The sequence below is a fragment of the Spea bombifrons genome, chromosome 1 (assembly GCF_027358695.1).
Source record: "Spea bombifrons isolate aSpeBom1 chromosome 1, aSpeBom1.2.pri, whole genome shotgun sequence".
Classification (NCBI taxonomy): domain Eukaryota; kingdom Metazoa; phylum Chordata; class Amphibia; order Anura; family Pelobatidae; genus Spea; species Spea bombifrons.
Window position 1 is genome coordinate 31,288,569 of NC_071087.1, and position 144,179 is coordinate 31,432,747.

General features: G+C 37.8%; 1 protein-coding gene across 1 annotated transcript; it reads left to right on the plus strand.

Annotated features, from left to right (window-relative positions):
- The first annotated feature begins 13,070 nt into the window (after positions 1-13,070).
- On the plus strand, positions 13,071-98,177 carry SPOCK3 (SPARC (osteonectin), cwcv and kazal like domains proteoglycan 3). The gene is made up of 11 exons (XM_053459947.1): positions 13,071-13,199; positions 13,337-13,510; positions 52,426-52,471; positions 57,753-57,867; positions 71,616-71,736; positions 75,815-75,929; positions 91,798-91,917; positions 94,233-94,454; positions 95,950-96,012; positions 96,773-96,910; positions 97,036-98,177. Exons 2-11 carry the CDS (start codon positions 13,337-13,339, stop codon positions 97,206-97,208), a joined length of 1,287 nt encoding a protein of 428 aa, XP_053315922.1. The 5' UTR covers positions 13,071-13,199; the 3' UTR covers positions 97,209-98,177.
- Positions 98,178-144,179: the final 46,002 nt, after the last annotated feature.

Genomic DNA, 144,179 nt, shown 5'->3' on the forward strand with positions numbered 1-144,179 from the left:
TACTCTGTCCATTCTGGAGCCCCAGATGAAGTGGAATACTGCCTTCTTGATGGCTCGGTCGACGGTGACCAGCAAGAGCATTAGCCACCTACTGATGGTGAGATCTCTGAGGCTCTACAATCCAAATTTCTGTCTTGGTGAGATTCTCCACCCAGCTCTTCAGGGCTGCACCATCTCTGTTGAACCAGACTCCCAGGATCAGGAAGTTGGTCTTAATGGGAAATTGGTGGGGGAGAGTCAGGCCTCTTTGGGCAAACAGAATGGTCTCCGACTTTTCACAGTTCATATTTGCTCTTGAAGCTCTGTTGAGATCCTCACACATTTGGATGAGCGACCCTCACCGACTGGGAGTCTGCTCCGAAGATGGTCACCTCATCCATGTAGAGTGAGCACAAGAAGGGTCAGTCTTTTAGCTGTTCACCAGCACTGTGCTGTAAATATTAAGGTAAATTGGGTTAATATAGGAGCAGAAGATCCCTAGTCCCAAACCCTGCAGTCTTAACCCATACATACATTACACAGTCGATCAAGAGCCTTCTCTTGATCCACAGTGATCACAGCAGCATGGATGTGATGGTGTTTGATGTAGTAGATCTTGTCTCTAATGGGGATCAGGCTGTCTGCAGTTTGGTACCCTGGGATGCCACAGGACTCGTCGGGGTGGACGATCTGCCCTTTTCTTTAATCTAGTTGCTAGTACCTTAGATAGATCACATCTCTCCCCCTCATGCTTACACAGGAGCATGGGATGCATTGTGCCCTCTATGACCATCTCCTTGTACAGAATGAGCAGGTCTGGGTCAAGAAGGTCCCGCAGTGCTATATATAACCTGACTAGGAGACACTGTCCAGTGTCCTGCCTGTTCTGGAGGATTTAACGACAGAGTGATACTCTCTAAGCATCAAGGGAGCTTTCATAGCTGCATTGCATGCAGGATCAATAGTGTTAGTGATACCTGACAGGAACCTATCAGCAGTAGTCGAACCTGTTACTTTGTGGGGTAGAGATCGGAGTTGACAACCACCTTCGTGACCTCTTCTTTTCCCTGTCATACTACACCTAGGCTGTCTCTCATCTCTGTCAGGGGCATGTGGGAGGAGTGGAGTTTCCTGATCATCCTTCTCCAGTTTCTCCACCTTTTAACAGATGGTTTGCTTGAATTCCTCCTTTGATCTCCTCCAGCTCCCCATCCACGCCACATCTGCACTGTTAGTGGTACAACAGGGACTGTATACCTGAAGTACAAAAATGACAACCGCAAAGTTTGACAAAAGCTAGTGGTAGAATTAGTGCGTGGAAAGAGGTAAAATATCACCATCTGAAATACCCTGGGGTGTCAAACCATGGTTTGATTGGGGTAAATTGATTAGCTGATTAGCCCGATTAAAAATATGTCCCAAATAGGACATGAGGGCAGAAGGGCCAGATGTCAAAGTTCCAAGTTGAAAAATGCACACTTGTCAAATGTGGCATTTTACCTCCTAAACAGCCCAACAAACCAATGCATAGGTGGTATCACTTTACCCGGGAGATGTTGCTAAACACATACCGGGGTATTGTTTGACAGCGACATATACCAGAAGCTGTAAATTTATATCTGAAGTACAATTTGATCCGGGGGGCAATGGGGCATGGATGCATGCTTCTTGAGTAGGGACAAAAAGGTAAGTCCCGGCACCTAGACTTACCTCTTTATCCAGGAGGAAGAGGGGTAGTGTAGCAACTCAAAAATAGGCTGAGGCTGCGCGGAGTAAGTGAGCTGCGTGTATGTTAGTGCCTGTCTAGGTATATCTGTTAGTGTCTACCTGTATATATGTGTGTCTGGGTATGTGTACTATTATTATTATTATTTATTGTTTTATATAGCACCATCAAATGGGTGGACAGGACATAACAAGTAGTATGTAACATAACAATTTGACTTGCAGAAACGACAGGTGAGGAGGGCCCTGCTCAAACAAGTTTACAATCTAGAGGGATTAAGGGTGTATTACATAATCGGTAAAAGATCCTTTGTTAGGGATGGGCCAGCCACACTAGTAAAAGTATTGAAGGAGAGGGACTAGGAAAGGTGAACTAAAGGAATATGGGAGGGCATAAATATGCAATGTTGTAAGCGTCCTTAAAGAAGTAGGTTTTGGGGGATTTTTTGAAGGAATAAAGGCATGGAGAAAGACGGATAGGCCGCGGGAGGGCATTCCAGAGGATAGGGGCAGCCCTTGAGAAATCTTGTAAGTGTGCATGAGAGCTAGAAATCAAAGGAGAGGATAGAAGGAGATCATTGGATGAGTGGAGAGACCGGTATGGAGTGTATTTAGAGATAAGTGATGAGATGTAGGTAGGGGGACTGCTGTGAAGGGCTTTGAAAATAAGAGTAAGGATTTTGAAATGAATTTTGAAGCGCACAGGCAGCCAGTGAAGAGACTGACAGAGGGGAGAGGTGTTAGTGGAGCGATGGGAGAGGAAGATAAGTCTAGCAGCAGCATTCATGGTGGATTGTAGAGGGGTGAGACGGTTAAGAGGGAGACCAGCTAAGACAGAGTTACAATAATCATGGCCGAGAGCCTTAGTGGCATGCTGTGTTAGGAAGGGATGGCCGCGAGCAATGTTTTCAAGATGAAGACGGCAGTTTTTAGAAACAGACTGAATGTGGGGAGTGAACAAAAGGTCGGAGTCAAGGGTAACACCAAGACAGCGGGCATGAGGAGACGGGGAGATGATAGCACCATTAACATTGAGGGAAACTGATGGGGGAATCTTAGCGTTGGAGGGAGAGAAGATGAGAAGTTGGGTTTTGGAGAGATTGAGTTTCAGGAAACATGCAGACATCCAGGTAGAGACAGAGGTGAGACAGTTAGTTACACGATCTAAGACAGAAGGAGAGAGATCAGGAGAGGATAGATAGATCTGATGTATACTGTATGTGTCGGGGTATGTTAGTGTGTGTCTGCCTGGGTATGTTAGTGTGTGTGTCTTTATGTTAGTGTCTGCCGTGGTATGTTAGTGTGTGGCTGTCTGGGTATGTATGTGTGTCTGGGTATGTTAGTGTGTCTCTGCCTGGGTATGTTAGTTTGTGTCTGCCTGGGTGTGTTAGGTTGTGTCTGCCTGGATTTATATATGTGTCTAAGTATATTAGTATGTGTCTGCCTGAGAATTTTAGTGTATATCTGTATGTTAGAATGTGTCTGAGTACATTAGGATGTGTGTCTAGGTATGTTAGTATGTGAACATGTATCTTTGGGTATGTTAGATTATGTGTCTGGGTGTGTTAGCATGTAACTCTGAGTACATTAGTGTAAGAGTGTATGTATTTTAGTGTGTGAACATGTGTCTTTGGATATGTGAGTGTGTGAGTCTAGGAATTTTAGTGAAAGTGTATGTTTGGGTATGATAGTGTGTGAACATTATGTTCGTGTGTGTGTGTCTGGGTATGTTTGTGAGTGTGTGGGGGTACTTTAGTGTCTGAACATACTGTGCCCTCAACTAATATTGGCACCCTTGGTAAATATGAGCAAAGAAGGCTATGCAAATTTGTCTTTATTGTTTAAAAAGTACACACAATACTCCTCTTCCATGGATATCAAACAATTGCAAACACAACATATGTTTATCCAAAACCTACTCTGCCAAGATAAGAGCTCTGGGTATTCTTCTATAGTGTCTAATAAGATTGGAGAAGGGACACCATTCCTCCAGATTCAGAATCACTCCAGATCCTTCAAATTTCAAGGCCAGTGCAGGCGGACTCTCCTCTTAGTCCACCCCGCAGGCTTTCTATCGGGGTCCAAATAAGGGGACTGGGATGGCCATCATAGTTTCTTGATTTTGTGGACCATTTTTGTGTTGATTTTGATGTATGTTTGGGATCATTGTCCCGCTGGAAAATTCAACAATAGCCCATTTTAAGCCCTTCAATCCCCTATGGATGTACCGGGACGTCCAAAAAACGCCTAGTAAAAAACCCCTATGGACGTACCGGTACGTCCAGCCCTTCGTGCAGCGTCAGGGACACATCCCTGCCGCTGCATGGGAGATCAGACTGTCGTTTGACAGCCTGGATTCCCCACTGACAGCAGAAGCCGGCATTGCCGGCTTTCTGCTGTCCGATCTGCTGTAACAGCTCCCGGCATGAAAGCCGGAAAGCTGTTACATTTCAAACTGCATTAAAATACCAGCATACCAGCATTTCAAATACCTTTGGGTGTCTAGTTTTGTAAAATATTTGGTTTGATGGGGTAAATTGTATTGGCCGGCTTCAAAGATATCCGAAATAGGATATGTGGGCAGACTTTCTGACAAGTCAAAATTCTTACTATAAGAAACAGTCTTGTCATTAAGGGGTTAAATACCGTTGTTTTTTCACATTAAAATTAAATTCCTGTTTTACCATTGGTTAACATTGGTTCTGTCTGATGTTTGAGGTGATATCCTATAATCGCCATTTTTCTATTAGTGCTGCATTTCAGCTTTGAGGTCCCTATTTCCAGCACTGGGCTCAAGGAGCGGCTTCTGATGGTGTATCCGTCATGATTTACATACAACTATCTGTAGTACATGACTCTTTGTCCTTTGTTATATTATATTTATTTTAGGAATTATTTCTGTATTTTAGTGGTATTTCTAAAAGAAATCAATAGACAATTGTATAATGTTTTATATGACTTATTCTCGAGTAGATGATGTGTCGAATCTGTCACAGTCTTTGTTTTCCGTTATGAACCAACACAAGTAATTTAGAGGTGGATTAGGGGCATCCAAAGTTCGGCCCTCTAGCTGCTGCAGGACTACATATCCCATAATGCTCGGTTGGACGCCCCTGAACTAGAGTATATATATATGGCAACAACTGCAAGCTGCATGTAAATTTTCAGTTATATAGTGAGAGTGAGGGTGGTTGTGTCAAGCAAGACTGTTTCAAGACATGATGTTTTGGACTGTTTTGTAACTAAGTACTGGGCAAATGCAAGCCAGACTTTGACTACCTCCTGTGCAAGCTGAGCGGGTCCCAGCAAAACAGATAGAGAGGTTTTGCTGATTTCTTTGGGCATCTGAGGACTGTAACTTTGTGTTATCATTACAAGTGAATGTGCCAGCATGTTCACTTTTATTATACTATATATACCAGCAGGTTTAAACACTAAAATGCAGTGTCTAAAATATGCTTTTCAACAGCAGTTTAAAACTGTCAACGTTGGTACGTTAGATCAGTAGATTACACGGATTGTGTTCAAAAGCAACAGTGTCCAGACTGACTAGAAGGTATCAGTGTTATGATTCAGAGTAGCATTTCCTGCCTCAAGTAGCCCATTATGGCAACAGTTTAGTGTAACATCAGTGATACACCATTATATAAAAAAAAAAGTCTCCTGCCAGGCGCCTTCGAGTACATTGATACTTTAGTAAATCAGACTTATTTTCTTGACCCTTTAAATCCTGAAAAGTGACTTTGTTTGTCTAAACTAAATGATGTTTATCACAATATGTATATATATATATATATATATATATATATATATATATACTGCATACAGCTAACTCCCAGTCAGCAGGATACCATAAATTTAATGACAGGGGATGAAAGTAAAGCAACAGTGTTGCCATTTTTGAAAACATGAAACATATGTGTTTAAGGCATTTAAAGGGACCTAATTTCTTTATTCCTTGTCATCATTGCAGCAATACACAGAGGTACAAGTGTGTCTAGTGCTGTACGTTTTCATTATACAGGTCCATTAAAGTAATTATATGTGTCAGGCTTGTTTGCTTTATTTATAACATGTAATTGTTTTGGAATTCTTCTCTGTATTGACATGTTTCTTTGAGAGCTACCTCTGTAAACAGCCATACACTTAACCTACCCTATAGATTTATCCAATCATATTTTCAGTGGAGTCATTTACAGTGTAGATGAGACAAAACGCTCACAATCATCTTTTAATCGGGTAAGTACTTTTTTCTTCCAACTGATAAAAGCTTTTGAGATAAGGAACTATCTCATTTTCAAATCAGCTTGTGGGAGAGTTGCCCTTTCAACCCACTGACTGACATCATAGAGAGGATACCTACATGATGAACTAATTTGGCTTTGTATAAAATATTGTTAAATCATGGAGGTTTCTTGAAAGTCTTCTTAAAAAATGAACTAATATTCGCATAGAGCTTCTCACAGGACAGTCAGGGTTGAGCCATCATAATATACATAATATATAGTCACACAAAAATCAGTGAGTTAAAACTGCAAATGTAATTCCTGTTTTTGTTAAACATAATGGACAGACTCGCGAGCAAAAGGTTTGTGCCATATTTCAGTTTGATTTTTAAATGAACCTGACACAGCTATGCAAAATGATCATATAATCATGTACTGTACATTGGCAAAAATATACCAAGAAGACTGCCAGCTAGGTCAAAATAGTCTTTTATGATCAATTAGTATTATATCATCAAAGTATCCTGACAAGTTATATGAAACTCAGTATTTTCCTAATAAGACTTAGTGTTTTTAATTTCTTTTTTCTCCATCCACAGTGGTTTAGTGTTTCCACCTCAAGGCTTATTTGAGGCCCTTTTCACATCTGTATTGTACTTATTGGGCTTAACTGGATGGTAGAATTTCATTGGAGAAAATTGATAGAATTAAAAATTTAGCACAACCTGTGCAGATATGCATTACTAACACAGTCCCAATTCCAGTCTAAACAGAAATCTTTTTTTCACTAAAATGTCTTAGATATGGAATAACTCACATGGCATGGTAGCTCAAAGAAATACCACTCGTTCAGAAACTCTGTCACATTCTGCCATTTAAGTCATCAGATATATTTGCACCAAAATATATTTTCTTTTGTGGCAGTAAGTACACAACCGAAAATACTATATCCTGCCTTTGGCTTTTTAGGTCCCAGGTGCGTTATTTCACACTTCTCTACATGAAACTGCCGTTACCACACCTGTCCAGCAAAACAATTTGCTCTTTACTTTATTTAAGTACAAAACACTTTGTAATGTTGCAAATGAACACATTAAGAATACAATTCAGGTAACCCAGTAGAAACTTGAGATTGATTGGAAAATCCTTAATTGACTACGGTTTGATGTGACCAGTAATTTTCATCAGCTGCCCATTCCAGTGAAATATTTTAATAGGCAGACTCAAGTTCAGCAGTACTTACTTGCTCTTTTAAGAAAGATATCAAAGGACCTAGTGAATATAGTAAACTATATATTATACACCTATCTATCTGTACTTCCCTGACCAACAATCAACAAAAAATATTAAGAAACGGCCTGATATACTGGGGGTAGGCTGAAGGTGTGCTGAATATGCTTGCAGAACCCTTGTTTGCCTTACAGAGAATCATGTTTTAATGGCAGAGATTTTGAAATTGTGCAAGTGGGTAAACTAATCCGTGTCAACCCTTATGATTGTCTCCTGTGTAGGGTATTCAGAAATCTTGGCCAATTAACAGCCCCTTGAGTCTGAGATGCCACTTAGTGTAACAAGATAATTGTCAGGTTTAGCAAAACAAACCTAGTTTTTCATATATTCCAATTATTATGCATCTATGTACATGTCATATAATTACCTCCAGGCGGAAGTCTGAGATCCATGTGCGCATAATCAGCAGGGGTTCCCGTTGCCTCTATTGGAATCATTTTCTCTCCCCATTGGCTGCTTCAAGCAGCCGGTCGGTGGCTCCAAATGTTATAATTGTGTATTTTAAACTTAGTATAGCCAGTCGAGGTACAAGAATATTTTGTAAGTTTGAGACTGGAATTCTAAGTTGAAATGCTAGGGCATAGTAACTGGCCCAATGGAGATATTATGTATTGAAGGAAAAAAAAGTTACTGTTCATATTTTACATCTCATAGAGAAATAATTAAAATTGGAAAGAAATATACTTTTGCAAGGTTGTGCTAAATCCTTATGTTTGCATTTAATTAAATAACTTCCCAATACAATTGTTCAGTGTACAAGCTCTTCACCGCTGAAGATGAATATTTTGAATCATGTTGTTTATAAATGAATATTGAATCCAGTGCCTGAACTCCTTATAATAAATCCTATGTTTGTATTTAATTAAATTACATTTTCAAACTATCACAGTTAAATTCTATTATTGCAAATACTGTTCCCTTTAACCCAAGTTGTGCTAGGGCAATCTTTTTACGGCTGTAAAATAATTCATCTTTTGATAATGAAATCTAAAAAGCCATCAGAAAATGATAATAATATCAAATTAATATGTTGTTTTGCAACATAGTTATTTCAAGAATGTAATACAGTGGAACAAATGCATATTCTTAACATTAGTCTAAAGTAGGATATGTAGATAAAAATAGATGTACCTGAAAAACTATGGCTAGTTCTCCTCTCACAGCAGGTGAGCCAAAAATATTATGCAGAATTGAAGCTAGAAGTATACCCATTCTGTCTTGGCTTCCCTATTTTGTTTTTTTTTGTTTCAAAATAATACTTCCGTCACGTACACATTTAAGAAAGAATAATTCATAATCTCAGCACAGTGTGTTTGTGTATGTGTGCACTGATCCAACATCTAAACCACTATGTGCGTCATAACAAAGGTAAACTAACTGATTTTAGTCTAGTTCAATGCCACAGCTGAAGCTCATTAGGTAAAATGTGGTACCTTTTGTTGATTTTGTCAGCTGATGCCTTTTAATGTCTGATTTAAAATATGTTATGCAGTTGTAGCTAATATGTATTAAACAATATAGGTAGGTTTAAAAAACTAAAAATAAATACTATGATGAAACTAAATGGATTCCTATAACAATGGCTATGGTTTGGATATAAATCAAGTCAAGGTAACTTAGTGGCATTTCTTCATGCTTCACTCCATGTGTTGGTATGAAAAGGCTATACTGTGTTTTTTTTCCCTTTCTGGGCATATGCAAGGTGTTTTTTTTTTGGTTTCCGTCTAGAATGGTCTAGAATGTATGTGAAAAATATATCGTTTATCAGAACTTGTTTTGTATAGACTTCAATGTATTTAATGGCCAGTCCAGTAGCAAACCAGTCAAAGCTTACGGCCACTGATTTGATTGGTCTGGCCACATGCTACATGAGCTGAAAAACATAATGTGCAGCATCTTCTATACAGCTGTCGGAGTTTCAGGGCCACCTTTATATCACCATTCCGACCCCGGCCATTTCTACTTCATTTGTGGAAAGCGTGCTCTTAGTATTGGTCAATTAGCAACCCATTTGACACTGGGAGTGCTTGACCACTTTACTAAAAGCAGATTGCACTGTTGGGTGAATGTCATTCTTAGTGCATATTACGCTTAATGGGCCAGTGGGAGAGATCAGAGATCTCCCACGGTTATTAACCCTTGATTTTCAGTTGATATATGTGGCCAAAGTTCAAATGACAGCATATTGGAACAAAAATAACACAATTATCAAGACCAGGAATCTAGCAAAAGAATTCGAACAAGAACGGGGAAAGAAATATCATGGCGCCCATCAGCTCCTTGGTCCAATTGTACACTGTCTTCCTTACACCGTAGGACAGATTTATAACTGGCAATATTTAATATGCGCAAACCAAAAAATAATGCTGCTAGAATAGTATTAATAAGTAAAAAGTACAAATTTAGCGCATACATTTCAAATAACACCTATCTTAGGCATAAATATTGTGGATTCCATCACAATAAATGACCATATATTGCTTAGCCACCCCTATGTCAAAGTATCCCAAGTTTGGCTAGCCCTATCTACTTTGTCATGGCTACATTGCTTACCAAGGAGCTGAATCCATGGCACTGTATTGCATTTTCAACTCAATGAGACTTTCATGCAGGTGAGATAGACATAGAAAAATGTGTTCCAAAAATGCAGGTTAAAAATAAATGATTATTTCTGTATTCCAATGCTCCACTGAGCATGATAAGGGTATAAAAAAACAGAATAGCAGATTGTTGTGTACTTTTTCTATATAACCTCCTGTTACACCGCAGTTAAAGTTTGCAAAAGCCCTAAAGTTATTTTAAAAGTACACATTATTGGCTAATAAAGTAGTCTTTTAAACTGTAGGCACACTGGATCACTCAGATTACTCGTCTAGAGTTCAGTAATATAACACCCCTTTTACTTGCCAAGGCAATAACATGAATTGGACCAAACGCCCAGAAGTGTATTACATTTTATGAACAAATCTACAATTGTGCAGATGAATTCAATAGTTGACATAACAGTTGTGTCATTTAAAACTTAATGATCGCAAGTATTTTATTGACAAAGTTAATTTACCATTTTTCTATTTGTATGACATTACGCCTGCCATCGTGCCAGAGAATATCACAGAACACAATGAAATGCCTGGAGGCTTCAATTACGTTGCAACATAACCCTACACTGCCATTTTGTTATGAGAACATGCTGAAAATTGAACTAAAAACTGTACAGTTAATTTAAAAATACAAATTTAGTCTCAGATAGTATAACATCATAGTAAAATGTGTTGCATACCCACAAGGTTCACCACAGCAACCATTATGTATGCTTCATAATAAATTCATTTTATGATACTGTATGATGAATATGTTGTCTATGGCTATTCGCTTTTATGACATAGAGAGTGAGACATATGCAGAGATACCATATAAATGGATTAATCAAGTGTTTTGGGCTTTTACACCTAAAGCAGTCCCCACTTCCTGAGCAAGGTGTGTTGAGGAGACCCTTTTCCATGTTTATCTTATTTACAATGTAAGTGAATGTGCTTGAATTCTAATCTCACAAAAATAAGTCTAGAACTTCTATATACCCTAACATTGGCTTTATAGTTCGAACAATGCAAGGGCTGATTGAGCCCACAGTGCACATATACACTAGTGAATTTGGAATTAAGTGATATATATATTGTAGCTTGAGGTCAAGTTTTAACTCTATTTTACAATAAGGGACTATTTCTGTACCTAGTTTATACTTAGGATAATCTATGTTTTCCCTAGTTTAAGAATACGTTGGATTAGATTTTCTACACAGACAATAATAAGCCAGTTATATTATATATACCTTGAGCATTCCCGGTAATAAATAGATACGGGTCATTAGCAACAAATGTCATTAGCGATGTGGATGAAGACGATTTGGGATTCCTTAAGAGCTGGGACCCCCTGCACCACCCTATGATACCTTTGCCTCCTACCAGATGTCTGAGACATATGCCAGCATCACATACAATTATCATGCTGTCATTTTATATAACGGATAACAACTGAGCATGTGTGTGTTATATATTTGAGTTTCTCAAAATGGGACAGCTGAACTTTCCTCCTAAGGCACATAATAACATTAAACTGTCTTATATAAAGGCAAAATATGCGTAGATCACAAATGATCCAGTCATTATGGACCTTGAATGCCATGTAATAGATGCCTATATTTGAATATTCCACATATTTACCAGTTAATGCCAAGTTACCACTGTGTGGCTCAAAATTATTTTGTTATTATCTCATGCTTTATTAATTTGCATGCGGTCCTCCTCCATGTAGATCATAATCTTCTTTATATATTCATCCACATCATGAAAAGGATATAGTACACCTGTATATTTCCTGCTTAAAATATTTATATCATGAAGATATAAATGAATGTATCAATGTATGTAAAATGATATTTCATTATATTGATACCATAACAGTAGCTTTAACTAGAGCTTTTAGAAAACAATTTCTTTCAGCCGCTGGCATAATATATAGGTTTTATAAACTTACTTCGGGACTTTCTATATGAGACTCATTAAATATTTACCCTTTTAAAGCCCACATTGAAGGGTAGGGTTGCCAAATGTGTTAGCCTTAGATACTGGTCCTCATGGAAACATTGACATGACACTATTCAAAGATGCACTTAATTAAGTTAGTTGCAGTCAAGTAGGGATATCAACCATAATATTTATATCCATAACATACTGATAGTAAAACAGAAATTGAAGAGGCAGCACTGTAATTGTCCATTGCTGGATAATTAATTAGCTAGAGTCAATTTTGGGTAAAGTTAGGTGAGTTATGTTGGTTTTAGCCGGTTTGAACCAGCTGAAACCAATGTAAATGTCGCTAGGCGGTAAAGAAGGTTAAACAGCGGATTGGTTAATCAGCTGCTCAGAGGCGTGTTTGCGCTAGTGAATTTACGGCGGGAAAATCTAAACAGCGGATTGGTTAATCAGCAGTGACGGCGGTGGATACTGTTTCCAATTTAAATAGTTTTCTGTGTCTAAGCTGCTTACCTCGGCTGACCTGAAGAATTGTTGGTCCTGTGCAAGCGTCCCACCCTGTCCTTTTCTTTGTTGTAGCTATTTAATAGGGGCCTCTGATTTGGGGTGGAAAGAGGCTTTTATGATACAGATAAGGGATGGATTCATTTAATTGATTGATTTTGTTTAAAGTGTATGGTTAAAATTAAATTGTGTCATGCCTCTTCTACCGTTTAATAAAGCTATGGCCATTATTATCCAACATAGAAGGTGTCTTGTTTTTTTTTTTATATTTAAATTTATTCAAGTTGTAAGGTATGGACAATGGACATCGGGAATATGAGGGACCGGGTTCCCGGCTGTGATCCTGAGATTTTGATTCCTGAGACTTCTCAGGTATGATATATATATATATATATATATATGCACAATCTTGGTTTATGGTGCCCACCCCTCACCTGAAATTTGGTGAAGTAGAGCAGGACAAGAAGCTGTAGTGTTCGAAATATTTGCATGCAATAATAACCAAATAACAAAAAGAGCGGCAAATAATGCAATGCTGGGCACACATCTAGGGCTGAATTTGACCAGACCATAACATGGGGGTTTAGTGCAAGACACAAACTTATGTGTAAATCGCAATGTATGAAATGTCCAACATCTTTCATGCCTTTGTATCACAGCGACGTCTACGTTTCCCCCTCCTGTACCATAAGAATACTTCAATACAGCTACCCTCTAATAATCACCCCCTCCCCAAATTCCGTTTAGTGATTGCACCCCTGGCGCCAGCTCTAAAAAGAAAAAAAAAGGAGGGGTAGGCTGAGGGAGCAGGAGGCAGGCACTGGCCCGGCACACACACGCATTGAGACACAGACCTCCAGACAGCCAGCAGCTCCTGGTGCTTGGCAGCGTCTACTTGCGTCTCCAGTAGAAGAAGGCATCCCAGCGCAGGCTCTCCTTCAAGGTGACTAGAACCCTGCTTGTCTCCGGGCCCCTGGTCCCACATTCGACGCATAGCGATAGAAGCGAAGGTGAGACCCCCATCCGAGCATTCAGCCTCCCGCTCTGACCGCGATCTCCCCCTGTTTGTGTCTCCGGCAGATGATGCTGAAGGTAGCCTTGCTATGTGTCTATGCAGCATCCTGCGTTGGGCTTCTGGCAGCAGCTGCGGCAACGGGCAGGTCGGACAGAGGCAATTTTCTGGATGATAAACAATGGCTAACCACGATCTCCCAGTATGACAAGGATGCCGGCCACTGGAATCGATTTCGAGATGTAAGTCTTCATTTGTGCCCCTTGCTTTGAGTTGAAGGGGCATTATTACGTGCGGTCTGGGAAATCGGTGTCTCGGGGTTAATGGCGATGAGATAATCTTTGATGCGTTAAGGTTTTTAACTTTTTTTTTCCATGGCAATGATGCGTTTGTACAGGAGCTACGGAGCTATGTCTTTTTGTGTTACGCCAAATGATACCTTTCGATCTCCCCATCCCTTTGCCTGCAACTCACTAGGCACCGTATGAAACATGTGAAGCGATACAATAATCATGTGCCGTAATACATATCCCCCGTTAACCATTTGAGTTCCAGGAAAGGTGTGAATGGATTAATTCTATGGTTCAGCACCCATTAACCAAAACTTCAAGGCATTATATAAATACAACAACAAAGTGTTCTCCCTTACCGATTTAATATGTGAGACTTCTATGGGTTGAATAAACGCCATTATTTGGCCCTATAACTAAATCGCAACTTTAAAAATCCCTTTGTGCTACCATATCGCATAGAGTTGCCTATAGGGGCTGAACCCATACTATGAATTAGTAACTATTTCTCAGCATTATGCCTGCTCATTATTAAGTTTGTGTGTTAAAGTGGTGGGTGATGCTTGGCACCATGTCTGGGCAATGGGCCTGGATCAGCTCAGCTATGCTTGCAGTATTTCTGTGGTGAGGTACTGGTGTGATAAGCTATTGACTTGAGATTCCAATGCAGCATCCACAGCGATGATAGAATACAGTGAATGGTTAATACATGGTGAAGGGTCTACATAGCATTGAGTTTGGTAGCTGTAGAATACCACACATTGGTGCTATCTTCAGATGTTCGGGATTTGCAGACTGTTGCATTCCTGAAGGCTGGATATTTCACCCAGTGTTGTCTAGTTCTTCTAAAACAAAGTTAAGATCATTGTCTAAAGGTATCTGTTGTGATTAGAGGTATCAAAACAACAGATGCTACTACAATGAGAACAGCATACATTCAGACAGCTGTTTTCTCAGCTAGGGAAAAGTAGAGGTGACAAAGGACCAAGTTAGTTTGCTCTTTTTATCTTTCTGAACCTTCTTGTTAATAATAGGAGGAGTTACAAAGGGAGAAATGACACTAGCCAGCAAGTTCAAAAGGAGTATATATATATATATATATATATATATATATATATATATATATATATATATATATATATATTTATTTTCTAAATTCCTTTTTACAATGTTGCAGCAGACTCTGTAGAATCCTATGCATACCTGGGTCTTTTTCATATATATTCACCAGGGCTATATACATGACTATAGGAGTAGATTTCAAGGTTACAAGTGGCAAGTGAGTGGTTCAAGGTGTCACACAGAACTTTGTGTGGTTTGGGGGAAAAAACAAAACACACATACTCTATATACCTCCCAAAAGGTAACACTCTTCTGCCATGCAAAAAAGTGGACTACAACTAACATGGCAATTTCTGGCTCTCACTAGCTCATTGCACATTTTGGAACATACTGGATAAGAATAGATTGCAGTCTTTTAATGAGGGGAGGGTTAGCATGCATTCTCGGGGTGTGCCTAACAAATCGTACCACTCTGCATTCACATGCAGCATGCAAAGAAGGTTGTGTTTCCTCAAAAATCATATATTGTTACCAATGATTAATAAGAGTCCGAATAGCTTTCGTGTCCTTGGATATTTTGTTGAAATCACTAATGATAGGTTTTTCATACAAGTAGACTATACCACACAAATATACTATGCCAGATGAACCTTTTTCAGTTTATTATACATTAGTACACATCTATTTGTGTTTTTCAACCTCGTTTATATAACGGTGTCTTAGTTATGCACACATTCACAATATCTGTTCTATTAAAACATAAACCAAGATCCCTCTGGATGAGAGAACACATGCTGATTATATAAAGTGTTCCTGGTGCTTGCAGGAGGTGCATTTTTCTATGTTTACATCATTGTAGATGCTATGTTAGAGTTAACCACAGCATATTTCATGGAAAAGTGTAAATATTGCAGGAATATCTTGATTTAAGATGAATCATTTACAAGATTAGATAAAGCTATCTAATCTCATGGTTATTTATCTATCCTTGGCATGTGATCATAATTTTCATTTAGTTTTGGTGCACATATTGTAACACACTCTGTACCTCAATTAAACTGGATGCATACGTTACATTAATACAATATTAAAACTATATGTATTGTATATGTTGAGGTACATGTATGAGACTCAGAAAGTGACAAGGCCATGCCCAGGTTTGTCGTCATTTGCTTACACTGATTTTCATTACTTTGGAATGAACATTAGATGCAAGTACAATGTTCTCTAACGAGACAAATTGCATTCAAGCTTGGTTTTACAAATACTTAACATGCACATATAAGTATATGACTTAAGTGTTTAATTACATGCTCCTAAGGACAAATTGCATTTAAATAATGAAAGCAGAATTATACATTGTTACCACAAATGAATGTAAATGTTCAACACATTACCACAAATTACATAATAATGCAATGCAAGTTTATATAGTGAGGGCTGGCTATTTTCAGTAATAGAACTATTTTATTTCACTTAATAGGCCGTTATCAATACATGGGTACAATTTTGTTGCTTGTGAGTTATACTCCTCAGTTTTATTTGGCACTGTACTAAACAGATGACCACTTCTTTGTCATCTGATGTATGGCTTCTTCATGGGTTTTAGAACAAAGACCACAAACTATACAGTGGGCTCTTATAAATATCTTTGTTGCAGATTAGGCCCAGTCTTTTGATTCTTTGTGAGCTGTTTCTGCTTGTAAAGAAAAAGTAAGAGTTACAGTGTAGGATCCTCTATCCTGCAGTCCCAAAGACAACAAACTGTGGCTTGAAAAGAAAACTGTTGCCTTAATTAGCTACCCTAAAATATAATAGAATACTTACAGGAAAAAGTGTTGGGATTAATGGTTTACGCTTCATGCAAGTTACATGTTACTTCCTGTTATTTGTTTAACCTCTGTGGTTTATTTAGGATTATATCGTATTTTAGGCAGCATTCATTTTCTATTTAAGCCACTGTTTGTTAGTTTTAGAGAATTTTGTGCTGCCCCCAAAGAAGTATAGCAGACTAATATTCCATTCTAGTAGCTTGAAATCCACAGAACCCCCGAGATTTTTACTTTTATTTAATGTAAGAACATTTCACTTAATGTACAGATGAATTACTTTACTGAGAGGGTAGTGAATATGTGGAACAGCCCCCCAGAAAAATTAGCTTAAAACCCACAATTTATTTATTATTTAATTTAAGAACATTTTACTTAATGTATGCAGGAGTTGCTTTACTGATAGGGTGGTGGATATGTGGAATAGCCTCCCAGTAGACGTAGCGCCTGAGATTTTTATATTCCTCGTCTTTGCACTTATTATATGCTGGTGTTTAATTGAGATTTTCAAATATATTGCTAAAAGTTTAGTTTAAGAGTGATCTGAGGAAGAATTTTTTGCGCTATATATCTATCGATAGATAGATAGATAGATAGATAGATAGATAGATAGATAGATAGATATAGATATATACTGTATATATCTACAGTATAGATATATACTGTAGATATATAGCATTGCAATGGTTAACTGTAGCCTATTTTTCCTTTTGTTGTATGTAACCCTTTTCATCTTGGCCTTGATTGTTTTCTGGGGAGCTTGCATATGATAATACTTAATAAGCAGCACCTGTTAGATTTATTGGACTAATCAATGCTTAACTGGTATCCCCACTTTAAACCTTAACCACATTTTTGGGAACATTGCCAAAATGGCATTAACAACTTGTTCAAGCCTGTCCAACCCAACAAAAGTAACATCTTTTAATTCATTGTCAACCACCTTTCTCCTTATTAGGAGTTCTTATAAATCTGAAAGCACGAGTATAGTGATCACAGGCATACAACCATCCAGTATGGGTCCTACCTTATAGGTGAACTAGCAGGCTTTCTAAATCACTGAGGTAGTAGAGGACACTGTCATTAGTTACTTTCCAATATTAGAAAGAGTCCCTGTTCGAAGGGGTGCCAGAAACCTAGTTTCCCTTGGATTCCTTTGGACAGCCTATGCACACTCATTGATTATATAATTGAAGAATTACTTAAAATATATAAATATATAAAATGTTCTATATTTTAGGGTATTCGAGAGACATTTTTCTTATATTCTTGAGATTTTGCAGTAAATTATGAAGACAATATGACTTTACAGGCCTGTTTCACTTAATAAAATGATATAGGAAATTTACCTGAACTGTGATCAATGCCATATGGACTGCATCTACTTATTTTTATACTCTGGTGAATGATTGTTTTGACAGCAGTGAATTCAGAGCTAATTGCAACCAGGCAAAGAGAATGGACAGAGTGGACTTTAGCTCACTACTGAGACTGGTGTTTATACGTTTATGAATAAAATTATATTTGTTTCCAACATTCCTTTAAGTAAGACCAAATTCCTAAAAAAACATCTTTTAATCATTTGCATATAACTGGTCTTCTTCTAAGTGAAAATCTGTCAATCTACCATCCTACATCAGTTAGCAACACAAAAACAAGAATACAAGGTAACTTGCTAACCCAACATGTACAATATTATAGTTTATTACAATGTTGCACACTATGAAGTTATCATTGTATGTCATTGCAAATAATATGGAAGAACCTCTTGAGTCAAAGCAAAAAATATGAAATTTTATAGAAAATAAAATAACATTATAAAAGGTATTAGAGGAGGTTAACATGAACCGGATGCTTGGTGCCCTTAATGTACCAAATGATCCCACAGCCTCATAATTTTAATAATTTATAGAAAGGTAGCTGACTTAACATTGATAGCCTTTAGACTGACTTGAATATGTTAATAAAAATGTTACTGGTAGGAATGATCTCATACCTCTGGAATTGGTATCTTTTCATTTATGTATTTTATTCTGGAATTAAAGTTTCAGTTTACCAAATTGTATTCCATATCTGAACAAACATCGTAATTTTATTTGTTAAAGTGATCTTGTTTAGGTATTTTTTGACTGTCAAATGTATTACCAGAATAGGGAATATTTCATTATAGGCAATAAAATATATGTAGCTACTGAAAATACTCTACTGAAAAAGAAACCTTTCTTCACACACTTGATTTCCCTTTACCATACAGTAAGCATTTTCTAGACTACTAATATAAGAAACACCTCCTGCTGTCTATTTAGACCAATTGAAGCTATAAATTGAATATACATGTGTGCATATGTATGTATATATGTATGTAATATATATATATATATATATATATATATATATATATATATATACACACACACACACACACACACACACTGTGTGCTGATTATCAAGTAAATAACCAAACAGTGACTTAATTTGTGTAACCTATTAGCTAACTGATGTTTATTAAGTGAAGAAAAACCTATTGCCTTTTTTATGTGTTATCAGTGAACCGTGAACAGTATGCATGGCATGGTCTGTTTACTCATCTCTAATTTGTGTCAATTCCAAGCAAGCAGTTTTAGTTAACAGTCTGTTTTTGATATAAAATACATGGTTGATATAATACATTCAAACAGACAATGGTAAAATCAAATGTAATGTACTGCTCGCTATATTTATGGTGCATTTCACATTTTTAGAAGCTTTTATTTCTGAGTTTCTTTACAACTCAATTTTACTGACATTTCCTGGTCTAAGCCGACTAGGCCCAGGCCTGCAGATCCAGGGTGGCAGCAGTCCCCTTGGTACAACACTATGGAGCAGATTGCCCTCTTGGGTGATAAAGCCCCTGGTGTCCCACCGCACAATCTTTGATCACCCCAACCAGCCACTTTACATAATAAGAGCTTTGCTTCTCAGCACAGCCTCCATAGGCTTCATTAAAAGGTGCTGCACATCTATAAGAGATGGGATATCATCCAGAGACGGAGTGCGCTGCCCTAGAAAGTGCATAAAGTGGCATAAATACGCCACTGCCAACAAACATTCTTAAAAAAAAAAACTTCCTCTTCACACAAACAAGTCCTTTCATCATGCAGCTACTGCTCTTCTACTGCAGGGTCACACAATGTGTGTTACCAAGGCATCTGGGACTGCGTGGACCCCAGGGCGACCTCCACATTTTGCCCTATGCAAAGGACTGCTCTGCCAGTATGAGTATATGTGGTGGTGCCAAGAAACATTAAATCAGTGCAGCCAGACATCAATTGTCCCCTGGTTCACTTGTCAGCCAGCACCTGTTTTTGTCTAAAACAATCTTGGAAGCACCTAGGAAGCATCTACCACAAATGGTAATGCACGAGGACAATGTGTAATATTACAATACACAACTGCATCCAGTAAGATCACCTGAATATTATTTATGGCTTTAATAACTCAACCTGGTAGCATTCCCATTTATTGCTGCAGTCTGCCATGTAATTACTTTTTTGTGTGTTAAATATCTTACAAATTAATATAGAAACATAGAATGTGATGGCAGATAAGAACCAGTAGGCCCATCCAGTCTGCCCAACCTCTGAGTACTTTCCTTTAGTACCTACCATATCCTATATCTAGCTTGGCCTTATACCTATCCCATGCTTGCTTAAATGCCTTTACTGTATTAACATCTACCACTTCTGCTGGAAGTCTATTCCATGCGTCCACTACCCTTTCTGTAAAGTAATATTTTCTGATGTTACCATTAAACCTTTGCCCCTCTAGCTTATGACTATGTCCTCTTTTTGTGGTAGTATTTCTCCTTTGAAATAAACTCTCTTCCTTTATCTCTTCCTTCTATCATATCCCCCCTGTCACGTCTTTCTTCCAGGCTATATATGTTAAGATCCTTTAATCTGTCCTGGTAAGGTTCATCCTGTAATCCATAAACCATTTTAGTAGCCCTTCTCTGAACTTTCTCCAACATATCTATATCCTTCTGGAGATACGGTCTCCAGTACTGTACACAATACTCCAAGTGAGGTCTCACCAGTGATCTGTACATCGGCATGAGCTCTTCCCTCTTCCTACTGCTAATACCTCTCGCTATACAACCAAGCATTCTGCTAGCATTACCTGCTGCTCTACTGCATTGTCTACCTACCTTTAAATCCTGAGGTTAGGACAGTATCAAATATTCTATGCTCTGCCCTTGGGTTTTTATTCCCTAGATGCATTACTTTGCATTTATCCACATTAAATGCCAGTTGCCACAGGTTTGACCATTTTTCCAGTTTACCTAAATCATTTGCCATGTGGTTTCTTCCTCCAGGAACATCAACCCTGTTGCAAATTTTTGTGTCGTCAGCAAATAGACATTCGATCAAGACCATCTGCAATATCACTAATAGAAATATTATATGTTACTTTTATTTCAGATTAACAATGCATAATTTTTCATTTGCAATAAAGCTTTATACTTGCAATCCCAAAACAGCATACTTAGAGTTAAGAACGCAATTAATGGGACTCATTAGTTTTGCAGCCAAGGACTGAAGGGCATGCATCCCACCGCAGTGAACTGTAACATACCAACATGGGTTGTTGGAACAGTCATGGCTTTGCTGGAGCAGACTTGAAGACATGTTAGTTAAGGTTGAATTAGTTTTGGCCTTTTCTAATTGTGAGATGGCATCAAATGTGGGATAGGAACTGTTTAAGCAAAGGATGGACTAGCAGTGTTTTGCAAAGCAATATATAATGCACCTACTGGTACTAAATTAGTTGAGGTCTGGCTTCTAGGAATTTTACTTTTTTCATTAAATTGTTTAAAATCTGGTATTTTAATTTTAATAAAAGAGCTTAACAATATGCTGTTAAAATGTGTATAAGTATCACTTGCACAAACAGTGAATATGTGCTGGTGATGTCACCTATGCGTGAATGAAGAAAATGCAACTAATATGATTTTCTGTTACCATGATTTCATGCATTTAGTGAATGATAAGGAACACATATAGCTTGAAGGAAAGAAGTGAGAGGGGTGATATGTGGTAGAAACATGTAAATACTTAAAGGGTTTTAACAAAGAACGGGTAGGGATTTTGTTTCCTGGGATATGTGGTAGAAACATTTAAATACTTAAAGGGTTTTTAACAAATTACAGGTAGGGATTTTGTTTCCTGTTCCCAGGTGCATTGTAGGTCTTGTATTTTCCAACATGACTATTGCACTCTAACTGCTTGCACTGTCATCATTTTTATCCCATAAAACAGCTGACAAGTTCCTCTGTTCTGAAAGTTGTTCTATTTTGATGGCAATCTCTTATAAACATGAATTACATCAATGCAACCCTGAGAGGACCTGTGAACAATAAAAGTGGGCCATTTATACAGTAGGCCTGAAAACCATTCATTTTTCGTTTAAGCCACAGAGCCACATGTGACCAGAGAGTATGTGATACCAGTTTAAGCATTGTATCCCCATACATACAATCAGGGGGGTACCTAGAGTATTTGGCACCTGTATGTGGCACCCCCCCCAAACACTTTAAAACTGCATAGCTTCTATCGTGATATACTGGCATAGACATTGAAGGTAGTACAGCATTACTGTTATGATTATATACTGAGGCAGACATTGACGTGGTACAGCATAACACCTACCACTATATACTGAGGCAGACATTGACGGTGGTACAGCATTACACCTATCACTATATACTGAGGCAGACATTGACGGTGGTACAGCGTAATCCCTATCACTATACATTGAGCCAGACATTGATAATAGTGCAGCATAACTCCTATCACTATATACTAAGCCAAACATACCACTTCATTGTCTGGTTTAGGGATGCACCAAAACAAAACTTCTGGACTGAAACCGAAAATGGAGCATTTACCTGTCCGAAACCGAATATGACCCCCCATCATAAAAAAAAATCTCACACTTTTATTTAAAGTAAGTAACACAGCAAAATAGAAAAAAAAATCAATAACAATATTAATATATATATGATTGTTAACAGCAATCACACTCCTATGATGCCCAGGCATACAAAGATTCCAGCATGTACTAGCTGACTAGGCATGATAGGAGTGTGATTGCTGTTAGCATGTCACATGTGCACTGGAGGCATAGAATCAGACATACAAATCCCGTATTTGCAGCTATACAATAATAATGTATGGAAACATAGCAAGAGATAAAACTACAGGCATAGATGATAGTTTGCACAACATAAAGCCAGCCCTGGCATCCACACTGCCCACATAGAACCTGACCAGCACCCAGATTACACACATAGGATTTACCATCTTTGTCCCCAAACAGCATGAGTCAACTTTGTCCCCAAACAGCCCGGCCTGTGCCATCTTTGTCCCATAAACCCCTGCCTGTGTCATCTTGGTCCCCAAGGCTCAAACACCCTGCTTGTGCCAAGCATCTATATACAGCTATCATATACACAAACACTTTAAAAGTCACTCACTAATTCACACTTTCATTCACATAATTAATTCACACAATCCTTTATTCTCTCACCCATTCACACAAATTTACACATTCATTAATGCATTCTCACAAACTCATTAATTATCTCCCTCATTCAGACAATTCATCCACACATTCATTAATTCTCTCACTCATTCTCACTACCTTTCCCCCTTTTCTACCCCCTTCACACTATCTACCCCACCTCCCTTCACACTATCTACCCCCCTCCCTTCACACTATCTACCCCCCCTCCCTTCACACTATCTACCCCCCTCCCTTCACACTACCTACCCCCCTCCCTTCACACTATCTACCCTCTCCCCCTTTTTAGTTAAAGGTTTTGAACTTACCATTCAGAAGTCCTGCGGTGGGAGCACAACGCCTCAGTCTTCCTGCTCTGCCGCTGCTTCCTGCTCTGCAGCTGCGCTACTTCACTGCTGAGCGCCGAAATATGACGTCATATTTCGGCGCTCAGCATGACATGCTGGCACCGCGACGGAGTTAGAAGCCTCGCGAAGGAGACTGAGGGGCGCCGAGGGGTTGCTAGGCGTCCCTCTCTCTCCTCCGCATAAAAATAAATAAATGAGGAGGCTGCCGGGGATCCGGGCAATCAGTGACATGTGGTCACCCTAGCCCGTAGCACCCCCCTGATGAGCGACACCCGGGGCGGTCCGCCCGCCCCCCGCTAGATACGCTACTGCATACATGATATTTTTTACCTGATAGTAAATGCTGGTTAAATTACATTCAACAAATAAAATACAAGGTTATGCATCTGGAAATTCAAACAATATAATTTAAATGATGATGAGTAGAGATTGGTTACAATTATTTATTGTTAACACACAACACTCACAAGAGACATTCATCTGTTATCATCACAAAAAAACTACATATAGTTTGTGTTTTTGTCAATTAATGTAATTGTTTATACCATACTTAACTTAAGAGAAAACCTCATGGAAGCTGAAGTCACTGGTAGGACAGCAGTACTAAATTAATTTCCTCTCAATACAAGTGAATTAATAGTATGTGTTAACACACACATTATACACAGTATATTTGCATTTTTGTAGCACTGACAATTGGAAGGGCCAATTCATCTTGCCCCTGTAATGTGTTGAATCCCCCTTTTGATACTTAAAAGGGTTAAATGATTACACATGTACCTCAATGTTTCTTACCTTGGCCTTTCATATTGCTATATTGGTATTCTTCTGTGCTAAAAAGTATTGTAATAGTCTTTTACAAAGATTGGCCTTATAATCTCTGTGTAAAGAAGATAATGTCATTTCATCTTACTCTGATCTTCTTTCGCTGAGCAATAATCTTTGTTTTACTTGCAGAAGGGTTACTTAGCGCATATGGAAATCTACCATTCATCATGTCTTACATCCTAAATCTTATTGGGGCTGACTGTAGCCATCTGTGCTCATTATAGCACAGAGTAAGTAGTTTCATGACATTAAAGCATCTCTCTCTCTTTAAAAAAAGAAATGTATCATGAACTATACGTTTATAGTAACCAAACTGTAAGATTCTCTGGTTAAGCACATTTAATTATGATATAATTTTAGGTTTAATTATAGTGCAATTCTATTTTATTGTGTTTAAGTATATTGTGTAGTTTCTGTCTAACTTAAATCTTTAAAAAAAAGAGTTTGAAATATGTATTTCATACTTCATGTTATTTGGTGTATCACGAAGTTTTTCAATTAATGATTATGCATATGATTAGGGTGCCCAGATTTATGCTTTAAATGTGTTCTTCTATATAATCTTCTGATTTTAACACTTATGTAGCAAAATGTTGCATAGGAGGCATCTTTCGCAGTACTGTTGAATGTCCAAATCATTGCCAGAAATAATTCTTTAATCATGTAAGATAATAATTTTTCCTGGGAACACTTGTCATGTGAAACAATATAAGCAATAATAGCCTGTTGCTAAAAAGTTTCTGAAAGTTTCTGTTTTTATTTGATGAAACCTTCAGAGAATACAATGATAGATTTGCTAAGTTTTATTTAGTTATCATACTAGAGAGTGCAATTAATGTTTGTCCAAGGGGAACTGGACCTTTAGCCAATGGTCCATAGGGAAACATGGTGAAGGAGGTATTCAGTACATTTGTTGCCTTGGATAATGCATTTTCCATATGAACCCACTTTATTGGACCAATTGGTCACCCTGCACATTGTGTTTGCGAATTATATGTTCTAGCTTCTTTGTGCTACATGTTATGTTAAAACATTAGAAATGGTAAGTGTTTGAAACATGTAGTTTCCAATGCACCTTAAGTTCCAGGAGCCTCTACCTGAATGATAAAAAATGCCTTAAACACTGTATGAAACACAGCAATAATTTAGTGTAAAAGTAGTGAATACCATTCACAAAACATCTACTTAAGGGTTAAACATTGGGGATTCTGTCACACTATATGGTCCTATATAACTGCCACTACATCAAGTTCGGTGAGTCCTATCTAATTGTTCATAGCTATTCAGTAAGGTACAAAATATACAGGAAATACATTTTGCATTTAGTGTTGTCCTAACATTGTATTCCATATTATAAATATATATTAAGCACCTGTTTAAGCACTCAGAAGAGTCATCTGCTTACTTTAGTTGCATTCTATGTGGACAGGCAACAAAATACATTCTTTCAGATGAGGCATGTCATAATTATAAATAAAACATTTTGTACAATGACCTTGGATTTAACATAGAATGCTAAAAATGGAAAGAACACGAACTGAACTGAATGGAACTGAAATTGAGAAATAATTATATTTTCATAAAAATAGAATACAATTAGAATTATTACTAAATTACTAAATCAATATTTTTTAATCTGCTATGCAAAACAAAACAGTCTGCTAATTTATTGTAATTCTGCTTTCAATGCTGTAATATTGTATTTGTGGCGACAGAGAAGAAGAAAAATTGAAATGTAAAAATGTCACTGAACACCGAAAACCAGTTTGTTTAGAAAGGAAGGTTCATGTACATAGTTTGGATTTCAGCTTTCTGTAAAATTTAGATTAAAGTATATTTTCACTGGTGAAATGGAAGAGCCATCAATATGAACTGTGGTATATGAAATAAAGATAATTTCCATGTATGCAAGTATTTTGTTACTTGTGTAGGAAGGCACAGATTTGGGCACGGTCCAAATATAACATTTACTGATTTACACATTTAGAAAAAGATAGCTCCAGAAATGAAAACATTAAATTAATCTATCTATTTATTATTACACAGGCGTAGATGAGTGTATTGTACTGTTATAGTGGCCATTAAGACATATAATTGTATACCTCATTAACAATTATATTGTAAAAAGTAAACCCCAGAAGGACACTTTTTTACTATATAAATAAAGAGCAAATAATATAAAAATTATTACTTACAGCTAACTAATACAAGTTTGCAGATTTTTCAAGTTTATATATATATATATATATATATATATATATATATATATATATATATATATACATAAACATCATGGAGCTCATTTTGTGAGTGTCATTCATATCTATTTCTTCCTAGGACACATTTTTATTAATGTTTTTTTTTAGTTCATTTCTGGATTTTTATTACCACCACATCTTCCATTTTCAGTTATTTCTGTAAGTTTATCCTTTTATTTTTATGGTGAGTAAACTTATTTGGGTGTCATTCTTGTGCAGGGTTATTTGTAATTATATCCTCCCCTTCTCCTGCCTTTCACCACTCCAATCTGTCCTCTTTGCCAATCACTCCGCTTGCTCCCCATACCCTTCAGAGTCAAATTCAGACCCCTGACCTAGAGTCCTTAACAACTCTGCACCCCCGTATAACACTACCTTCCTATCCAAATACACCCCTAACCACCCTCTTTGTTCCTCTTATGACCTTCGACTCTCTTCTACCATCATTACCTCCTCCCACTCCCGCGTCTAGGATTCCACTCACCCTGTACCCCTTCTCTGGAATTCCCTTCCCCATTCTGTCAAATTTTCTCCTTCATATGCAAATTTCAAAAGTACTCTGAAAACCACCTCTTTCCTCATAACACTTTCAGCCAGCATCCTGTCTAAGTCATCTGAACAACCAACAACCTCGACAGCTCATCCTGACTCGACCAACTCAACCTCATTAAAGCAGCCCCCTCCTAGTATTTCACTTCCCCCTTAACCAACTAGATTGTTGTGAGAGTTTGGGATGAGGAACCCAGTATGCAGGACACTCCACAGTCAAATAGAGCTGGCAGGGGCAGACTCACTAAATGCAGCGATGTCCAGGAATTAACCAAATCAGGGTCACACAAACAAACACAGTAAACAAAAGTAAACGAAAGCATGGGGTCAGGGTCTGAGAGATTAGCGTAGACCGAATATCAATAGCCAACAAGGTCAGAGAGATTAGCGTAGTCTGAATATCAATAGCCAGGGGTCAGCAATAAATCAATAGGGATGTGCAGGAAAGCTCTCAATAGGCACAATAACTGAGCACTGAGTGAAACTCAGTGCTGGTTTTTAAATCTACTGCCAGAGGATGACCCGCCTCCGTGTTCAGTGTTATCGGTGCGTGTTCCCTGCCATCTACGCTCCGGAATGGTTAAAGGTTGGGGAGCGCGCGGGGGCAGCAACAGTGTGAATAACTTTGTCAGGGTCTTGGCTGCGGACCCTGACAAACTGTAAGCCCGCATAAGCAGGGCCCTCTTTTTTTCATTACAGTTTGTTGCCGACTCTAATTGTAAAGCTTTATGAAATCTGCTGGCTCGTTATATAAGTAACTGTAATGAAATGCAATGATACCAGAAACCAGTTTCTTGCTTGGCGTAACGGATGCATTTAAACTGTGGAGGTCTGTGCTACCTAAGATATGATGCCTAATTCTTAAATTCTGCATGAAGAAAAAACACCCTTGCAGTTATGTATCTAGGTCTAGGCATAGGTTGGCAGGTTTGGGGGGGGGTGTAGCAGGGAACCATCTCCCTCTCGGGTAATCAGGCCCTGAGTGTCCTAGTTCTCATATTGCAAAACATTTATCTCTCTATGTAAAATCACTGGTCAATTTGCATACCTCCAATACTTCAAGTGGCCAGAGGCACACTTTTGTTTTATAGACATGGGCATACCTGGCAACTTTCTGAATGAGCTGACCCTGAGACAACTGAAATATAAACCCTAATAGCCCATTGGATTATACGTTGTGACTCTCGAAATGTGTTCACAAATAGTTCAACTAGTGGTCCTAATGGAAAAAAAAGTAATTTTAAGATTACACATATTTGAGTCACTTGTATTTAAGCAGGGATATTAACTAGGGTTACATACTAGTAGCAAAAGTACCAATTTAGAGTCTTATTTATGATCACAGAAGTGCAGTTAGGAAGGAGTCAAACACTCCAAACTGTGTGACCCTGAGATTCTGTCCCTTCACCCTTAGATTGGGGTAAAAACCCTGAGATTCAGGGTCAAACCCTGAGAGTTTCCAGGTACATGGGATGTAGGGACGGGGAATTCCAGGGACATTTATATGACTTTGTGATCTATTCATAATCTCTTGGGTCTATTCAGTAAACTACAAATTCTGAATGGGGTCCATTTAAGTCAATAACCAATACAATGCATCCTCCAAACACTCAGAGCCATTGTACACTGATGTATATATGCCTCCTTCTTCATTTCACATTCTGATGCAATTGGGCACAGATGGGACTTTTTTTCTTTGTGTTTTAATCTCTTTTTTTTTCATTTCATTTTTTGGATGTCCCCTTTCCATGGGTGAAAAACCCACATATTCTTCACCCTTTTAGTTTGAACACCTTCCTGGCATCCAATAGATGCTTGGATTGACCCCCTACCTCTATTTGTCGACCAGGCGATAGAGACGGGGGACATCGGGCTTTCTTAGTTATTCATTTATTTTACAATACCTCTTACATTACATAGGGCAGGAATGGAGGGAAGGGGAGAGGTATGGGTCAGGGACTGTGCCTCTCCAAAGTTTTTTTTTCTGGAATTTTAACCTTCTCACCCTAGTTAGTGATAGCCAACGCCTTGTTCCTTGTCTAAAGTTAGTTAAGTTTAATAAAATGTTTGTTATGTGTTAGGCACTAACATGTACTCATAAATAAGCTGCATTTTAGTGAATATGCCAAATGTTTTGCGAGTGTTAGCATGCAAGGGTGTGTGACCACAGTCAAGTTAACTTCTTGGTGACAGACCCAGCTGTGATGCTCAAAAAGACTATAATCATGATCATTATTACAAATAGTTTAAAGTGCATTGAAGAAAAAAATTAAAAATTATGCTATATTGTTGTATTAAAATTTGCAATTTTGTCATTCAAACTACATAATAATATATTAGGTTGATTAAAAACAAGAAAAATCTAAAACAAAACATGATGCACTCATATACTTTCTGAATTGACAGCTGGCCTTTCACTAGCTTAATTTAGATCTTTTTCAGCAAGGCAACTTGCTCATTAGACCAAGGAACCTGCCAAAAGCAGTCAGCCATGCTAAGGGAACAAAAGACATTGTGGTTTACTGTTTTGTGCTTGGCATCTGTCAGTATAATTTATTTCACAAAAAAGTATGTTTATTTTTAATACTTCTACTAGTTCAGTTGAGAAATGGAAAGGTAAATGCAACAACAAGAGAGTAGATTAGAGTAATCTTAACACTTATAAAATCCATTCTAAAAAAATAACCCCATAAACCATTAAGACTATAAAGCATTAGTGTCTTTTAATTTTGTTAATATGTATTAGTAAATATGTACAGTATGTATTCGTGTTATTAACATTATGATATAGTTGATTTAAATTGTATGCATATTTTTCTGTTTTGTTTAATAAAAGACACATTTTAGCAATCCTTCATATAAACACATACATACAAAATAAAATCTACTTGTGCAAGGCAAGGGAGGGCCTCTCTGGTTTTGCACTAAAAAGTTGTTACATATGTATTCTTTTGTTGTATTGCATTATAATGATAATGATATTCATTGTGTATTCCATTTACATCCACTCATATTGAAAGTAGTAACAAAAGAGAAAAACAAATGCATACCATTTTTAGAGTTAAGTTATATATACAAATGAATTCAATTGGATTTTGTAATTTAAGATACACTAATATGTGCTGATGGTAACCCGATGTTCCTTTTAACTGTGAATTCTGTGAATAAATAACATCATATAGAGGTTAGCATTTAAGAAGAGCATTTTACACAGAGTTGGTAACTTACCGGAATTCACTTGGGGTCTCTAGGTGAAGCTATGCTTCCCAGGGACTCCAGGTGAATGTTCTTAATCACCTCTTGGTCACACCCACTCACGCCCAGATTTATCCCAATCCCCACTCACTTCCTAGCCTAGACAGGGTTATCCCTGCCTCTTATTAGGTCTTCTTAATTATGTAATCTAAACTCCACTATACTTTACTACACCTATATCTCCCATTTTAGGAGTTCAAATCCATGCCAAATACAAAGTACTTACCACATGCATGGCTTGCCTCCCTGATGTCCTTTATAGCCACTCCTTCATGCTCCCTGACTGTGCACTGGGAAATGACTTCTTTTCTGAGCACGCAGCACAGTGATTGAGCTACAGGCCACATCCTCTAAGTGTATTGTGTCCTGTAGCTTCCTCATTATCAGTGGGGAAACATCACTGAGAATGCTGCATCACATGATATCACTGACCTGCTGAACCCCTGGCAGTTGTTCAGTGTCCGCCACCAGTAATCTGTCCCTGATCAAATGATTTGTGTGTATAAACGTGTATCAGAGTGTTCCCATACAACATACCGCATGGTAAGGGTTGCCAGACTGTCCATAAAAACTACATAATATATGCACTTAATTGTATTTGACAGCTAAAAGTATAGCTTACTTTAAAATGAATAACATCTATAGTATACCACATTCAAATATTTAAATAGTAGTAAATTATCATTTTTTTAATACATAAATAGTATTTGTTAACTTTTTCAATACGTTTTCTGAAATCCTCAATCAATATACTGCCAATATGTTGGTGATATGTTATTTTCATTGCTATAGAAATGGCGCTTTGTGATTTAATGTATTTACACAGTTAAAAGGAAACTTTTAAATACCAAAACTGAGCATACTCTCAAGGCAGTAAACACTGTTTTGAAATAGTTACTTCAAAAACCAAAGGCTTGCTTTTTATTCCAGAGAAGTCTGGAAATCTGTGTAGTGGAATCTTAATTCAGATATAATTTGCTTATTTTTCTTGTCAACCTCTGTCTCATATTTATTCACATAAGAAGATGTCCATAGTTAGTGACTGTTTACTATGAATACAATGCATTATTTCTCTCACTCTCTTTCTCTCCCTCTCTTTATGTACACTGATCAGCCATAACATTATGACCACCTGTGTAATATTGTGTAGTTCCCCCTTTTGCCACCCTTGAGGCATGGACTCCACTAGATCTCTGAAGGTGTGCTGTGGTACCTGGGCCCAAGACGTTAGCCGCAGATCCTTTAAGTCCTGTAAGTTGCAAGGTGGGGCCCCCAAGGATCGGATTTGTTTGTTCAGCACATCCCACAGATGCTCAATTGGATTGAGATCAGGGGAATTTGGAGGCCAAGTCAAGACCTTGTTGTGTTGCTTAAACCTTTCCTGAACCATTTTTGCTTTGTGGTAGAGTATACAATTCTGCTGAAAAAGGCCGGCTCCCAGTCTCCATTTCAATTCATCCCAAAGGTCTTCAATGAGATTGGAGTCCGGGCTCCGTGCAGGCCAGTCAGGTTCTTCCACACCTGTTAAAGCTGCAAGGGGAGGCAACTACATATAACGGTCTATGTATTTAGAATGGGGTACCCTAAAAGTCCCCGTTGGTGTAATGGTCAGGTGTCCCAATACTTTTGTCCATATAGTGTATATACATACACAGTACATTTGGATATCAGAAATTAGAGTAAACAGGAAAAACAGGTAAAAATTACAAAGGTGGTGTTTCCATGTGTGTATGGAGTTATGACATCACACGAATGCAATGCCATGATGTCACTAACAAAGTCCCCAAGATGGAGATGTGATCCAGCAGGAGAAGAAGATGAGATGTCAGCAGACCATGGTAGACATTCTCAAGAGTGCACATTAGAGTGCATATATATATTTCAATTATTAGCTTGAAAGTAAATGAACATTACAAAATACTGAATGCAATCAACATACAGTATGCATATATATGTATACATATACAGTATATTATATATGTATATAAACACAATATATGGTGACAGTAAAATAAACAATGAGTAATTGAGTGAGGACAGTGGGGTGATTGTTGATGAAGGTAAAACAGCATTTGTTTTCAATAATAAATTGCAAAATCAAAAACAGTATTAAATTACTCGGTTATGGATGCAGCAGTGACCTTGAAATGTAGCCTCTAGGAAAAGTATAGGCACTAAAGAGAATATTTTACCAATCTGATATAAAATGCAGACAAGTGTATCATTTACTGTGTTAGTACTGGTGCTTTTGAACAATGTGTAGGCAAAAATGTCACTATTTGATGCCACATTTTCATACTTAAAGTAGACTAATATATTATGCATGGAAGGAAGACATTAATGTAATGGTAACTTTAGTGCTACAGTGATCATAAAAGTCATGAAAACTGAACACATCTACCATGTAATATACTTTATGCCAGTTATCTGCTGTGCTCTGAGACCCCCCCCCTTCTCAATGGGAACGCGTTCCTGACACTGATTGATTCTTGTAATCATCAGAACACAGAGGAGGAGTGCAGCTGCAGAACTGCAGCTTCTACATCAGGTAAGTACTTTTTAAAAAATATTCAAAGAATCCATATTAAAGTACTCATAAAGTACTTTATTATGCATTCTTTTTTGGTGAAGATTTCTGGAGCATTATACAGTCCCTTTAAAGGGTAAATGCAGTACCCAGCACATACAACTCGCTCCAAGCAACTTTGCCTGTTGAGGGAGGGAGGGGAAAAACGAAACAACCCGTTCTGAGCAGCTTGGCCTGTGCAGGGAGTGGGGTTGGGGGACAAAACGAAATGAAACTTGGCTCTTGGTCTGCAGAGGAAAAGAAAAAGGAAGAAGAAAGAAAAAAAAGATAGAGACAACCGCTCGGAGAAACTTGGCCTGGGGAGACCAATGGCTTTGGTGTCAGTATTTAAAGGTCCGTAAGAGCGACTCTATTGGTCACTGGCAGGGGGGGTCATCTGGCATCAAATAATAAAAAGCAATAAAGAGCAGTTGCCCTTTCCCAATCATGCTTTAGGTTTTTTCCCCCCGAAGACTAACACAAAGACTTTTTATTGTGCTTTTGCTTCTCAGGCTTAATGGTTTGGGGGTAATACAAAGTTTTTCTTTGTAATTTTTTATTTCAAATTGGTAATGTTAACTTTAGGGCCCATTCATTCTGCACCCGATGGCAGCAAATTGTAAAATAGTCGCGAGCACTTGCAAACAACTCGCATTTTATTAAATATGCAAAGGCATATATCATCATTCAAATCTGGTAAATGAAGTTAACCCTTACCTATGTCATTCTTAGGGTGGATAGACTAGAGAAGGCAGTTTGTTTCCATCATCAATTTATTAATTATACTAAAAGTTATGATTTATATACCATTAAGCAATTGTATAATATCTTACATGTACTCTATTTGATGTTACATGCCAAATAAGAATTATAGTGTATACACAGAAACATAGGATTTAACAGACTATACACAGTTCACATCTGTTGACATGTTTGCCATCTGCTCTGTTTCCGTTTATTAACTCTGTTAAAAGTATCTTAATAAACTCCTTTGCAAATTAGATAAAGTGTGAAGTATCTTTTGAGTATAAACAATAATTGTTAATTATACATGTTTTCTATTTAACTTTGTAACATAGTAGGTAGTGTGCCATGTCGCTACAGTTTATTTGTTCAGGATGTTTTTACTGTAACACTTGTAAGAGAATTAAAGCAAAATTAGTTTTACTATTTAATCCAAAGGTACACAAAGTATTTTTAATGAAAACGTAAATGAGTGAAGTTAACAGTCTCATCCCAATATCCCAGTATGAGTGTGACAACAACAAGCATTATTTGAGCTTAAGGTGCATTAAAAGTTTTGTTTTACCCAAACAAAATATTATTTATACCCTCATGCCTTTGACAATTTAATCACACAAAACAATGCAGAAACTTGTTATGTTTTCAGTTTATATGACATCAACCTATCCGTGTCTGCTTTTGTGTCACAAGTCTTCCCTTCAAAAAAATATAAATGAGGCAAAAAAAGTACATGATACGAGAAATACTTATTGGTTTCTATGAATGAATGCTGTTAGCTGTCTTGGTACTTTGGAAAGGTTGTTAAGGATGACTGCCTTGAACAAAGCCACGGAAATCAACTATGCCGTACAATTACAGATGTGTCTGCAGTTTATCCAGCGAACCTTGAGTTGTAGTCTGAACATTCCAAAACTCTGATCTAACAGACTATAATGGACTATATGTGGTAAGAATACATGAATGTTAGTCACTAGTGCATGATGCATAGTAAATATATTGAGATTTATTAAAATCATCTGGTGAGACTGGTGAGCCTAACATCTGTGGTGGGAAAGCAATTTGGAGGAATAATAACAAACGTTTGTTCTATGCAACATTACCATTAGTAGGATTAAACATGGTGTTATGCTTAGTTGGTTATACTAATGTGGACCAAAGAAATGAGGTACATTGGTCTACCGGGTGCTATATAAATTAATTTGCAGTGGATTGGGAGATAGTATTATATATATGCATAAATAAGTAGTTGAAAGTCAGAATACAATGGGTTGATATTTGAACATCTTTTTTAATTTATGTTCTTGCACATATTGTTGTGAACATCTTTGCTCATGACACAAAGAGTTCCCCGCACCGGTGCGGCACCGGCACCGGTGCGGGGAACTCTGATCTCTGACGGCCGGGGGAAGGTCTGCGCGATGGAAGCAGACAACCCCTGCTGCTAGCCACACCTCCTTCCTGCTGCAGCGGAAGTTGTCTACGGGAATCGCGTAGACTTCTACACGCTGCCCCAGTTACACACCGTGGACTCAGAAGTACCGGTAAGTGGGGGGGGGGGACAGGAGGATGCAGGTCCCCTGCAGCTGCAGGGGATCTGGATCTTAGTCGTCTCATAGTCAGACGTTGAAGTCTGATTATAAGACGACCCTGATTATAAGACGAGGGGTATTTTTCAGAGCATTTGCTCTGAAAAAAACCTCGTGTTATAATCGAGCAAATACGGTAGTATATGGAACAATAATGTGATATTGCTTCTTTATATATTACTGGTAAGATCATACCTTGATGATGCAGTTCTATGATGGCACCATTTCATAAAAATACATCATAGAATTGATGTGGGGAAGTGATGCCTACATTGGGATCTAATTATCATATACAACTATATTCAAGGATAGTACAAACATGCCTAGAGATCCTTTCACTTATAAAACTTTACAGACAACATGGGGCATCTACTAAGATTAGAGGAAATCAGACTCCTTGTTAATTGAATGTGTTTTTACAGTAATGTTATTGAAGATGTGAAATGATCTGCCAGGATAAATGATTTTGGCAGATTTGATTAATACGCATTTGGGTTTGTTTGTTTTTTTTTGCCTTCTTGTGGATCACCAGATATAGTTAGAAATCCTTAACTTGATGGACTTTATATTTATTTTCAACCTAAGTAACCATGTAAATATTTATAACTGTGAGTAAGAATAAATTATATGATTTACATGTTGACTGTATATGTGGAATGACAAGTATTCAAAAAGTCTGCATAGCCCTTTAAACCTTATGCATGGAGGGCATTATTATAAAAATGAACAACATCTAAACTAGATAAAAAAGCAATGGTAGGAAAGGCCAGTTATCAAGCTCACAAACCTCATTTTTTTACACTGCATGGTGTATGTATGGTGGGAGAATGTTGAGCAGTGGGGAAATGATGTTGTCCATACAATGGTTCATATTACCAATAAGGCTGTTCATCCCAGGTTTTTTCAAGTAGTGGACTTTGGGGTGATAGGACAAGTAGCTGTTATGTAGGCATCATATATTGTTTATGACTCCATCATGAAAATAAGTATTTATTTAATGATTTGCCAAATCCAATCAATAAACTGTTATGTTGGTTTATTGGATGAGTATGTATAATTTCTTCCTTCCATACACACTTCAGTGAACATATGAAATGCATATCAACGTATGGATTTTGTTTCTGTCCAAATTGTTATATGACGCACTCCTTGTTATTGAAAATATTACCCACTGTATGGCACTGCAGAGTATGATGTTGCTATACAAATCAATATTCTGGCCAAGGTTGGCTAGGCCTAGGTTATGAGTTATCAAGGGGAAGAAGCCCCTCTGTGACAAGACCAGGGGCAGACCGGTCCACTGGACCATCAAGCTTTGCAGCGCACCACTGCTCAATGGGCTGGTTACAAGAGAGATCTCTTTGCCAAGATATAGACTAGAACTGCCTCTATAGTGTGCTGTACCAAGCTCAGTACATCCTTCAGGTGCTATATCCCAGTGCTTAGCAGTAAGTACACTGGCTGTGGAGAGGCCCACCGGTGAAACTCTCCTGGGTCAGACCTGGTAAATACTGCAAAGGTAAATACATCACTGATTCTGGCCTTTGTAAGGCAGATTTATTATCAGTTTTGGCTGGGACTGCAGCTCCTTTAAACTATATATTTAGCATGGATTTTTAGGGCCATGTTTCAATTGCTGGGTACTGCTGCTGTTTTGTAGGGACTTGTTAACTTAACTTAAACAAAAAGGTGTATGTTGGGGTAATTTGTTGGAGGTTAATTATCTATGTATCTCTTGTATTACTTGTCCTTCTATATTCTGATACATTCTTGCAACTGATACATTTATTAATTCTTGGTACGAACACAAACTGATACCGTTCTAGCAGAAATACACTACAATTTTTTTTTTTTCAAATATTGCAGATATAAACATAATATCCAAAGCAAGGAACTGCAGAAACTCATTGCTCATGTATTTCTGCAAGGACTCTAGCAAAACGGATTGTAGACTAATCCAAACATTACTTAGATAATCCTATTTGATATGCTTACATCAGGATTTTTATAGTGAGCCAAGAGATAAACCAATATTAACCCCTCAGAAAGATTTTATGTCATTCTTAGTTCATTGTCCATCTCATCCTAACACTGCATAACCAAAACCTAGTAAAAAATAGACTGCATTTACTGACATCCTACAATGATTTATGGTGCCTTGTCTAGAAGTTAGGTTATCGTGGAGAAGAAGCAGACACAGGTACACTTATTTGTAGTTTGTTGTCTATAACTTATATTTAGAGGCACTGTTGTCAGAACTTGACGTTATTACTGTAAATGCTTTATTAATACGATGGATTTCCATCTGGGACTTCAAATTGCAAATAAAAGACTTGATATTTGATGCTAAAGCAATAGAAATTCCATTTGTCAAGAAAGTGAAATGTTTTTAAGAGTTTTATAGGACTGGAGTTGACATGAGTCAAGAAATTTAAAAGCTATATCGAGATCACTAAGATAACATGGAAATTGTTGTGAAAAGTGCAAGATTAACCATTGCAATATAATCTTTTTTTGAAAATAATTTTCATGTGCTCAAGGTCAAAAGAAATGAGAAGAAAATATTTTACGTATTTAGTTTGTTGATTTAAAAAACAAGCATTTGATTGCAAGTTAATTAAATGATATGCATATCTAATTTAAAATGACCTACCATACCTCTCATGTGCTCAGCTAATTAATTCTATATATAAATTGCAGATAAATATGCTTCAGATTCATACACTCCTTATAAAGTCTAGGTTATTTGTCCTTTTTCTTAATATTTGCTACATAATCTGTTTATAACATGTGAGGAATCAGCTTTTACTAGATTTTTACCAGTTACTCTCATACCTGGTAATACTCAGATGACGGCCATTCTTATTCTAAATGTGGCCTCAATTATATAAATAGCCATTAACCTCTTAAGGACTGAAGCTGTTTCAACGTTTCTGCGGTATTTGTGTTTAGCTGTAATTTTCCCATTTAGTGTACCCATACAAATTATATATTGTTTTATGTTCAGGAAAAAGAAGAGCTTTCTTTAGATACCATTATGATAATATCATCTTATTTACTATAAAATTCATAAACCGTGATGACAAATTAAAAAAAAACTATTTGTTTTCTATTTGAAAAATATTTTACTCATCTTCACATCCTAATACAAAAACCCTGCTAAATAGATTCTAATATTTGTCCTGAGTTTAGAAATACCCAATCTTGTTATTTTAGGGCAAGTTATAGGGCTATAACTAAACGTAGCATATTGCTTTTTCAAAAATCCTGTAGTCATGTCCTATGTGGGACATCCTTGAATCTGGCAAATGTACACCCATCAAACCATATATTGTTGAAAACTAGACACCCCATAGTATTTCAAATGGGACTATTTTAATACTTTGAATGCCAAGATCTTGGGGACGATACAGTGCCAATTTTAAGACTTTATTGCATGACTGGATGCAGTATCTGTAGTCAAACAGGAGTGGCCACCATCTTGTGAGAGGCATCAGGTCTCTCACTAAGGTGTTTGTGATGGCTCTCAGTAGCCATCACACAGGCCCTGAGTTTTTTAGTAATGCTGAATGTCAAAATATAGAGGGATATTAGCAACACCAACCGCATTTCATCTCTTCCTATGGTCTTTTTAAGCAGCCAGTCGCCATATTGAATATGGCGAATGTCACCACTGCTGAGAGCAATCTTACAGGGAAGCTGAAACTTTTTTTGGTAGGTCGAGACATTGCAGCAACACTATTTGAGCCGGAGAGTTTGCATGACAGATTTTCTCACTTTACATTATGAAGGGCCAACCCCAATGAGCTTCTGCTTCAAGAATAATTTGGATGATTATACATTATGCAGGACCAGTTCAACCCTTCTTGGAGATAAGTTTTCTATGGGCATCCCATTAGCGTGCACAGTGAATTCAAGGAGTAGAAACCACAACTTCCCTGCCAACATTTAAGAAACATTAAAGAGAGTTTATTTAACTTTGCATTATGAATGACCAACCCCAACAAGGAAAGCTTGATTGGCAAAGTATAATATATGATATACAGTATAGTATTGAAAATCGCCTCACTTATTGACCTGTAGATACCAACTTTGCTCTTGTAGGAGAAGCTCACTTGGGTTGGTCAATCATAATGCACAGTTAAGGTACTGAGTTGATACTTTACTGAATTAACCCTATGATTAGAGTAGGCACATGCAGAGACAGCCTTAAGTGTTCTGGCGCCCTGTGCGGACGACTCCTGTGGTGCCCCATCCCAAAAAAAGAAAGGAAAAAAATATTGTCACAAAACTCCCCTTTCTCACTATCTACCACCTCTGTCCTTTCTCACTGCCTTCCCCCCTCTGCCCCATCTCACTGCCCCCCTCTCTGCCCCATCTCACTGCCCCATCTCACTGCCCCCTGCCCCTTCTCACTGCCCCTTCTCACTGCCCCCCCACTGCCCCTTCTCACTGCCCCCCTCTCCCTAATTCTCATCATCCTTACCTTGTTGAGTCCTGAGGTGGGAGCGGGAGGAGTCCGTGACTTAAATTAAAGCATCGGGGGTTTTTTTTGCTTTAACATGGAGGATTTAAATAAAGTTAAAAACAAAACGAAAAAAAAAAAACGATGTTTAATTTAAGTCCAGGGCAGGTGCCCCTGTTGCCATGGCGCCCTGTGCGGCCGCACAGGTTGCACACCCCTGGGCACATGCCTACTCTAATCGTAGTAGAAAATATGCAAAGTAGTGCATAACCTAAAAAGCATAAATGCATACACATTCAGATTCTCAAGTTGCTGCTTTTATAATAATGACCAATAAGTACACAAAACAAAGCAAAGATTCAGCGCATAACCAAAGAATACCATTCAAAAGACACCTATCTAAGGCATTTATATTGGGGATTCTGTCATACTATATGGCTATATATTGCGTAGCCTGCCACTATGTCAATGTACCCCAAGTTTGGCAAGTCCTATCACATTTTTCATGGCTATATTGCTTACCATTAAGCATTTTAACCACAAAGAGAATCTCTAACAACTTAAAGGCTCCATTGTACACCTAGAGGATGTTCTAGAGGAGCCCATTTTTTGTGTGAGTGTTGTGAGAAGGAAAATAGAAAATACTCAGAAAATAGCAGAATATGATTTATGCAACCTTGGCATGTCTAGCAAATGTATTTGTATGTAGAAAATGCAATGCTATAAAGCAGTCCCCATATTAAGCAATAATTAAATCCACCGTATACAAGGATGCTTGTCAAGAAGAGATTATAGGGGGGGCACTTTCAGAATATTTTTATGTTGTGCTTCATGGACAGACTTTATCGGACCATAAATAAAACCCTTAACATTTTAAATCCATTAATTTAAAAAAATATAATGACGTTACCAAAAAATTCCTTTAATTTTTGTATGTACCTTTAAATAAATTGCAAATATAAACACACAAGTGGCATTGGAACAATTTAACATGAAAATAATGTTATCAGGATATTGCCAGAGGTTTTCCACTGCTCAGTGCAAGTTTTATTTTATTTTTATTCCTTTTTTCACAATGCCTTCAAGATACAAAATCAATATAATTGGAAGTTTAAGTAGAATTCTCTCTGCAGTTGCTGAACATAAATATGTAGATTTGGGTGGAAAAGAATACACAGATGGCCAATGCAGTGCACTAGAAACACTAAAAATGTCATTAGTTTCTTTAGAACTTAACATCAAATTAACTTTTGAAATTTAGCATATAATAATAAGTAAGTTCTCCATGTTTCTTTGTTTGAAAATAACAAAAGTCTTAAAGGAGAGAGAGGTTCTTTTAAAAAATCCCCAATAGACTTAATGTTTTATAGAATCATCATATTATATATTACACATATCACCTTTACCTACTCGAATGATGTTTTGCAAGCCAAAAGTTAGGACATTTTTTACATTATTTAATGTAATACTTTTTTTAAAAAAATACGATGCAATTCTTTAACACACTTTCTTTCACAACTACCAGCCCGTGCCCTCAGTTTCTCATTTACTTTAGTTAATATGTTGGATTTATCAGTATCTTTACCAATATGGTTTTAGGATCCCTTTTATTTCTCTTCAGTAATATACCAGTTGCTTGTGTGTACATACGATTGAATGTGACTGTCAATTTTGTCAGTTACATGACATGGCAAGTTGAATGCTTCTGTTTATGGCGGCAAATTGTTTTGTGGCACATTTGATGTGCTTTGAAGAGATTGAAGTTTAGTTATAAAAGATGCTCCCTTTTTATTTATTTCATTTGCTTTCATATTGGATCTTTTCCTTTGGTATGTCAATAAATGTTGCATAGTGTCATGTCAAGGACATGCCATTCACAGTTAAATTTTGGAACTATTATCATTAATAAAAAGTGGTATTTTGGTATAATGAAATATAATATATATATCAAATAACAGATGGAATAAGTATCTTGTGATAGTACCTTTTTTTTTTTTGGACTAACAACATTTTGGAATGACAATCTTTTGGGAGTTCTTCTTCCTTTCTCAAGTCTAAAATATTGTCATTCCAAAATTGTGTTAGTCCAATAAAAAAGGTATTATCACAACATACTTATTCCATCTGTTATTTGATATTGACACCACTGGACTAATAGAATGCTGTTTGGATTTCTCAGAAATGTTTAACAATTTTAGAATAGCTTTTACATAAAGATTGTGATTTTCTTGCTAGCCCATCTTTTGGCTTATCAAAACAAGCAATTGTGAGCCAATAAAAACATAAGTGTGGGGGCTGGGACTCAAATTCTGGCAACGCAAAGAAATGTGATGTGAGTGTTTTTTTATCTTTTGCTTATAACACCCACACGTTTCTGACAGTTACAGTGTAAATATGTTAAAGGTCTTGCTAACTTATAATTAAATACAATTGTTTTTCACAACTTATCATTCTATACTTGTAATGTAAATAACATTTTGAGTACCAACTTGATGCATTTTTCTTTTTATAATTCTGCAATATCAATCGTATAACTGGTTATATGCATACCTGGGAACTTTCTAAATGATCTGGCCCTGAGGCTCTTGGAATATTAACCCCTTTAATAGCCCATCCTGAAGATTATTTGCAGTCACTCGCCAAATATATTGCCCAAATGACTCTTTTACTGGTACTACAGTACCTTGATTTGTCATTATTTAAAGATACGCTTAATTGAGTCAACTGCGTTGAAGCAAGGATATCAACCATAGCATACTGGGAGCAAAAGCACCATTTGGGAACCTTATACAGTATATGATCCCAGCAGTGTAGAATATAAAGGAGTTATATGCAGACTGTGTGACCCAGAGGATCTGCCTCTTCACCCATCACCTTGAGATTGGGGCAAAATCCCTGAGAATTCCCAGGTATGGTCATATGGGCACACACATATAAATGCGTATGGACACTACTGTTTGGGGTCAGTTAGAAAAAAGGAGTCACTGAAAGAAAAGCAAATGTAGTCCATTAAAGTAAAATCAAACAGATCAGAAGTAGTGTATTGCTAATGTTGCAAATGACTGTTGTTGCTGGAAATTGCTGATTTTACTGGAATATCTTCATAGGTGTACAGAGGCTCTTTATCAGCAACCATTACTCTTGTGTTTTAATGGCATGGTTTGATAGTTAATTCACGTTTAAAAAGGTTAATTGATCATTAGAAAACCCTATTACAATTATGTTTGCACAACTAGAAATGTATTTGTATTACATGAACATACCTAAGTGACCCCAAACAGTAGTGTATATACATACATACCTGGTAACTTCCAAGGGTAGGCCACCAGGAGTTTCCTCTCTTTCAGTGGAGTAGCATTTTGAGGGGACATAGCGAGCAATACATAGAGGCAGGGCTATCCATGCATGGTGTGTGGCTAGCTGCGGATGGACCCAGGCCAGTTATGTGTAGACGTGGGGCAAGCGACCCATGGACAGTATTAAGTTGATGGACAGGGAAGTGACAAGGAGAATTCATGTACAGAAAGGTGATATTGAGTTCAGGGACACAAAATAACACTGTCTTTAGGACAAACTCCAGTTTATTATGTTTGAGAACATGGTTCCAATGAACATGAAAATATCATCTCATAAATATATCAGGTGTCACAGCATAGAAAATGTGTAGAAATTTTAAGGTTTACCTGGGAAAACTGCATGTGTAGGTGAACATCTGGCTCTACTCCTATGTTTATCTGCAAATATAAAGGAATAAAAAAAAATGTGTCCTTTCTACGATGTTTTATTATTATTTACTATTTACTATTATTTACTATTTAGTGCGCTTTACTTCTTATGAATTTTTTTTCTCATTTTCTTTCTGGTAAATTGAAAGTTTCTTAATATTTTGTTTTATTTTGTTACAATTATTAAAATCATTATATTTTGTTCTATTTTGATACAATTAGTATTATTAGTTAGTACATAGTTACATAGTAGTATATGTCGTAGTAGTATTATTCTGACAATGTACATTTGGTTGCATTCCTACCAAAACGTTTCTGTTCTCCTGTAGTAGAATAAAATAAAAGGTTAGGGGTTTTTTTTATGTTTTTTTCTTGCTATGGCATTAAACCACATTTCATGACAATAATACAACACTAAATTGTTTAGTGGTTCTAAAAGGTTATTATGAGAAGACTGCTTGCGTTTTAATCCTCAAACCAATTCCTGGAAATACTGATTTTGTCCTGATCAGTGAACCTTGGAGATGGATTAGTTTGAGAACGATTCACAAATCTCGATTTCTCACTGTTCTTTGGAGTTTGATTTCTAAAGCAGAATTCCGTGCCTTTCCTGTGGACGGTGATTCTTCCCATAAATTCTATTTAATATACATTGTAAAAATTTTACAAGAATTTGCAACTGAATAGCTAACTACTATATGGACTGTGCTAAAATAGATTAAAATAATATTATTCAGATTTTCTTTCACTAAATTACAAGCTATACCTACGACAATTTTGTTCTTTTTTTTTTTTGTGAGGCATAGTTTACATCAGCAGATGCTTCTTGTGAATAGCAAACTCAAAATGTTAGTGTAGCTCTAAAACACACCTCCAATCCCATTTCATTGACTCCAGTAAGCTTTTGTTGAAGTCTAGGGATTTGCATACTTTTTTCCAACCCACACTGTAAATGTTTGAATGATGTGGTCAAAGTGGATAAGAACAATACATTAATGTGTGTTATTAGTTAAAACAGGTTGTGTTTGTTCATTATTGTAACTTAGGTGATGATCAGACCATATTTTAAGACACATTTAAACATAAATGCTGGCAATTCCAAAGGACTGAGTTACGTTTTCTTGCTATTGCATATACATAGACCATCTAATTATCTATCTATCTATCTATCTATCTATCTATCTATCTATCTATCTATCTATCTATCATTTAACCCCCTTGAAATGTGAGGAAATTGTTCCTTTCTTCAAGAATTACTTATAGGTTATATGGTAAGGACTAAAAGTTGTTTTAATTATGGCATGGGCAATGAATCCTTATCTTAATATCTATTAGTAATGCTTTGGGTCTGGTGTACATAATAGCTGTTGGCAGGATTAGTACAATACATCAAACTGTGATGTATACAGCAGATGCATTAGAGCTTTCTTGACATAGATTGCAGATTTTATGCAGAAACAATATATGAAACACACATCCTTTTGTTGTGTATACATTTTGTAAATTGAATAGAAAAAAAAAACATGCATATTTAATGAAATGGGCTTCAAAGGAACATTATAACAAGATAAGTTATGCTGTTTGAAGATGTTAAACTTTTGTTGTGTAATACAGAACAGATGTCAACAGCAGACATGCTTTTACACCTATGGTAAAATGCAGTTACAAAGCTTCAGGCTGTAGAGATGTCTGTTCGTTGTCAAATATTTAGTTCAAAGCCTTTCAAAACAATGGAGTTAAGGGATATTTTTATTTTTCAAGAAGTAAGTTTTGTGCTACTTCGATATAGTTGGAAGGAAAATGTGAGAATGTAAATATGCATTATATTTCTTCTGAAATGATAACCAGAGCGCAATGATTCTGAAACTGGTTTGATACTTCATCACGCCTCCATATGTGATGAGAACCTGTCAATGCTGGCTTTTTTCTACTTTTTTTGCAGATGACAGGTTATCACTAATCACATGTATTTTTAGGGAAAGGGTAACACTTTTTAACACTATCATCTACACACCAAACCATTGTTAGCAGTAGCAGACCAAAGAGAGTTCTTCAATGTGTTTTATATACCTAATCTTCAGAAGAGACCATGGCCCCATGGGTGTTGGGAGCTAAAGAAGCTGGGATTTTGATCTAAGGGGAAATCAGAGTCACATGTCAAAGAGCGACAAACAAAAATGATAAAAAACACCTCTGGAGTTCTATATAATGCACAAGATTTTCAGGATAAAGGACACCAACAGTTAAGCTAGTTTATTTTTTTATTATTTAAAATATAATATCGAGTTATATCAATAGCTATTGCACTTGCTTTAATGCCATCCAGTATTTGGGATAGATGTCCTTTCAGCAACCCTCAAAAAGATGAGTGGAGTTTCCATCTGACTTTGCCAAGAAGATGGATGGATAAAAAATCTATTTATGCCTTTTATTTGTGATATAGATATTATTTTTGTCCAAGAGACGATGGAGTCTTTAGTCAAAGTTTATACATTTTATTGAGCTAACATAGATAAGGGTGTAGATCACATATGTTTTCAGCAACTAAGACATTTCATCTTCAAAACATCTTAAAATCTGACTTCTTCTGTCCAAAAAGCTTATGTAGCTTTATATATTTCCTTATGTTGGGTCCAATAAAGTGCTCCCTAAGCCAACATTGCCAGGTCGAGACAGCTATTTACAGGAAAGCCACATTCAGTGATTGTGGTGTTAGTAGCTAAAGTAAATAATTCTGATAATGTTTGCTATGTATTAATTAGTGGATTGCGACCCTTTACAGAGCTATATTCAGGCTTGTTTTTTATATATATATAAAAGGAAAGTAAGAAATCAAGGAAATAATTGAGCTAATCAGCAAATCTGTGAAAGCTCCAGGTTCACCCTAGAATTTCCAAGTGAAGTCCTGCTTCCCAGCTCCTCACTCAGTTCCCACCTACACTCCTCCCTCTTTCTGCCCACTCAGAAAAGGCTGTCCAGGGCTTTATGCACAGTGAGCCCGACCCTTATGTGTGGCTCCCCATCACAAAGCTAAACCCGCATTAAAAGGAGAAGTCAGGGTAGGCTTTCCTTTGAAGTTATGTTCAAATGATTATTAAAAAAAAACAAAAAAAAACATGTCCCTTGTTTTTTTGGTTTATGTCTAAGAACCATATGACAGTTTCTAATGCAATGAATATTAAATGAATTTTATAAAAATTACAAATGTGACTATATAAAAAACCGTACCCAATAGATAGAGAAACAGATTGTTTTTCGTAACACAAAATGTCTGCATAATTCAAGCGTAGAAGAAAAAAATTGGCATGCTATATTTGCATGAGTTTCCTACCATAATAAAACATGTCAGATTTATGTCAAAATAATGGCCTCAAAGTAAATAATTTAGCACTTACTGAAAATAGCACTTTCAATTTAAATACAGTTACTAAGATTTGCAAGATATCTGTATACTGGTTTATAAGAAATAACAGCAGCCCACAATGGTTGTAACTTTGTTTATGGCTATAAATACCAACAAGATGCGTTTGGTGTAAATACTATATTTATATGGATTTTTGTGGTATTTACTGGTCTTGGAAGAACACATATATATATATTAATTGCAAAGCTTTTGCATATTTTTTTGACCATTGTGAACTTTACTTAGGTTCATCTGTGCGATTAGTGAATAATTTACGTACCAGAGGACTCCTTGTGTTGCCCTGCAGTCTCCATGTAAAGCCCTGTTTTATTATTTATTGTTTAATATAGCGCCATCAAATTCTGTAGCGCTGTACAATGGGTAGACAGGACATAACAAGTAGTATGTAACATAACAAATTGACTAACAGAGACACCAGGTGAGGAGGGCTCTGCTCAAACGAGCTTACAGTCTTGTTTCTCTAAGCAGGACAGCGACGTTTAGCCATACCCTGCCCCTTCACAAAACCACTCTTCCAGAAGAGGAAGAGCTCACGGGTAGCCTACCCAGGGATATTCCCAGTTATGCTTGTTTATGATAAAAATAATCTGGACAAAGTACTATATGTGGAACGTTTCATTGGCTGCGTGATCCATAATTAGAACTTCTATTAATCTGTAATTGATATAAATGTAAAGCTAAAGCGTGTGGTATCTCCTGGATATTTTAGGTGTGAAGGTTTAGGTGTATAGGGAATGAAGGTTTGTATAGGAGAACTGGCATGTCTGTGTTTGACAAGCCATGTCAAATATGTATTTTATTGTGAATCTGAATTACCTATGTCATTCCACACGTGTGAAATGACAACTCAATTATTTGCAATAATATTATGGAGCTAATAAACCCTAGGTGGTTATTTTCACATAAATAAATAATATGATAACAAAAACCTTGCACTTGCCTAGTAATAGATAATTGTAAAAATAATTAATGGAATGTGTCATTAGTGTCAGAATAAGAAAATCTGCTTGTGTATCAAGATACCTTTGGGGGCTCCGTGTAGCCTGAGGGGCTCCTATGTTACTCATTGCAGACTGGGTGAAAAAGTACCTGCTTTTATTTGTGGCCCTGTACATAGATGAATAGTGGCTGCAGAGAATAAGAAATTGGCCCATCTAGTGTACATTTTTGTTAAAATTCAAGCAAAGTATCAGTTTCATTGACGCAAACAAATATCCTTGTAATCCTTGATGCGATCCGGGGATGCTCCAGCAGAGTAACATTATAGTTATATACACTATATAGACGACAAACCAAAAGAAAGAGACAGAGTAGGTTTTCATGAAGGTTGCAAGGTTTGACCAAGTATGCTTTGCAAGTCAATAAATGTTCACCTTATGTTTGCACATGTGCATTCATACACAGCCCTTGTTTTATAATACATATGTATTAAGAAGCTTGCATTATAAAAAATTCAATTACTGAATCTGACAAAGTAGTTCCCCGTACTTATAAATTAATATTTGTGTACCAAAGGAGTCATTTGCATCCAACCCTGACCTGTTATTTCTAGAGAATTTAATTACAGAATACATAAAAGAGAAAAAACAGCATGACGTCTGTTTTGCAGCTGCAGGAACTTTGGAGGGAAAATGGAAATTTTACTTGTTTAACACATTGTTCTGTTATTTATTTACAGAACTGTGGCTACCTCAATGCACTAAGATAATGGAATAGGAAAGTCTTCTAAAACATCAAAAACAAGAGCAACGAGCTTTAGCACACCTGGGCCACCGTGTAATTAGAAACTTGGCACATGTGTTCAAGAATATTGATTTTCAATGTATATTTAATATAGGAAACATATCATACTGTCCTAAAAACGTAATTTGCATTAACTCAACCTCATTTGGAAGGACGTACATAATGTTTAAATAAGTACATGTGCATCCTCTCAAAGTTCTTTGCTTTTTGATCCATTTAGGGTATCATCAAAATGGTCAAAACAGAACAACATTAAATAAGATAATAAGCCTGTTAAATACTACATAATAATGGTTCAAATTGCCCAGTGTCTTTTGAACCTTGGACACATGCAATTCAATGTTACACAGCACTAACAGTTCCTATGGAAACGCTATATGAACTGATATACAGAATTCATACACATAAGTATATATTAGTATATATAAAAATTTTAGCGATGTTGTATTGGGCCAACGTAACCACAATGATCCTTTCCAGGTATTAGGTTAAATAGTAATGCATACACATGGTATAGTGACATGCTTATAATAATGTTTCTAAATGTATTAGATCATTTACATTGTTTATATTATAATACCATTTATTGAAAAAATAAAAGTAAGACTTTGTGATCACCATAACCTGGTTATGACCAGGTTGGATGTTTGTAAGTTGCAGAAAATGATGCAATTTTTTGCGGTTGAATGAGTGGATATAGTTCATCATGACTATTTTTGCTTACTAAGAAGATAAATAATTTGTGTAGTTGTTGCAGATTTACGGGTTTGATTCTTTCACTATTCTTAATTAAATATTCATGTAAATGTTCAATGTACTCTTCAGCAGTTTCCTCTGGGAGATAATGGGATTTAAGTTACATCTGTTCGGAATTCAAGCTATAATTACTAAATCTTATCTGTAACCTACCTTTCCTAAGGAATTTGATATTAACTTTTTTTTTCTGAGGCCAGAGTAAAAAATAAGTAGCAAGATATATACTCCATTGTTTAAATCAGTGGTTCCCAAACTTACTGTCCCCTTTTCAGATATATATTTTTTCAATATACTTTGGGAGGCACTGGGTTTTAGTAAGAACTTGCATCTTGTGTGTTTATTTGGAAAGTCACTAACTCTATATTACACAACAGATCAAACATACGAGAAATGTTCTTCTCTTCTTTCTTTATGCTTCCACTGCCCCTATTTTTATTTAACGCCCCCCAATTGCCCCAGAGGCTGCTACTGCCCCCCTGGATTGTTCCAATGCCCCCAGAAGGTGGTATTGCACACTTTTGTAAGCCTCTGGATGCACAGACTGAAAATACAAAATATAATAATTAAACATAGAAACCTATACTTTGATGGCATATAAGAAACATTCAGCTCATCTAGTCTACTAATTATTCCTACTGTAAAGACCTTTCCGGGATTTGTCTTGTCTTTTATTTGGGGTAGCCGTATATCTCTATGTTCCTCTATCATATCTGCTAGAAGAGTATCTATCACCCTCTCAGCAAAGCAAAACCTCTTTACATTGCATCTAAGCCGCTGGCCCTTTAGTTTTAAAAAATCCCCAGAAATAATTATTTCTATATTTCACCAATAGCACAATACCCATAATAGTATATTTTGCCTTTGATTTTTTTTATGTCCAAAGTGCATTTTTTATATATTTAGCAAAACAGAACCGCAGCTGACTCTTTGAACTTTTTCCTTCTAAGTTACTTCAAGGGGGAGTTTCATGTAATGTTTTGCTCAGTGTTGTATACAGTAATATAGTTATATAGCAATTAAAGGAAACCTGGTTGTATTACATGTTGTTCCAACAAACATCTTTGGAAGCTGCCATTGTAGATGGTCATTGGATATTTTTGGTGGCTTTCCATGTTAAAACACCACACTGACCTGTTTATAGCAATGCTCAAAGAAGCCCTGATTGGCTTATTCAACAAAAAAACATCTATTTGTCTACCCAGTTGAAGATCTTGGTCGATAAAAAGCAATACCTTATTTTAACACCCAAGCTGATAGTCCTAGTTGTTTTATGAAAGACAACAACATATTCTCTACCGTAATCAAGATATTATATATCCACTGCTCCTCGCGGCGTTTTATTTTACAAATGTGGATTGGCAAGATCCCCTTGTGGTTAACCCATGCTGTTTCTCTTATCGCAAGCTATTTTTTGTAACACACTTTCTATTAATTTACCACCTACTAAAAAACTTACTGGTTTAAGTCTTGCCTGCTACCTTCTAGAAGTACTCCTGCCGATATTGACTAGTTAGATACAATGTTAATGGGCCTGTTAAAAAAGGGATGCATCCAGGATATTTTTTTTTTTGCTTTGGAGAGATGAATTAGAAAATCTTCCTCTGTAAACATACATGTTTTATATGTCTCACCATTTCTTTTGAGGTACTTTCCAATCTCCCTTCCACTGTTAAAGCAGACATTTTAATTGAGGTCATCAGCTTGACCTGTATCCTCATTTATATACTGTATATCCCATATTTTATCATGTGCCTAGTCTCTGATTATTTTTTTTCTCCACTGTGTGTGCTTTACACATTAATAATGTAGTTTAGTACTTACTCCTATCTTACTTAGCCCGAGTCGGCTTCTATATATATATATATATATATATATATATATATATATATATATATATATATATATATATATACCCCATGTCAGCACAGTACCACAGTGGCTCCTTTTCTCATAATTTTACTGAAGTTTTAATGTTCCATTTCCCTGGACTTCATCTAAATATTTTAAGGAAAACAACCGATTTGCATCTACTCTTCTTTACGTATCAGCGCTTACTGCTTTGATTGAAAGCAAAAAAAAAACGAATAGACCTTGTACTTTTGTGTGGGTTTCATGGTTAATGTAACTCCTTTTCCCTAAGTGATAAAAACATGCCTTGACATCATCGTTATACATTGGTAAAGATTAGGCAGGTCTCAAATATACTTTCCTACTCTGTAGAACATAACACCTTATACAATGTTGTTAAGAGAATCAAAAATCATTATAAACAGTGTCTATTGAAACCTCTAATTATATTGGAAGGCATATTTAAAATTTTCATATCTTTGGTAATTATTCCAACAAGAGAATTAAATACCCATCGACCAAAGTACCTATCAGTATATCAGTCAATTTGTATTCTAATTAACTACAAGCTACACAAAAAACCTCCCGATGTTGAAAGAATGTGTTTTAGGGTGTATTCTAGTATTACAAGATTTTATTTTCGAAGCAATTTCACATTTTACAATGTGTAAAATATTATACTAATACCCTACCATTCTGAATACCCCCTTATTGCTCAGTTAACAAAGAAGACCAGTTAGGTTCGGTCATTTAGCTTTAGTGAATTGGCTTTGTTCTAGTATATCTGGATTAAATAGAAACAACCATTTTATATACACCATGGGAAAGATAGCAGCTGTGGTTAAAATCATTAAATCTGTACCAGCAAAATTACATACCTTGCTAGTTTAATCGCTGCTTCCTGCAGCTTGTTGAATATATTTTTGAATGTTTTCTTGTAGAATGTCATTGTTACAAATCCCCCACTATGAAGGAAAGAATAATCAATGATATCTTATTTGGAGAACCATTATATTTGATTTTATTTCTGCTATAGAGAAAAAGGAAAAGAAAACAAATGTAAATGTTTGAGTAGTTTATATGTGACTAATAGCTTATTAACCAAAGCATTCTGTATGAAATGCCATGTATATTCTATTGTACTCATTGCCACTGTTCTTATTTCACTGGCTGCCCACTCAGGAAGTAGAGGTTTGTACACTTTTATTTTCTCATTCTCCAGTACTGTGTTTGTTACTGCATGGGTATCGTGTTCACTGCAGCGCATGTTTCCTATATCAAGACGCTTTAGTCATTATAATATATATCATCTATTTCGTAGGATGATTACTTCCGCACTTGGAGCCCTGGCAGACCTTTTGATCAAGGTAAGATAACTATATGATATTTAATATTCTGTTGCCTGGAAATGGAAAAGCCTAAATGTAAATCTATTTCACTTTTTTTTTCATTGACTGCAGGGGAGGGGAAAATGAAAGTAATTCTTGATCTTAGATAACTAGATGAGAGTAATTTTTGATCTTAGATACTAGATACACTAGTAATTATAATTATATAATATTATACTACTCTAGTAGTCTAAAATACCCAAATAAGCCCGGTTTAGGCATAAAATATAATATATATGAATGAATATATTTAATTAATGGAGTTATTACAGCCTTGAACACCACAGATATTCAATGTATTACTCATAAGTTTGGGGTAAAAAGTTATTTTCTCTAGTGTTTTAGTGAAGTCTAAAATGAGGGTCTGGCAACATTCAGCCAGGGGTATTTGGAGGTAGGTCTGGCCATGTAGTAATAAAACCCCCACCTATCTGACATCAAATCCTGTGTAGTTTTAAAGAAAGAATACAAAGAAAAACCCCATCAAATATGACTCAGTCATCAGATGTCACCTAAACGCATTCTTACTCTAGTGGCTATATGTCAAATTGCTATCTTCAGATAGTAGTCCAACATCTTTAGCTCTGGCCAGCCAAGGAGGCAATTGCCCATCTGCCACCCGTGTGAGTCCTTTTCTTGTGTTTTTTTCATCTGCAGGATATTACTATTTACAAAATAGGACATGCTGTGCTAACAACATTATAGTCTTTGGTTGAAGTTGATATCTTTTGGGGGGCCAAAAAAAGTTACATAAGTTTTTGTGACCACAGTGTTCTCTTCTTCGGATGTTTAATATTTTCTTAAATAGTTTCTTATTATTAAAGGTTTAGCAAGCAGAACGTCCCATTGTTTAAGCTTGCACAAAATGGATCTTCAAAGTGCCCATTTGTATTGTAATATCATGTTAATATCAGTAGTACTTGTGGGCATTTTAAAATTGTATGTCCCAAAGAATTACTAGAGAGTTATTTCACACAAGTTCAATTATTTATATATCCAGAGTTTGTTTGATGTATTTGGTTAATAATTAACTAACGTGAGCTCTACACTTCTGAACAAATGTAATTGAAATGGTGCGATTTCTGCAATACCTTGGCTTTAGTTTATAAAAAGTATGCTCATAGTTTTTGTCTTTTATAAAACAATAGTTTGTATTATCTTTGGCTGGTCAAGGACTGCACTCCTGTAGTAATGTTATTTTATTTCTAAAGCAACATTTTAAAGGTTAAGGTTGCCCAACTTTGAAAGTATTATTAAGCATTTATGCTAGATGAATTTATTTTTTATATTGTTATTATTGTACTGTATGTTATTTATATAGCGTCAACAATTTATGCAGCGCTTAATACAATACATATATTGAAGGGGTATGACAAGACGAGAATTGACAGACTAAGACAAACCGATACATTAGGTATTATTTTTGATGCAGGGGAAATTGAGATTATTCATGAAAGCTCCATTTCTAGGTCGTGATGGGTATTAGACGTAGTTATGTGTATCTGAAAAAAAACATTTGTGATTGATTAGATGTGAACCCATGGTGCTGATAAATTAGTGAGTAAAGGGAAACATCAGATATCTCAATAGCTTTTAACCCCTTAACGACCAATGACATGCCAGACATGTCACAAAAAATGGTCAATTAACAACAGATGGGTTGCTGTAATGCCTTGATTTGGAGGCATTCAGGAACACCTAAAACTGCTCCAGGGACCCTGGGTGATCCCTCCTGGGAGTGTTCATGACACCGGATTTAAAAAAGCTTAGGAGGCGATCATAAGCTCAAATGGTATAGCAAAGCATTCAGCCTCCCTGAAAACCCACTCCAGGGTGCACTGTAATCGCTTCCCAGAGTGACCAAATGCACCATAGCGAGAGATGTTGCCTCTTGCAAGATGGCGTCTCCCACTTAAAAATTAACAACTTTCCAAGAGGGGACTGCATCCAACCATGCAAGTCAATGGAACCCAGCTAACTAATCACAATGCAATTAGTAAAATATATAAAAAATGGAAAAACATTAAGAAAAAAGTTAAAATATTACCATTTAAAATAGCCTGTCTGTTTTTAAAAATATATGGTTTTGTAGAGTAAATTGAATTGGCTGGGTTCAAAGAGGCCCAAAATATGGGCACAGGATGACCAAATTCTAAATTAGAAAAAGACACCTCCCAAATGTGGCCCCTTAGCCCCCAAACAACCAGGCATGGGTGGTCTCACTGTACTTTGGAGATGATGCTGAAAACCTTTTGGGGTGTTGTTTGGCAGTGACATATACCAGGAGCTATAAATTCACACCTGAAGTACAATGTGTATGACACAAAAAATTACATACATTGGCAAAGGGTGGTGGTAGAATAAGTGCATATAAAGAGTTAAAATAGCAGCATTTTAAATATTATGGGGTGTCCAGTTTTCGAAAGTATATGGTTTCATGGTGTAAATAGAATCGGGCAACTTCAAATTGTCCCAAATAGGACATTGAGGGTAGGATTACAAGGTTTGAAAAAAAGGTTTGAAATAGCAATATGCTATTTATACGTATTGCCCTTTAGCTTGCAAACAAAAAACATAAAAAATGGGTATTTCTAAACTCAGGACAAATCTTAGAATCTATTTAGCAGTTTTTTTTTTTCAATTTGCTTTTGTAGATGAGTAAAAACTTTCAAATGAAATATATTTCTTTCAATTTTCACCATATTTTATTAGTTTTTTTTATAGTAATAATGGTTTCTTAAAGAATCCCTTGTCCTGAAAAAAATTCTAAACACAAGAACTGCTATGCTTTCATAGACTAACAAAAACTGACCTTCTGAAATATGTTGGTAGGGTATCCAAAAATAACTACTTCCAATTGGTTTATGCTCAAGGTGATTTTAATCCACTGTGGTGTCATCTGGCTAAATTTTATTTGAAGCAAGCCCTTGCGTTTTCCATCCAATCCCTTTTGAATTAGTTAATCCTCCATGCTATCATTTTCTAATACCACATTTTGAGACATAGGATTATCCCCAAGGATTATCGCCTGCTGTTTACCTGAATTGTCCAGTTTGTTTCTTCCAAAAAAACTTCATAGAACATGGAATGGAGAAAATGAAAAATATTATTTCTTCCATTTTCTGTTATAAAGGGGATACACGTTCCCTTCCAAATCATAACTACTATGTGACATGCACTTATTAGGATTTTCCCAACAACAGGTGTGATGGTAAGGTCTCTGCATTTAAAAGCCAAATTTTAATAGTGGTTTGAAAAGCAATGTCAAAGCGTGGCATTTTGCCAGATGTTTAGAAATCACAGACTTTGTGAAAGCTTGAATATTTGGTTCTGCTTCTCAATGTTTTAAACTCTTATGTTTACTATGTTATCATATGAGCTGGTACACGTATGTCTGTGTTTTGTAGGTATCATCTTATACTGTCATTCCAACGCACAAACTGCACGTGTAAGCCTAAATCTTAAGATGCATGCATGATATTGTTCACTTAACCCTCTGTGTGCCAGGGGTAAGGGCAGATTTTTCCATCAAGGCCAGTTTTTCGAATTTCACTTCAGTTACATTTAGTTGATAATCTTATACATATGCAGAATTTTGTTTTTCTGGACAAATTAGGCTATACATACATATAGAATTTAACCCATTCCTGTATGATTTTTTGGGTTACAGAAGATAAATCAGCAGCCTCCCCTGCACAACAGAAAGTTTTCGCAGCCATTGCATAGTTACGTACCACATATATAACTGGCACTTTAAGGGTTAAACATCAATGTTCTACTAGTGATCTGCTCCTTTTGTATTTAATTATATTGTATGGTATAAGTCTGGATGGCTAAAAGAAAATAATCCATTCTTGCTGTACAACTACGTTTGTATTCCTGTTACACATCTTTTTCTGTGTTAGAAAATGATTGACAAATACCTGCTTTTGATTAATGTTTCACTATAGCCCTCTCTATACTGCTTGACATTGAGGTCTGACTGCTGCAATTATGGGAGAGCAATTTCCTTACGTCTCGCCTAATATTACAACAATTGGAGACTTGAGGTCTGACTTTTAATGGATTCTGCTAAATCTTGACACATGTGTATTTTATCATTCCAAATATCACCTGTCTCTAGTACTGTTTAAAAGCCTATTACTCTGTTTGGAGCAATCAGTCAAAGCACTCCTTAATCCATTAAATGAACAACGTACAAGAAAACCTTAACACGCTGATCCTGGACAAAACAAAAACAAAAAACCTCTGGATCCTTAATGTATCTGACTTTTGTGTTATTTTTTTCTTTCTAAATCTAAAAATATAAACATAAAATACATCACTAAACTCTTTTATCGATTTTCTGACCAAAGGCTAAATAAGTGCATTAATTTAATACCATTGATTTTGTTTTGCAATCAATTGTTTGAATCTCCTATGATTGTTTCTATGTGAAATTGTGACTAAGGTATTTTATATGTTATTTTATATCTATTGTATGAACACATTGAGGTTGATTACTATAAACAGTACTGTGCAAACATTTTAGGCATATGTGAAAAAATGCTGTAAAGAAAGAATGATTTCAAAAAGAGACATATTAATAGTTATAAAGAGAACAGATGAAAAATGTAAATCAAATTCATATTTGATGTACAGTTGCACAAATTTGGGTATTTAGGCACACCTGCTCCCCCTAGGTGTGGAAGGTTACCTAGAATAGACATTTCAGCACTATTGTATAGGGGGGGAAAAGCTCTGGTTAAGCTGTATAGAAAGTACATAAATATATTGTATATATTGTAAAAGGTAAAATAAAATCTCCTGTGTTAGAAATGTAACATATTGCCTACCAGTCGCATATGTGGTTTGTGTTTAAGAGCAGTGTCTATTGTAAGGGGAAAATAAATATGGAGCCAGGAAGCTCGCCGTCAGTAGAAAAATGTTTCACACCCACACACTTAATCATAGGGTCAGGGTAGGACTAGGATAGGACAAGGAGGCTAATGGTGCTCCGGATTTCCTTTCTTGTACATCTACTGGCAAGAGTTCTTGGAGCCATCTACTCCAGTGTGATTGCATTAAATATGATACGCATTGATTACATATTTGAAAAATTCATGGAATTTAATTATTTAAATGCTAAATCATTACTCATCACTAGATATTAATGCAAATATATACTTTTTAGAACATATAGAACATAAACTATTAAAAACATATTTTAACATATATGGTCATTGGTATTCTAATAACATGTTATATGTGTTTTTTTCAGCTTTAGATCCAGCTAAAGATCCATGTTTAAAAATGAAATGCAGTCATCATAAAGTTTGTATTGCTCACAATCAAGAGACAGCAGTGTGTGTCAGTCAAAGGAGACTTACACATAGGTATGATTTTATTTCTAATATTTTATGCAGTTAATTCTGTTTTGCCCTACATTACTGCTGATTTTGCCAAACACCTGATAACTGTTGTAGGCTGGAGAACAGCAAATCCTTTGCTGGGTAGAAATTTGTGAATTAACATATTGTCAAGGGGGTTATTTGTATAGAATAGGAAGTTATATAGTTATAACATTTACAAAGATGGGTGCTGCTTGGCCCTAAGGAAATATAGTATGACAGCCTTGCCAAGTTTATATTGCATATTATGTAACTTGTGAGCTAGGGCCTTACCCTTTTTAACTGTGTACCAGACCCTGTGATGGCTTTTAATCCTTGCTCTGATAAACGTGTGGGCTAAGGGATCCCAAAGTCATTCACCTCTGTTGGGTCTTTGTTGGTGCTGGAATTTTTGCCCCAGGAGGGAAACTTGGTCACAAGGAGATATTGCTTAGATTGAAGATGATCATGAATCTTGCCATATAGCAATGCTTGTACCCACAAATAAGAACATTGTACAATTGGCTATCACCTGATGAGATGCTATTTTAATTGTGAATGTGAAGTTTTGTTGTTGTTCAATGCAGCCTCCACAACTAGGTACACCAATGGCATTTTGAAAATCTCACAAAGTGTTTATTGATTTATAATTATGTGCAAACATTACTCAAAGACCTCTGACTTCAATGTACATACTTTGCTACGTGGTAGGTACTATTGATACCTGTATGCCAAGCATGTAGAGTAGAGCTTGATAATACATTGAATGAGCAGGTAAGGATAAAGTGTTCAAACTTGGACAGTTGCCTGCCTACTTACTTCATTCTGTGGACTGAGGTGCTTTAAATGCTCACACCATTCTGCAAAGAATTCTGAGTAATTGGTTACTTAACGTTGCAAAAATACAGAAAAGATTATAAAGCGAAAAGTATAGGATAGCTATAGTAATAGGTAATACTGATTTTATCAGGGTTCTGTTCATTTTACACTTTATTAAACATTCATTTTACAATCTGTGGTTTATTTTCTGCTGTATTAAATATTTATACTTTTTCTTTTGAAGCTACTAATAAACTGCATAAAGTGCATTTTAAACAACTCTGCTTTGTGCCAAAAACGGATACCCTAACATATTGTACTTCTACATTAAAAAGAGATTTATTACACATTTACAAATGTTCTGATGCCATACAGGCATTTTGGTTCCAAGCTAGTCATCAATATCTTGGACAATGTTTTCTTTGGGAGGAATCAGGTCAGGGCTACATACCAACAGGGAAAACCAGAAGAAACTCTAACCCAGGCACCGGGTAGATTATACTTAGCTTAACATACAATAATATTATTTGATATAAAAAAAATGGCCGTTGGTCATGACCACCACTGGATCTCACAGAAAACTAAATCTTCCTTACATTATACCCAAGTCTTTGACCCCATGTTCCTCTTGTTATAACATTTCTTCTTCTTTGAAACAAACTTCCCTCCTTCACTTTTATTGATGTATTTAATTGTTTCGTCACATGTCTCACTCTTCTTTCCTCTAAGCTATAGATGTTGTGTTCCCTTAGCCTTTCACCATTTTAGTAGCCCTCCTCTGAACTTTCCTCTGTTTGGCAATATACTTCTGAAGATAGGGTAGATGACGACAATGAAGTGATGCCACGTGTGGCTTCAGAAACTGATTAGCATGCAGGGTTATAAATTTAAGAAATTGTAAATATGTCAAAGCAGCAGAAGTGGTCGCATACTAAATACAACCAATCATTATTGCTTTGATATGTTCCTGTAATCTCAGTTTTACACAGTACAAATAAAAAGTCCATTTTAAAGATTTATGAAACAATTTCTTGAAGAAAGAATAATATGAATGTGACTATTATATTGAACACAATAGTTATCTGATAAATAAATGAAGCCTTTTCTTTGGACATAAAAAGCCCAAATCGTGCAGTTTATTTTTCTCTTTCCTATGGAGAAATACCACCTGGTGTATTTATTGTAGGAAAGAAATAGCCCCATTCATTATTATGATTGGTAGTTCTGTTCAGAAGCACTTAATCATTCTTAGACCTAAAGCTAAATTGAGCCTAGTTAAGACTCTTGATTTTTATGCATGTTTTGTGATGCTAATCTGTCCTTTTGGAATGGTTTCAATATTTTAATGGTAGTAACAAATATGGTAATGCATTTATACAAATGTGTCGTTTTTTTGGAGTGGGGTTATAACATAATAGTATTTCTCTTTCCTTTGTTGGAATTGATTAACCATTTTAGATAACAACAATGGTATTGTGTGAAATACAGATCACATAACACATTAAGCATTAGGGACAAATTTCTTTGAATCTCAGTTTTGAATCTACATTTAGAGCTATCAACTGGAGTAAAATGTGTTAATGGCAACTTTTCACCAAAATCTAAGAATATGACACAATAAATGAGATCAGATGGTATTATTATTTAATATTGAATTAATGATGTATTAATAACAATTTGAAACTCTGAAATGTGGTGAATTTATAGCATGATATCAGAGAAGATGAACAGTACTTGGAAAAATTATTTAATACACATTGATAAAATGTCACGTATAATAAGAAAATCATTAAAATCAGCAAATAAATGATTTATCCGCCAATATGGGTCTCTTTTTATGTATAGCATCTATAATGGGCTAATACCTAACTTGCAATTTTCTACTTGATACCGAGTGCCACACTTGATACCTCTCTAGATTCTCCAAGTGAGTGTAGATATGTCTCACACACAAATATTCTTTTAAAACTTCCATAGTAAAGTCCACTTTGACCTCCACGGACATGTTTTGTCTTCTAAATCAAAGGCTATGGGGATACCCATTGTAAAGCTTTATATCACATGTGAAATAAGTCTTCCCTGTTAACCATTCTAATAAAGAAAATAATCACCTACGTATAAATACATACGCACACTTTATTTTGGAATATTTGCTTATTATTTTTTTATTAAACAAATGTCTCATATAACTTTCACTCTTAAAGTTTACCCACTCCTAACATACTGGTCCACAATGCAGTGAACACATAATTGGTGCGATGGGAGCTTTGTCATAACATTGAGACTAATACAATATTATTACCAACAATCTGTATACTCTTTGGGAAGTGTTGGCATCTCAAAGAGACCTTCCAGTATTCTACATTGGGGTTGAATAACCAGTGTAATTTTTTCCTTTTTTCACTCTGGCCAATCAGCATTTTCAAGGGTAAGGGGCAAGCAGTAGATGTGTAAGTATGCTGATGCATTTTTAACTTGTCAGTAGCAATGATGGACTAATGAGAGTTAGAGTGTGAGACAGTGATCGTGACAGCAGAGGCTGAAATTGATGCTCAATCATTGCTCATATACCATACTGCAAGTTATAGTGTAGAGCATAAAATGTACTTGGGTGGGTGGATTGGAGCTGTAGTGTACTGTTAGTTCACTATTAATATGCAGGGACTGCAGCAAACATTTTTTTCAACATTTATCATTCACCTCTAGTTTGTGGACAACACAAAACAATAACTCATTAATCCTTTAAGGACAGAGCTGTTTTTTTTATTTTTTGTACCCTTCGTGACAGTTGCTGTTGTAACATTTCTAATGTGATTTTGTTTAATTGTAATTTTCTTCTCTCTCATTTATTCATATACGGAACCCACACAAGCGGTATAATGTGTTTTTTTTTTCAGGATAAGAAGGGCTTTCTACCATTGTTTTGATCATATCATACAATTTACTATAAAAAATATAAATGTTTTTTTTGTTTTTTTTTGCTTTGTTGCAAGTTATAGGGCAATAAGTACAAGTAGTTTATTGCTATCTCAAAACCATTTTTTTTTAATATAATTTTGTTTTCAAATACTGGCCCATGTCCTATTTTGTACATCTTTGAAGCCGGTCAGTTTAATTTACCCCTATCAAAATATATACAGTGTCTCACAAATGCACCTCGGCACTCTGCATCAATAGCCAGGGCATAGTGATGAGGGAGCACTAAAGCAGAGGCCTGGAGTGACAGACATCACGCTTCTACCACAGGATGGAAGATAAAAGATGATGGATGATGGAAGATGAGAAAAGTAAGAGATAGGGAGAAGGGAGTGTAGGGGCTGTGTATATGTCTGTGTTTGTAAGCTGGTGTATGTGTAACGGCATTGTGTGTGTGTGTGTGTGTAAGGGCAGTGTGTGTATGTAAGGGCAGTGTGTGGGTGTGTATGGGCAGTGTGTGTATACGGGCAGTGTATGTGTAAGAGCAGTATATGCATAACAGCAGTGTAGGTATTTGTGTGTTTGTAAGCTGGTGTGTATATGTGTGTGTAAAGGCAGAGGAGTGTGAGGGCAGTGTATGTGTATACACGTGTGTATGGACAGGCTTTTGTAAGGGCAGTGTATTTGTATATGTGTGTTTATGGGCATGTGTGTGTAAAGGCAGTGTGTATGGGCAGGTGTGAGTAAGGGCAGTGTATGTGTATATATGTCTCTCCCTATATAACCAGCATTCTGCTAGCATTTCCTGCTGCTCTACCTATCTTTACTTTGAACTAATTACCCCTGAATCCCTTTCCTCAAATGTTGTGATTAGGACTGCATCAAATAATCTATACTTTTATGCTCTTGGTGCATTATTTTGCACTTATCCACATTAAATGTCAATTGACACAGCTCTGACTATTTTTTTTTTTTAGTTTACCTGTTGCAAATCTTTGTGTCATCAGCAAAAAGCCACATAGATATATTAGAGCATATACTACATACAAGTAAATATTTTTTCATTTTAAAAATGTTACCAGACCATGATTATTGTGTTTTCGGATTGTATATGGGAACAAGAAAGAAATCTAGGATGTTGACACAGAAAGGTCATCTCCTTTTATACACACTTGCATTCCTTAAAGAGGTTTTACTGTTTTTGGAGATTTCTTTTTATTTACTTGAGGGGTAAGATGTTCTTATCCTTTTGAATACATAATCTTAGCTGTATTATATATGATATGTTCTAGATAGGGATCTGCTTTCACAATATCCCAATGACTGTTTAAATTATATTACATTTTCCTATATGAGGTAGAAAAAGAGGTAATAAAAAGATCTTCATTAAAATGATTTTTTCACACTCAGTTTCTTAGATTACAAAGTTCGCATTGTAACCATTGTTCACAGAACTGATGTTTTTGATAAATAGCAATCTGTTATTATTATTGTTGGTTGTGGCACACATATGTATTATACTGTAGTACACACATTTTAACACAATTAAATCAATGATTTAATAAATATGTATATTGCAAGCAGCATATCTAAAATGTGGTAAATGCTATAAAATATACAAGAAATTAAATATAGTTTTTTTTCGTTCACATAAAAAGTCACTTGCTGAGAGCAGTAATTGAATTTGAATTGAATGTTTTAAACAACCTAATTTTCTCAGGGTTTTTAAAGAATTAGTCTTTAACATAAATACAAGGTGGTCTGCATGTACGAATGAATAGGAAATCTGAGAGAGTTATACTCTAATGAAAGCATTAAGCTGCAGGGGACAAGAAAAACAAATTATACTTTCTTAATTATATAAGGCAACAGTTCATTGTGGGTTCTCTGCTGTATCAATGTTTCTACAACACATCTCACTAAAATGTATATTATTATCTTCCTTTAAGCAGACATATCATGTTTCTAGACTTGTACACTAAAGCCCATGCCGTTAGTCGTGATTATTTTGTGGGGGTTGTAGCTTACAATAAAGTTTACCAACTTGTTTTTTTCTGAGTAACCTAATAAACATCATTGACAATAAAAACAGCATAGCGATTTTTCTGAGATAATTAAAAAAAAAGCTAAAGCATTTCATTTTCTTCTGTAACTGAGCCATTACTTTTTTGAGCCTACTGCTAGGGAAATAGTCTTTGAGGAGTCTTCTAAGCTATTTCCCCTGGCAGTGACAGTGCATAGATATCATGTATAAAAGTAGTTCCCAACCCAGACATCAAGGCACACTAACATGACAGGATTTAGTTATGTCTGTATTCTATTCTAGTAACCAGATTCAAAAAACCTAGACTTCATTGAGAACTGGGTTGGGAACCACTGATCTAGAGGACCATGATACTTTCTTAACACTAGTAACTAGACATCTCCAACTGGGCCAAAAACAAACTGAAACTGGCCCATTCTATTTTGGCCAATGAATTACAATCCCTGCCCATTCGGCTCGGCACAAAATTGGGGAGCGTTATTAATTCGGGAACAAAACTTTCACAGTCAACCTGATTGTACATTATTGTTTGTTACGAGTACATGCATTTATAGTTCACCATATTTAAAGTACAACATTATTTGAGATATATATATATATATATATATATGTGTGTGTGTGTGTGTGTGTGTGTGTTTTATGTTTTTGTAATTTTAATTATTCTCTCAGTAAGGCTTACTAGCTTACTATTACCGCTTATGCAAATAGACTGAAAAGGTATTATCTGGGATGAGCCGAGCAATTTTTTCTGTGGATACACTAACAATTTTCTTAAGTTAAACAATATATCATATGGTTACTTCAGAAATATTTGTTCATAGTCACATATTTTTTTGTATATGCATCTCTGCCCGGTGGGCCTCTGGCCGTGCATTCCAGGTGCATACTCACCAGATTTACTGCTGCGGTGGCATATTGGGTGCTGTAGTGTGTTGCCACTGGCTGGATATGCCCAGCTGTACACTGTTTGAGTATAAAAACATAATGTATGGCTGCACATATCCAGACAGCAACCATATTTATGTAATTTGGCTGCTTAGTCCAGCCCTGTATATATGTATAATCCACACAACTGATTTCAATGACATTCATTTCAGGTGTAAAATGTTATATAATTATATAAGTATTAATTACTTTTCAAATAGCTATTATTGAGTTTTCATTACTTAAAATAAACTCACCATTAAGGCGGATAAAACTGGTCATAATGTAGCCTAGGAGAATTACAGTTCACCATATTTAATTTACAGCATTGTTTGCTGTAGATATATATTTGTGTTGTGTATTGTGTGTATGAATGTTTTATATCCTTTGTATTATTATTCTGTTAGTAAGACGTACTATTACTACTTTTGCTAATAGGTTAAAAAAATTGGTGCTCCCTAGTCCTTCTTAATTTAAATTTCATCATCCTAAAAAAAAAGCACATCAATATCACAAACACACAGCCACACATTTCTTATATTGTATAAAATATGTTTCGTTTTTTAGTTGAACTATACATTCTCTCTTACAAACATGACATGTACTTTTTATTAGAATGCTCACATCCATATCAAGAACATTTTCATATTATATGAAATAAAGTACTGCTAGAATCTCCATATTATTGTAATGCACAGATGGCAAAAGTATAAAATGATTGATAGTTCTGTTTTTCCAATACATGCATATTGTCTTAGTTAATATTTTTTTAATATGATTCATAATTTATACTACAATGACAATCATAACTTGTTTAATCTTTAACAAATATTTTTTGTTGGCATACTGCTGTGGATATCGTTTTCTTGGTTTTCATTTACCTGGAAAATCTCTCAGAGGGTTTTCAGAAAACTATAACCCCCGTGATTTAATTATATTATCACATGAATTTGAAGTAATGAGCATCATACTACCTAATGATTTACCTTCTCTCTAAGAAAGAAAGAATATAATAATTGTTATAGTTATGATGTGACCAGTTAAAATGTGCTTGCATTTACAAAGCAATCTGATCAGATTCGATGAATAATAAAGTCTAATAAAGTATGTCAAGCTAATACAGTGTTATGGAAAATGTATTTGCAATAAACAGATGTATTTAGATTCCGTAAATAAAACAATTTAAGGTTAATTGTTGGCGGATCTGCATCTGAACAGGTATGCAAGATGATTTATAACACAAAACAGGCTGGCCAGTTTGAGACTGAGATAAAAGGTAAAAGGCTACTATAGAAGTCGGTGATAACTACAGTTAATGAACTTTTGGAGAGAGTTCATAGGAGGGCTACCAAAATGGTGAATGGTTTGAAGGATAAAAATTATCAGCAAAGACTAAGGCAACTCAACACATACAGTATAGCACGAGGAAAGAGGAGATGTGATACACATATTTAAATACTACAAAGTACAAAATTGACATTTATTTCAAAGGAGGGAAAATGTTAGAAGAAGAGGTCATAGTCTTAAACTAGATGGTTAGAGGTTTAGATTTAATGTAAGGAAGTTTTATGTTACGGAGTTGGTTATAGATAAATAGAACAGCCTCCCATCAGAAGTGTTAGAAGTTAATACAGTGAGGGAATTTAAACGTGAGTGTCTAACATTATATTGAATCTAAGACAAGACCAAGGACTGATTAGTACTAGATTCTTACATAACAAAGATTGGACAAATAGTCTTATCTGCTTCAAATTCTATGTTTCTATGAATAAATCTCATCTCAAGCAGGTACTTATCAGCTTTGTCTTAGGAAGAGTAAAGCTGTGGAATTCACTGTAGTTTGTTTTGTATCAAGTGCATAGACACAGAAGGTTCTTTTAGGAAAGAGATTTTTTAAATAGAAAACTAATAAAACTTGTAATGTCTTGATGGTGAATAATTCACAAAAAATACATAGGGAAACATTATTTTTTTGTCTACGTTTTTTTTTCTGCTTATTGTGTTAACATGTGTATGTGTTCGCGTGAGTGTGATCGCATTAGTGTTTGTTAACTTAGTGTATGTATTTGTTATAGTGTAAATGTTAGCATGTGTGTGGTTTTAGCATGTGTGTGTGCTTGTTACTGTGTGATGTTAGAGTGTAGTGTTTGGATGAGTGTATATCACCAATAGGTTTGTATATTAGTGTGTGTAAGTATTTGGTGTCAGTGTGTGAGTGTGTCAGGGTAAGAGTGTGTAAGGGACTGCATCTACCGGACAGGTCTAGAACCCTATGGCAAAGAGCAACAGAGAATCATGCAGAATCATGGTCAAATGGTCCAAGTTTGGGACAGGCAGCAAAGAATCCCAGATCCGTATAACAAGCTGCAGATCACGTAGCCGGGAGTCCAGGAACAAGGAGCAGGCAAATAGGAGAAAATGCTAGGTTTTTGTGCATAAGGCAACAAAATAACCTGGTAATGAATTGAAGGTGTGTTGGGGCTTTATAGTCCCAGCTACTTGGACAATCCCCCTTGGGAGAGGCTATACCCTTACACCAGGGTAGCCTTCTGGGATCATGGGCATGTCTTCCCTGTCCTCCTGTGATGGACATGATGGGGGGGGGTGCACAGCACGCCTCTAGTGGCTCTGAGTGCGCCAGCTGTATCAAGCACTGCTAGAAGTGTTGACCGCAGCACACGTGCGCATGTCAGCCCACACATAGTGAGGGGCTCCACCCCCACTGCCTAGCTGCGGGTGACAGGACCTAGTGGAGGCATCCTGGAGTCTGCACTTCATTGGCACAATGTCAGGACAGAGTGTCAGGTGTAAGCCTTGGGTTAGTGGGTCAAGATGGAGGAGGGATGAAGATAGTGTGTGTATGTACTTTATGTGTAAGTGGTCTTAGAATGAGTGGGTTTTAAAGCACGTTTTAGTTACTTGAAGGGGGTGCCAAAAAATACTGCACCAAGGCACTACAAGCCCTAAGCCTACCTCTGACAGTCAGATGATTTGTAAGAGAATAATTTTAGAACCAAATACGCATCAGAAAAGAATTATGGTACAAATGGAGCCAGATGGTGCCTGCATGTACATGTGACATATACAGAGAGATAATTTTAGTTTTTGTTTTCCTTTCTTTTCACAGAATCTTTTTTGTTTTCTGTTACATTTTCATTACAGATGCAGCTGAACAGTTTCGTTTGAAGGTGTGGGAAAATAAAATCCAGAGTTCAATCAGTAGAGAAACAATCTGTTACATCCTTTAGGCTGTTAGTGTTTGATACATCACATCATTTGATGACAGCTAACTATATTTTAGGCCAGTATTTCTGCATCCTAAGCAACCGATGCTCTATACTATAACATATCTTTGCATGGACTGTCCTACGTGACTGCTACTTTTTTGTACAAAGGTCCTTCACAAAACTGTTCCCTTTGCTCCTGACATTTCTATAATTTTTCATCTTTATTGCAATGCCATATTAGCAAGGACCTTTGGCCTTACTATTTCCAACACTTTTACAGTTCTTCATACTTAACAAAAGTACACTAGGGTGTCTATTAATCAAAATAAATGTATGAAAAATACAAGTTAACAGTATGCAATTAAAAGTCGTGATCCTACAAGTTTATAAGAGAAGTTACTTCACTTCCGCTTCAGCGACAGGAGTTAGGCCAAGTTGTATGCATGTTGGATAGACTTGTCTATAAATCATGCAACTTTAATCCCATATGTACTCGGGGAAGATTGCTGTATATAAAATAGTAGGGATTTTTTTTGCAATTGCTTATTTTCAAGACAAGAGAAATACAAAACAATGTATGTGAATATAAAAAAGGACAATGTTGCCACAAACTTTATGAAAGATTAATGATGAAATGTGTCAAAATTACCCTAGTGGAATACCTTGAGTTGTCTGCTATTTAGAAAGATATAGTTTTATGGATGTAATTTCAATTGTAGGGAGTCAAACTGATACAAATAGGGACATTGGCCCAGTAAATCAGTCCTTTGAAAATGCAATCTCTATAATAAGGCACTGTTTTCCAATGCAAAGCTCAGTAACAGCTTTTTAAAGCTAAATTAACTGCAAAACACTCACTTACGTTCAAAGCAAAATACACAGTCGAATATAATGCCTCACACCCTAGAGGCATTTTTTACTGGCATTTTCCCCTTACATCCATGAGCCAATTTTATTGGCATTATACCGCAATTAACTTGTAGGCTAAAAAATTGGTTGTAAGTACATACCATGCTTTGTTGCAAATGTCAGATAATCCAAATGATACAGAACCTGTGGCTGGTGAAACTGTTTTTTACAGTAACATGGGCACCATGTCAATTTGGCACCCTCAAATATAACAGTTTATAACCCAAATATTGTTTACAAAGCGTTTATTATTTGTAAGAATAGTAAGCATAGTACAGCAGGATTTATTGTCTATTGTCTAGTGTTTGAATACTGAAATATGCAGTTTTGACCTCTTAGTTTCCCCGAAACATGACAAACCTAGGCGTATGATTATACTCCAGGGATGTTGCACAAACTGGTGGGTTTTTTTGCCTGAATGGCTGCCTGAAAAGTGTCAAACTGATCCTAGTGAAATACCCTGTGTATCTTCTTTTCAGTAACAGTATCTGCTTTTCAGTTTTCAAGATATGTGACCACTATTTAGGTTAGGGTCTCAGTGTGCCAAATTTAAAAGAAAGTGTTATAGGTTAATATTTTTTTAAGAGGTGAAAAACCCAGGCATATAGGGTGGTTTCCAATGCTCATGATGACATAATCTAAAGGAAGCTATTTCTAAGGTATTCCAGCCAACCACGGTAAGAGCCATTATCTACAAATGGAGAAAATGTGGAACAATGGTGAACCTTCCCAGGAGTTTCCAGTTTACCAAACTTCTACCAGTGTAGCTTAATTTAAGCCATTCTGCCAAGAAGAGTGAGTCAGAATTCCTCCACAGCGATGTAAAAGACTCACTCATCACAAATATTTGACCAAGGGTGGCACAACCATTTTAGGGGGCAGCTACTTTTTCAAATGGGTGATATATGTTTTGATTAACTCTTTACCTTCAATAAATGAAATGATAATTTAAAAGCTGTATTTTTGGTTTACTCACTTTGTCTATGTCTTATTCTAAAATTAGTTGGTTGTCTGAAACATTCAAATGTCACAAATTAGCACAGATAGAGGGAATCGAAGAGGCAAATACTGTTTCACAACACTGTAAAAGTAAAGCTGCGATAAAATGATTTTTTATTAAGTCATTTTTAAAAATTGTATTCATACTAAATAATGCTGCATATATGAATATAGTTTCAAATGAAAGCCCTACTAATGCTGACAAAATATGTATGTGAGTCCACTTATTGAGAAGGAGGAAAATTGGGATTGAAGAAAGATATAGTAAAAACACAACAATTGCCTTGCACCACTGGGCCAGTTAACAAGGCCTACCCCATGGGGCAAATGTTCTGACCCTTTCCCTGTAAACATGCAAATCAGATCATGAATGCATGTGATATTGCTGCACTGGATCACAAGATAAAACATGCAAACGATACTGCTATCATGCATACATGTTTAATAGATCGATGGTGCGATTTTACCCATTGCATAGGTCAATGGGGGGTAGCATTGTCTTATGTAGCCTGTGGTTCCTCTAAGCTCTTGAGTACCAGCAAAGGATCGGTGGGTGAGCATTTTTCCCATAATCAGTGCAGATCTGCCCCTGAATGGATGAATGCTTGTCCAGGCAATGAAGAGTGATGGCTAGACTAAAGGGCAGTTTAGAGGAATAACATCACATAGTATACTGTACATGGGTTCCCTGATCTATTATTATATAGAGGTCTTCCATCATAAATGGATCATATTGTATGTGTATCAAAAGGAAGGCCTGTTGCATTTGAAGGTGCCACAACAAAAGACATATTGTTTATTGTACCCGCTACAGCCTTTCATTCTGCTTTTTCACTAATACCAAAGCATCAAATGAACCACAATACATTTTTTTATTGTTTCTCTAGAGATATCTGGCCGTTAAAAATTATAAACTAATCATAGACATAAAAAAACATCAACATATACCGGTAGAAATTGGTTTACAAATGTTCAAGTTCTAGAAGAGAAAGAAATAACTTAAAAAGCTGTAAATTTGATGGATGGAACATTTTAAAGATACTTTGCAGTTCAATGGATGATTAATGTGTTTAAGTAAATTTTTTATTGTATACTTTCTAGTGCCTTTTACATTATCATCAAGGCACAATGTTGGTTGTGTTGTGTCATCTTTCCAGCTACAACTATGCTATTGCTAATTAAGCTTGCTTTTTGCTTGTATCTTTTACAAGACAAGATAATCCTCATAATGAATGGAAGAATGAGCTGACCTATATGGCACTATATTATAGTTCATAGAATAATATACATTTCTACCTGTCTATATGTTTCTATATTTTTTCTTCAAGTAAACTGAAAATTGATAAATCTTTTTCGTTCACATCATTATAAGAAAGTTTGTTCTATAGAGGAAAAATTGATATAGCCATATTAGCCAAACACAAAGATGACCTCAGGAATCTCAAAAGCTAATATAACTTTACAAGTTTTTCCGTGTGTGCCAAATAAAATGTATCTACTTTAACTACAAACTCCATATATTTTTCCAAATGCAGATACACTACAGTTGGTTTAACATGTTTAGCACATAACATGGAAACCAACATAGCTTTACGTTTACGTGTGTTTCCTTAGTGTATGAAATGGGATTACAGAATCATAAGAGCTTTTAGACTACTCTACAGTACTGGTTGAAAACTGATGAGAACATCCAGAACAATGCATGATTGTTAGTATTCTTATATGTGATTAATGTCTTTTGGGAAATGATGAATAAATAACCCACACATTGCTACTATTAAAAGAATAAAAGATACCAGGATATACACTATAATGTGATGTTATGTTTATATATTATAGCTATAATTATTTGCGTAAAAGCCTAAACCACCCACAGTTCCTCTCAAGACTGATATACCCTTTTCCTTTTTGTCTAGAATAAAGGAAGCTGGTTTAAATCATAAATTTTGGAAAACTACTTCTCCCAACTGTAAACAATGTCCAGTAGTTTACACAAATCCAGTATGTGGATCTGATGGCCATTCGTATTCTTCCCAGGTGAGAGCCACAATTTGTTTGTGTAATATACTGTATACATATGTATATGTTTATGCATGTATGCTGAAATATATATATATATATATTTCTTTTATTTTTTTTGTAAATATTTGTTTATAAATGTGTTGTACCGATTCTGAACCGAGAAGGTGCATTTTTATTTGCATACAAACTTTTGTACTCACTTACATATCTCCATTTTATCATTGTTCACTGTTTCAAACCATTGCTTATCAGGAACTAAAAATATGTCAACAAAGTCACTTGCAAGTAGGGATTTCAACTGCTCATGATATAAATGAGAAAAACCCAATTTGAAATCGGAGTAGAATATAGATGAGAAGGGTCTAGACGGTTTTTAAATTAGATTATTGATAAGACAAAATGCTTTTATTTGTCGAAAATGTTCTTATGGTGTCACCTATAACTGATGTGACCCAAACATATAGCACCCACTTGGCATGGGTCATGTGTATAATAAAAAAAAAATATTAGAAAAATATCTTTCCTCAGCCTCCTTGGAAAGCAGTGTAGCCAATTTCCTTCTGCGTAACCTCCCATGTGTCCCGCTTTGGTATCCGCTTTGGGGTTTCTTCACTGAATGGGCACTTGCCAATAGAGATTGCGAGATAGTTGTGGTTTTAACTTTCTCACTTCACTATTCATTATGAAGATCCATCACTAGCAAATTTTTCCCACAAGGACATAAATTGTCATGTACAATGCCTAATTCAATGAGACTAGATAAACCTGACTTTACATAATTGCTGTGCAGGGGAGAGCCTACTGGGGAAGTCATACGTGGCATCACAGGAATTCATCTGTGTCTATTGAGATCATTGGGGGCCTTAAAATAAACCCAGGTGGATCTGTAGACAGCTTTCATATTTCTCTGATAGAGGCAGAGGGCAGAAAGAAAGAAGTAAAATAGGAGGGAAGAAAGGGAGTGAGAAAGAAGGACAGAAACAAAGAAAAACTGAGAGAGAAGAGTGAGAGAGGAAGTAAATGCAAGGAGGGAGAAAGAGAGAAAAAAAGACAGAGAAGAAAAAAAGAGGGATGAGGAGGATCAATTATTTGAACTGGTCCACTTTTTGGAGAAACTGAGTCTCATGGCGTGCTGCAGGATGTGTGTATCCATTAATGCAGTGCTGCTGTTGCTTTTGGTCCTTTTGGTCTCTTCCTTAACCTTGAGATGATGCTGCTATAGGTGAAAGGTGAGTCCTGAAGGTGTCATGGACCTCCTCCTTTGGGAACTCCCCCAGAATGTTGTTCCTGAATAAAAAAAAAAATCAATCACATTTTTTCTAAGCCAAGTGGCCAGGAAACAAAATTTGTTACCCAGAAACTAATGTAGCAAAAATGAAATACAAATTTCGTCCAAATCTATTTTGCTTACTGTAAACAAGTCTAGTGAGAATGTAGGTAGAAAGTGTAAGAGAAAGAAATTAGGCAGGAGAGGCATAGAGAAAGAAAGAATGAGGAAAAGAGGAAGGGAGAGAGGGAAGAAAGAAGAATGCGGTAAGAAAAGTGGGAGACACATAAAGGGGAGGGAGAAAGAAACAGTGAGAGAGACAAAAGATGGAGAAGAAAGAAAGGCATATTACATATTATCTGCATCTATTGCTAAGATCTTCTGTGGCAGTTGTGTCTCTGCTTCTGTTATGTAGAGTGAGGGCATCTGGTAGTGAGAAGTATAACTCCAATAAAATGTAATAAAAATTAATTGACTGTTTGATGAAAGCCTAGAAAATCTAGGGCAGGCTCCAAGTTAAGAAAAAGAGGATGAGTAATGGCACCACTGGCAAATAAATGAACAAATGGATAACAAATATTTTATTAGTTTTTATTTGTTTTGTTGGGGACCCATCTCAATTTAGGAGATTAACCCCTTCGTTCCCCTATAGACGTCCAAAAAACGCCCACAAAGAAACCCCTATGGACGTCCCGGTACGTCCAGCCCTTCGTGCAGCGTCAGGGACACATCCCTGCCGCTGCACGGGAGACCAAGCAGTCGTTTGACAGCCTGGACTCCCCACTGACAGCAGAAGCCAGCTTTGCCGGCTTTCTGCTGTCCGATCGCCTGTAACAGCTTCCGGCATGAAAGCCGGTAAGCTGTTACACTGTAAACTGCCCGATCGCGCGATCGCACAGTTGCAAACGCGCAAACGGGCATTCCCTTCCGGGTTGCGTCACAGCTGACGTAACCCGGAAGGTCATCGGAGGACCTCCAATGAGGCACAGAGACGCTACGATCTGTAGAGGACCTGCATAGAGATCACAGTGTGATCGGTGCAGGGGGATCGCGGGGAGGGGAGTGAGAAACCATCTCTCTCACTCCCCCTCCCGTCCTGTAACAGAAAAGCTGAAAAAAAAAAAAAACGGTTAGTGATTTAAAAATAATATTAAATAAATCATTAAAATAATAATATAAATAATACTAAAAAAAATATAATGTGAGCTGTGATGTCACTGTGACATCACTGGCATGTTCAGGAGGTCCCTAGGAGGACCTCTTACCATTACTGTGTAAAAAAAAATTAAAATAAAAAAAAATATATATAAAAAAAAAGATAATAAAAAAATTCTTAAAAAAACCTTACATCCCATTGCCCTAGCATAACATCTAGCCAGTATAACCCTCCTGCCCCCGTTCACAACCCCCAAACCCGTTAAGCCATAGGCATAAAAATTATGCAAAATTGTACACCTAATAGTATGTTCCCTGGTGCTGGGAAAGTCTTGAAAATCTATATAAATTAGGTATTTCTGAAATCAGGACACCTGAATTGATAAACTTGGAGGGGATTTTCCATCACTTTACCTAATTTTGTGAGGATTCAGAGGGAAAATGTAAAAAAAATTAGTTTATTTTTCTAATTTTCGCTAGTTTTTACTAAATTTCTCATTCTAAATTTTCAGCTAATCATCCAACTATGGTATCAAACGAAAGCTCTATCTCTCCTTGAAAAAACAATATATAGTTTGCATGGGTACACTATTCACAGGAACAGAGAATAATCGCTAAACCGACATACCCCAAAAATGGCAACATTGCTCTGTGCTTTGAGGTACCAAAAACCCCTGGGATTGAAGGGGTTAATGTAAGTGCACAAATTAGGCTACATTTATTAAGAATAAAGTTTGTCCGAATGCACAAGGGTACTATTTGAAATTATTAAAGAAGACAAAGACAAATTGTGCATGAAATATTGTTACAGTAAACATTTTAGCTTTTTAGAAACATAATTACAAAAAGTGATTACATGATTGCCAACAACCAGCCACAAATTCTCCCAGCTCAGGCACTTTGAGGGTTACAAAATGCTATGCTTTATGGAGAATAATTAGCAGATTCTTGAAATATCTTGCCCTTTGTGAGGCATTAAAACTCACTTATCTGTTGCAAAGAACTTCAGATTTGCTGTAATTACAGAAATTGGACCTGATTATTAATTAGAAATGCAATCAGTGAATGTCAGCTTTCAAATTTTAGAAGTCAGAAATGTGTTTTCAGAAACAGCCATGAACTTTTTAAGCACCGTGAACAAATAGCTATACTGCAGAAAAAAACAAAGACAGGATTTCAATAAATCATAATGCATCACCACCCCCAAAAAAGCAACTACAAAGTGTTGCAGCCTGGATGAATGAAATCGTGTTTTACAGTGCGCATGGATCCAGCGGCCCAGAATATGTAGTCTGTGCTTCTTCAGCAGCACATGTAGCATGGACCCTTCCCCCATCTCAACCTGATCTGCACCCCCAACCTCAACTTTTATCCCCTAGGGAGGATATCTTGTTGCTGACACAACACATGGACCTGAATTTCTGTTTACAGATTTTTTGTTTTCTTTTGTAACATGTTATATAGCAGCTTCACTGGCGTTATCATTTTGATTGTATTATTTACAGCTCTTTTATATATTGGCATATGCATGGTATACGCTGAAAGTAAAGCATTTGTTAAAAAAATAAAAGATGTTCATTCTAAATCATCTTTGGAAATCTTTATCTCGTCCGATAATGGACAAAAATTAGTGTTCTAATATTTAACCAAACTTGTACTTTCATGTTGTAGTGTAAACTTGAATACCAAGCATGCAACTCAGGCAAACAAATCTCAGTGAAGTGTAAAGGACAATGTCCCTGTTCATCAAGCAAACTAAGAAATTCCAACAAAAATAATAAAAGAGGTAAGAAGTTGTAATTATTATATTTGTTGATTTCAACAAATTATATGCCTGGAAATAAATTATATAATGCAGAAAATGTGAGTATATTTTCTTTCCATTAAAAAAATAAATTATATAAATGAAAATAAACTTTCCATTAAAATATTTTCTTTATCATCATTTCTGTTTTTTAAAAAATATTTACCAGTACATGATTTATTTTAATACAGCATGTACATTATGTAACTTTATATTGTTACCTTTGCCGGAGCATGCTAATGTATATAATTGTTATGATAATAATTTAGGGGTTGGAAATATAAAGATGCTATAAATATTGGCTCGTATACAAGATATGGTTTAATCTCCAGGTAAAGCCACAGGCAGCCACAAAGTTGAAGCTTCAAAAGCATAACTAAGAACCTTTTAATTATAATAGTTAGAATAATAGTTCATATGAAAATGATTGTCTGTGTTCAAGCAGGAGATATATATTTAAGAAAAGCACCAATTGTCAAAGTAAAATTAAATCAATATGTAGAATATGAAGGAGTTAGCTCCACTTTATAGTCGTGAAAGTCACAATAATACATGTAGAATCTGTTTGTACATTAAGTAGTACACATAAAATAAATTATTTTACTTCTAAATGTTTTACATAAATGGCTACCATTAAGTTGCAAAGTCACACTGGACTTTGAATTATATGAAGCTTATCTAGCTGGTTTAATTTAACAAATACCATATTCCACAGATTTCTAACAATTACGCATTCCCACCAAATTGCAACGCCAACATAAGTTTGATTCAGTTGGGGAGAATTTTTCAATTTTGGAAGGGACTAGATACCAGAAGTTAATCAGTTTAAATTGATTTTCCACGATATCTACACAGTGAATAATATTATTGTAATGTTCTATAACCTTGAACCATTCATTGTGTACAACGTTACTTCAGTTCATTGAGGTTTGCTGACATTTGTTTATACCCCGCAACAACATTTTAATCGGGTTGAGGTTTAGACTTTGACTGGGCCATGGCAACCCCTTGATTCTTTCTTTGTAGGCCATTCTCTTGTAGATTTGTTGGTGTGCTTGAGATCATTGTCCTGATGCATGGCCCAATTTCAGCCAAGCTTTAGTTATCAGATGGCCTCACATTTGACTCTAGAATACAGAGGAATTCATGGTCTACTCAATGTCTGCAAGGTTCTCAGGTCCTGTGGCTGCTTTGCAAACCTAAGCCATGCTGCCATGTTATTTTCCACGACTATATTATTAAAATTACTGAAATCAAATCAAAGACGGAAAAAAACAAATGTGTGTAAAGACAACTTGTTGATGTTATTACACATAAATCTTTGCCTTCAGTGTAAGAAAAATACTATTTTATAAATATACAAGTAGGGGGATGAACCAACACGTTAACAACATTTGTAAATTCTGAGCAAGTGCCAGGATTTTTCCTGTCATTTACCAACACTTGTTCAATAGATAATATCCTTTTCATGTTTTGTTCCTGTGAAGATATTCAAAAATCCATTTCAAATATCTGTAATAATATTGATTCTATGATTCTATCCTGACACTTTAACAACAAAAATTATTTGAGGTCACTCTGTGCATGATATAACAAGACTTTTTATTTAGCTGAATAATTTTCTTCACAAAGAACATCGAGTAGATAAGATCAATCAAAAATTACCAAAAAAATACATCTCACCCATACATTACAGTTTTATCAAAAGTAATTTGCTAGGATTTTCTTAATAACAGTTCCCCTGGTGGCAAAGATATTATACTAATTTCATGAACTTGTTTGCTGATATTAACACAGAAATAAAATACATAGTTTGTCAACTAGTGCCCAGAAATTTTTTAAGGACCTCAATCTGCAATCGACTTTGTCATTAGTACCAATGTGGACTGTGACCACTTGGATCATCACCACATGCCAAACTCAAGCACCCAGGAGACAGCAAACTGTTCACAATCTGCATGTGTTTGTCAGGGTATGTTATTACATGCATGTATTTGGGTACATTAGTGTGATTATCTGCGTAGGTGTGTTACTGTGAGCATCCCTACTTTAGGCAAGGCTCTAGATCTGCCCCTGCTATGACTTGAAAAATAAACAATATTTTTATTAAAAAGTAGTTGTAGTATAAATTAAAAAAAACTGCAATTCTCAGTAAAGCATTTACAGTTGGGGCAACATAGCAATTTAAAGGGTCTATTCAGTTATCATATGTGCATATGGTGTTTGGATCGCCCCTTTAATGATCCTCCATAATCACTGCTATATTTGCAGTAAAGAGTTAGATGCCAGCTGCTGGAGCAAGGTTGCAGGCATTTGGACCCCAAGTGAACTATTGGCATCTAAAGTTATATGAATAATCTACAGATGTTTGTATTTTCATCATAAATCATAGGTTTCAACCAAACCGTAAGTATAGTGTCTTCTGTGCATACAATTTACAATACCATAATTGCACTGTAGTGATTTCACCGGAAAGGCAGATAGATTAAACTATTGTTTATATGTACTTTTTTATTTATTTTTTTATAATTTGAGGTACATTGTATATACTGGATAAATGTGTGGCTTTTGCAATGGAATATTGCTAAAGGCAATGAATTGTTAAGATGAAAAGGTGCAACTTTTTTCCAGAATAACCACATATAATAGTTGAATACATACCAGCACTCTTGATTGATTTGTTACAGCTTTGGGTTATATAAAAGTTGTATAAACTAAACCAAAGGGGTTTCTAGAGCTGATCAGTTCCTGACAGTTTTATCCCACTGTTCGATGTAATAGCTGAAGGGACCCTGTAGAAAACTGTAATATTGTGTTATGTTTATGTTACAGATGGTTTGCTTCACTAAAACTGATCCCATGACCATTTTGCTTGCTCCTAATAAAAGAGGGAAATCATGAATGGGATACATAATTGTAGATTAGTGTCATGAAAAGAATAATCTGAGAGTCATCTGAAGAATAAATGTGGCTCAGGTATTAAGCCTGCAGTGACCCTAAAAATGGTACATGCCCTACCTTGAAAAAACAGTACAGATTTTGCTTGAGGTTGTTTATAAGGTATTATGGGCTGTTTAAAATTGCTATATTACATTTAAGCTTGTGCACCACTCTATAATAACGAAAAACATATCCGCAAAACAGCTACACTGCAAAGTAATTTTGGCCAATATTGTTAGTGCTTTGTGTAGCTGAATGATGTAGATTCTTAGATGGATCCCATGTAAGCCATATCTGTTGTTATTGGAATAATAGCAGTGCTAGTTATCTAGTATATATGAATATATGTATGTATATATATATATATGTATATGAATTTATATATATATGTACATTTATATACATATATGTATACCCTATTTGCTCGAATATAGGACACAAATGCTCTGAAAAATACCCCTCATCTTATAATCGAGGTTGTCTTCTAATCAGACCTCAAATGAGGTCTGACTATGAGACTAAGATCCAGATCCCCCGCAGCGCTGGTTCTTAGTCTTGTAGTCAGACCTCTATTTGAGGTCTGATTAGAAGACGGCCTCGATTATAAGACGAGAGGTATTTTTCAGAGCATTTGCTCTGAAAAAAACCTTGTCTTATAATCGAGCAAATACGGTATATATATATTATATATATATATATATATATATATATAGAGAGAGAGAGAGATAGATATGGTATATATATCTATCTATATATATATAGATATATATATATATATAATCATATAATGGAAACATATTTGTTATTAGATTTCTTTAGGCATAATCTGCAGACAAATGATTTTGAGGCCATTTTGGAGAAACTGCTGATGTCATCATTGACATGGCAATCGGTCTCTGTTTCACAAATCTTTTAAGCAGAACAGAACAGTGATGCATTTATTAGACTTAATACAGTCATTGTTAGAACGATGTCACGTAGCAAAAAAGAACTCCACAGCTGATGGAATATGACAGCTCCTTTCAGCTAACAGCAATTGAGCCAATAATCAACATTCATTTAGTTCAAAAAATGTCCATGCTTTGTGATTACTAAGCAAATATACAATTGAATAGGCTATTGACTGTCATTTTTATTGTGTGTAAAATGTTAAAACCTTAACGTTTTCAGGACAGTTTTTGAGACTTTTTCTTGGCAAGTGTTCAGAGATACACTTTTTTAAAAATGCATTTAACTGTGATGTTAGTTTGGTTGGTTTGGAATCATTTAGTATAAATTAATGTCACTTATTGCTCTGTTTCCTAATAGAATACATGCACAATGGAAATATATGGGGGTTAGAAGCAGCAAAGTTGTGGGAGTTGGACTAAATGTCCTACTCACCTATTCTTTCAGATATAAGTAAGGCTCTCTTTGAATAGTGTTCCAGAAAACTTCCTTTACCTGCACACCTGGAGGCTGCCATTGTTGTCAGTCATGTAATATCTTGAGTAACTTTCCCAGCTGAAATACCAAACTAAGCTGATTCTTTATGAAAGTACTAATTAGCCTTGTGTATTCTGATTTGTACGAATTGTGAACTTACAGAGAATTGGTAAATTCACAAAACCCTGAAAACGAGGCCTGACCCCCACAGACAAAAACAAAAAGCTCAGAATTTTTGCCTGAAATTCGTGGATCTACATTCACTCACATTGTCAGGAAGAGGGCATGACCTAAAGCGCTAACTGAAGGCAATAAAGCGGCACTTGCGGTGATAACCTTTCCCTCGATTGGCAGATTGGGGAGATGACGTTACTGCACGAGCGTCACCGTATTGCCGTCAGTTCCCATGAGGGCAAAATGACTGCAATTACATCGACATCCTCTCCCCCCATTGGAGGATCGGGGAGAGCTCGTCACCGCATGCACCACTTTATTGCCCTCAGTTGGCTCCTTCTGTGATCGATTGGTGAGAGGATGCCATCACAGGCACCACCACTTTGGCAAAAGTTCCTGACGGGTTATTTTTGTGGAGATGCGAACGAAGAAGGGAAGGCAGAAGATAAAAGATGAAGAAGAAGATGTGGAAGTGGTTAGCAAAGAAGGTAGGGAAACATTTAGAGAGTGAGAGAGTGACTGAGAATGTGATTGTATTAGAGTCAATATAGACACCGGGCACCAAACGAAAAATACCCCTGAATTTTCAGATGAAACGAATGGGTGGGGAACCAAATTATTTCCCCAAAAACGAATGGGCCAAAAACTAACCCATTTACACATGTCTTGTGCTAATGAAGTCCATTCCTCCATTAGTCAGAGTGTTCACCTGCGTGAATAACAATGATTTTGTTTAATGTGACTTTTCCTAGACCTTTTAAAATGCCTATTCATTCTTTTATGGCTCAGCTGAAGCACTAAATGACTCTACATTGCTTTATTGGCAGTTGCTTATTCTGGTGTACATGAGCAGGTCCCAGGGAACAGTAGCCCCTCTGCCACATAACAGGGAGACGTTTGCGCTTTTGGAAGATCAGGCTTCCTGCAGGGCACTGTTCAATGGACTGGTTAAAAGAGAGATAACTGATCTCCCCAACCAACCCAATGAGGCTATGTAGGACTGTGCTGAGTAATGGTACATAACTTAAAAGTGTTTTCAGGTTTTCATGTAATATGTATTTTGTTTTAACCATGTTTGTATTAACTACAGCAATGCTCCTCAACCCTCTCCTAGGCATACCTAGCAGTCTAGGATTTGGGTATTACTCAGGTGTGTTTACAGACTAGCAAGCCATTAAACTGAAAGGGATGGGGTTTATGCTCTTGTATCTATATGTCTGCACACCCCTTACTACTACTTGGACTGTAAGCTCTATGGGGCAGGATATTTATACTGTAAACTGTAAAGTTGACTTGTGCACATGGACCAAAAATGATTTGGACACATTTTTGCTTTTGTTTTTGATCCATTCTTTTTTACAACAAATTTTATTTCCCGCCCTTTTCGGTTTGGACCATATTTGGAGGTTTTTTTAAATTTAGAAACAAAATTTGTTGTCATTTACCATCACTCATTATCTTTCGCACTCTCTCTCACACTCTCTTTCTCAGTGTCTCCCTACCTTCTCAGAGTCTCCATAGTTCCACTTCTTTTTCTGTGCTTCTTTTTTTCTGTTATCTGCTTCTCCTCCTCCTTCTTCTTCTTTTTGTTTTCCGTTTCATCATGCTTCTTCGTTTTCATGTCAACAATTTCTCTTTGTGATCAGCTGCGTTAACTTGACCTTCTGGAGTACAAGGCAAAGCCTTGGCGTGCACCACAAGGAAAACATCTTCCCCCCTTCTTGGAGGATTTATCCATGGTGCACGCTGAGGCTTGGCCCTAATGCAAAACAGATCTGCAGAGAAAGAGAAGGGGAGAATCATAGGTTTGTCTGCATTATTTTGCCCCCCTGGGAGCCTTGGCGCACACCACTTAGGTATGAACGCTTCCCATTCCTCCAACCAGGGGATTGATTGTCCCCATGGTGTAGACAGAGACTCCATCCTGAGGACAAGTGTTTCAGGAGCCCAGGGTAATGCAGCAGATCAGCAGATCAAGAAGCGGATCACCAGAAAAAAAAGAAGTGGAGAACAAGAAGAAGAAGAAGAATCTGAGCTGTTGAGACAATGAAGCGGTTAGTGAAGAAGGCAGGGGGTCATTGAAAGAGAGAACGAGAGAGATTTGTACAAATTTAAATGCACAAATCTATTGTAAAACATTAAATAAATCTGTTAGATCTTAATAAAAAAATACTCCAGAGGGAAGGGGGTTACTGAGAGACATATGAAGTAGTGATGTAAAGGAATGTCATAATTCTTTACAAGGACGTTGGTCACTGTGTCTGAAACACATTCATAGGAAAAATGGAAATAAGGCAGTTATGAATATACTATTTAAAATCACTGATGACTCACCCAGGGATGAATTTGAATGTCTATGGGCATATGAAGATTTTTCCCCACTCTTTGGAGCAAAAATGGTAATGGATAATGGCATTTTGAGGGCTATTTATAATATAATAATATAATAATAAATAATAATATAATATAATAATATAATATTTGAATATTAATGTGTTATTACAAACTGTGCTAACGATGTAGCTTGCTTTGTAAATATTCTTTAACCCCCTTCCCCCCATAACCAACAAAACAATTTTTCCCATAGGAATTATATATTAACAATAACCATACTAAGAATTTTATGATTTATAGGTACTTTATGGTGTTTGGTGAGCTAACATTCCAGAGTCTATTAATTTAATATTTAAACTAGTGCGTTAATGTTCCATAATCCATTTGTTTGTTGCTAATGTATACTAAAATTGATTGTAATAGCATAAATATCTTTGATTAGTGTTAGGCATGGCCTAGTACAACTCTGGGCAGTTTGTAAAGTGGGATTTATCTAATTAAGTATGCATTTTTTGATTACTAGCTAACCTTCTGCAACCTTTACATTCTGCCTTTACATTCTGCCTTTTGTCATTTAATATTAATTTGACAATCTATCAAATAAAATTATAGTTTGGATAAATCAAAATTATCTTGCTGATTTTTCTATTAGGTATTTAAATTAATACTTACATGTATGATACCAATCAAAGTTATAAAAAAAAACAATGAGTGTAATGAAAATAACATTATAAATTATAAAAATAGCCATTGTGGAGAAAGGTTTGATAAAAGAAATTAGATCTACATCCTTATTTTTAGAAGATGTTATGGATATCAGCTTCTAAAATAAAAAATAGGCCATGTCCACAAAACCACACTGCGACAGAATGACCTGTCATACAGGGCCCCAAGGTACTCAGAGATGGCTCCAGCCTGGCTGTCAAACAAAGTTAGTACAGGTAGGAACTCCATTGTTTAATTAATCCCATCAATAGGATTGCTGCCTGGGGGTTAAAGGTTGGGTTGTCTACGTGCACCTATTTATCAATGTTAATTTATGTTAATGAAGTTCTGTGGATAAATGAGTCTATGTTGTACAACAACTCTTCACTCCTGCTGTACTGAATTCAAGTTAGTTGTGTGTCTACTTATTGGGTACACATAGCAGGGTTCCAAGGTGTGCATGCTGACTGGTGCTGGAAGTTATTCAGGGGACAACAGGAGGATACTGGGAGTTACTATAGCTCTCTTGGTGAACCCGTTACATTGGCAGCAGCGGCGGGATCCTCCTTGCAAATGTCCCAGCGGAGCACCAGCGGGTATACCAGCAGCAAGCTAAAGAGGGTTCCAGCAGTACAGGACGCGTTGGTGCGCAGCAGAGTCACAAGTTACATAAATGCCTGGATGGAGGCTCTCAGAGTGGACCAGGGTGTCCAGGGAATAGTCCTCCCATCCTCCAAGGAATGTCACGTGCTAAAACTAGATTGGCGAATGCAGTACCTGGGAGAAGAGCTCCAAGAGGACTTGGTGGCTGAGTTGGAGAAGTTGCTTCCACTTGAAATGACTGTTGATTGTGGATACCGGGCCCTGTATTGGCAGGTTGCGCAGTGGTGTCCAGAGCTGAAGGATGACTACATGCCAGAGGGCGATGACTTTGGCGGCCCAGGATTGATAATGGAAAGCCTACTGGAGGACCGAGAATTTGGGAGCCCATCGAAATATCGGTGCGAGGAGATCCGGGAGTTCAGGAAAGGGATTCTCGCAGATGTGCCCTGTTATCTGCCCGACTTGTGGGCTGATTTAGATAATTTGGTTTCCCAAGAATGGATCCTGGGGCAGGCCTACCGAGAACTCTTTGACCGTGCTCAGCAGTGTGCCCCAGTGGATCCTGTGAGTATTGTGCCCTCACCAGAAGCACAAACATCCGAGCAGAGCACAACTGGCCTCTGCACACTCCCTTCCCTCACTCCAGACACTTTGCCCTATTCCCCGCAATATGGCCCAGAAACTGACCAAGACCTTCCCTGCATGTCCCAGCCAGATCCCCCAGCTGAACTGCTGGCATCAAGGCAGAGCACTGCTGCCTTGACTGAAAGCAAGCCTGTTACCCACAGATTATGGACCCTGTCTCCCTGCCCTGGCAAATGGGACTGTTGTCCTCGTCTGGGACCCAAACTCCCCAGTCTCTAAGTGCACTCCAGTACTGGTTAGTGGGACAGGTGCCTCTTGCCAGCCCCCTGCATCCACAACTCTAGGAGCGACGGAGCTGTGCTCTCCAACTGAACTGGTTGCAGACCCGGTTGGGGTCTGGCCCCAGTTCGGTCTTTTTAAAAGGGGAGATATGTGACAGAATGACCTGTCATACAGGGCCCCAAGGTACTCAGAGATGGCTCCAGCCTGGCTGTCAAACAAATATAGTACAGGTAGGAACTCCATTGTTTCATTAATCCCATCAATAGGATTGCTGCCAGGGGATTTAAGGTTGGGTTGTCTACATGCACCTATTTATCAATGTTAATTTATGTTAATGAAGTTCTGTGGATATATGAGTCTATGTTTTACAACAATAAACTGTTCATTCCTGCTGTACTCAATTTAAGGTAGTTGTCTACTTATTGGGTACACATAGCAGGGTTCCAAGGTGAGCATGCTGACTGGTGCTGGAAGTTATTCAGGGGACAACAGGAGGATACTGGGTGATCTCTGGGAGTTACTACAGCTCTCTTGGTGAACCCTTTACACACACCATCATTCTTAGGTGAACATTTATTCTGAAAATACTGTGCATGTACCAAAATGTTGTTCAATAACAGTTGTAAAATAAAAATAAGCAGCATATATGTATTAGAAAACCAGCATGTATGTATATAATTTGGGAGTAGCCATTTTCCTGCTACCATCATCAGGGGTGAACAATGGGACAAAAGCAACAGTTGGTGATGAGGGGCCCTCACTTGCTACAATATTGTTATGTCATTAACACTGTATGTTCACCAGCAAACATTTAATAGTTTTGCAAAGCATGAACCCCTGCAGCAAGGTTGTTTACAGACATACAGATTGACTTTATTTCTGGATTGTCATTAGTGATAACAGAGGAGACTTCCCCTTACATTATGTTATGTGGCAGGAACGTTCAGTAAGAGGTTCCTTATTCCAGTCATTAACAGTGGAAGCTATATTGCTTATTGCTTGTAAGGAAAAGTGAGGGCTCAGAGTTAATGCATCAGCATCCCCATGCCAACAACCTGTAGTCAAAGGAAAATAGACAAGCACAAGTAAAAGCTTAGATATATGTGTGTGGTGAAGGCAATGTCTGTGCCATGAGAGTTATGTTGTACTACCATCTGTGTCTGGCTAGCTATATAATGAGAGGAGCTATGCTATACCACCATCTGTGTCGGGCTGACATTATAATGATAGGAGTTATGTTGTACCACCATGTGTGTCTGGATATATGTATTATGATAAAAGTAATTTGGTATCAATGTCTGTGCCTGGATCACCGTATAATAAAAGGAGTCATGCTCTACCACCCTAAGTGTCTGGATCACTATATAATGAAAAGAGACATGTTGTACATCCTCTGTGCCTGAATCACTATATAATCATAGGAGTCATCAGTGTATAATGATAGAAGTCATTTTGTACCACTGTCTGTGTCTGGATCACTGTATAATAAAAGGAGTCATGCTGTACCACCATCTGTGTCGCCATATATAATGAAATGAGTAATGCTGCGCCTCTGTGTTTGGATCACTATGTTATGATGAGAGTTGTAATGTGTCACGGTCAAGCTCAATATATATTGATAGGAGTTATACTGTACCACTTTCAGGCTCAGTATATGATGATAGAGTTATGCTGCACCACCCTCAATGAGTGGCTTACTATTAAATTGTGGGGGTTATGCAATCCCACTGTCATTGTCTGGCTCAATATATAATGCTGGGAAACTTTGCAGTACAGCCATCAGTAGCCAGATCACTATACAGTAATGAGATTTATGGTGTATAACATATGCCAGGCTCACTACGTGCTTATGCTCGCTGAGCTGCACTGTATGACATCTATGTCTGGCTAACTGTACACTGATAAGGGATATGCTATAACAACTGCACACAGGGGCGGGCTGGGCCGGGGGGCAGGGGGCAATTGCCCCCCAGGCTGCCCTAAATCCGGGCCGGTGGGCCAGACGGACGACCGGCAGACAGGCATTCAATGCTGCTGCAGCCGCAAAGTTAAAAACTAAGCGGCCGCGAGCAGGATTGAATGCGGCCGTCATGCGTACCTGGCGGGAGGGGGGCGGTCCGTCCCGGCTGCCGCTCATCTGAGGGCTGCCACCATGCCGGCACGCCTCCAGAAACGGTGCGCGCGGCAACTGTGGCTGTGCGCCGGGACTTCATGTAAAATCCCGGCGCACAACACTGAAGCCACGCCCACCGTCTTCCGCGCTCAGTGCACCGGAAGGACAGGAAGAAGAAGTAGAAGAAGAAGAAGAGGAGGAAGAGGAAAAGTGAGAGTGAAAGAAGAAAAGGTAGGAGAGAGTGGATTAGTAAGTGTGTGAGAGTGATGGGTGTTATGCTGAATGTAAGTGTGTGGGAGTGATGGGTGTTATGCTGAATGTAAGTGTGTGAGAGTGATGGGTGTTATGCTAAAAGTAAGTGTGTGAGAGTGATGGGTGTTATGCTGAATGTAAGTGTGTGAGAGTGATGGGTGTTATGCTAAATGTAAGTGTGTGAGAGTGATGAGTGTTATGCTGAATGTAAGTGTGTGAGAGTGATGGGTGTTATGCTGAATGTACATGTGTGAGAGTGATGGGTGTTATGCTGAATGTAAGTGTGTGAGAGTGATGGGTGTTATGCTGAATGTAAGTGTGTGAGAGTGATGGGTGTTATGCTGAATGTAAGTGTGTGAGAGTGATGGGTGTTATGCTAAATGTAAGTGTGTGAGAGTGATGGGTGTTATGCTGAATGTAAGTGTGTGAGAGTGATGGGTGTTATGCTGAATGTACGTGTGTGAGAGTGATGGGTGTTATTCTGAATGTAAGTGTGTGAGAGTGATGGGTGTTATGCTGAATGTAAGTGTGTGAGAGTGATGGGTGTTATGCTGAATGTAAGTGTGTGAGAGTGATGGGTGTTATGCTGAATGTAAGTGTGTGAGAGTGATGGGTGTTATGCTGAATGTTTGTGAATGAGGGTTTCAGATAGCATGGATGTGTAAGTGTTGGGGGATAGCTTGGCATAGGGAGTCCGTAATCACATTCCTTTCATGCCCAGATTCCAGCATGTAGTGGCTGCCTAGGCATGATAGGAGTGTGATTGCTGTTATAAATTATTTTTTGGTCCAACTTCGGTGTGTTAACGCTTTTATTGGACAGAATAATTCAATGACAATATTAATATATATATATATATATATATATATATATATATATATATTTATATATATAATTGCAAACAGCAATCACACTCCTATCATGCTAAGTCAGCCAGCACATGCTAGAACCTGGGCATGATAGGATTGTGATTGTTGTTATATATATGTGTATATATATATATATATATATATATATATATATATATATATATATATATATATATATATATGTGTGTGTTAATATTATTGTTGATTTTTTTGTCTAATTTTGGTGTTACTTTTAATAAAGTATTTTAAAGTTTTTTTTTTGTTTTTTTTTTCAGTTTTGGCCAAGTGAATGCTGAATTTTTAGTTTCAGTCCAGAATTTTCATTTCGGTGCATCCCTACTATATACTATGCCAGTCACTAAAGTGGTAAGCCTACACCACATCAATGTGTGGCTTAGTATATAGTGATAGGGGTTGTCAGTGTCTGGCTCAATGTATAGGCACACATTGACGGTGGTACAGCATAATCCCTAAGTATATAATGCTAACAATTTTGCTGTACCCCTGTCAATGTTTGCCTAACCATAGAAACTATGCAGTTTTAAAGTGTGTGTATGGGGGGGGCTGCCACATACAGGGTCTGCCACAGGTGCCAAATACTCTAGGTACACCCCTGCATCATGTGGCTGTCAGACCCAATGGCCATGCCTCAGCTCCTCTTCCCACGTATTAAAAGGGGTGTGATGAAGAGCTGAGGCATGCGGTGCGTGCACGCCGGCCACTTTAATTTCATTAGGCGCTGGTGGAGTGACTGCCGCACGACGGCCGCTTTCAATGTCGCTCGCAGCCGCTTTGATGGTGCAATGGGCCAGTTGACTAGACTTGCCCCCCAGGCCTTAGGCTGCCAGCCCTCCCCTGACTGCACATGCACAAATCTCTGCCTCTAGAGTGCCAAAATTTACTTTAATGTCCCATTGTCCTAATAACCCATTAATCTCACGCAAAACACTTGCTCAGGCCACGACCAGCACAAAATGTGAATAAATCACTAGGTTCAGAGACATTTTGTAATTTTTTTTTAATTCTGTGCAGCTCTAAAATCATTGATTTCATTGTTATTTATCTACTTTCCTGAATATAACCTCTGTAAAGATGTTATAATTCAGCTGCCTGATATAGATGCTGCACTGCAAATGTATCTAACCGCACACCAAGGATGTACGGTAGTGTTGGTGGGAACTTTGCGATATGATCTGTGCCATAATAACTAGGTAGAGCTAAATTATGCTGATAATGTGGTTTGCACACAGTGGGCGGAGCTTTGGGGCAGTGGATGTGGTAAATTTCAAGATGTGCTGCAAAATGTTCCTTGAAACACTTTTCCAATGTTGACAACTATGTTGTCATGAGCACTGACATATGCATTGTTGACATATGAATTGATAAAGTTTTAGTGTTCAGTTGGTTGAAATTAAACTTTCAGAAGAAAGGCTAGAGTGACAGATCGATTAGGGTGTGTTAATTAAATGTTTGTCCAAGTAGAAGAACATGTTTGAAAAAACATTTCTATGTGTGCCATGTCATACTACAGCGCTATATACCCATTTCATATACATAATAATAAGTTAACATTAAATGATCTGTCATTTTCTTAAATGGTACAGTTAATTTTTAATAAATCTGAAATATGCAGTGTATATGTACATTACGGCAGCAGAAAGTAATTTTTTTTCCTAAGGATTGGTTTGATTATTGCTCCCATTAAGTTATTTCTGAACTTTTCTTAAATCTGACAGGATACTAAGGGTGAGAAGGGAGAGGCATTTAGTACAGCAAACAATTTATAAAGGCTTGCAACCATTTAAGTCTTTCAAAACCGTCAACACTTGTTAAAAAAAGAACACAATCTACATATAGTTTTCAGGAATTGACAGGTTTCAGTATACTAGTAAACCAGTAATACCAGTATACTATAAACTATTGAAAACCTTTAACAGTTTGTTAAAACATAATATACAGAAGTATCTTTAAAATGTTAGTTGCAAAGAATGTTTCATATCAAATACACTTATTTTCAAAATAATTTTGACAGGCCATGCGTGGTAATTCATTTCATTTGTTCTGCATATCATAAAAATGAATGTAATAATTTGACAATATGTCATTGAAAATCCAGTAATAGAATTCATGTGCTCCAAATAGAGAGAAAAAAAATATTTTTTGTGTGCGGTCAAGTAGTGGGACCCCGAGGCTTGAATTTCTGTTGTATTGCACAAAGTCACTGAAAAGTACTATAGCAGCAAGCAACATGCCTTTATGAATATTTATTATCTTGAAAACTAGTCAAGCCTGTACAATAAATAGATATGTAATTCTGTACCATGTACGAATACTAATATTTATATTGTACACTCAAGGAAATTGGCTGTATAGGTTGTGGACAGCATTGGAAGAAAGCTGCATAACATTTTTACTCTTAATAGCTTACTTGGTTTTATGAATGTCTTGGTAAGATTGTTCTTTTGCCTTTTTGAGACATGGGAATGTTAAATTGCATACCAATGGCAGAGCCAACATAATGTTACAGAAACACTATAATAGCTAGGCTATGTTTAATAGACTAACCATTTTACTTTTTTTACTATTAGCAAAACTATCAAATGTAAAAAATAAAAAAAACACCGTTTTATATGTGATTTAGTAAAATGTCAAAATAATTTTTCTGCGACACATCCTATTTGGGACATATTCGAAGCGGCGAAATTCAATTTACCCAATCAAACCATATATGACTTGTGCATTCAGATTCGTACGAATTTTGACATCTGGTCATTCTGCGCCACATCCTATATGGGACATATTCGAATCGGCAAAATTCAATTTACCCAATCAAACCATATATTTTGGAAAGCTAGACACCCCTGGGTGTTTCAAATGCTAGTCGTTTAACTCTTTCCATGACAGAATTTTTGGGAAGATACAGCACTAATTTTAGGAATTGCTAATAAAAAAAGCGGCAACTTCTGTCGCTTTGGCACTTGTGGCTGTTCTCTGGAGTGATCACAATGTGTCCTGGGGTGTGTTTTAGGTGTCCCGATATCGAGTCATTTCTGCAACACTGTTTGAGCTTAAGAGACGATCATTGATGTATGTGACTCACCGTGTTGCTCCGGGGAGCGATGAGGCCAGGCCCCTGCAACAGTTTTCAGTGTTGCTGAATGCCTTGATATTGAGGAATTACACGAACACCGTTTGGGAGAAGAAAGAGATCTTATATCGCTTTCTTAATTGATTTAAAAAAAAAGATACGTCAAGTATTGTTAAGGGGGATACATTTTCATGATGTGCCTGGTATGTCAATTGTAGTCAAGGGGTTAAATCAATATTACTATAGCGTCCCAAGTTTTAATTAATTCCTGCAAATCCAAAGTGGGAGTTAAGTGTGTGAGTGGGTGAGCTGTGCACTTGGACAACAATCGTCCTTCGTAGAACATTACACTCCCGCTACAGAAACCAATCCTCATATGTAGACATCGGGATCCTCCTTTGGCTATAGTAATTAATATTATATAATTCCTCCAAACTTGGAGTAAATTTGTAATGGAATATATATTTTCTTATCTTTTAGTTTGCACTGATCTTGAACTCAGAGAATTTGCAAACCGACTGAGAGACTGGTTTAAAGCTCTCCACGAAAGCGAATATCAAAATGAGAAGACTAAAGCCGCACCACGGCTGGAAAGAAGCAGTAAGACATGATTATTTAACATGTTTCATATATCCCTAAATATAAATAATCACAGCATGTATTTCACTATGGAAAAGAACATTTTTTGGCTGCTTAGTCATGAATTGAAAATGTACATATGGTGTTGGCATATATTGGTTAAATATGATGTAAATAATTTTTATAAGTAGCTATAATAATAGTTGTTACAACATTGTAAGTAAAACATTGTAAAACTGTTGTTACAAAATGCTAGTGAAGCATCTTAGACATTTCAATATTTTAGTGACAAAGCTGTAGCAAAGTGGCAGTCATGAATCTATTTTGTGCTCAGGAGACATTGAATCCAACCCTAGACCCACCATTCCAACCTACCTCTGCCCTGCACCTTCCATACTAACACAAAAAACGCAATCCTCCAATCTCTCACTGCTGTCCATGACCTCTTTCATCTCTAACCACCTCAGTCTCCTTGTATTCACTGAAACGTGGTTAACACCTTCCGACACTACCTGTTCTGCTACCCTCTCTTGTGGTCAACCTGGAGAAAGTAACTAAATTTCTCTCCACAAACTCTCAGCTTGACCCTCTACAATCTTGTTTCCTACCAAAGCACTCTACCAATACCGCACTCCCTAAAATTACTAACAACTTCCTCACCGCTAAAACAAAAGGCCATTTCTCATTACTTATACTCTTGAACCTATCTGCAGGCTTTAATACTGTTGACCACTCCCCTGTTCTACAAACCCTTCATGACCATGGCATCCATGACACAGGTCTTTCCAGATTCAAATCCTATCTCTCTGACCGTACTTTTAGTGTCTCTTTTACTGGAACTTGTTCCTCTCTGCTACCACTGTATGTTGGTATTCCTCAAGGCTCAGTTATTGGGCTTCTACTCTTCTCCATCTACACCTGTTCACTTGGACAACTCATGTATTCCTGTGGTTTCCAATACCATCTATATGCAGATGACACCCTAATCTATATCTCCTTTCTCAACCTTTCACCCTCTCTTCTAACTTGCCTCACCGACTATTTCTGGGTTTCTGGGATGGCGTTGCATTACTTGAAGCTTAACATCTCCAAGACTTGTGGGAATCCCGCCATCTGCTCTGTCCACAATTCCTGACATCCTTATCACTGTTGCCAACTCTATCATCCAACAGACAGACCAAGTTTGCTGCCTTGGTGTCACACTGCTCTCTCCTTGATCCCTCACATGCAGTCCCTTACCAAATCCTGCCACCTTCACCTGAAAATAATAACTTGAATCCGCCTAGTCCTCACACAAGAAACAACCAAAATACTAATCCACTCTTTTGTGATATCCCATCTGGATTATTGCAACTCCTTACTAACTGATCTACTCCTCTCCCACCTTTCACTGCTCCTATCCGTCCTCAACACTTTTTTGTACCAGTTTCTTTTTGTTTGTTGTTTGTTATTTTAAACTGATCCTACCACCTCTGATTATAAAGCACGATATAATCTGCTGAGCTATATAAATAAATGTAATGTCATTTAAATTAAATGTAAAAGACAAATGTGCACTTTTGTTTGCATTAGAATTTAACACATTATTCATAGGATCACCAATTTCAGACATAGCCATTTACCTAGCAAACACTGTGCAAACTGGAACAGAACAGAGATAGAATGCATGAACATTTAGGAGCCTTAGAAAAACAATTCCATCACAGTATCAAAGAGTATTTAAAAATACTAACTGGGTCTTTTTTTTTATTAGTGTTTATGTCATGACATTCTTACAACTCGCTTGCTAGTACAGTATTACAGTACTAGTATTTTGCAATAAACACATATTTATTTGAAAGGTTTTTTTTGCTATTTTCATCGTTTTATGTCTCTCATTCTAATTTAGTACCTTAACTTAGTCCAGTTCTGCAAATGAAGCATTATATTAAATTACAAAACTGAATCCATTTGCAGTATTCTAAATCAGTTACTTTGCTTCATCCTTTTCTGATTAATACAGAGCTACACTTTCTTTTCAGGTGTACTTTTAATTACAGCGCTGTAAAATCAAAGCCACATATGGCTATTTATTATAGAATTAAAGTGTCAGGAACACTTTGTATATGTGTCATGTTATCTTGTAGGAAAAGATGATTATGATTTCATACTCTAGCACTGTTGGTATTATATAAATAAAAATATTTATATGTGTAATTGTAATAGTTGAGTATGCATCTAACGTGTTATGATTTTGCTCTAGAATTAATTAGGCAAGAATAATATCCTTCCACTGGTTTGCTGAAATCATGCTTTCTTCTCAGTTTAACATTATTCAATGTACGTTTTCATTGCAGGGTTTGACACAAGTATTCTGCCAATTTGTCGGGATTCTCTTGGGTGGATGTTTAATAAACTTGATAAAAATTCCGACCTGCTGCTGGATCAGTATGAGCTTGGAAGCATTTATATTGACAAGAATGAACAATGTACTAAGGCCTTCTTCAATACATGTGACACATACAAGGACAACTTGATATCTAACAATGAGTGGTGCTATTGTTTCCAAAGACAGCAAGGTAAACAGATTTATATACTCATAAAAGTGGAACACACTAAGCTAAACTAAGAATTCCCACGAAGCTTGCATTGTCACAAGTGCGTCATCAAACACTTAAGGGTAAAAACTAAACAGAATAAAAAACTAAACACAAAAACATTACATATAATAATTTCAGAGCGTTTCTTAGACTGAAAATTGATGACTATTCATATGTTTCCTACAGTGAAACCATTCCTTAAAATCAAGTCTAGATTTTTTAAATTTATTTTTTACGTTTGAAGAGGATTCATATCTAGATTAGTCTAGATTTTCTGTCCACCTAATGTATCGGTTTGTCTTAGTCTGTCAATTCTTGTCTTGTCATACCCCTTGAATATATGTATTGTATTAATCGCTGCGTAAACTGTTGGCGCTATGTAAATAAAAGAAAATAATAGTAATAATATATTTTAAATCCATTCTGCCCTATGATAACACAACAGTTTTTCTCATAGTTAAATTGCCCTCCCCAGAAGTAATGCCCACTTGAGGGCTATGTTCCCCCCAAAAATATGTGATTCGTACGACAGCTAACAAACATACAATCATAACAGTAAACACAAATGTCACTCTTCCTGAGAAACCCAAAAATCTGCTAAGCCTCTCCTTTTTTTGTTGGCACTGTTTTAAGTTATAGCATAACTCCAAGCATTTGAAAGGACAGACGTTGGCTTTCAAGCCCAGAGGGCTACTGGCCAATAATGCATCATATTTATAATCTCTGTCACTTCAGCATCAGATTGGGTCCTGCATAGAGTGAAAAAGTATAACATGCATCCAGTCGGACAATGTTTGTCTGCCACTGATACAATTTCCACGTTTATCTATTGCCATACTGCTCCATCTCTGTCAATTACTTATGTTTTTCTACACCCCATTCCATCTTGCTAGAGCAGGGCCCTCTTTACCAAATGTAACAGTTCATCTTAGTCTGCCAATTCTAGTTTTGTCATACCCTTTCAATTTATGTAGTAGACAAAGTAGTTGCTGAGTAGTTGGCTCTAAATACATATAAAAAAAATATTTAGTCAATAAACACATTTTCTGATGTTTATATACAAGACTCATTATTGTAATGTTTAGTGCTGTAGAACACTGTGATACCACACATTCTAAGCTTCTAGAAAAGGGAGATATCAAGGGAGCAAATAGTGACAGAAGGATTTGGATGCTATGTCAGATGACGGTTCAGTGTGGAATCCAGCACCAATAAAGAAACACACTGGAAAGGTACTATGTTTCATAAATAATCATCAGTGGGTCACAATGCCACGTAATTCTCCCTATAAAGTCCTGCCTCTAGCCATACATGTAACTACTCCGCCCAAAACATGGCATGTGCACTGGCTGTACACCTTAGGAAAACAACTGTGTATTAATATCACAGCACTTCATATATATTTAAGTAAGAAATAGCATTAAACATGTTCTGCTTTTTCTGTTACACCACTTTTTTTTAATATATCTTCCAGATCCTCCTTGCCAGACAGAGCTTGGTAATATTCAGAAACAGCAAGCGGGAAAGAAGTTTCTTGGTGAGTTGCAACCACTGAATATTACAGACTTAATACCAAACTTATTTTGCAATATATACAACATTATATCCATGCATAATTCAATAGATGAGTGTTTTGCATTAATGCCAGTAAACTAGCAGAATTGCCTTCTTATGGCTGTCATAGGGGCAAACACATTTAATGGATTTTAAAACTGCAATGAGCTACTTGCAGCGAGGAGAACACAGACCATGCAGATCAAATGTGCAAATTAGTGTTTATCTGCCGTCTTCTATCGCAATATATAATTGAAACTCATCTCCACAAATGAAAAGAACAATATGGTCAAGGTATAATACCATTCCTGAGCAACGGATGCACATGTACCATAAACTTGCCATATTATAATGAATGTAAGAATAAAGCATTAGGAAATGTATCTTCATAGTTAGGGAATTTAGGTCTATAGTTTTTCAAGAATATGTTTAGTAGAAATCAATGCATGATTCTCCCAGAAGTTGGAGGTCATTACTGGCCCCCAGGGTGAATGGTGAATGGAGGCAGCAGAATTCATCTTTAACCGCCTAGGCATGCCCACAATATTACCTGTGCCTGTCCTGATTCCACCTTCTAGTCTCTTTCAATTATTTTGGGGGCTTTTCCCACATTTACACAAAGTTAGCCCTGCCTCCTTGACTTTCACACATACATTTTCTGCTTACTATAATTAGCAACAGAGGAGGAGTGCCCAGGTATGCTAATTTACCTTAATATTAATGTTGATATTTATTTTCTGAAGGGTACTACATTCCAGTGTGCGATGAAGATGGCTATTACAAACCAGCCCAGTGTCACAGCAGCACTGGTCAGTGTTGGTGTGTTGATAGATATGGCAATGAAGTTAAAGGATCAAGAAAAAATGGAGCTGCAGAATGTGGTAATTGTGAAATTTTACTGTATTTTAATATTTCTTCTTAAATGGAGAAAAATAAATCTGTAGAAAAGTGTGTCTGATATGTATTCATATTGTTATATAGAGAGATGTATTTATTTTGGTGACAGGAGCTGACTCAGAAACTTCAGGGGATTTTGGCAGTGGAGATTTTGCTGAATGGTCTGACGATGAAGACGATGACGAAATGATGAATGATGAAAAAGAAATTGAGGATGATGACGATGAGGATGAGGATGAAGGTGGTGATGACGATGATGAGGATGAAGATGGATATATTTGACACGCCACAAAGCAAACAAATTCTATTTTTCATGTCTAAAAAAGACATCACTTAGGAAATATCTTTGCTCACTTCACTACCAATAAAAAAAAGGATTTGAAAACAACATGTATATTTTGTATGACCATACCAAGTATTAAGCTGGAGTCATAGACTAATGTTTAAGAGTCATTTATGTGCTTTAAGCTTTGATATGCTTTTGACAAGAAGAAAATGTTGGGAATATAACCTAAGGAAAAACATACATACAAATGTATCTGTGAAGATAAACAAAAAAAATACAGCAATCAGTTTGAAGGACTTTGGTAATTGTTTGGGCATCCAATTGTTAGGCTTACCCAAACAGCAAAAAATATATTCAAAAACAGTAAAGACTCCATTGAAAAAAATGGTCACAGTTACTAGGTCTTGCTATACAAATGTCATAGAACTCATTTTCTAACTATAAGGGGATTTATGGAACAACTTACCCTAGTGTAGGTAAGTTTTGCTTTTTGACTATTTTTGGCTCAAGACCCAAACCACATAGGCCACCATGTTGGCTTAAGGAAGAGTCCAAATAAAAAATGCTAATCCATTAAAAGTGTGAGTGGTAACACTGTCTGCCCATAGTTTAAGGTGTTTTTGTTTTACAATCAGGCCCCGGAGCAAAAAAGGGGATTAATGTACTAGTAACAAATTATGATGATAAAATGTGTATTCATATATCTACATTTATTTTTGTGATAAAAGCTCAGAAATATTAAAACTATGAAAAAATACTAAAACTGACACTATATGCAGAATTGTATTTGCTTTGTAAGCTTTTTGGTTTGTTGTCTTTTTATAACTTGTTCCCCTATTACATTTTATTTTAGGAGTCATTTGTATATATCTTATCTAATCAGACAGCATGATATATATGTTATAGATACCACAGTTTGTGCATAAGAGTGGTCATCTAACCACATTTCAGCATCAAGTACAAAATAGTAATTTGGTAGAAAGGGTACTATGGAGCAAATACATATTCTTCATCAGTAATAAGCATAATAAGTATTTTTAATGTTTGATATTGAATGATATAAAGACTCTATAAACTAATTCAAGGCTCATTTTAAATCATGAATTACAGCTATATTTAAGGAAATATTTTCAGGAACGCTTACATTTTTCAAAAAAAAAATTATGAACCAATGTTCTCTCAAAAGATTTGATCATTTATTAATTAATAACTAAGTTTTTGTTCATGACACCAGAAACGTTTCTAAGGTTTACATAAATTAGAGATGTACTTTTTTCCTTATTTTACTTAATTACCTTTTAAGCTTTTAAGAAATGTATTTGATTAATTCCATTGATATTTTAATAAACTTAAAATGTAAAATTCTATTTCTTGCAATATAGCATTTTAAAATAAATACATTAATAATTGTATAGTTTCTCTGATATGATCTTCCAGTTGTATATATTATCCCATGACAACTATTAGGCAAGATACAGGAATATAGTAACTTAGGTTAAGAATAAAAAAGACACAAGTCCATAGAGTTCAACCTTGCTATCCATTTGAATAATCAGAATTTCTTTATAGAGTCTGTTCACCAAGCTCAGGAAAAGTTTGCCTTGACGTTTTGTGTGCCAGAAGGACTTGCTTCTATCTGATAGGCTAAGGGGTTGGAGTGTTTTTCTGTCAATACATACCTGCCTTAAATAGAGTTGAGAATCTTGATTATATATTATGAGGCCTAAAGGGTGTCACTAATACAGGAAAAAGTCTGATAGAAACAAGGCAGCATGGCCAGAAAAATATCAAACTCCTCCTCAATGTAACCAACGTTTCAAATGTTTAACGGCAGCTTATAGAAAAATACAGGTATAAAATTGGTCACGTATATGTGGATCAATATATTATTAAATATCACACAATATCTACCAATTTTTTTCAGTCCCCGAAAGCGATAACTAATATTAGAATATGCATCATGTTTGAAAAGGCTAAGGCACTGCAGAGCTTCTAATGTTTGTAATGTTACAAATATTACATGTACTGTTAAAAGGCTTTTAGTTAAGAGCTAAAAGCACCAACTTACTAAAATGATGCTAGTTCAGGTATTGTACTGATGCAGTAATGAAGAAATCCATTCATATATTTTTGTTATGTAATTACCCTGTGAAATTTATTATGCTTATGATTGTGTATGTTTGCATTTATTCCTTAAAAGCAGAAAGGCTTACTTTAATCAGTTTGTTTTTGTTCGCATGTTAATTCTTTGCGTAGATCTCTTAAAACTCCACTACCTTCTTGTACTGATCAAACGTCCACAATAAACCATAAGTTAGAACAAGGCGTGTAGGATTGCACCATTTGCTTTCCAATATCATTGGTGGTTTTTTGCCACAAAAGTCTTACTTTTTTTGCTGGAATATTACAAGGTAAAGATCAAAACAGCATTCTTGACTAAATGTTTATCTGTATGTTTAACTGAAAAAATGCAATGCATTTTTATACGGTTTATGTATAGTTTGCAAAATAAAGACTCTTGTAACCAATCTGACTCACTACTGTTAATTATTTATTAAAACAATGCATTCACATATTTAAATAAATATATGATGCACTACACGTCCATAAAACTCTTCCAACAACATATTAATACATTAAAATGCAATTCACACAATTCATCCACATATTAATTAATTCATTCTCTCTCATTCTCACTCTTTATTTCAATATTCTTACTACCCCCCTTTCTTACTATCTATCCCCCGTTTCTCACTATCTACCCCCTCTTCCCCTTCTCACTAACTACCCCATCTCACTATATACCCATTTCCCCCCTCTGTAAGCACTTACCTTGCTAAAGTCATGTGGTGCGAGCGCAATGCCTCTGTTTCACTGCTCTGCCGCGGTGTGCGCGGCTTCACTGCCAAGCATCGGCATATTATGGCATATTCCAGCGCTCAGCGTGACGTGCCGTCACCGAGACAGAGGCCTTGCGCTCCCTCCACCGCAGTCAGGGCAGCTCTGAGGCGGCAGGGAGCGGAGGAGACAGAGGGGCGTGGAGCGGTTGCTGAAAACTCTTTTATGAACGACTGCTCCGCACCCCTCTCTCTCCTCTACCTGGGTGCCGTACAGTGTTTTGATTAAGGGGCCCTGTTGGGGAATTCTTTATTATCCGCCCCCCTCGCATGATTTCCGGGCCCCCCCCTCCGTTTCCTACGCCAATGCCTATAGCCATGCAGTGCAGGACTCAAATGTCACTGAAACACTGAATACCCTATTAGCTACTGGCCCACCAGGTATTTGCACAGTGTGCCAAATGACCAGTCCAGGCCTCTGTAAAGATGTAGTAGAGTCTCAAGCATAACCATTGCGTATGCTTGAACACCACTGCAGTTTGAATCTGTTGTGATTGGCTTTTAAAAAAAAAAGCTGACAAATATTGAATTTTTTGTGAAACATTTATTTCAACCATAAGGATGTAATTACCAAACATAACTGTTTTTACAGAGCAAACAAAACCCTAGAAATTACATTATCTACATAATATTTCTGCATATTGCCATCACTGTTTAATTTAACAAATCATTTTATTTTACTATACAACTGGTCTTTTAGAGAAAAATCTATCTTTTGATATAAAATACATGAAAAAGATGCTCATCAGGAGTAAGTTGTGATCTTGTATTTTATCTTTTGACAAGAAAAGTGTAAAATATAAATGTCAATTTACTTTATCATCAAAAATCATTTAAAACCTACATTGTTAGACTTAAAAAATCAAGAAAATAGTCTCTATTTCACTGATGACAGAATAGTTCATTTTGTAAAATGGTAAAAATTCCATTATCGATGTATGTATGTATGTATATATATATATATATATATATATATATATATATATATATATATATATATATAGGCCTGGAAAAAGGTAATGGTAGTCAGGACAAAAAAATCCATGATTCAATAATTTACCATTCGAACAAATTACTTTTCTAGCATGTAGAGCACACTGCATAAGGCTCTCTTAGGAACCATGCCCTCAGGCACCACAATTACCACCACAACTCAAAATTTTCACGTTTTACCTTCAGCCTTAATCACTGTCTTAGCCAAACTGAGACACAAACCCGCAGACCACGCTCAGTCAAAATGATGAACAAGCCTACACACCATGTTTCCAGAGGTTTACAGTCCTTACTTTACTATGCTCATCATTGAAGTGAACCACAATCTGTATTCACGCATTGGCTCCTATACATCTTGGCTACAAGCCTGACTGAGCTACCCTGCAGCCTTAAAGTGATTAGGTTGCAGGATGCTCATTCAGGTTGCTCTAGTGGCATAATTTGGACTAAGCGAACTTGGCCTAGCCATAGGGTCCTTGATCCAGGAGATCAGCAGCCTCTCTTTCGCATAAACGGGGAGCGTGATGAAGATTCCTGTAGCATCAAAATTCAATGTTCTATTTAAAAGAAAGAATACTAATTATCTCAGGATTGGCAGACAAGAAGGTAAGCTTTGGCGGCTCCAGGAGTTTTGCCCTGGATCAGGCCTAGGGCAGTGTGCAGCCAGAATACCCCACTGTCATTAAGCTTAAATGATGCAGTTAAGGATAATCCTATAATCATTCTGGAAGTTTATTTTAAATGCTTTCAAATCCAAAATTTCAGTTTAGAATGGAATAATACATATTTACCTATTATAACTCTTCTCATCTGAAACTATATTTTGACTACTATAACTATATAGACACTTTTCTTTCTCTAGATATAACCCCTTAATTACAAAGCCCGTACATAAATGGCCAAGTTTCCCCCCCAACAATTGGCATAAATAAGTTTTTAAAGTGTCCATTGGCAATTGTGTTTTTATAGTTATCCACAAAAAAGTGCTTTTGATTTTAGCTATCTCTGAATCCTTGATATACTTGTTTGTTTGCAACAAACAATAGTTAGAACATACTAATTCTATTTCAGAAACATACTTATTCTATTTCAGTAATGTACATTGTCATCATCCCTGCAATTGTATATGAGTTAATACTTTAGAAAAGTATTGCCAGTCTCCTGCAGATTTCATGACAGTAGTTCAATTTCTCATTCATCACAGAGCCTAGGTAACATGCGCAACCCATCTGTTCCATGGTCACTCGCTCTCTACTTTCCGGCTTGATAGTATGTGGCTTTGCCCTTGGAGAAATCTAATGCTCTTTCCCTAAAAATAGACTTTTTAAAGATCCTATTGTTTTCTTTACTAAAATTGATTAAAATGTGTTCTGAAAGTTATATTTTATTTAAAGTGCCACTTTTTCAACATCTGCACAAGAGAATAATTAATATTACCATTAAAATGTATCATTCAATGTGTGATATTAAACACTAGTAATTTTGCATGTAGAACTGGGATACGCAAGGTGAAAATGGTGAAAAATTGTATCCACTGTTTTAAAAAAGAAATGAATAATTAATTCAATTTGAATATCACGTATACAAGGATTATAGAGTCCATCCGTAGATAAGGTAATCAAGTCAACAAAGCTGTGCCATCCCAAAGTGATCCTTTTCAAGCGTATCTTCTTTGGTTTACTCAGCCAATAACATTTCCATAAAAAATGTCAATCTGGATTGAGTCTGTTTTATCTGACACGTGCAGCTTCATCAAATGTTGATGTGTGCAACTTTACAATGTGTTGTATTGAGTTGATTTTAATTTCATAAAGGAATTTGGTATAGTGCCACACGTAGGATTGCTGTTTGAAATTATAGATAAGTATAATTATAGGTATACACTGTATTTAAAGAAACGACTTTATAGGTGAGCTGTTAGACAAAACCATGTTTAAAGTAATGCATTTGAGGAATAAATAAAGAACACTGTTATGTTTACGAAGTGAAAAAAAATGCATTTATGATCTGCTTCATCATTCTGATTTTGAAAGTAAAGATACACATGGAACACAAATGTGCAAAAGGCCGATAAAAATGTGAAAGTGGGTTTCTTGTCATGTGCCATGATCAGCCATTAAAAAATAATTTTGTAGTCACGTGCTGTATATAGTAGGAGTGGAAGCTGTGTGGCTCTCTGCTTGAACAGACAAAGCAAGGATCAGAGTTACTTTGTCAGGATCCCCAGCTTGAGCTACAGGAAAAGAAAAAATCAGAAGGTAGAAGCTTCGATTTGTGTTTATGTAAGTATATGAATTTATGTGGGGCTATCTATATATGAGTGCATGTGGTTGTGCCTATTGTTTGTGTGTCTGCGTATATCAGTGTATAGTGTCTTGCTAAAGTATTTACCCCTTTGGCATTTTTCCTATTTTGTTGCATTAAGACATGGAATTAAAATGGATTTGCTGGGTGTTTATCATTTGATTTACACAACATGCCCACCACTTTGAAGATGCAAACAATTTTTTTATTGTAAAACAAAACTTGAGTGTGCATAACTACACCCCCCCCCCAAATCCAGTACTTTGTAGAGCCACCTTTGCAGTAATTGCAGCTGCAAGTCTCTTGGGGTACATCTCTATAAGCTTGGCACATCTAGCCACTGGGATTTTCTCCCATTCTTCAAGGCAAAACTGCTTCAGCCCCTTCAAGTTGGATGGGTTCCGGTGGTGTACAACAATCTTTAAGTCATACCACAGATTCTCAATTGGATTGAGGTCTGGGCTTTGACTCAAGTGTCTCTTTAGCAGTATGCTTAGCGTCATTGTCCTGCTGGAAGGCTAACTTCCGTCCCAGTCTCAAATCTCTGGAAGACTGAACCAAATTTCCCTCAATAATTTTTATTTTTAGCGACATCTGTTATTTCTCCAATCTTGAACAGTTTGCCAGTCCCTGGTGATGAAAACCATTCCCAGAGCATTCACTGTGGCAATGGTGTCCTGGGGTGATGAGAGGTGTTGGGTTTCTGCCAGACACAGAGCTTTTCTTGATGGCCAAAAAGATCAATTTTAGCCTAATCTGACCAGAGTACCTTCTTCCAAATGTTTGGGGAGTCTCTCATATGCCTTTAGGCAAACAGCTAAAGTGTTTGCTTATTTTTTTCTTTAAGCAATGGCTTTTTTCTGGTCACCCTGCTGTAAAGCCCAGCTCTGTGGAGTGTAGGGTTTAAAATGGTCCTATGGCCAGATAATTCAATCTCCGCTGTGGAGCTTTGCAGCTCCTTTAGAGTTATGTTTGGTCTCTTTGTTGCTCTGACCATTAAAAGTGTACTTTCATTGTCCCCAGTGGTCTAATTTAATTGTAATTAAAATAAAAACATAACTTTTTTGTGAAGGGAGCACTTAAAAATAGAACTTTCTTAATATAAACATTTTACTTTACAAGTAAAACTGTTTTCTTTCTATTACACATAGGAAGCTCTTTTTTAAATACATTTCATGCATCAACTATTCATATCTATCCTACTGATGACAATGATTTATAACTGAAAATTTGTTGTTGATGAAAGCATGACCGTTTACTATTATCTATTATTATTATCACAATGCCAACAGGGCTTCTTTTTGTTGAACCTACTATTTGATACTCATTTTTTCTTATTGGCATCATCTATTTGATACTCATTTTTTCTTATTGGCATCATCTATTTGATACTCATTTTTTCTTATTGGCATCATCGCTCAACAGGAATAACTGTACAGTTCAAATAGAATAGAATATAGTTTTAAAAAATGAAATCTCTGAAACCTGTGTCTCAAGCTAAAACTTAAATACAATGCGTTCTACTTGCTGCTCTTTAATTATTGTTTCAGATACATATTATAATGCCTTGTTTGTCACCAATAGTAATTTATCAATGAAGAATAATAAATTATATGAAAGAAAAATTTTAAAAAAATGTATACACAAATTAGAGGTTTGGCTTGTGTAAAGTGGGCAGCTGAATTTTAAACATCTGAAAAACACTCAAACTGTGCACATGCCCAGTAGAACGCCTTGATTGGTCACCAATATTTATCAATGAAGATTATGAATAATATATGATAAGATAAGAGAATATTATCTTGTTTAGTGTGGGATGTGTGGAATCTGGAGCTGTGGAGGTAGCTTCATCTATATGTAGGTTTTCTATATAAAGATGAGTGAAGCTTCCCATTGGTGATTTTAATGACTGTATCCAGAAAGGAGACACACACTGTGCAGAAGTCCACTTTTAACTGAATTGATTGATGGAATGTGTTAAATTAGTTATTTTGTTGAATTTTTCCTCTGCTTCTAATAAATATGTGACATGTATGTAGAAATATTTTTTTTAAAAGTTTGTGTCACTGTAAATCAGAGTCTTTGTTTCAAGTCAGCTGTTAAAAGATTAGAAAATTGTGGTATTATAAAAAATACTAGAAAGCTCTAAGGTTCAATATTGATTTAAAAAATGTATGTATTTATTGAATTTGTCTTTTAACTGCCAGTGATTGGTTATTGTAAACATATTTTAATGCCCTTTATACAATTTAAACTTTATTTAACTGGTGATATTGTTAACATGACCTTTTCTTTGCTTTTAACATAAATTTGATTTTCTCTAAATGCTACATTTGTAAATTGCCTTAATATATCTTAAACTGCCACTGCAGAAAATTACTTGACTCGCTCCCAAATGAAAGTGCTAAAAATTGAAGCTCTAGTAATTTTAAATTGCTCTATCCTAAACACAGCAATTAAAAATAATTGCAACATTTCTAATGTTTTTCAAAATGCTTCAGTCAGAAAACGACTAGGTTTTGGCCTATTGAAACAGAAATGGCGTCCAATTATTGTGGTGTTTCTAATTTATATAAATGCCCTAATCTGGTGCAGGTCAAAATTCTGGTATCTAAGCAATACTACTATATAAAGCTATGAAAGTCTTTCAAAACAAGTAGAAAAAAATGATATTCTAACGCAAATTCCTTTTAAAATATAATTGTATTGATGTATTATATTAAGTGATGTGAAGTCATTTATAATTTGTATGAGGAGACTGCTAATGAATCATGTAGGTTAGAACATTGCAGTTCTTTTAGGTATCAGTTATTTGTGACAAGAGCTTTGGCTGATTTGTTAAAATAAGAGAATTAGATACGTATTACACTGGTAACATTTTTCTCATTGCTGGTAGGGTAACAGGTGCCCCTTAAAATGGGGATTCATTGAGCAGGCCACCGATGATTTAATGAAGCCCTGCAACATGGAGGCTTTGTAAGAAGGGACATATCATCTGCACAGCAAAAAGGCAGAAACTCCACAGAGCAAAAACGATCCCGTATTGTTGTGGGTAGCCTGGATAATAATATCTTAATGATACTCTTATTTTATTTCATTGACATTAGGAAACACTGAATGGTTACTTACTGGAATAACTTATTACAAAATGTTCATCTTTTATATTCATTATTATTGTAATGCCTTGACTGCCATTTCTGTTTCAATTTGGAACTCTTAAAGGGACAGTTTAATCTGCCATGCAGTCTCGCCCATGAAGAAAGCATCTTAGCAGAAGCTGCAGCTCTAGATTCGCAAGTACTGGCCCCTTTACTGTCCAGTTTTTACACCAGTTCTGGATGCTCCAGCCAATCACTTCAGAAGGCTTTCTCTGCATGAGTGTGGGGAGGTTTCATTAGATTTCCTGAAAAGTGTTGCGTCCACCAGAGCTGGAGCTGTTTAGCAGTGAGGATATCGTCGTGGAAAGGGAAAAGCCAAAAGACTAGGAGGCCAAGGACAACAGCAATGGGGCAAATGGAAGCGAATAGGTTATTCATAGAGTAAAACAAATGAACATGTTTTATTAATTGTGCTAAAGATGTTAGAGGCAAGAAAACACAGGTAGCATCATATACAAGTGTAATAGAATAACAGAACATTTCTGCGGCACCCTGAAAGACAGATAATGCATGAATGGTAAAATCTGCTGACTTTCCCTGCTGATGGGCCAACACAATTCATCTTGCTTGAGAAGTTCACATGTCAGAATGCTAGCTAGAGTAAGTTGGAAGAACACGATGTTCCAAGCACTTTCATCTCAGCTTCCTTCCTGTGAACTTTTACATCCTGTGAAACATTTACATTGATTCACAAAAAAAACACAAGCTATACATAGTAGAAGTAAATTAATGTGAACAGCTAAAGTAGCAACATGTTCCCTTTTTCAAATCACTGGTAAAACCTTAGTAAACGTTTATCCTTACTGTGCTTGGAGTTCCTATGCATTTTAAAATATTCTATGCAAATAGCTTTTTTTTTTTAATTTTTACTGCATTTCTGGATTATTGACCTCCAAAAAAGCGTGCATTGTTGTGTTGCTATTTAATAAGTACCTTACTAGTAGTAATAAACTACCTTCAAGCCTCTGGTATAGGAATATACCAACCATTTTCAGATTGTTCTTTTGGCTGATCCTTGCAAAATGCATTCTTTTTTGACAGCTTCCAATAAGGATGCCTAGATTCTGTCCATGTAAATATGTCTGGTATATATTTATACTTTCGCTTTGTGCCCAATATTTCTTTCTAGATTAAAGGTTTGTTAGTGTTGCCATGGCAACATCGTGATTATAGGTGTTCGGTGTATGGAGTGCAATCCCTCAATATATGTTATATTTGGACACGCACTGATCACATATATCCTTTGCAATTGGAACCCATTTTCTGCTATATTTCTCAAGAGTTTTTGAGGTTACAGCACTTTTTGAAAAAAAAATAATTTTTAAATATACCAAGCACATGTGTATTAATAAGGCCATGGATTTTATTGATCTACTGTGGCTGGAAACCTTATTTCATAAAATTGAAGAAGTTATCAGAGGATAATAGTGTATGTCAAATTTATATTACGATTCATAATGTTCTCGCTATGTGGCATCTGCTATAAATATTACTATTTTGCAATGTGACAATCTTCCTAAACTCAGCTCCAAGTATCTAAAAATTATTTAAACTATTCCTACCATTAGTGATATAGAAACCACTAAGGACCCCTTATATCATCTTGAATCAAATTAATGCAAAATATGCTAATGCTTTGTTGGACACTTAATTACAGGTAGTTGATATGTCAAGGTTGCATTTATGAAATGTAAGCTGCATTTTGCCAACATCAGTTTGAGGCACAGTTAGTTAGCAAATTAATTAATCTTGGTCTGCACATTGATTCATTTTCAAGTGAACAGTTTACAGAAAACCTGCGGGGAAACTTGTAAGCTAGGTATACTTTATTCTGGCACATGTTAGTGTGGCCTGGGAGTTGAATTGTTGACTACTTTTTAACAACGTAATGCTTGTTTTTTTCCAGCAGAAGTGCAGCAACTAGACGGGCAATAACTTGAGCCCAGGAACTCTATTGTTGCACTGGTGTAACGGGGCCCCTCAGCTCTTGCATTGTAGAGGACCCTCTGTGTACAAGCAGCTAAAAAGAAGGCTCTGGGGAAGGTAATGGAGTAAGTTTAACCCCTTCAGTCACCTATAGACATACCTGTTGTCCTAAAAATACATTTAACCAAGCCATTTATGACAACCATGTATATCCTGACTTTCTTGCAGTTGTTGTTTGACAGCCTGGACTCCCTCCTGTCAGCAGACGCCAGCATCGCTGGCTTTCTGCTGCCCTATCTCTTGTAACGGCTGCCGATGCAAGCGCCGGAAAGCTGTTACATTTAAAATGCTCAATTGTGCGATCAGGCATTGCCTTCCGGGTCGCGTCACTACTGACGTCACCCGGAAGATCATTGGAGGACAGGATATCCCCTGCAAGAAAAAAAAGGGTTAGCGATTTTTTTTAACAATAAAAAAATGACAAATACAATTAATAAAAAAAAAGAAACAATAAAGTGAGCTAAGTAATGTCATTGTGACATCACTGGCAGAAATAACATGTTCAAGAGGTCCCTAAGAGGACCTCTAACCATACTGCACTGATAACAGTACAAAAAAAAAATTAATAAGATATTTTGCGCATCTATAATGCTCATGGTCTAGCTTCTGCCCTATAATATCTATAAAACCACAAAAAACTGCAGTTAAACACTTAAGCCATAAAACATACAATATGCAAAAAATCCCAAGAATCCTTCAAAATACTAAGTGTTGGAGGTGTTGGAGAAAAAAGCATAGGAAATAATTTCTGTTGCCAACTTTGACAGCAATTGGTGGCCAAATAGCTGCACGAAGAATGCCCAAATACCCCCTGATAGGATAGTCTGAGTTATCCGCTTTACAGAAATATATAGTTTTGGTTTATTTGTTTAATATTAGAGTTGCAATCCCATCATACCTAATGTAAAAATTCTATGGCTGTGCAAAAAAATAGTTTACACCTTATAGTATGTTCCCTATAAGTGCTGAGAAAGTATAGAAATTCTATATAAATGAGGTATTTCTGAAATCAGGACACCTGAATTGATACATTTTGAGGGGGAATTGTCACTTTATCTAATTTTGTGAGCATTTTGTGAGAGGAAAATATAAATATTGTGACAAAAGGTGTGGTGAAGTGATAGATGGCAGGTATATTAGACCAGCCTTGGTCAATGTCCCAGGGAAATATGTTGTTTGTTTACAAACTGCACTACTGGCAGTTTGCAAAACATGGTAAGGGTCCCTGGGCATCTGGAAGAGCAGGGTGGGCCAGTGCTCCAACAGCACTAATTGCTGTTTTGATCCAGTCCAGAGCCTGCATTCTGGACAGGAGCTCCACAGGTGTGGATTAAGTAACAGCTCACCTGTGGCTGATTAATTAGCAGGCAGAAGGTTAAAGGGTTTGAGCCTGATTCAGAGGAGAAAGCCACTGTTATGCCAGCTAGGAGAGCTGATGAACTGAGGGGTGGTTTCTCTCTGCAAAGCCATATTGATGGTAAATTGTGACCTGTTTTGTCCTAAGCAAAGACTGTTATTCTGCTTACAACTGCTGCTGTTTATTCCTTTAAAATAAACATTGAAGCTGAGCTGGATGTGTCCTGGACTTCATTTACCCTAGAAGACTGTGGTTACAGCCAAGATCCTTGACAAAAATCCCAAGGAAAAGGGAGGCCTGTCACAATATATATATATATATATATATATATATAACGCTTTTTTTCTAATTTTCGCTAGTTTTTACTAAATTTCTCATCCTAATTTTTCAGCTTATTATCTAGCTATGGTATCAAAAGAAAGCCATCTCTCTCCTTGAAAAAACAATTGTTTAAATGGTGTGATCCTGCACCCACACAGCGTACCAAGTCATTGCAAACAGCACGGTCCTCTAGGGCAGTGGTTCTCAACCCGTGTATCCTCAGGACCCACATTTGTCTTTGGTCATTAAGTCGTGACCCAAAAATAATTTAATTTCTGAAACATATTTTATTCCATAAAACAACTTGTGCAGTATTCCACTTATATATATATATGCAAACAGTAAACAAACAAATGGATACTTTGCTAGTGAAATGAAAGTGCCATTGAGGCAAAAACCCAATAAATAAATAAACAGTCATTGAAACATATGAGGTAGAACTAATGGGAAAACTGGGGATGCTTTCTGCTGAGATGGTGCATAAGGGCTGCAGTGGGGGGAAAGGAGCTGTGGTGGTTAACTGGGGCTGTGATAGGGGTTGTGGTGGGGAGAAGGGGTGGGGGTGAGGGGTTGTGGTGGGGAGAAGGGGTGGGGGTGAGGGGCTGTGGTGGGGGACACGGATTGTGGTGTCTGGGTAACTGGGGCTGAGATGGTGCATAGGGGCTGTGGTGGGGGTAATAGGGGATTTGGTGGGGTAACAGGGGCTGTGTCCTAGTGGGGGACAGAGGCAATAGGGACAGCAGAGCAGATTATATAATATATATATACATAATATATATACATAATTAGTACACTAAAAAATATATATACTTACCTCAGAAAAGATGAGGGAGTGGAAAGGCTGTCCGCGGGCTACAGCAGGAAGAGGGGAAAAACTTTATTCAGTTCCCACTAGGAGCAGACAGCGACCGCAAAGCAATCAAGCAACTTGCTTTATGGTCGGGGAGTAATACTTAAGTACATGCCGGACCGGAGGCTGCTGATGGCCCTGATTGTTGAGGCCGGGGTCCTGACAGCCTGCGGCTCGCGGATTGCTGCTAGAATGTGTAAGGCAGCCCCAGGAAAGTGAAATTTTCCCAGTATGCCTCCAGTCCGGCCCTGACCCTCCGCGACCCACTGAAGACGGGGTCGCGACCACTGCTGAGAACCACTGCTCTAGGGTATTAAAGAATTAATCAGCCACAGTTATTAACTGAATCATACATCCCAAACAAAAACCCTACAAACAAAAGCCTAGCTCGTCTGAGGTCTTACTAACATATATGTCCCTTACTAAGCAGGGTCTACACTACACAGAATGTAGGTTCACCAACCTTTTATATAATGATACATGGCACAACACATGCTCCTCCTGGGGCTACAGATCATACCAAACCCTCCAAAACCTAGGGGGATGTATATGCCATCAGCAACCACACCCTGCACATTATCACAGTGGGTACACTATTCGCAGGAAAGGGGAATAATCGCTGAACTGACACACTGCAAAAATGGCAAAATTACTCCGGGAGCTTGACAAAGGCCCTGTTTGGCAGAAACGTTGCTTTTTTTTTTGCTTTCTCTTAAATAAAATATCTTAAAGATTGGAAGCTGTTTGGAGTGCTGGGATTCCTTTTCTTTACACCGACACACCAGGACAGGCTCTGCCACACCGTCACCCAAGCACACACCGGGACAGGCTCTGCCACACCAACAGCCACACACACCAGGACAGGCTCTGCCACACCGACACCTAAACACACACACACCAGGGCAGACTCTGCCACACCGACACCCAAACACACACACCAGGACAGACTCTGCCACACAAACACCCAGACACACACACCATGACAGGCTCTGCCACACCAACACCCAAACGTACACACACACCAGGACAGGCTCTGCCACACCGACACCCAAACACACACACCAGGACAGGCTTTGTCACACCAACATCCAAACACACACACCAGGACAGGCTCTGCCACACCGACACCTAAACACACACACACCAGGACAGGCTCTGCCACACCAACACCCAAACACACACACACCATGACAGAATCTGAAACCCAAACACACACACACCAGGAGAGACTCTGCCACACCAACACCCAAACACACACACGCCAGGACAGACTCTGCCATACCAACACCAAACACACACACACCAGGACAGGATCTGCAACCCAAACACACACACACCAGGAGAAGCTCCGCCACACCAACACCCAAACACACACACACCAGGACAGGATCTGCAACCCAAACACACACGCACACCAGGAGAGGCTCTGCCACACCGACACCCAAACACACACACCAGGACAATCTCTACCACACTGACACCCAAACACACACACACCAGAACAGGCTCTGCCACACAGACACATACACACCAGGACAGGCTCTGCCACACCAACAGCCAAACACACCAGAACGGGCTCTGACACACTGACAGACAAACACACACCAGGACAGGCTCTGTCACACAGACACCCAGACACACCCACCAGAGCAGGCTCTGACACCCACCAGATGAACAAAACTACAACAATAATAAAAAAAGTATTTTCCACACTGCTTTGTCGTTGACCCCCCCCTTTGGTGTTTTTTACCCCTTTTGTGTAATGGCCCCAGTTGCTATCATTGTGTATTGATGCCGCCAGCATAGATAAAATGCTGCCCTGCAATAAGGGGGATGTATATCTGACTAGTTTGTTCCTTCCATGAGCCTATACATCCCCCATACTGCAGGGCAGCATTTTATCTGGGCTGGTCAGCAGAATGTAAAATCACATCAATCACACTCATATCATGCCCAGGCAGCCAGTATAATAACTTTATGTAATATATATTTTTTTAAATTTCGGCCCCCAAAATTAAGGTGCGTCTTATACTTGGGGAAATACGGTAAGTGGCAGGGCATCTGTGGAAGTGATCGTGGGGGTTGCGACCCCTGCGATCACGGTCCCGCATTAAATGTCCAGCATTAAAGACAGCTATCGGCTACTCAGCTGGCCGTTTAATTAATATTTAGGGCGGCCTAGGGGTCCATTGCCCCCCTGGCCCAGCCCGCCCCTGCTGTTAAGCTGTTTGGACACAAAGATGGCATTGACAAGCTGTTTGGACACAAAAATGGCATTTACTGCACAGTGCTATGCGTACATATATTGTCAAGAATTGAGCTTCAGACACCTGTTACCAATCTTGAGGTGGAACTTAATGTCCAGTGACTATGCCCTTTTTTGGCACCGCCCCTGTGAACTGATCATGACCCATGACTATGGCCAGTATTTTATTTTTTTAAGATAAGATGGCAAACTTAATGTCTAACTTTGACACTCCAGCCACTGTGGACTACAGTTCACAGTATGCTCAGCAAGGCATTAAGTAAAAAGGACTTAATGTGTTAATATGTACTCTGGCACTGTCTTGTATGTATGGCGCAAATGGTGCATGAATGTACAGTAACAGCAGTTGAAGCCTTGGTGTGGCATTGCTGCTTATGTCATGCACTGACCATTTGCTAAATCAACCAATTTCAATATGTGTGATTCTTCTAATATAGTGGGCATGGATAACTGATCTTGGTAAAAATGGTTGAATTTGCACTTTTCATTATTTCACTTAAAGTTTATCTCTTAAAACAATAGATCAAACATTTAAACTGGAGCACAAAATAAAATATACATGTAAGTACTCGGTATCCACACTTAATGTACAGTGTGGAAGAGGTGGATCACAGAGGAAAAGGTAGAGCCTAAAGAGGAGGGGTGTGGCCAAAACAGGAAGAGGTATGGCCTGGACAGGAAGGGGTGGGGCAAATTAAAATTAGGATGCACTTGCTCAGGCCAAGAGCTGCACAAAACCGAAGTAAACCACTGCCCCTTTGTAAATGGTATAGTACTAGAAGTTACATTTTGTGCAGCATTAAATGACCCCTTGGTGCTTTATGTACCTTCTATTTGAAATCCAACACAGTGATGGTAAGTATTGATATCCAAAAAAACTTACTGTTCCATCAGTTTAACTGGTATGACGAATTGCTACATGAAACATATTGAGACATCAAAGTGGCTTGGGAATTTACAAAAATGCATATATTCTACAATCCTTTGTATAATTTTGACCATTAATTATTAGTATTGCTGGCATAGAAAGAAACAGATGTTTAGTTTAGTGGGTTTTTAATTAATCCTTGGGCAATCATTTTCCAATGTCTCTACCATCTAATTTGCTCAGTGTACACAGAGATAGGGGAGGTCCTTTTTGTCAGAATAAGCCAGATTAGACAGCAGTGTATTTGTATTTATTTATTTTGTATTACTAAACTACTTCTTTACGGGCATTCTGACAGTGGGTGTAATTAAAAAAATTGTCATGTTCTCCTTTTTCAGATTATATTTTCAGGTTTTAGTTTACTGGTGTATCAAAGTTTACTTTGAAAAACTTTTTAAAATAATTGACAATAATTAGATCCTAAGTGTTTCTCTTTTGTAAATGAGCATACATTTCTTGACATGTTTTCACAAAATTAATAGTAGAATAAAGTAGATTTTTTTTTTCGTGTGTTGCTATCTGAACTAATGTGTTGTTTACAATGTGCATACAGTTGAATATGTTTAAAATGTTCTTAACTCCTTAACGTCCATTGACGGGTCACGCAAAAATGGTCTGGTGACGAGCAATGACGTGCCTGCGATCACTTTCTTCGCGTAAACGGTGTTTCTGTAATGCCTAGATGTGGAGGCATTCAGCAACACTGAGATCGGCATCAGGAGCCATATCTGGCCCCTCCCCGTGGCGTCAACATCCACCATACGGTATGGCGGCGGAAGCCCATTTAAAAAAAGTTTAGGAGGCGCCTCCTAAACTTCAATGGTGTCGCTGAAATGCCTCGATAACTAGGCATTCAGCCACACCGAACACTCACCCCAGGACATGCTGTGACCGCACTGTAGAGCGGTCACAACTGCTACAACGAGCGATTTTGCCACTCGGAAGATGGCGGCGAATTGGAAAAGTTCGCTTGAGGGTCCCAGACCTTCTTGAGAACTCTGGCTCCACTTGCAGGTAGTCAATGGAGCCCAGTTTTCTAATCACAATGTGATTAGTAAAATATTTTAAAAATTATTTTAAAAAATATGGGGAAAAAGCTTAAAAAAAGTGGTAACATATAAAAATAAATATGTATCAGAGCAACCATCCAGTTCCAGCAAAATGAAAAAAAAAAAAGTAAAAAAAGAATAAAATTAAAAAATAAAGTTTATTATTATAAGCAAGTGGTAAAATTTCTGCTGTATCTTCCCAAAAATCTTGACATGGAAAGAGTTAAATCAAAAGCATTTCAAATACCGAAGGGGTGTCTAATTAAAAAAAAAAAAAAAAGAATGGTTTGATGGAGTAAATTGGAGTGACCGGGCTCAAAGATAGGGCAGAGGCACAGACTGACAAAAATGGGGGGGGGGCACACTTCCCAAACCAATGCATAGAGGGTACTATCACTGTACTCGGGAGATGTTGCTGAACACACATTGAGGTGTTGTTTGATAGTAACGTATACCTGGAGCTATAAATTTATACCTGAGTTACAATTTGTGTGAAAAAATTACTACCACAAAATTTGACAAAGGGTGGTAGTAGAATAAGTGCATGGAAAGGGCAAATGCTGGTGGTAGAATCTCATGCATGGAAAAGGTTAAAATGCTAGCATTTGAAATACCTTGGGTTATCTAGTTTTCAAAAATATATGGTTTGATGGGGTAAATTGAATTAGCTGGCTTCAAAGATGGCCCTATTAGGACATGAGGGCAGTAGGACCAGATGTAACAGTTCCAAGTTAAAAAATGTGCCTTTCCTAAATGTGGTGTTTTACCTCCCCAAAAAAACGACAAATACAATGTAATTTGACAAAGGGTGGTAGTAGAATTAGTGCATGGAAAGGGTTAAAATACCAGGATTTGAAATAGCTTGATGTGTCTTGTTTTCATAAATGGATGGTTTGATGGGGTAAATTGCATTGTCCAGCTTCAAAGATACCTGAAATAGCACATGGGTCAGAATGACAAGCTTTGGAAAAAATGGTTTTGAAATAGCAAAACGCTACTTGTACTTATTGCCCAATAACTTGCAGAAAAATGCAAATAGTAGAATCTATTTAGCAGTTTTTTTTCATTAGCTTTTTGGATGAGTAAAATATTTTTCAAATAAAATTGAGAAAAAGTTGTTTTTTTTTCATCATATTTTATAATTCTTTTTATAGGAAATTAGATAATATGATTAAAAAAAATTGAATCTGAAGAAAGCCTTTTTTGTCCTGGAAAAAACAATATATAACTTGTGTAGGTAGACTATATAAGTGAGAAGAAAATTACATCTAAACACGAGCACCGCAAAAGTGTTAAAACAGCCTAGGTCCCAAAGGGTACAAAAAGTAAAAAAACAGCCTGGTCCTTAAGGGATTAAAATAGTATTACACAAAAAGAATCCCTTTACCCACCTTAAGTTATGAATCAATTATGAATATGCCTTCAGAAGGATGCTATCATGCAGTAGATCAGCTGAGTGAGGCATTGCTATTCAAACAATTATTTCCTATTTTTGAGGAATCTTATGCTCCCCCCACAGCAATAGTGCAGACTAAAATGTCAAACTAGTAGCTTGAGATTTTTACATTCATTTTTGTTTTCTTCATCTTGAGAGATGCTTTTGTACCTCCTTAATTTAACTGTGTGTTTTGGCTGAGATTTTTTAACATATTATTAAAAGTTGAGTATTGGAGTGTTTTGAGGAAGGGTTGTTTTTAATATATATATTTCAGGTAATGTAAAAATTAACTATAGCCTTTTTTATTTATTTTGGTGCCATGTGTGTAACCTCTGGACACCCGGCCCCGATTATTTTCTCAGAGGACTGCCAACACTTAATTAGCAGCTGTTTTTGCATATTTTGTGTGATTGTTTCAAGGAAATAGAGTATTCAGCTACAGCAAACAAATAAAAGAGAATAAAACAAATTCTGAGCGTTTTTATTAGTTTCTGCTTGTTTCATTTGGGTCCTTTTTTCGTTCATTTGTAAACATTCACAAGATAGGCGAAAAGTCTAATGCTTGTTTGGCTTTATGGGTTCTAATCATAGTAAAGGCATACACACAAATAATTTTATATTCAGTTTTGCTTGTTGTCAGACTAAAGACCTCTAAGAAAAACTAGACTGAGCGTGTTTAGTCACATGAGCATCAGAATTCAGTAATACAGGTGCACTCACAGAACTATAAATATATATTGTGACAGAATGTGTGGGACAAGCATTGATGGAATGTATAGTAGACTTGCTTTGGTGAACAGTAACCTGCTTTTTGTGTATATGTATGTTTATGGGCAGGCTTGTGTAAGGGGAGTATATATATGTGTGTGTATGGACTGACATGTGTAAGGGGAGTGCATATGTGTGTGTAAGAGCAGTGTATGTTTGTGGGGGGGCAGGGGTGTGTATATGTATGTATATGGGCAAGCATGAGTAGAGGCAGTGTATGTGTATATGTGTGTGCATTAGCAGATGTTTGTAAAATCATTGTATGCCTACATACATGTGTGTGTATTTTCAAGCATTTGTAAGGAATTTTTTTTTATTATTGTTGAAGCTTAGCTCCTCTGGTGGGTGTCAAAGCTCGTCCTGGTGTGTGTGTCTGGGTATCAGTGTGACAGGGCCTGTCCTGGTATGTGTGTGTTTGGGTGCCGGTGTGGCAGAGCCTGTCCTGGTGTGTGTATGTTTGGGTGTCGGTGTGGCAGAGCCTGTCCTGGTGTGCTTGGGTGTCAGTGTGCCAAAGCCTGTCCTGGTGTGTGTGTGTTTGGGTGTCGGTGTGGCAGAGCCTGTCCTGGTGTGTGTGTTTGGCTGTTGGTGTTGCAGAGCCTGTCCTGATGTGTGTGTGTTTGGTGTGTCGTTGTGGCAGAGCCTGTCCTGGTGTGTGTGTTTGGGTGTCGGTGTGGCAGAGCCTGTCCTGGTGTGTATTTGATCATCTGTTTCCTGGCATTTTACTTTCTGTAGGAATAAATTGAACTATAGTCACTTTAAAGGAAACAATTTTCTAGGCCCAGAAATCAGTGAGCAGAAAAGTGAATGTTTTGTGTTATTTAATCTGTTTCAATCTTCCTATTTTATTTAAAAGGATTAGTTGTGTTAAATTGTGGCTTCAGGCGTCCTGTGTATGATGAGTTTTTTTTTTTGGTGTACTGACATACTCCCAATCACATTACATCAACATGTGTTAGAAAATCAGGAAAAGATGGGCATGGTGGGCTGATTCGGTGGTGCAATGGGCCACTTGACTAGACTTGCCCCCCAGGCCGTAGGCAGTCAGCCCTCCCCTGATTGCTACCAACCTTAGCGCCATTCTTTTGAAATAGAAAACTGCAACGAATATTATTGATTTTTTAATTTGTAAAGTACAAAGAAAGGTAATTTAACAATCTTGACAATCTTGTAAGATAACCTATAAGACCATAAAGTAGAGAGGTAAGCAAACCTAATACGTAAACCTCCTAAAACTGTTCAAAGGAGCTTTAAATTGTAACCTCCACTGCTAAATCCTCCATTGTAGCTTTTTGATTAGGTGGACGGGTGGCCATGATCAGGCTCTGCCCACTTCCAGCTCTGTCCTTGTCCTGCCTCTTTGACATTTCCCTGATTTGGACACCTAAATGGGGTATTCACAAAGCCACAAGCTAAGACAACATATACATACAATAACTGCACTTTCTGAACGATCCTATAAGTGATAAATTGAAATAACTCCAACATACTTGTTACATATAAGACTAAACCGATGTGACCTTTGTGCCAATAATGTATTAAAAAATATACCTAAACCTTTCGATTTGATAAATCATTCTTTGGTAAAATAGCATTAAACAGAGAAATTCATGGAGGCCCTACCTTCCATCTGCCTAGTTTGCCTAGCTAAGCATCATTAGGTGTATGGCTAGCCCCAGAAATACTTGAAAGGAGCTGATAGTGGAAGAACTTTTGGTAGAACTTGCACAGGATGCAGACATATTTAAGCACAGTTCCCGTGTATTCTGACCTGGACACTGATAAAATACATTGACTCGGATGTCTAGTAATTGGTTTTCTGCAGTGTCTGGGTGAATTTTGGAGAGATTCCAGGTAGGATTATGAATAAAAAGCAATTCAAGTGGTAAAAGATGAAGAAAGTATCATCAATTGTATGGCCCCACTGCACCATTTTTTTCATGTGTTCAAAGTATGTGGTACTAAACTGTCTAACCAGAGTATAACTTATCAATATTCACAGGCTTAACAACATGCAAAGGCAATTTTGAAGTCGTTATCTTAGAGACACTTATTCCAAAGAAACTTAAGTATGACGAATGGGCTTTATCCTTGGAGCTGTAATCAATCACACGTGTCATATAACAATAGCCACATGGCAGTCGCACCTGTTACCATTCAGGCACCTTTATTAGCACGTTCAAGCAATTAACATGGAAATAATACAGTGTTCATTTGGGTGCCAGTGGAATGTGTTTCTCAGTCAATATATGTCTTGAATACAATGCATTTATGGTAAATTTATTCAGAGATTGAGCAGGTGTTGTTTAGCACATATTCTTTCTTTACTTCTCTACTTGATTAAACTCTCAACAATTAACATGGCATGTTTTATATGTTTTAATTTGATTTGTTGTTTTTTGTCTAGTTTACAACTTTAGTTTTTTAAAAACATATATTGATAGGAGAGCACATACTGTACTAAAGTACATTTCTGATACATGGTTTCACTGGACCATGCTATATTTTATTTTTAAGCTACATAAATTATATTCTTTTCTTATAAATGTTATTTTTTGCAGTTTTAAATTTTTTCTAAATACTGTATTTGCTCAATTATAAGCAAATGCTCTGAAAAATAACCATCGTTTTATATTCGAGGTCGTCTTATAATCAAACCTCAAATAGAGGTCTGACTACAAGACTAAGATCCAGATCCACCACAGCGCTGCAGGGGACCTGGATCCTCCTCTCTGGCAGCCGGGGGGCATCTGTGCGATGGGGCTTCTATGAGAGAGTGCCGGCATCATATGACCTTCCGGTGCTAGAAGTGCCAGCAGCAGCGGAGGTCATGCATCGCGCAGACTTTCACCGGCTGCCCCCACTAGACACCAAGGAATCTGAAGCACGGGGGACAAGTCTAGGGATGCCCTTCTAAGTCGGGAGAGGGAAGAGTGGCATATGGGAGTGTTAAAAGTAATATCAGGGAGGCAGAGTGGCATATAGGGGGTTAAAAGGAATATCAGGGAGGCAGAGTGGCATATAGGGGTCTATAAGGCATATCTGGGGGCAGAGTGGAATATAGGGGTGTATAAGGCATATCTGGGGGCAGAGTGGCATATAGGGATATATAAGGCATATCTGGGGGCAGAGTGGCATATCAGGGGCAGAGTGGCATATCAGGGAGGCAGAGTGGCATATAGGGGTATAAAACATATTAGGGAGGCAGAGTGGCATATAAGGGGTATATGGCATTTCTGGGGGGTAGAGTGGCATATAAGGGGGTATAAGGTATATCTGGCGGGCAGATGTGCATAACTGGGCAGGTTGGCAAATAAAAGGAAATGAAAAAAAATGCATTTTTCTCAATCATAGTTTTTATTTAATATGAAAAAATAGTTTACATGTGAATTCATATTTTGGGGGGACGTCATGTTCCTAGTATGAGATACATTTAAAACCTTCTTTTGTCCAAGTAAAGTTTTTTGTCTATAATCTATGGTTCAAAAAGACGCACAAAGAGCCCCATTGAAGAGGTTCCAGGGGTATTCTGTTAGAGCTGATATTACTGAAAAGGAGCACTTGCAACATGAAAAAAGTAGCTTTCATTCATACTACAAAAAGTAAAAATATGATAACCTCAAAATTAAAATCATAATAAAGTAATTATGCTTAAAGAATAGGGAAACGGTAGAAGTAACCAACTAAATGGGTATGGATCTTCACTCTAGCAGCCAGTTTTGCATTTTCATAATAGGAGATAAACATAGGCTAACACTCTGTTAAAAAATAAGCCTAACCAAGTTAATTCTATCTAGTAATTTGTATCTCAGGAACTAACAAATTAATATATCTCTTTCTAAGCAGTAACTAAGAAATAGATTGGTAAAGCACTGAACAGAAAAGCCAGACGTATGTTTTACCGGGAGACAGCTTTGCCTTTCTTAACTGTACATCTGGAGAAGACATTCTCCAGGCTGCTAGGTTGCTTTCTCAAAATACAGCTCTGAAATAGATTAATCAAGAATGTGGTGTCTGGTATAGCATACCTCAGCCCAGTATATTAATATAGGAGACTTCAAACCTCTCCCTTAAAAGTATGTATAGGGCACTCGCACAGATGTTCTTTATTTTATTGGTGTGTTTTGCTTATTTAATGGGTACCTTGAAGAGTTAAGGCAGGGGTCTGATTTACCTACTACACACATCTAATGCTTGGACATCAGTTTGCCCTTCTGGTAAAGAAAATACATCTAAAATAATTTATTAAGGTAAAAACGAAATCATCGTTTGTACACAAATATTTTTTTACCTTACCCTTAAAGAGAGCAAGGGGACATGAATCCTCCACATAAGCATGTCTTGTGTTTATTATAAAGTAAAACTTTTTGAAATGATTCATATGACAAATGACAATGCAGCCTTTCCAGCTCAAAAATAAATGTACTTTTCTAAGTGTAGCCGAAAGTGCTTTCATTGAAGTTAGACACAAAATAATTTGCTCTTCTGTAACACATTAAATGTATTTTTAAAGATTTTGGAGAGATTCCAGGGCTCCCTAGTGACACTGTATAGAGACACATGTTAGGCTTAATGCTTTTGTTCAGTGAAAAAAAATTGTAGTTTTTGATAGAATTTCTAAAGTGTCTAAGAACTTGGAGTAGATTTTCATTTTACAACATGTCACAAGGTAGGATAATGTACAAATAGGGCATTTCACTGTTATATTTTCTTGTTGCTAGGTTCGCTGAGCAGAATGGGAATTTAGAGTTTACTGTGATCAAAAAATGAATCTCTGGGTTTCTGAGAATACTTTATTAATAGGGTAAACCCAGAGGCATAACTAGAAGCCTCAGGGCGAGAATCTGTTAAGGGCTCCCCCACCCCCACCCCAATCTACCCCTTCTCACACCATCTACCCCCTTCTCACACTATCTACCCTCTCCCTACCCCCTTCTCACTACTCTCTCCCTACCCACACCTTCTCACTATCTACCCTCTCCCTACCCCCACCTTCTCACTATCTACCCTCTCCCTACCCCCACCTTCTCACTATCTACCCTCTCCCTACCTCCCTTCTCACTATCTTACCGTGCAGTCCTGTGGTGGGGGCACAAGGCCTCTGTCTCACTGCTCTGCTGCGGTACGCACGGCTTCACTGCTGAGCGCCGACACCCGAGACAGACGCCTCACGCTTCCACCACTGCAGTCGGGCAGCGCTGAGGCAGGTGGCGGCAGGGAGCAGAGGAGACAAAAGGGCGCCGAGGGGTTGCTGAAAATGACTGCTCCCTTGGGCCCCCCTGACTGGCAGAACTCCAGGGCCCGGTCGCAGTCGCGACCCCGGTAGTTCCACCACTGGGTAAACCTCATGTTCACAACCCAAATAAAGTGAAATAAGTGTTAAATCATCTTAAGCATTTATATCTGAATATAAGCTTAAAAAAATACGTTAACCAAAGCACATGCCTACTAGACTTAGCCAAATGGTCCTTATGCTTAGAATGAAATTCTGAGGGCTTTTTCCATTCAGAAACTAAATTATTTTCACTAGACTTGGGTGCCGGCAAAGTCTTCATTGTTCGTCTTCATTGTTCGCCTGTTCCCATGTTTGTTTGGGGTGGATATTTGTATACGTTCTTCGTATTCATTTTTATCTTCCTTTTCTGATGGTTTTCTAGCCTATCTTAAGTGCTCTGTAGTAAAGCAGGGGTTAATATGGGAATCCACAAGGGATAAAAAGCTAATACTGTAAGAAAAATAAATCCCTAACCCTATAACATGATGCACGTTTCGCTGAGATGTACCTCGGCTTCATCAGGGCGGGGAATCACTAAGCAGGAAACCTGGCTTTGGTGCCAGTATTTAAAGGTCCGTAAGAGTTACTCCATCGGTTGCCAGCAGGGTTCTCATCTGGCATCCAGCAATGAAGAGTCTGAGCAGCTGCCCTTTCCTATTCATTCTTTAGTTTGAAATGAATGTAGCTATGCCAATGCTGTTGCTGTTACAGTGTTTCCAGAGAGCAGGATAATCGATAAACGTAGCCGAGGTCAGGATTCAGGAGATCAGGATAAACAGTAAACGTAGCCGAGGTCAGGATTCAGGGGATCAGGATAAACAGTAAACGTAGCCGAGGTCAGGATTCAGGAAATCAACGTAGCCAGGCGAGCCAGGGTCAAAAACGGGAAAACAGTAATTAAAACGCTATCTGTGTACTAGCACAAGGCATAGACAACCATCAGAAGGCAAGGCATGACTGAACTGAGAAGGTTTAAATAGGGAACCGCAGGGGAAGTTTGAATCTCCTGCCAAACCGTCATGACGTCACTTCCGGTGTCCGGGAATTGCGGCCATCGTGAGTGTGGCGCTGAAGCAGGACGCCGTGTGCCAGGAGGTCTGCCTCTCCTGAGCGGCACTTCCGAGGACGGCAGCGGTAGCGGCTGTGCATTGGAGGGGGGTCTCCCTCTCCTTCTCGGCGGCTGCTGCGGAGGTGGCCGTGCGTTGGAGGGGGGTCTCCCTCTCCTCCGCGGCGGCTGTTGCGGCAACGTGGGAACCGAGGACGGGTGAGTAACAGTAACTTCTCTCAAAAGGGAGCCCTCAGGGCGACCACCAGGACGAGAAGGGCGTCTAGCATGGACCACACGTATCAATCGCGGCACAGCGAGGCGTGCCGCTGGTATCCAGGAACGCTCCTGGGGACCGAGACCTCTCCACTGTACCAGATACTGTAGGCTGCCTTGCTGCCGCCGGGAATCGAGAATGACCTGAGGAGTGTGTCTCTCGGAAGCCCTCCTGGCAGTTTCAGCAGTGGAACATTCGCCTCTGGTAAACTGGTTGCAGACCAGAGGTTTCAGCAAAGAGGCGTGAAATACTCGAGGAATGCGAAGTGTTCTGGGTAGCGAGAGTTCGTAGACAACTGAATTCATCCGACGAACCGGAAAGGGCCCAATAAACCGCGGAGCCAATTTCATGGAAGGGACCCGGAATCTCAGGAACCATGTAGATGGCCAAACCCTATCGCCAGACCGATACAAGGGGTTGGGAGAACGCTTCTTGTTGGCCTGACGTTGCTGGAGCTGAGCAGCGCGTTCCAGTAAGGAATGAACAGAAGCCCAGGTGGCACGGATGGAAGCAAGTCTCTCCTCCAGGTCTGTAACAGGTGAAACTGGTACTGTCTCCGGAAGAGACTGCGGATGAAGACCATACAGGCAGAAAAACGGAGAGATTCTAGTGGATTCCTGGAGCGTGTTGTTCCTTGCAAATTCTGCGAATGGCAGTAGATCGACCCAGTCATCCTGGTGGTCATTGATGAAGAGACGCAGGTATTGCTCCAGATGTTGATTAGCCCTCTCAACCAGACCGTTCGTCTGAGAGTGATATGCCGAGGAGAAGGCTAAGGTGATGCCCAGGGATTTAGTAAATTCGCGCCAGAATCTTGATATGAATTGCGTACCTCTGTCCGACAATTTCAGACGGCACTCCATGGAGCCGAACAATCTCCCGGATAAAAATGTCTGCCAAGGTGGAGGCGTTGGGTAATTTCCGTAGCGGAATAAAGTGAGCCATCTTTGAGAAACGGTTGACCACCACGAGAATCACGGTATGTCCCCTGGATGGAGGCAACTCAACAATAAAGTCCATGGCCACATGAGTCCAGGCAACCGAGGGGCAAGGAAGAGGCCGAAGGAGTCCAGCAGGACGAGTACCAGAGGATTTGTTAGCTGCGCACCTGGTACAAGATTGGACGAAAGCTGTAACATCCCTGCCCCAGTGAGGCCACCAAAAAGTCCAAGACAGTAAATCCTTGGTGCGCGCCACTCCAGAATGTCCCAAGGTTCTGGCGCCATGGAGTGTGCCTAGGATAGGAACCCGCAAACCGGGAGGGACATACAGTTTCCCTGGAGTCCGGAGCTTGAACCTGAGAGCGAGTGATGCGATCCAGGAGGGGAGCATAACCCCATAACCGAATGGCCGCAACAACCTTGGTAGAAGGGACGATGGGTTCAGGCTCCCTACTCTCCTCCTCAGGTCGTACATGCATGCAAGACAACGCATCCGCCTTAGTGTTCTTTGAACCGGGGCGGTACGTCAGCACAAAGGGAAAGCAGGAGAGGAAGAGGGCCCACCTGGCTTGACGGGGATTGAGACACTTGGCAGATTCCATGTATTGGAGGTTCTTATGATCGGTCAGGATTAAGGTAGGTACAGAAGCCCCCTCCAATAGGTGACGCCACTCCTCTAGGGCCAGAATAACCGCCAACAGTTCCTTATTCCCGAGATTGTAATTCCTCTCAGCTGCAGAGAAGTGTCTGGAGAAGTAGCTGCAAGGATGCAGTGGTCCCAAGCATGTTGGGAGAGTATAGCTCCAACCCCTGATTCGGAAGCATCCACCTCGAGGACAAACGGCAGAAGAGGGTTGGGATGCCATAACACCGGAGCCGTTGTGAACTTCTCTTTGAGAAGAGGAAACGCAGAAACGGCCTCGGAGGACCTCTCGGAGACATTGGCTCCTTTCTTGGTCAAGTCTGTTAGAGGTGCAACAATCCTCAAGTAATTATGGATGAAGCGTTTGTAGTAGTTGGCAAAACCAAGGAAACGTTGAAGGAAACCCCAGGAAAGTCACTTTGCGGGTCTCAAAGACGCACTTGTCTAATTTGGCAAAAAGTCCGTGCTGTCAAAGACGACTCAGTACTTGACGAACATGTTCTGCAAAATAAATCAGGATGTCGTCCAGATAAACAACGACGAACTGCTGGAGAAAGTCCCGAAGAGTGGGAAGAACTGTAGCGACAATCTCCGATGTAGTTGACACTGTGGCCAGTCTAATGGGTTTGATGCAGTGCTCCCTACATGTTTGACTCCATGACGTGATCTCTCCAGTCGTCCAGTCAATGGTGGGACTGTGCGTCTGCAACCACGGAAAACCCAAAACGACTGGAGTAGAGAGAGAGCAGATAACTAGGAACCGAAATCTCTCGTTATGAATCACGCCAACGGATAGTGTCACAGGTATAGTAGTCCGGGTAACCTGAGCTGGATGAAGTGGTCTGCCGTCAATGGCCGCAAGTCATACAGGCGTGTCTTCGGGCGTAGTGGGAATAATCTCGCAAAAATGGGCATCGATAAAGTTCTCAGCAGCTCCCGAATCCAGGAAGGCCTCCGGAAGCAGGACACCGTGTACCAGGAGGTCTGCCTCTCCTGGACGGCACTTCTGAGGATGGCAGCGGTAGCGGCTGTGAGTTGGAGGTCTCCCTTTCCTTCGTGGCAGCTGCTGCGGAGGTGGCCGTGCGTTGTAAATGTGTGAGTGTGTGAATGTTTCTTAGTTATGGTAAGGTTTAGAGTATGGCCTACTATTAAGTCTAGCACCATTCTGATTTGGACATGGTTCCTTTTGTGTGGGAATAGGTGCTAAGACAAGTTTGAGGACTATTTCAGTGCAAACCATTGTACCAGAGAAATAAGCATTTTCCATGGACCAACAGTCTTGGTCTTATTTCACCTATGGTTCATATGAAATCCCAATTAATGAGTAGAATAAAATACTTTTAGTGACCTTTTTCAAAATGTTGCAATCTGTATTCATAGGTTATATTTTATTTAATTACTGTAGCTAATCAAATGTGGTGCTACACTGGGAAACACTTAAAATGTAACATTTTGTTCTGTATTATGGTCATCTGCTTATTGAAATACACCACAAAAGACAAATCAATTATTTCTGCTCCAGTTCATATTTGAAATAGAAAATTTTAAACTCAAATTGCTCATTTTGTTCCTCTAAAGAATATCAAGTGCTTAATTATTTTGTAACACGATAAAGAAAATACTTTTCTCTCTGCTTTTCAAGCTGCAGTTATTTTTACTTCCTTAGTACTCTAAAACCAAAACAAGTGCCTATAATTGAAGAAAATCCCTTGTGATATTTTCACATTCTTTCTGTCTTCTCCAATAGCACATTATAATGACACGGCAGAAAAAATTGCAATGACAGGAATAGCATAATAGAGGTTGTTAATATATTGTAGCTTCCAAAATCTGCTTCAATGACATAGTCTTTATCTGTTAATGAGAGTGACTCTAATGGAAAAATGATCTGGCGATCACAGATAAGGACAGAATGAAGGATGATACATACATTAGGTATCATCTAAACACAAAAAAACATAGCTTTAGTCATTTGTAATAATGTTCTCATTATGTTTGCAGTAATACATCCTGTGTAATTCCTCTCTGACAATAGTATGTCGTTTTATAAAAAAAAAAAATAAGCCTTGATGCAAAACTAGAGAACTAGCAAAATAGAATTTGCAACTGTCAAAAACATTCCACATCTCAATGGCATTCTTTCCTTGAGTTTCTAAAAGATTCAACTGTGATTACATGTTATAATGAGATTTAAAATGGCCATAATACAAAAGAAGCATGATAGTATCTGTGTAGAACCGAAAAATGTGGTTTTTCAACCAGTACTTATTTTAAACAAATATTTTGATATAATGCAAATGTATTTTAAAGGATTTTGGTTATTTTTATATGAATCTTAGGCTTTGAGAAGACCTTGATGATTTGTGGAATTAAGTGATAGGTGGCAGTAGTTGTAAGTCTAAACTATACATTTCTAAAAAGAAGCTTGCGGTTCTAGAATCTAGACTTCCAGCACTAAGAAAGCTACATCAAAAGAAACAGGAAACAAGTTTGCCCAAGTGACTGCAAACTTACTGAATTTTGGCAAATTAGGCGGGTCATACAGAACCATGAAAATGAGCCCAGATCCCTCACAAAGTGAACAAAAACAAAGCAAAGAGCTCAGAATTTCCATGCGAGATTAACAGATCCTTATACTCTCACTCTCTCACACTCTCATATACTATATAAGTGCTTCTATACCTTCTATGCCGACTGCTTCTCCTTCCACATCTTCTCTCTTCTATTTTCTCTCTTTCCAAACCAAATAGTTAAAGTAACTTAACCTTTTTTTGTAAGCTCTGAATCACATATAGCTATTGCTGAGAGAGGACCCATAGTGCCACTATATAAACGTATGTTATGTAATAGGTTGGGACCATAGCCTGTTCAGGCCGTTGTTACTGTCCATTCCTTTGCACCAGATATACAGTGCCATCTTTGTCCCCAAACAGTTTAACAGTGCCAACTCTGTGCCCAAATAGCTCAACAGCTTAATGTCTCAACAGAGTGTCTGCCCAAACAGCTCAACAGGTCCCCAAATAGCTTAGTGCCATCTTTGTACCAAAACAGCTTGTCTCTGACATCTTTGGTTCCCAAACAGCTTAACAGTGCCATTTGTCTCCAAACAGGTTAACAGTGGCACCTTTGTGCCAGAAACAGCTTATCTCTGACATATTTGTCCCCAAACAGCTCAACCGTGCCATATTGGTCCCCAAACAGTTTAACATTGCCATTGTTGTGCTCAAACATCTTAACAGTACCATCTTTGTCCTCAGATTGACAGTGTCATATTTGTGCCCAAACAGCTTAACATTGCCATCTTGTGCCCAAACAGCTTAACAGAGCTATTGTTTGCCCAAACAGCTTAAATGTGCCATGTTTTCCTTAAACAGTTTCCCAGTGCCATTGTTGTCCCTAGACAGTTTTCCTCTGCCATGTTTACCTCAAACAGCTTAACAGTGCTAACCTTGTCCATGCTCACACACTTACACATAAACATTCATGCTGACATATATAAACACTCTAAGGTATATAAAGTCATACATGCACACTCCCTCCTTCTCCCACTCATCCCCTTACCTCAACCACAGCTGTCCCTCTGGTTGTGAGGAGCCTTGCTTTTAACTGTAGAGTCAATTAACCTCACGTTACATGATGCCTCTATATTAGGGAATGGGGGGCAGTCTACCCTGAGTGACACTCATCAAGTGGTTTCCCCTGGGCTGGTCCAAAATTGTTCACAAAAGGCTGGTCCAACCGCAGCTTTACTTTTTGAAAACAATGGGATATATTAAAATAATATACCGTATTTATCGGCGTATAACACGCACTTTTGATATCTAAAATAAGAAGAGAAACCCTACCTGCGTGTTATACGCCGATTAAAAATTTGCAGCCACGTCTCCCTCGCTTCCGGTCCGGGCGGGGGTGCGTGTTATACCCCGGTGCGTGGTTTGCGCCGATAAATACGGTAGTTATATACAAAAGTAAACTATTCTTGCCAATGCAATTGGTAATGATTAATCCTGTAAAAACTAGGTTACAGGCTTTTGTTTCTAAATGTTCAATTATTTAAGTTACTATGGCTTCGAATTTTGAAGTTCATTCACATAATTTATAGTCTGTGTATCATAGAATAAAATTAGTTACCTAGTCTTTGCAATTCATAGGAGTCATTTTTAAATGTCCAAAGACAAACTATAATGAGCCCCTGGAGTTCAAAGAGTGCAAAAGATGTAAATGTTAAAAGGAATTAGCGCTTGCTGATTCATGAGTCTTACATAAACCACAAGGACACAGAAAAGTTTCTTTCAGGAGCAGCATTGGGACATGATGTACTCTCTGCATATCGCATTATGTTAAAGGTTTTAAAGATTACATAATTTTAAATAAATAAAATATATTGACTTTCATTTAAGAGTTTGTTGTTTTAAATAAAAAGATAAAGCAAATATCATGCTACTACTACTGTAAAAATATATTGATAACAATTATTCTATGATGTATTAATTTGTCAAATGGAAAGATAAACCCTTCCTTATATGTGTTCTTATTTAGTTTTATTTCCTTTTACTGTGATCCTGCTATCTGGTCTAATGATGTTTAATAACCTTGTGTGGTTTGGGCCATCATATGGAGCAATTTTGAAGGCTCCTAATAGACTGCTAATCAACACTTTATGTGAACACAGTATCTTGTTATTTGAATATCAATTAAGTATATAAAACATGCAAGACCCCAGCAGACAATAAACAAAGTAACAGGAAGCAGGCCGATCTTGGTGAAGGCACAAAATTAACCCCTTAAGGACAATAGGGGTTTTTACTCGTGGTATATTGCGGGACAATGGCTCTTTTAACGTTTTTCAGTGTTACTGTTTAGCTGTGATTTTCTTCTTTCTCATTTCATGCTTCCACACATATTATATATTGTTTTTTCCAGGACAAACAGGGCTTTCTTTAGATACCATTCATTTTATCATATCATCTAATTTACTATAAAATAAATGATAAAATATGGGGATTTTTTGTTAAAAAAATTACTTTTTCTCACTTTTTAAACAGAAAACTTTTACTCATCTGCAAAAACGAATGAAAAAACCTGCTAAATAGATTCTACTATTTGTCCTGAGTTTAGAAATACCCAATGTTTTTATGTTTTTTTGCTTTTTTCTTCACGTTATTGGGCAATAAGTACAGGTAGCGTTTTGCTATTTCAAAACCTTTTTTTCCAAATCTGGTAATTCTTCCCCCCATGTGCCATTTCGGGTATCTTTGAAGCCGGCCAATGCAATTTACCCCATCAAATCATATATTTTTAAAAACTAGACACCCCAAGGTATCTGAAATGCTGGTATTTTAACCCTTACCATGCACTAATTTTACCACCACCCTTTGTGAAACTTTATGGTAGTAAATTGTTTTTGTATTTTTTTCACACATGTTGTACTTCAGGTATAAATGTATCGCTCCTGGTGTATGTCCGTGTCAAACAACACCCCAATATGTGTTCAGTAACATCTCCTGAGCGCAGTGATACCCCCCATGCATGGGTTTGTAGGGTTATTTGGGAGGTAAAATGCCGCCTTTGTGAGGTGTGTATTTTTTTGCCATTTAGACATCTGCCCCATGTCCCATATTTGGGACATCTTTGAACCCGGCCAATTCAATTTACCCCATCAACTCATATATTTTTTAATACTAGACACCCTATGGGCATTTGTAATGCCAATATTTTAACTCTTTCCATGCTGGAATTTTTGTAAAGATAAAGAATTTTAGGACTTGCTTATTAAAAACTTTTTTTTTTTTTTTTTTTGGTGACAGTGGGGATTTTTACATGTTACCATATTTTTTTAATTTTTTTTTAAACATTTTTGACCAATTTTTTTTTTGAATTTTTTTTTTTATTACCAGACACTCTCATTAGTGAGCTGGGCTCCATTGACCTTGCATGGTTGGATGCAGTACCTGCATTCAACCTGCAGGAGGAGCTCGAGAGTTCTCAAGAGGGTCTGGATAGACCCTCTGAACTCAGATCTACTGTTAATGCCATCCTGTGAATGACGGCAACGTCATTCACAGGATGGCACTTGTGGTTGCTCCTCGGAGCAATCACAAGGCGATCGGGGGTCGGGGGGGTTGTGTTGCTACATGCCTCGATACTGAGGCATGTCAGTAACACCGTTTATGCTTAGGAAGCGATTCCGATCGCTTCCTAAGCAGTTGTAGCCGGGCGCCGCCGCGATCTTTGATGATCGGTGCGGCGGCGGCCATTTTTCTTCCGGGGAGGGCTGCCAAGGGCTGCCCTCCCCGGATCCACGGTCAGCCTCACTTGTGAGGCTTCCGTGGACGCTGCAAAGGCGCCGATCGCGGCGAAAACGCCGCGATCGCGGCGATGCAGCTATTTAACGGCAGCCCGTACATGTACGGGCATTGTCGTTAACCCGTTGCACGGCAACCCCGTACATGTACGGGGATTGTCGTTAAGGGGTTAAAAGTCTAAACTCACAGCAATTGTAAAATGCTTTATTTATTATGAATCTTCATCTCACCAAATGGCAATAAAATAAAGAGGCTAACCTCAAAGTATGAAAATAAATTGCCTGACACATTCACATACCTCACAACATATCAAAATGTGAAAGAGAGACACTTTTTTTTTTTAAATCGTTCTCACGTAACTCACCAATACAAGCAAATGTACTTTAGAATGTGGCGCTTGCATCGCCACTTAAAACACACTTTATTTTTGTCAGCAAAGTCATGCATATTAAAAATAACCAACACATTGAATCGAATTCCCATGAGGCTCAGCCAGACATACTACTGATGCTGGCTGAGGATCATGGGAAGTGCAGTTTACAGTAGATACAGCTGGAGATGTTAGCTGTGAATTACAATTCTCCTGATGCTCAGCCAGCCCGGTGTCCACCATAATGCTGGCTGGGCATCACTGGAAGAGTAGTCAACAGGACCCTCTACACACTGCCTTTACACACACCTGCCCATAAACACACATCTACACATACACTGCCTTTACACATATACACCTACACTGCCCTTACACACACATATATACACGAACACTGCCCTTACACACACCTGCCTTTACACACACATATACATGTGCACTGTCCTTACACACACATATAGACGAACCCTTACACACACATATACACATACACTGTCCTTACACACACCTGCCCTTACACACACATACACTGCCCTTACACACATATATACTGCATTTGCACACACCTGCCTTTACACACATATATACACGTACAATACCCTTACACACATGCATTTACACGTACACTCCCCTTATACACACCTGTCTGTACACACACATATACACATACACTGTCCGTACACACACACCTGCCTTTACACCAGGCCCGGACTGGCCATCGGGCACACCGGGCATTTGCCCGGTGGGCCGGGCCATGGCAGGGCCGCATTGACTTTAGGGGCTGATGGAGCTGCAGCTCCAGGCCCCTAACCTACCTACGGCCGCAGTAACGCAGGGCATAAGGGGCACCTGCCCCTTAAGCCCGCCGCAACTGCGACCGGGTCCGCCACTCTAAGGGGCCGGGAAGTCCCCACCAAGGCCGGCCTTACGGGTCTGCGGCCGCACAGGGTTTAAATTAAAACATCGGGGTTTTTTTTAACTTTATTTAACATCCTCCATGTTAAATAAAGTTTTTTTAACTTTATTTAACATGGAGGATGTTAAATAAAGTTGAAAACCCCCCCCGATGTATTAATTTAAACCCTGTGCGGCCGCAGACCCCTAAGGCCGGCCCTGGTGGGGGCTTCCCGGCCTCTTAGAGCAGGGCGCCACACTCCAGGGGGCGCGACGGGGGGCGGTCCGCACCGGGTGCCGCTCATCAGGGGCTGCCAACTTGCGGCACCCGGCACTCCTCCAGCGACGGACAGTAATGTCCGCCGCTGGAGGAGCAGGCTCGCAAGGGAGCTGTATCGGAGGTCTTTAACAGACCTCCGGTTCCCTTGAGTGATTTTAAGCCGGGTTCAACCCGGCTTAAAATCACTCAAGGGAGCCGGAGGTCTGTTAAAGACTTCCGATACCGGTCCCTTGTGATCTGCGCGGCAACAGCTGTTGTGCGCCGGGGTTTGCTGTCAGATCCCGGCGCACAACACTGAAGCCGCGCCCACCGACCCGGTGACCCGGAAGAAGACAGAGAAGACAGAAGAACTGAAGAAGAGGAGGAAAAGGAGCTGTAAGGAGAAAAGAGGAAAGGTAGGAAAACATTCAGTGAGAGTGGATTGGTATATATGTGTGGATTGGTGTATATATGTGTGGATTGGTGTATATATGTGTGGATTGGTGTATATATGTGTGGTTTGGTATATATGTGTGGTTTGGTATATATGTGTGGTTTGGTATATATGTGTGGATTAGTATATATGTGTTGATTAGTATATATGTGTTGATTAGTATATATGTGTGGATTGGTGTATATGTGTGGATTGGTGTATATGTGTGGATTAGTGTATATACGTGTGGATTGGTATACGTGTGGATTGGTATATGTGTGGATTGGTATACGTGTGGATTGGTAAGTGTGTGAGAGTGATGGGTGTTATGCTGTACCATTTCCAATGTCTTTTTCATGATCTAATTATGCTCTAAAAGTACATCATAACTCCCATCACTCTATACTGTTCCATACAGTGGCAGAGCTGGGAGGCAGAGGCCTTGCACCCCCACCACAGGACTCCTGAAAGGTAAGTGAACTTTAAAGAGGGAGAGGGTAGATAGTTAGGAGGGGGTAGTTGCGGCAGGCTTAAGGGGCTCTGCGTTAATGCGGCCATATAGGACCAGTCAGTCCAGTCCTGACTGGACCTATTTTAAGGTGGGGGCCTGGAGCTGCAGCTCCATCAGCCCCTAAGTCAATCCTGCCCTGGCACAGGCGCGGTCGCAGTTGCTGCTTGCTCCGGCAACAAGGTAAGTAGAGTGAGGGAGGGGGGTGCAGTGAGAAGGGGCAGAGGGGGGTTAGATAGTGAGAAAGGGGGAGAGGGGATAGATAGAGGCGGTACATATTGAGAAGTGGGGAAGGGGGTTACATAGTGAGAAGGGGCAGATAAGATGAAGAGAGGGGGTAGTGTGAATGCGTATGAGAATGAATGAATAAATGTGTGGATGAATTGTGTGAATGAGTATGACAATGAATTCATGTGAGGATGAATTGCTTGAATGATTTGTGAGACTGCATTAATGAATGTGTTAATGATTTGTGTGAATGATTAAATGCAAAGATGGTACGGGTGGGCTTTAACAATAAATAAATAAATAAATATGGGCTGCTCAGGCTTAAATGCCCGGGCCTATTTTTTCTCCCAGTCCGGGCCTGCTTTACACACATATATACATACACTGCCCTTACACACATATACACTGCATTTGCACACACATATACACGTGCACTGCCCTTATACATGTACACTCCCCTTATACACACACATACACACATACACTGCCCTTACACACACTTGCCTTTATACACACATATAAACCTACACTGTCCATACACACCAGCTTACAAATACCTATACTGCTCGTACACACACCTGCCCACACACACACACACACACATATACACATACACTGTCTTTACACACATATACATGTGCACTGCCCTTACACACACATATACATATACACTGCCCTTACACATACATATATACATACACTGCCCTTATACACACATATACACGTACACTGCCTTTGCACACACCTGCGTTTACACACACAGGGCACTGCCCTTACACACACCCACATATATACGTACACTCCCCTTATACACACATATATATATAGTTCTCTTACACACTCCTGCCAGTGTACACACATATACACATACACTGTCCATACACACACCTGCCTTTACACACACATACACTGCCCTTACACACCAGCTTACAAATACCTATACTGCTCTTACACACACCTGCCCATACACACACACACACAAGCTCACACACATACATACACAGACACTGCCCTTACACACACACATATACACGTACGCTGCCCTTACACACACACACACATACACTGCCCTTACACACACACACATATACATGTGCACTGCCCTTACACACACACATATACATATACACTGCCCTTACACACACATATAGACGAACACTGCCCTTACACACACCTGCCCTTACACACACATACACACATACACTGCCCTTACACACATATACACTGCAATTACACACATACACCGCCTTTGCACACACCTGCCTTTACACACACATACACGTGCACTGCCCTTACACACACACATATATACGTACACTCCCCTTATACACACCTGTCTGTACACACATACACATACACTGCCCTTACACGCATCTGCCTTTATACACACATATACATATACACTGTCCATACACACACCTGCCTCTACACACACATATACACATACACTGCCCTTACACACACCTGCCCTTACACAGATGCCTTTACACAAACATATACACATATACTGCCCTTACACACACCTGCCTACACACACATATACACGGCCCTTATACACACCTGGTTTTACACATATATACACAAACACTGCCCTTATACAAGAGCTTACAAATACCTATACTGCTCTTACACACACCTGCCCATACACAAGCTCACAAACACACACATACACTGCCCTTACACCCCGTTTTTCCCCCATCTCTTACCTCTTCCTTCATCATCCATCCTTCTTCATCCATCCTTCTTCATCCATTCTGTGGTGGGAGTGCGAGGTCTGTCACTTCAGACAGACGTGCCGGCTATTGATGCAGAGCATGAGGATGGCGTAATATCCCCGCGCTCGCCATTATTTGCTGGCGCATAATGATTAGGGAGCAGTAAAGCGAGGTCTGAAGTGACAGACCTCATGCTCCCTAATGTTGAGCCGACTAGAGGGAGCTTGTGGTCTCCCAACTAGTCCTGCAGGCTGCAGTTGCTGATCAGACGGCTATACGCCCCCTTGCAGCTGCACCCGATGTGAGTACCGATCTCGCCAGTTGGGAGGCATGCATTCATGTTACATTGCCTGGTTTCAACTCCATTTAAACATACTGTATCCCCCCATACCTAGCGGGGGGTAGTTCGCCACTGGAGGAGCAGGCTCGCAAGGGAGCGGTATCGGAGGTCTTTAACAGACCACCGGCTGACAGACCTCAAAAACTCTAAATTGTTTTGAGATTTGAGTCTGAATCATACATACTGCAATAAAACACGGTTAACACATCATATGAAGAAAATTTTAATGTGGATTAACATGGATTTGGATTTTTCAATTAAAATTATAATTAGATTTTTTCTGTTTTAGCTGAGTAAATTGAATAAAAGATTCAATTCTATTTAACCCTAAATTCAGTTATTGGCTTAAATAAGATATTTAGTAAGTCTTTTTTAACACAAACTATAATAATGCCATCCTATTTAGAAACAGTAACATTAAACAAAACAAAAATGGTGTTTTATGTAATTATCAAATTTATGAACATACAGAGGTTTCAATTTTATGATAATTGTGTGTTAAATTTAAGTAATGGTATTAGACTGGCATTATGCTGGAGACAAATCTAGGGCTGTGAAAAAGTATTTGTAATTTTGCTTATTTGTCACATTTAAATGCTTTTGTGAAGAAACAGAACATTGAGAATTTAAATGATCATTTCATTTATTGAAGGTAAAGCATTACTTTTACTGATGTTAAAAATTAACTGCCCCCAAACTCAATAACCGGTTGTGCTACCATTGGCAGCAACAACTGCAGTCAAACGTTTGCAATGGCAATGAGTCTTTTACATGGCCGAATTGCTTTCAATTGCATGAGAGTCTCATCTGGTTACAAATTAGATAGGACTCGCCAAACTTGGGTTACTTTGACGTATTATCAAACCAAAAAAAAAGAGACATTTATTTTTTATTTAGGAATTCAAAATAAATTTGGACAAATGGCAGAAAGAATTACAAAATGGATAGCATTATGTGTTTCCTGCTATGCACCACTTAATCATAGGCTATGACTTGACCTCTGTTGATGCAAAATAAACATATTGCCACCACTCATTAATCATTCTAAAAAAATAATTGATTTGATCTTTGTCAAATAATATAAATATTTTAATGGATTTATAGTAATTGAGTTGGACATTAATGATTACTCAATGATGAGTGTTAAACAGCCTTTCTATCAGCCATTAATTTACTAGCAATTACAACGACTAATATTGTAATTAGCATTAATGCTATGTTGAAAATGTTTATATAACACAACTTGACCTTAAAATTAATTTAAAGTTCTAAACTGTCATCCACCACAGGAAAGTATATACTTATGAACTAAAAATGTTTGCACCCAGGTTTTTAAACCAACTTACTTTCCTAACCTTACTTTAATAACTTATTTTATTTATCAGCAAAGATTGCTATTCTACAAAATGTGGACCATTTTCAACCCATGCAGTTATGAACAAAGACAATTTTGTAATGAATGACAAATAGAAGGCGATCTGCTCACCACATGAGGGAAAGCATGACAAAGAAAATAATTTTCAATCTGCAAAATAGCTCAAATGCCAGCTATTGTTTTCATTATATACACTGTGAACATCATCTATTTTGTTTTCTGTGTTGGAGTGATGGAGGGTTTGCACAGCTGCCTGTTCCCTGTGTGATGGACATGTTATTTAGCCTATGACATGAGAGGTTCCAGCCTATAAGATCCTGGGACAGGAAGAGTGGGCCAGTGATGAACATGAAGAAGGCAATAACAGCACAATGCTCTCCCTGCAAACAGGCCCTACATTTTGCCTACTCATTCAAGAGTGTGCACTCTTGATGTCCAAACTGTGCACTAAAATACGTATCAGTGTGCAGAGCACACCCAAAGTGTGATTACCCCTTTGTTACCCTATTGACCAACAGGTACGTCCACAAAATGTGTGATCTCCTGTATGTCTGCCGCTGCGTGAGAAGTCTATTGACAGACCGAACTCCCCTTATGAACAGAAGCCAGCGTTGCTCGCTTCTTGCTGACTGATCGTGTGGTGACACACTATTTTATTTAAAAAAAATGCCTGATCAAGTAATTGGGCATTTCCAACTTGTAGGCATAACTGCTGATGATGTTCATCATTGGCATCTATTGTGTAAAAGATAATCCAAGTAAAAATTGTGCTATACTAGTACTCTTATTATTTTTTCATGTTTCTGTGGTTTCAAATGAAAACCCTATTTTTTTAGGGGTATGTATAATTTGCGTGAGTTCTGTGTATACAAGCAAGTATTATGCACTCAGTGCTTACAATAGTGATTGTGTTGTTTCCACTCATGAAATTAATAAAATCATAACTCATGGTCTAGATGGCATGGTTTAAATAATATTGATCTCATGCTGTTGTTTGATATGACAGTATAGGAACAATTGCACTCTGAGTCTATAGGATAATAATGTACATTTTAAATGAGGATTCAGCAAAACTGGAACTGCAGACACAGCAGTACAAAACTAGAGTCAGGTTTCAAAATTGCAACATTCTGAAATATGGCCTAGCTTGTTACATTTACTTTGGAGACGTGAACTAGAAGAGGTTTTGTGTTTTGTTGAATGATACATACCTCTAGAAAGTCAGTTCACACAAAGTTTAAAAATGGATTGTTAGAATGATTTGTCACAGATTTGTTTATAAACCTAGAACTTGTATAAGGCATAATATTAACATATGAAGAAGAAACTCATCTTGGAAATCTGATTGAAAAGTGCTGCCTGCTTAGTCTTGTTTTACAAATTGCCCCAAACCCCAATCATCTTCACAATACACAAACCAACCAAGTTGATGATTTAATAACAACTATTTTCACACACACACAGTTATTTCTACTTTTAAAGTTTACTGGTATTACAGTTTTAAGCTTAACTTTAGTGTTGATACTTCAACACCCAGAAACTCTACCCAGTCTACAGGGGGTTAAATATATTTCTTGGATGGCAATTACTCTATTTCAACAAAAATAAATTTTCAGTGTTAACCAAAAATTATACTTTCTTTACGGGTGTACAAAAGTTATTCTAAATTTGAAACAAAGATAACCATGGCAAGTGGTTTTTTCTTAATTCTTGCATGAAGGCATGAAAATGTAATATATCAAAGTCAAATGCCATTGTGAATGTTTCAGGTACCAAACTTTAAAAAACAAACAAAAAAAAAACCCCGTGCATATGTGGTTATGTAAATTATACTTTGCACAGATACAAGTAATCCACTAAAATTGTGTTAGATTTTACTGTGTAGAATAGTTTTTTTTTAAAAAACAGGCGAACAGAGTATTTGAGATAGCCATACTCACTCAAGCACCCGTCTTATTACTTGTCTATTTCAACCATGATTTTCCAAATTTTCAAGTATGTTTCACCTGCTTTTTTAGTAATGTTCCATTCACAAAGCATTTTAAAATAATTAGTAGGGGGTGTGCCCAACCGCCAAGAAAGATGGCCGCATGAGCTGACTGCTCTGCCGCCGCTCGCAAATTTTGTTGCCTACTCTACTGTTGTTGCATGAGCCACTCAAAAAATTCAGCCACAGATCCCTGGGTGATCAGCCGCGCTCATCTTCAAATATTTTTGGACCCCCGCGGACCTGGCCTCCCAGGCCTCAGACGACCACGAGGTTGCATCTCCGGCTAGCTCAACCTCTGTGGATGATCCCGCCTTGGCAGCATGCTTACCACTTGCTTCCCATCCACCGGAGGTGCTACAGCTCTTCTCATCAGCGCCGTAGAAATCGAATTTCTCCTTGCTCAGAACGAAGCTTAAGCAAGTGGTTAGAGATGAGGTTTCAGCTCTTCGCGCGCATTTGTCCACGTTGGAAAAGAGGATCTTGGCCCAAGAGGGATCGACAACTCAACAGCACCACAGCAACAAACATGATGAGTGATCGACATACACGTTACCTGCGGGAGCTCCGCCATCGGATTGAATCTGCCGTCGGATTGAAGACCTGGATAACCGGGATCGCCGACAGAATATCTGTCTCCGAGGGGTCCCTGAACCGGATGCCTCTGAAGACATCATGGCGCTCTTGATTGAGGTATTTAACAGTCTTTAAGGCCGTTCAGCTGATACAGTGGACAGGGCACACCACGCACTCCGTCCAGGGACTCCCCCCAGGGACATAATCTGCCACCTTACAGACTTTAGACTGAAAGAGGCCATCATGGCCTGGGCAAGAGAAGTGGGTACCTGGATGCTGCGTGGGCACCAGGTGTCCTTTTTCAACAATCTATCTGATCTGACCCTACAGGCATGGCGAGCCCTGCAACCTCTAACTTCGGAGTTGCAGAGGCTCCGCATCTCCTATCGTTGGGGACACTGGTTGTAGTCCATGAGACGGAGTTCCCTACGCAGACATACCACGCACACATACCCTGACTTCTCGTCGCTTGGGTGATTTTGAAGAATAAGAGGTCATGAGTACCTGATGCTATCTCTTCTTTTTTGTGCTTCTGGAGTAGCCGGAGTCTCCTTTTTGTCCGTGGACGGAATACTCGTCTATATATTATTATTTTTTTTATTTATTTTTGCCTGCAGTTCCTGTTTGACTGATCTTCTGTACGAGGTGCCTTGCCCACGCCCGGAAGTGCTACATCTTCTGAATAGCTATGTTGTCGTTCACTGTTTCCCTCTGTTTGCTACCGGTTTCTGGGACTCGAACATGGACTTTTTGTTATAATTTGTTATAATTCTACGCCGGTTTTGTTATATTTTGATTTATTTTTTTTATTTAATATTGATTATTTTTCACACTTGTCATGACAGGGGAGCTCCTGCACTCCTTGTCTCGTGTCTCCTTCACATTTTCTGTTGCCCTTTGCAGGAAGCTTCTGGGGTGTATGGTGTATTTAGTTGGGAGGCCACTATTCTCAATTGTAAGATGCACCAATCCTTTCTGCGCACTAAAGCTTTGTTTTATGAACACAGGAACAAGACCGGCAAATACCTGGCGAGAGCTCTCTGTGCTACTCGGAAACCCACATACATTTCCAGGATACGTTCCCCTGACGGTCAGACTCCATCCATCCCTTCAGACATTTCCAAGTGCTTTAGAGATTATTTTGAGAAATTGTTACAACATTTGCTCGAGCGGCTCTGGTCCGTTGTCTCCTGGCAAGATGGTGGAGGTTCGGTCATACTTGGAGAGGGCGATACGTAGGAAACTCACTGTGGAAGAGGCGGCACTTCTTGATTCTCTGATTTTGTTGCCGGAGCTTATGTTGGCTCTTATGTCCTCTCAATCAGGGAAGTGTCCTGGCCCTGATGGGCTCCCACTGAAATATTATTCTGAGTTTAAGGAGCTTTTGGGACCCCATTCTGTGGGTGCTTTGAATTCCATTTAAGAAGGTGACCGAATTCACGATCATACATTAATGGCTTCGATTGTACCGATTTCTAAGGAGGGTAAGGACCATGAGCATTGTGGTAGCTATCACCTCATTTCCTTGCTAAATGTCAATCTGAAGCTATTTGCCAAGATTTTGGCCAATCGAGTGAAGGCTCATGCCCTCCCTGATTTATCCTGGCTAAACTGGTTTTGTTCCTGGCTGTGAAGCTCGGGACAACTCGGGAGCATTGGCCATCATGCATTATGCAAAACACACTGCCACTCTGACTACTCTGTTGTCTACCGACGCGGAAGAGGTCCTTGACAGAGTGGACTGGTCTTTCATGATTCATGATTTTCCAGGATTGCTTACCTGGTTCCAATCTCTGTATACTACCCCTATGGTCCGAGTACGTATCAATAACTCTCTCTCAGACCCCTTTTGTATCCGGAATGGAGCTCGACAGGAATGTTCATTGTCCCCCTTGTTGTTTGTGCTCTCCTTACAGCCATTCCTTCAGGCCATCAGGATGAATCCGGATATCAGTGCTCTTCAGGTTGGGCAGACTGGGCAGAAGACTTTGGGTTATGCCGATGATCTTCTGTTTGTTATCACCCGCCTGAGAATCTAGCTCCCTAACATCCTTCAGGAATTCTCGCCTTATGGTGCTCTTACAAATTATAAAACTAATGCCTCCAAGTCTGAAATCCTTAATGTGAATTTGCCCCTTAGTGAGGTTAGCCCTTTAAAGACATCCTTCCACTTTGCCTGGTGTTGTCCTAAGCTCAAGTACTTGGGGCTTTGGCTGACTTTTCACAAGTGTTTCATTACAATTTCTCGCCCTTACTGGCTACCTTGCAGGCAGATCGTGGAGGAAGCTAACCGTTTCCTTGGTGGGTAGGATTAACACAATCAAAATGAATATTATGCCCCGTATTTTATATTTATTCCAGACACTCCCTATTTCTATCCCCCTTCCTTTTTCGCCTCTCTTCAGACCGCCTTTTTGCGGTTTGTGTGGGGCCTTCGGGCTCCGCGTATTCATTTTGGACACATGGTTTTCAATTATATGGAAGACTCAATTGTCCCTCCTGGGATAAGGGTTGTACTTTTTTCTACCTTTTCTTCTGTGGAGAACTCGGAAATCCGCTTGTATTTATCGGCTGAGGGCCTTAAGCCCTTGGACCAGCTCTCACCCCGCTCACCGACTACTTTCTTGGATACATTTCAATACGCTCAGTTGCGTACCTTTATCCAGCCAATGCCCCAGAAACTTAATATGTTGCGAGATCTTACAGTGTTTGAAGACCTTTGTGTGGCGGCTGCTCTTCCGGCTCATTGAATCTCGCGTCTCTATATAGTCTGCTACTTGACTCCTTCAATCCTATACCTCTGGCGTTTATGGGGTGCTGGGAGTCTGAGCTGCAGGTCACTTTCACATCTGAACAATGGGAGAAGATTTGTGTCCTTACTCACCGCTGCTCCAGAAGCAACAGGGATCAGGAGATGTCCTATAAATTATTGGCTAATTGCTATCGGCCCCCAGCAGTCACTTCTACTTACTGCACAGATGTGCCTAATCGGTGCTGGAGGTGTGACGCTACTCCAGGTTCTCTTCTCCACCTGTGGTGGCATTGTCCACTTATAGCACCTTTTTGGAAAGCTATTCACTCCCAGTTGTACCACTTCACTGATAAGGTAATTCCCTTCACGTCAGAGTTCTTTCTACTTCATCATATGCCTCACTCGACGAAATAGTTTTGAAATATTATTTCAAAAGAATACCCTCTTTATACTCTCTTTATATCTTTAAAGTGAGGGTACATTAAATGTGTTAGTAGGAAATCACAGTTGAACATGAAAATTGCTATGGTTGTTTTTGGAAAACATTGCAAAATAACCCTGGCCTTTGAGATGTTAACTTAAAAAAATAAAAATAATATTTATTGGTGCTTGTATTAATAAATATTTTAGTAACAGTAACTTAAAAGTAAGTTTGTGAGGGTTAGTATTTTTCTAGTTCCAGCTTTCACAATCCCTCCAGTTTCTGCTGGCAGTGATTTAAGACACATTGCC

Excerpts from the sequence above, each read along its gene's own strand:
- SPOCK3 (XM_053459947.1), top strand. The coding sequence starts at position 13,337 with ATGATGCTGAAGGTAGCCTTGCTATGTGTCTATGCAGCATCCTGCGTT. Across the intron at positions 13,511-52,425 it reads ACTGGAATCGATTTCGAGAT|GATGATTACTTCCGCACTTG; the intron begins GTAAGTCTTCAT and ends TCTATTTCGTAG. Across the intron at positions 94,455-95,949 it reads TTGTTTCCAAAGACAGCAAG|ATCCTCCTTGCCAGACAGAG; the intron begins GTAAACAGATTT and ends TATATCTTCCAG.